Source organism: Phyllostomus hastatus, unplaced genomic scaffold, assembly GCF_019186645.2.
Source record: "Phyllostomus hastatus isolate PE091 unplaced genomic scaffold, TTU_PhHast_1.1 phas_scaffold_93, whole genome shotgun sequence".
NCBI lineage: Eukaryota > Metazoa > Chordata > Mammalia > Chiroptera > Phyllostomidae > Phyllostomus > Phyllostomus hastatus.
In genome coordinates this window covers 1,000,497-1,144,675 of record NW_025334042.1, presented here as the reverse complement: position 1 = coordinate 1,144,675, position 144,179 = coordinate 1,000,497, and the positions used below count along the sequence as shown (strand labels likewise).

The window sequence follows — 144,179 nt, the reverse complement described above, 5'->3', positions numbered from 1 at the left end:
ATTTGCCTCCATTCTCCTCCTCTTATTAATTATTATTAAAATAGTGACTTACTCAGAAGTCATACGTTAATTAATGTCCAAATTAATTGTGATTTAAAATGAATGTTTCTCTTCTATCATCAGCCTTTTGGTTCTCAAAACAAAGATACTTTTTAAGGATAAGTGTATAAATCCTTTGATTGAGGATAAAGTGAAATGGGTAAAGGGGATAGGTGATTTAGAAATGGTTAAAAAGAAAGTTGTGATGCCACAAAACAAGAAAGACACCAAATAAAAGCATATCAGATGATTTCACTTACATAAAGTTCAAAATCAGGGAAAAGAAATCTACGTGTGGAGTCAGGATAGCTCCTTATCCTGACCTTACTTACCTTTAAAGGAAATAGGAGTTAGTAATCACAAGAGGATACCAGAAGGTTATCTAGGTATATTCACTTTGTGATAATTCATCAAACTTCCCAGGAGATATGTATATTTCCATATCCATGTTATACTTCAGTTGAAGAAGTATGGTGCCTCTAATTCCAGATTACCTTAAAACAATTTAAAAAATAAACATATTGATCCTGGCCAGTGTGGCTCAGTTAGCTGGGCATTATCCCACAAACCAAATCAAAGGTTTGATTCCGAGTGAGGGCATGTGCCTGAGTGTGGGTTTGGTCCCCGGTCAGGGCACATATGAGTGGCAACCAATTGTTGTTTCTCTCTCCCCCACTCTTTTTCCCTCCCTTCACCTCTCTCCCTCTCTCTCTAAAAGCAATAAAAAGAAAATTCCTAGGGTGAGAATAAAAAATAAACAAGTAAACTTATTGCATTATTAATGCATTATGCATAATGCAACTGGAAACTAATGTTTTTAGTCAAAGACATATAAAGATAATAATGATGCACTTTTTTTTCACTTTTCCTTCTTGCCCAGTGTCCAAGCCACTGTCATTTCTCTCTGAACTAGTATAGTCTCCTATTTCTGTTTGTACTCTACTCCAAATTGTTTACACAAAGAAAATCAGATCAAATACCTTGTTTTCTTAAAATTTCTCAATTGCTTTTTACTCCAGTTGAAGTATGTGACTCTATACCATGTAGCTGCCAAGCACAAGCGTGATCTGACTCTTCCCTCTCTGTCCTGTATTTTTTGTTACCCTCTCTTTGACATCACCATTTTCAGACACTCCAACCTCTTTCTAAAATCTCCAGCGTCCAAATCACCTGTGAGTCTGCTTCTACTTTCAAGATTGTTTTGTTTTCTCCTAGTTTTGGTAATAGGCTGTTTCTCACTGTGGTACATTGCCTTTAAAGATGGCTACCCCCAACTCCTCCCCTTCTTTACAAGCACGCCTCTATGCCCATCAAGGAATGGAGCTTATTTCTCCTCCCCCTGAACAAGGGACTTAATGTTATACCAGTTCTGGGCTTGGGCTTTAAGAGACCTGGCAGCTTTGACTTTTGCTCTCTGGGAAGCTCCCCAGCATATGGAGAAATCTGTGTTCTCCTGCTCAAGAGATCACATAAGGAAAGGCCCTGGAAGAGGAGAGGCCACCTTTCTGTTTCAGCCCCAACTGAATTCCAGTGAAATGCAGCCATGTCATTGAATCCTGATGACACTACATATGACAGAGAAATTGCCGAGTAGAGCCACCTGATCCACGTAATTGTGAGAAGTAATGAACTGGTTTTGTTTTAAGCCATTAAGTTTGGAAGTCTGTTTCACAGCACTGTGTCATACCAACACACTTGGTATGACTGTTTTTATTAAATACCTAACATGTGTAAAACAAACTACAGAAAATTCTTCCTTTTCCTCTGCTGAACAGATGGACTTGGGGTTGTTCAGCCGAATCCAAACACAGTTTAGTCAAGGCTGGATTAGAATTTAGGTGAAGCTTGGTCTACCTCTGTTTACTCTTCCCTGTTCTGAGGGTGTAGATTTCTAGGGCTTTCACGGAGAGGCCGGTGTATTCACTGTGGCCCTTCCCTGGTGGCTTCTAAACTCCAATCTATTTTTACATTAGCACACTGGAATCACTAAAAAGTCTGCTTTCGTTTACAAAGTCTTTCAGTCTAGCATTCTAACCTCCTGCCCCTCACAGATTCAAAATTAAAATAGCTTAAGTACAAAATGGATACTTACCAGCTAATGTCCTTCACCTGTACCACTCACCAGAATCTTGACCTACTCAATTCTTCAATTTTCTCTCTCTCAGCCTCGCACCAACAAAAGCCCTGCTAGTTTCTCTTTTCCCCCAGAATTAGCCTCTTCTAGAGCAAAGTCCATATTTTCAGCCCTAAACCTGGACCCAGAATTTAAAAAATGGCCCCAGAAAAAAAGCAACATTCATAACCTCAGCCCACCTCTCCATGGAACTTCTGTCCTGAAATCTTCAGCCTCCAGTCTTTGCTGCTTTAAGTCTCTGATTCTCTTAAACTTTGTTTTGTTGTGTTTTATCTGGATTTTCTAGCTGTGCTTGACGACAATTTCTGTCTGTCACAAACGATTTCATTACTGAGACTTAAGCAAGAATTGACAAGTCTCTAAGAAAGAAAATCAGATCAAATACCATATTTTCTTAAGATTTCTCAATTGTTTCTTACTGCAATTGAAGAAAATCTGACTCTGTACTGCCCAAGCTGCAAAGGCTACGATAAACTTTGAGACCTGGTAGGTCCTCTCCCAACTTCTTTTCCAGAAATTATTTGGCAATTCTTGGCCCTTTGTTCTTACAAATTGATGTTACAATAAGTTTATCAATTGCGCGGAAGACCTTGAAATTTTGGTTGGCATTACATTTACTTTATAGATAAATTTAAGAAGAATTGCTGTATTTTGGGGACCATAACATGCACCTAGGTTTTAGAGGAGGAGATTAGGGGGGAAAATTTGAAGCAAAAAATGTGGTAAAATATTTAATAACAAAACTAACCTAATATTTCACCAATGTAAATGTAAACAGAATTCAACAGCAGCATTAACAACCATTATTCCTCCCAAATTTGGGGGGGGGGGTGGGGAGTATGTCTTATAGTCCAAAAAATACAGTAACATCTTTACAGCATTGGCTATATTAATGAAGATTGTTTATTTGGGTTTTTAAACATTTTTCAGTTAAGTTTTTGAAATTTCCTCAGTAAAGTCCTCGCAGATCAAATTAGATTCCTTAGTAACATGTATTTGTTGCTATTAAAATGATATTTTAAAATTATATTTCCTAATTGATTTTTGTTGATTTATAGAAAGATAAATTATTTTCATATTAGTCTGCTATGGAAGAATCTTACATAATTATTTTATTAATAGTTTGTTCATCTTGTTAGATTTTCTAATGTTCTCTATAAGAAATGTAAGTTTGGCCCTGGCTGGCATAGCTCAGTGGATTGAGTATGGGCTGCAAACCAAAGCATTGCAGGTTCAATTCCCAGTCATGACACATGCCTGGATTGCAGGCCACGGCCCCCAGCAACCGCACATTGATGTTTCTCTCTCTCTCTTTCTCCCTCCCTTCCCTCTCTAAAAATAAATAAATAAAATCTTTTAAAAAAATAAATGTAAGTTTGTTCAGTCATCTAACCTTTATATTAGTCACTTACTTTACTAACATTAATAGTGAATCTTCCAGTGTAATATTGGAGATAAGGGAATAGTGACACCATTCTCTCATTCCTGACTTTAAGGATGATGTTCCACCAGGTGATGGTAGTTTTCTCTTTTCCTTATTTTGCTTTGAGCTTTTATCTTACATGAGTATTTAATTTTATCAGATTCTTTTTTGCATCTCATGAAATGATTCCAAATTTTTTCCTTTAATGTCTTAATGTTGTAAACTACACCAAAGGATTTCTTTCTTCCTTCTTTCTTTTTGGAAATTGTTTTGGAAGTAGTACTTTGTAATTTTATTTTTTTTTATTTACTTTTTGTACTTTCAATTCCTCTTGAGTAGATACAATTTTTAGAAACAAACTGCTTCAATTCAGTAATATTTTCAAATTTTTGTAAAGAGATACATACAGGGTGGTTTTTAATTTTTTAAATCTTTTATCACATCCTGTTTTCATTTAGTTTATTGTTTCCCTTGTTCTTATTTTTTTAAACAACTTTATTGAGGTATGATTGACATGCAAAAGCTATACATATATTTAATACATACAACTTTAACAGTGCGATTTATATTTTCATATAGATACTAAAAGTTATGTCCTAGAAATCCAACTTAAAACTCATTTTTGAGTCTCATAATAAATCTAAATTGGTCATAAGATTTCTTTTATAGATGGTTAGATTCTTGTTAATATTTTACTTAATGTTTTCATTTTAATTTTAGATACATCACTTGCCTGAAATTTTCCATCCTCACTTCTCATATGATTTTGACTTTAAGCTTGAAATAACCTCATAAAAAAAGTTGAAAATTGGAAGTGTAAACTCTTTTAATATTTTGGTTACAGTTTGTAGAAGATTCTGATTATGTTTTGAATGTTTGGGAGTTTTCTGTAAAACAATCTTGTTCTGGGTTGTATGTGTTTGTACACTTTAAAGTACTGGTGTAACTTTGTTAAATGTTATATGATATTAAGCTTTGGTGGCAAAATTAGCAAATTTCTGTTTTATACAAGTTTTAATGAAAATCTCTTATATTTTTAACTGCTCTATTTGCTACAATTATGTAAGTCCTATGATTTTTGATTTGTGGTCTCTCTCTCTCATTGCTATTGCTGCTCAGTTTCTATGGATGCCAGCTTTTAGTTTTGTAGACTTCGTTTTTGAGACAGAGGATATAAAGCTTAATAGATAAAAGTATAGGCCTTGGAGTAAGATGGCTTAACTCAGGAAATGATTAAGATCATTTGAGTATGATAAATCACACACAGTGATCTGAGTAAATTAAGTAAGTTCTTATTAAATTTTAGTTATTTCAGTTAAGTTCCTCATTATTTTTTATCTTTGGCCTGATTTCTTTATTTATTAGTATTTAATCCATTTCCAAGGACAATGTTTCATTACTTTTTAGAGAGAGGTGAAGGGACGTAGAGAAACACTGATTTGAGAGAGAAGCATCAATCAGCTGCCTCTCATGTGTGCCAAACCCAGGATTTTATGTGCCCTGACCAGGAATCGAACCTGCAATCCTTTGGTTACAGAACAATGTTCCAACCAACTGGGCCACACCAGCCAGGGGTGGCCCAGTTTATTTTTTTCATAGCACTAATCATGCTCTGAAATTACCCTTTTTACTCATTTTTATATATTTAGTCAATTTTTAAATTTGTGATAGATTTTCTTCTCTATTTTTTGTAAGGAGAACTTTATTTCTCTGATAACCATTACATCTATATTCAAAGGCCAGAACCATGCTAAATACATAATAGGCACTAAAAAAATGAATAAACAAATTTAAAATATAAAATAAAATAAATGAAAGCCTAACAAATTGCAGATCACTGATAGAATGGTAAATAGGAGAGAAATATTTGACGAGGAAAAGATGTAGAGCAAAATTTGGAGCAAGGGCCACTACAGAAATGAGTGAAATATTTGATGGAAGGCTCTGGGCACCAAAAATTCAACATGAAAAACTACCTTTTGCAGGGATTTTAAATGGGTAAACCAGAGTGGCAAGGCCAAGTCACACAGTTTAGTCTGTGTTTCACTTTCATGCCTTCAACATGAGAGGCATTCTAGAAACACTTGTGGACATGACATTGTTGGTAGGGAGCATCATACAGATTTTTAAGTACAATGGGATTTGGGGAGGAAGCTTTCATTTTCTTAAGTTAAAAAGCCATTTTTCCCCCTAAGTTGATTATCTTATTCTAAAAGCCAGAAAAGCAAATAAATGCTTTTAATTTTATATTTTTTCTATTGTAGGAAATAAAGAACGTGATGAAACTCGGAGTATGTATCAAAATATTTGAGTATTGATTTAAATACTTCATTCCCTTGAAATGAAATTGATCTCTTAACTGTTGTATTTTATTGACAGAATATCCGAATTGGAATCCTCAGGGGAAAGCACCTCAAGAGAAAGCACTTCAGTGGAGAGCATGTGATCTACTGTGCCTCATTTGTGTTCTTCTGAGAATGTTTTAATTTATGTACAAAAAAACTTCTTAGAAATGACAATAAAGAAATAGTTTATGGCTAAATGTAAGTCTCATCAGTTTAATTATTAAAACTTCTACACTCTTGCCTGTTATCTAAATTTAATGGCTGGTTATAATTCAAAAGGTGTATTGCAGTATAGAAGAAGGACAGCAGTTAAAAAACCTTTCAGGTTATTCATTTGAAATTACAATTTTATATGCACCAAGAGCCCCATTCTGTAATATTTTAAATGGTCCTTTTAGTTACAATAGACCTACAGAACTAAACATTGCAGATGTTAAATATTTTTCTTATATGCCAGTAGTTTCCTTTAAGAATTCTACAGAATTATATTCTCTGATTTGAAGAAATATTTGTCAGAGTATTAAATTGACCCTGCTACAGGAATGTGCTAGAAGTGACAGTTCTGAAAAAATGGGGTGTCTATTTGCAGAGAGTTCTACTTACTCCTAAGCTGTGAGCAGAGGCTGGGTAGGTGGGGGGCCTCTGCCTTACCAGTGGAATTTCCCTTCTCTAGCAAAAAGAGAAAAATTTGGACAAAGGAGATATCTACCTTCCCTATTTCTTGTGATCATAATGACAGACCTTTGACAGGTTAACAGGATATCTTGGGAGGCCTGGTATCACTTGGAATCCTTTTATTCTGAAGAGATCTTATTCTTAATAGTCACTGTAAGTAACCCTCCTATTTCATTCACATTGGCTTTATTAGACAAAGTGCTCTGGGCTTCACTTTTTCAAATAAAGGAAGGCAGTTAACTCAGGGTTTGGGCAGTGCAATTTTCTAGAGATCCTTTTGTCCTACTAAACTATGGTTGAAATTCCCAGGAATTGCCTTAATTGCTTAGAGATTAAGTGATCAGACTTGTCAGTTTTAGCTGGGCCTGACTTATCCCATTCTTAACACTTAGGAAGGGTGGTGAAGAGATGGTTTAATACAGTTCCTGTAGCTCTGGCCAGGTGGCCCAGCTGGTTGGAGCACTGTCCCACACACCAAAAGGTTGCAGTTGATTCCCAGTCAGGGCACATATCTACATTGTGGGCTTGAACCTCGGTGTACAGGCACCTACAGGACACAATCAGTCAGTGTTTCTGTCTCACATAGATATTTTTCTTTCTCTCCTCTTCTCCCTCTAATACATATTCTTCCCTGTAATTTTTTATGCACCCCTATTAGTTAAAAAATATTGCTGAGTGACCTACAGTCTTGATTTGCCTAGGACTGAGGGGTTTCCCAGACCATAGGAAAACACAGTAAACCCAAGGCATTCCCTAAACAAACCAGGAAATTGGTAACCCTAACTTTGAACCTAAAGTATCTACGTAGCATTAATTACATGTATTCTTTATATTTCTATAAGAGAGCAAAATATGCAAAAAGTAAACCTAAAAAGATGACAGGAGATGAATTTTAAAATAAGTGTGAAATAACATTTATGCCAGGAAAATGATAATCAAATGATTGATATTGTTTGCTTGTACTTGCACCTGTACAACTACAATCTGCAATATCTTTTCAACTATTTTTGCAAGGTGTGATTATTTTGTGGTGCTTGGCTTCGTTAAACCTAGGTAATATAATCTGCATAAATCTACCCAGACTGACACCCTGCAGCAAAGGAAACAAATAAATTCCATAATCACCACTCCCTGTGGAACTCCCATTTCCCCTCAGCAAAGTGTGCTCCCCAGTCAAAAACACAAGGAACTCAGCTGAAGTTGTACACACTGGGTTTGCTCTTTGCAGCTAGTGAGAGTGCCGGTTGTCACAAGAATAATTCAGGAAGTATGTATTGAGAATGCATATGTCTGGCAAAATGCTGTGTTAAAAATGTATTTTCATTCTTGTCGATATAAATGAAAGTGAGGTATAATTTATTAACATCATTAAATTAAAAATACCTAATAGTAAGTAATGTTTCCAATATGCCAAGCACTAAGTGCTTCACATATAATAATCCTCTCAAAAATTCTGTGAGGTAAATGCTATTACTTTTTTATTTCTTGAACTACTAGTAGACTTAAACACATTTTCATAAACTGAACTCAGATTTATAAATATATTTTAGGAGATATTAAGATATTCTGGGAGAATAATACTGTCCTTTTAGAAAAGATGTCTAGGAATTGCTGCATACATATTACCTTACTGAATAAATATTGAGCTCAAGAATATTAGAGTAATGATAATTTAGGGGTCAATATTTCATATAAATATTCCCAGATTTGATTTTTTATTTATATTTGATTTTATGGTTTTGACTTTGGGATAGAGGCAAACTGTTGGGTAGCTCCTGAAACTACCTTTCACCACATTATTTTGTCTTTTTTTGTCTCTGTTCAACTCCTTCATTTATTTTTCTAATGATGCTGTACATTTTCTTAGTAATTTTAAATTTTTCTTAAGCATGCATGAATGGCACATTATATTTTAATAAAGTAAGTTCATCTCCCTGTTGGTAGGATAGGTAATAAACTAAGGCAGGGAGGAGGAGAGAGACGTGTCTCACCCACTGACTCAGCAGTCCTGAGCCCGGTCCAGTAAAACTGCCACAGGTTCCAAACATCACAAGTGGGAGTTAACACAAGAGGAGGGGAGTCCTGGAGACTCTTTGCTGGGAAGGGAGCCTCTGTAGCAATTTCACTAATACAAAGAGTCTTTACTAGCTGAGAAAGAAAGGCTTTACATTAGCTGTACATTAGCTGTACATTATTCCCAAGGTTTAGAACGTGAAGGATGAGGAACCTAAAAACTGAGTAAAGTATATAACCCCTGAACGCTCATACAGCTGAGCGCCCATTTATAGCCTCAGCTCAAGTGTATGGAACAACTTTATTTCCTCTGTATGTAGGGCATTCAGACCAGCTGGGTGCCTGCTTGCAGCTTTGTGCTCATGTGTGTTTCATAAGGAAACTTGCTGTGTCATTTCCACTATATGAGTTCGTCTTTCCTTTGAATTCCTCTCTTGCTAGTGAGACAAAAACGGAGGTGGATGGGGAGTCCCTGACTCGGGTCTCCCCCATTAACATTTTCACTTTTTCTCAGTTTTTCCATCTGTAAAATAAACACAATAATATCTGTTTCTTAGGGTTTTGTTTTTCAAATGAGTTGATATTTTCCAAGCATTTTAAAACAGCACAGGATAGTGGTGGTGATTATAGAGCACTGTGAATATAACTGCCAATGAATTTTACACTAAATGTGGTTTAAATGGTAAATTTTATTATGTATATTTTTCAATAAAATAAATAAAATAAAATAGCACCTGACCCATAGCAAGGATTTTTGAAATAAATTTAGCATTTACTACTTTGTATTATAATTGCTTGATGATTGGTCCAGAACACCTTTAACTGAAAGCCTCATGTGGATAGAAGTATCCAGCTTGTCCAGCATTTGTAGCTCTGACGCAAAGGGGGTCCTAAAGAAATACTTGTCTAGCGAGGTGTGTAGCATTGAAATGGCCTGCCTGAGAGATGGTGACTTCATTGTCAGCGTAATGTTTTAAGCAGAGGATATAATGATCACCTATCAATGATGTGTCAGAGAATATGTCTACTACACGGGACTATTAAAAGTGTCTAAAATTTCTTTGTAGTCTAAGATTGCATTATTCTGTTTATCTCATGCTTTACTAAAGCAATTTTCATAATCTAAGAACACTATCAACATAATAAGGGAATTGCATTTCAGCACTTGCTATCTTCACCCCTAAAGCAGGCTCTGGTCATAGTAAAGCACTCTTAGCCTTTTCCACTTTCCTGGAAAAACTATTACATGTTTTTTCTTTTATTTAGAATGCACTATTTCACCTATTTGTATCATTTGCTTTCTTGATGTCACATTTTCCAGAAAGGCTTTTTATTTTTCATATGGTATAATAGTTACCAATTTTCTAGTTCTCTAAACCTAAGCTACTTGGAGCAGGGGTGTCTCATCCACCAGTCTTTCTCAACCCTGTAATATATTGCCTAGTAATAAGTATTTACTAAATGACTAAATGCTTGAATGAAACCATCTTTTGAGGTATATTGGTTTCAATTGTGTACACCATAGATCATTTTTAAAGGCACATTTCTGTTTAGACATTTTGGCCAAGTGGTTAACAGTGCTTTCTTTGTGGCAAAATTCTGTCCTTGTGTCAATGATTTTGAATATCTCCTTAATTCTAGCAAACACAATGTATTACATACAAATGGTACCCACCTCCTAAACAAATATGTGCTTTTATTTTGTGCCTAGAATTTATGCTCTTCAAATAAAGTTTTTGAAAGAAAAATGTTTGGAGGTAAAAAGCACAGGCTCAAACTACTAGAACACTAGTCAGTTTTGTCTGAAAAGAGAAATGAAAACAAAAAATAAGTTCTTACCTAATGCACACTGGACAAATTGTCAGAGAAGATTACTATTGATATTCTAGGCTGTCTATAAAGTGCTGATGAGAGAAAATATGTAAATATTTCAAGCTTATGAGAATATGACAATCCCTAGTTTAACCCCTAATGTCGAGCTTTCCAATCTTCCATTTATTTTGTGATCTCCCACAAAGAATCATTAAAACACTAAACAAAAGACATTTTCAGTCCATGATGAAAATAAAGGACAAATCCTCCATTAAATTCCCAACTCAACAGGTAAGGATGAAAAAATAATTATATTCAACAAAATCACGGAAGAATGATCATCTATCCTTGCATAATTATAAGGCTCCTCAGACATGTTAATTATTCAGCAATTGACATTTACTGTAAAGAGGGCTTAAATGATGACGCATCATTTGGTATGAGAAATCAACCTGGATAATAACCAACTACATTAATTAGTTTAGTGAAGAGCCTACAGTCATTTGACTCACCCTCCCTTAAGTTCAACCGGCCAGCAGCTAGGACCACCTTTTCCTAGGATACAGGCCATTCTTACCCTCACCCTTTCCCCTCCTGTCCCGGCGGGGCGGGAAGGGGCGGGGCAAGACCCGTAGGCGAGCCCGTCACCGGGACGGTGGGCACGTGTGCACTCGCCTGTCTGCGGCCGGTGGACCATGGAGGCTCCAAGTTCGTTTGCACTGGACTGGTACGCCCGTTCGCTGCCTAAGACGCGAGCGAGCGATTTGAAGCTGTGGCTCTGTGAGCTCTGCCTGCTACTGCTGGCTTCTGGCCTGAGCGCGACTTTTTTGCCGCACGAAGAGGACGTGAGCTTCATCAATGAGTACGTGAACCTCCACAATGAGCTCCGAGGCAACGCCATGCCCCGAGGGGCGAACTTGCGCTTCATGGTGAGGCCCTGAGGCGGTTTGCCCCAACCTCTCAGACTGCAGGTGTTGCGTGCCACGCACCCCCTCGGCCTCACAAAGTGCGGGCCTCTACTCTGAGGTTTAAGGATCACGGGCAACTGCACTTTTAGTTTGGGTTTAAAAATATGTACATGTAAAGTTTATCCACCCGAGAAATAAAAACCAGTCTCTCTAACTCGTTTATTCCCAAGATTTTGCACAGGGCTGGCACTAGGGTGAGTAGAGGCACTCACCAGACGTGCAAAATTTAAGGAGGCTTCAATTCCAGAAATTGATAGTTGAATTTTATACATATATAAAATATATAGTTGAATTATATATATATATATATATATAGTTGAGTTATATATATGTACAATCAACACAAAAATGTCATTGGTGAAGACAATATGAACTTAAACAGGACCATTGGGCTTGAATTGGAAATGCAAATGAGGCACTCTCAGGATGGTACAAGTGAAAAGATCTTGTTTTATTTAAAACTTTTTTTTTCATCATGGCTGTTTTTACATTAATTTTACTTTTAAAAATATTACTTACCTTGATTATTGACTTTTTGGTATCCGCCCTAAATTTTGCTCCGGAGGGTGTGTTTTGGTCACATCACCCTTGTCCAACCCTGATTTTGCATTCCCTGAAATGCTTCTTGCTTCTTTCCCATCCTCCCCACCCCTGCTCCCATTTCTATTTAGCGTCTCATCAACTATTTTCGTGTTGCTACCGAGTCTTCATGATTGTCATTAAAAATGACTGCAAAATGTACTGAAATAACTATTATCAGGCAATCAGGAGCTTCCAATTAACATTATAAATGATATTGCAAGGACTCTCTCTGTAGACCTGAGTCTTTTCTTCCTTCTGGATTGGTTTCTTAGGTCAAAGTCCAAAAATGGCATAAATAAAGAATGTGTTATTTTTAATTTATATGACACGTAGTGATTGCTAGTCTAAAGGATTGTGCTAAAATAAGCAAATACCAACAGTATATAAATGTTTTGTTTTTACCGTATCCACAGTGGCATGAATTTTTCAATCATTTGATAACCTAATAAATTATAAAATGGTACTTCATGTTAATGTCAACTTTAAAATGCTGTTTTGATTGATCATATTTTGGTTCTATCTTGTTCATTTTCTTTGTCTTTTGTATTGTCAGTGTTTCCTCTTCTGTTTATATATTTTCTTATAGAAATATACTAGGATTTAGCACTGTTGCTGAAGATAGTTATTTCCAAGCCAATTTTTATGTTTTGAATTTAATCAGAGTATTTGGGGATATTTGAGAGTTGAGAGGGGGTATGTACAACCCCCTTTATGAGTAATTCTGTTTTTCCTAAGTTTGAAGATTAGCCTTCCTTCTGATAGTTAATAAACACATAATAGCTTATAGTATGTTTTATAAGTTATGTATCTCTAATCTCTAAATATTATATTTCAAACATAAAGAAAATTAGAGAGTAATATACAGAAGGTATATAGAGAGAAAAGTATAGAGAGCAAGTACACTTGTGCATTTGCAATATATATCTTAATAAATGATTATTTTAATATGAATATTGTATTGAAACAGTTTAAAGCCCCAGCTTAAACTTTTACCCTTCTCCTCTTTCTAAAAGTTGGTGTGTATATTTCCACTGATTTTGCTGGGATGTAAATACTAACTGTAAATAGCATAATTTGTTGTAACACTATGGTTTCTTCGAACTTTTCCTTGAGAGCTTTGAAAATCATGCATTTATTTTCATTTTTTATTGGTCATTCTTAACATTTTACTATGCATATAAGTTTACAAAATCCAGAGTTAATCAACATCTATAACCTCCTTCCAAATATAAAAAGATCTTGCAACACAAATTCTGTCCCCTGCCCATGTCCATGCTGTTGTTGTCTTCTAGTATTTTTTCTACCTTCTTATAAAACTTAAAAAATTTAGTTTTTATTATTGTTGTAAAATGCATAACATAAAGTTTACCCTTTTAACCACCTTTCAGTGTAGCGTCCTGTGGCATAAGCACATTCACATCGTTGTGCCACCATCACCACCACTCATCTGCTAAACATTTTCATCTTCCCCTGCTGCAACTCTGTCCTGTTAAACACTAACTCCCCGTTTCCTCCTTCCCCCAGTTTCCAGCTACCACTATTCTGCCTCCTATCTCTATGAATTTGACTACTTGAAGTACTGCATGTAGGAATCATGTAATGTTTCTTCTTGTGACTGGCTTATTTCACTTAGCAATAATGTTTTCAAGGTTCACCTATGTTGTAGCATGTATCAGAATTTCCATTTTTAAGGTTGCACGTCAAAACTGCAATGAGATGTCACCTCACAGGTATTAGGATGGCCATCATCAAAAAGACAAGCGATAGCAAGTCTTGATGAGGATATGGAGAAAAAGGAACTATTTCTATGGAGAAAAAGTGCACTATTGGGAGCAATGTAGACTGGTGTAGCTGCTATGGAAAATATGTCATGTATTGGTTTGATATTATTTCAAATCCACTCGTATATGACAAAAATGAAGTTATTCTAAGAGTAAAGTTGTTTTGACATAAGAATGAGGTAAGATGTGTCAGGATGTCATCACTTCATTTGTGGTTTTTGCTAAGCACTTAGGAGTTAAGCTGATGAAGCGCACTGCTGGAACTTATCGGTACAAAACATCTGAAGGAACAACTATGAATGGGACATTTAGTCTACACATAATAGAATTTCAGCCTGAGCAAGGCCACTCTTTGCTGAAATAAGTAACTCTTTGAAGACTTTTGGGACATTAACTGTGACTGCAGTAAAGGCTACTCTTTTACTAGCAGTGGCCAAAGCTGCACAGTGGCCCTGTGAAGATCAGCGTGCCCATCAACACCAGTACCATTGTACCCTAGCAGCACGCTCTACTAACAAATGACTTTTTCATTTTTGCACTGGCAGCTGGACACCAGCTCTAGGTTGCTTAGCTGTGTCTCCTGAGTATCAACTTGTAAAAAGTGCACCTCAACTAAATTTGGACTTTATTCCCATCATCTCCCCTTGCCTGGAACAATAGTGTAATTAAGCTATCATTGCTTTAAAGTATGTTATTTTTTACTGGTTTATTAAGAGACATCATATATGCTATTGGCTTATGGAATTATTGTAATTCCCACAGTGAACTTTTGTTAAATATTGGCAAAACATACTCAGTTGAGCATAGTATTTCTACCCAAAACAAAACATAAAAGTTCCTCAAAAATTAAAAAACAGAACTGTCATATGATCCAGCAACTGAACTTCTGGGTACATATCCAAAGGAAATTAAAAACAGGATATCAAAGAGATTACTGCAATCCCATGTTCATTGACCTATTATTTACAATAGCCAAGATGGAGAAACAACCTAAGTATCCATCCCTGTTCTTTATCCATGAATGGATAAAGAGGATGTGGTGTGTATATACAATGGATATTATTCAGGCAGGAAAGAAATCCTGCCATTTACAATAACTTGAATATACCTTGAGGTCATTATGTTAAGCTAAATAAGCCAAAGACAAAAGCTACATGGTATCACTCATATGTAGAATCTAAAAAAAAATTTTTTTAAAGCCTGACTCTTAGAAACAGTAGAAAAGAAAGTTTCCAGGAACTGGGAGTGGGGAAAATAGGAAGAGGTTGGTAAGAAGGTATTGACTATAGTTGAAAACACTCTGTTATATAGTTGAAAAAATCAACCTGTTTTCCATTGTAATTTTATTTCAGGGTGAGCAAAGAAATTTGTAAATATCATAACTTATTTTACACATCATCATGGAAAGCAATGAAGTAAAATACATACATACTTGGAGTTGAGAGTTAGACTTCCTGGGTTTAAATTCAAGCTGCGCAATTTATTGGCTATAAGTGACTACAAGTGAACTGCTTGTTTGATTTTAGTTACTTCCTTTGTGAAACAAAAAATAATAATAATGCATATGTCATAGGGTTATTCTGGACATTAGGTGAAATGATGCATAAAAACAGAATAGTGACTGGTGCATAGTGAGCATGTGATGTATAAATAATATGCAAAGTAAGGTGGTAAAAGGATGGTTCGTAGAACATTGTTTGCCAATGAGAAATAACCTAAAAGGTCATTAAGAGTGGAATAATAACATTTATTATATGCTATCAATACTATGGAATACTATGTAGAGATTGCAAAAGTTAAGTAGAGCTAGTTGTGCTAATATGGAACAATCTCTGTAACTGAAAACTATAAGTTTCCAGTCGATGGTGCAAGGAAAAAAATTAAAAATAGCCATTTTTTAAAACAAAAATTACCTTTGGGGAAGGAAGTAGTAGGAGAGAGTATTCTAAAGGCCTGATCTGTATATTTTCTATACTATACTTTATATTGTGTGTGATGAGGGACCCTCTAAACCAGAATTATCTTCTGGAGGGCAGGCCCCTTGTCATACTGGCTCTCCCCTTAGGTAAGTGTTCTAGGAACCCATCTATATCAGTGTACCAGCAAGCATTGTTTTGAGAGGCTGTGTTGGGCTTCACTGAATTTTTTTTTTGAAGACTTTCAACGCCTTTGCCCATTTCATGATGGATGGTTTACAAGTGCACCTGCCCACACTGCACTAACCAAAAACAGCATGACCCCCATGCCCCACCCTCCCTATTCACCCGACCTTGCCTCAAGCAACTTTTTTTTGTTTCCCCCTGAAAGAAGCCCACAAAGGGAAATGTTTTGCCTTACCTTGAAGAGGTAGGAAAAAAAAAACCAGCAGAAGCACTAAAAGGTATCAAAATCAAGTAGTTAAAAAACTGGAGCAGTGGATAAAACACCTTGGTAAGTGTATTGCATCAAATGTAAAGTACTTAGAAAGTGACCGAAGTTTAAAAATGTAAGAATAAATACACAGTTTTTTATAAATAGATTCCAGGGATTTTTTGGATCCCCCTCATATATGTATAATCTATGAAATTAACTGAGAAAACCCTAAGGAAATCTTAGTATTAGTTTTAGGTATACTGTAACATATATACTTAGCATTCTGGTTTTACTACTATTTAGTTGATTTTTCTATGTGCGTTCTTTTTGTTCTTGTCCTTAACAATGAACTTAATGAGGCTCTAAATAATGACAAAAGTACACATTAGTGGATATTTCCAGAGAATGGCCAGGGAGTAGCATCTAATGAAATTTTCTCATGTTTCTGGTAACATCATAAAACTTTATGTTCCTCTTTTACAACATTTATAAACTACCAACTATTATGTGTGTGTGCATATGTGTGTGTGTGTGTGTGTGTGCACATATATAAAATATCCCAGGTTATTACCTTACAGTAAGCACCTAGAGAACTAAATTTATACTTCAGGTTTTATTCCTCACAACACAATATTTTGCATAAAATCAGTGCTGAATAAATAGTTCTTAGATGAATATTTTATTATATTACTATGAATAAAAGGCATGAGATTAAAAATATATATTCTGAGTGGATTGAGCATGGGCTGGGAACCAAAGTGTCCCAGGTTCGATTCCCAGCCAGGGTACATTCCTGGGTTGCAGGCTATAACCCCCAGCAATCGCACATTGATGTTTCTCTCTCTCTCGCTCGCTCTCTCTCTCTCTTGCTCTCTCTCTCTCTCTCCCTCCCTTCCCTCTCTAAAAATAAATAAATAAAATCTTTAAAAATATATATATATATATTCTGAAGAGACTACATGACTATTATACAGTATTGTAGAGTTCTGAACAGACTACATGTAAGTATTACAGTCATTTGCATCATCTAACACACTGACTTTTTAATGAAAAATACACGCATAATCCTTTGTTTCAGGAAATAGTTGTGTCATTTATGATCATCTTTTAAAAGTTGCCTCACAGAAATTCCATAAATAAGACCCATATGCACAAAGTTAGGATTGTTTTCCTTAAATCTTACTATAAGAACTCAAAAAAAATAATGTAGAGCAAACAAACCAAAAATACCCATTGTTACTATTTTGTTTTCTTTGCTTTTGCATTTCAGACCTGGGATGTAGCTTTGTCACGGACTGCGAGAGCCTGGGGGAAAAAGTGTGTGTTTAAACACAACATTTATTTAGAAGAACTACAAATGGTCCATCCTATATTTAATGGTATTGGTGAAAATATGTGGGTCGGCCCTGAAAATGAATTTACTGCAAGCCTTGCTATCAGAAGTTGGTATGCAGAGAGAAAAAAGTATAACTTTGAAAATGGCAGTTGTTCTGGTAACTGTTCTAATTATCTACAGGTATCTAATTTTTATATTATTAATTCAATGAACTCCTTAATTGCTTTACTATTAAGTTTTTATTGATCATTTCAGTTTTACAAATAAATTAAAATGGTAAAATTATTACTTCTAATAGAATCAAATTCTTATCAGCCCTAGGTCTTCAAAAGGTCTATAATTTCATCTATTATGTGAATTATACAATTGAAACATTCCTTTATTTTTTTTATTGTTGTTCAAGTACAGTTGTCTCCATTTCCCCCCACCTGGCCATCCCCACCTCCCTCCCCTGATCCCACCCCATGTTGGTTTTGTCCCTGTGTCCTTTATAGCTGTTCCTGAAAACACTTCTCCCTTTACCCCTCATTATCCCCTGCAATTAAAATTCTTTTGAATATAGGAAATCTAATCTTCATAACCAAAAGATGAAAGGTGTTTTTTTAAACATAATAAACACTGGAAAAGGAAGAAACTGGAAAATAAAATTTATTTTAAAATGATTGGCTATAAACATACTGTAAGTTAAAGACTTGATATTTTTTGCACAGATCAGTACATATACTACAATATAACTGATGGTTTCAAACATTTAAATGCAAATTAATAGTATTATTTCCCTACTTCATATCTAACAATCTACCCTTATACTCAACACTCCACCCTTACATTTTATTCTCCAAAAATATTGAACCACTTGTTATTTCCCATACATACACTTGTTACTTCACCCATCACATTGTTTAATAATCATCTACATGTGATTCTACACTGAAAGCAGGGATCTTGTCATATATTTATTCTCAGTACAACAACCTGACATTATTTAGGTCTTCAATAAATATTTGTATCAGGGTGAACTTCCCACTTTCTTTAAAATATTATTATTTTTCTTTCAATAGACTCTAATATCATGTTTAATGTACAACTTTATGACAGGTTTTCCTAGGCTCCGCTGAGGAATAAATGCTAATCAGCCACAAAATTAGGCAGTATAAAGCTTTTTATTGGGGTTTGGCCTCCCAGCAAGATTCTGTGGCCCAGAGAAAGGTGGGCCAGAGAAGCCTCGCTGAGCAGGGCAGTGGGGGGATATTTTGGGTCGGCTCTCCATGGGAGCTGGGGATTGGTTCCTTGTGAACAAAGCAGCAACATATCATTGGTGGTTCCTGATTTGACGTCCGCCATCTCTTCTGGGTTATAGTTCCACCACCATCTTGACTGTAGTCCAGCCGCTATGATTGATTGTAGTTAGACTCCCTTTTGTCCTACCCTGCCCATCCTGACACTTTACATCTTTGAAATTTTTCATGTTGAACTCATATCTCTTTCATCAAATTAATCATGTTGCAAAAATATTTGATCTGTTTACTGTTATTCTAGAAAGTTATAGTGGTTTTCCATTGCCTTACTCATATCAAAACTAGTCTCCTTAATGTCACTTCATACTCTCTGCAAACTAACAGTCTGCTCCCTGACCTTCTACTGTATGTTTTGTACTCCTTAATCCTAGGATCTTAGACATTTTTGTTTCCTGCATCTGACCTAATTCTAATTTAACTGTTGCAGACATTCTATTCTCTGTTCTTTTCCTGCATCGCTCTATTTAAGAATCACATTTTCAAAACCAATAAGGCTTGGAATAAAAATAAAAATAAAACAGAAATGGTTCCCCTCTCTCCCACAGAGATGAGCACAACAAAATGTACTTTTTTGTCACTTGAGACTATTAGAAATATTAAAGTCATACAGATAATTTCTGGAATATCTCTAATTATCCTCATACCATTACTTCAGTTTAAGACCTGTTTTTCCTTTTATAAGAACAAGCCTCTTTATTCATTTTTTAAATGAAAGGTTCAGACCCTATTTTATAATGGAATTTCTTCAACAAAAGTGCTAATAGTATTCAATTACTCTCTACTCTTGTATCACTTTTCCTTCCCTTCTATAATCTTAGTATCTCTCTTTTTCTCCCCATTGTTTATAACTTTTATTCTAAGAAAACTTTTCTCTTTCCAATCTTCCTCTAGCACTCTCAGATCCACCGAGAACATGCAAACTGATTCAGCAGGTGGGCCTTTCTTCGGCTCTATTATTCTGGATCAGCGTTTCTCAAACTCTTTATCTTAAGGACACTTAATGTTAGAATCTTTTAAAGTGTTGCTCTAAATACAGTGTTATAAATGTTTCCCTAAAACCATGATAATTCTCTATTTGCTCCCATATGGAGAATAGTTCATATTTCTTCAATCGTGTAGTTAATTAAAGGTTCTATGTGAATTGAATATAGTATTGTTTATAATATGGCAGAGTAAATGTTTAGAATTAAATTTCATGTTTCCTTGAAAATTTTATTTTAGCTTGTTTGGGACAAGTCTTACAAAGTTGGTTGTGCTGTTACTCCATGTTCAAAAGTTGGACGTATTAGATATGCAGCAATTTTCATATGCAACTATGCACCAGGGTAAGTTACTTTCAATTTTAAAAAGAATATGAAAACAAATAAATTGTCAATTTTTATATTGTTTTCCTAACTTTCAGTATATTCTCACAGATGTCATTGTGTCCTACAAGAAAATTAAATATAGGATGTTAAAGATGTTATACTGAGATATTTTTAATTTTATAATGAGTCAGTAAGTTATAATTTGGGCATATTAATATTATGTATTGACTAGCCAGTTATTACTTCTTAAATGAATCTTAACTTCAGTATTATTTCACAATACTTACCTAATTAGCACTGAATTCAAATTACTTTCCAAAATAGTTTACTCCAATATTATAAAAACAGTAAAAAGAAGATAAAGTTAGATGTGTTTAAATGTATGCTGTATAAGTTATTTCAGGAGTATATCTAATTTGTAATAAGAAGGACAATTTTAACTGACCATTTTTGGAGATTGCATTATTAATGGGAACTAATATCATGCATATAAGGAACTGTAACATCTCAGAGATGGAAGAGTACTTTTAAAGTCTTCCAATCAAACTATCCATATGAAATTTGAGTTTCAGAAAGATTGTACCAATTTACTGTTCCCTGACATATGCAGAGTATCAGTTAAGCTTCCCCACTTCTCAAAAGGATGAGTGGAAAGTGGTCATTTATTTTTGCTTTTACCTCAGTTACTTCAATTATGAGTGGGACAATATCTTTTCATATGATTAATGACCATTTTCTTTTCAGGAAATAAACTCTTTATATCTTCTGCACATTATTCTCCTGGGTTGTTTCTCTTTTTGATTTGTATGAATTCTTTGTAAATTCAGGTGACTGACTCTGCCACATATCCCAGAAATACATTTTACCAGTATATTATTTTTTCTTTTTCTATGTCTATGATATTTCTTTAGCCATAAGTTAGTTTTAAGGTTTTATAGAATCAAATATATACATATTCTCTGGATTTTTATGTTCTACTTGGTAAGGTCCCACGCTGTTTTCCAACAGCTCTCCATTCTGGCTGGGCCCAAACTGCAACTTTGTCTTCTCAGCACTATGCAGTTTCTGAGATCTCTGTGCAGGTCTTCAGCCTCCAAGTAACTCCAAGATCCTTCCAGAATTTTCCTTGACAAGTGCAACTTAGGAACTGGCCATGGACCCACAGAAATTTTTTATATAGGCTTTTGGGAGCTCTGTTTTGAGGCTCCTCCTCTTTGGGATCCTTGTTCTAAATAAAAGATACCTTAACATTAATGAACACAAATATCTCCTTTTTCCAGAAAATACACATTCTTTGCTTGGATTTTGTTTCTGTAGCTGTGTTGGAAAATGCCCTCAGAGAGAAAAACCAAATAAATATAAGGTCCCTATTGAGTTATTTTTTATTTGCAAAGATCATAACCCTATATTGGTTGTTTTCTAATAACTGAAAACAGTTATTTTATATACAGGGGAGGGTGGGCAAAAGTAGGTTAAATTATAAGCCATTATTAGCTAAAAGATAAATCCTAAATATGGATATGAAATAATAACAATAATAAGAAGACAACAGTAATACAAATAAATAATACAACAGTTAATAAAGAAAGAACACTAGAAAAAATCTTTCACATGCTCACAACTGTAAACCTACTTTTGCTCACTCCCTGTATACTTTGTCCAGTCTTTATGGTTATTTTTTAATTTTTTTAATTTTATTTATTTTTTTATGTTGAGAATGTTTATTAAGGCTCAGGACAGTGAAACAAGGAAGGACCTAGAATAGAAGAAGCAATAGGAGAGCCCGGGAGGGCTTACTTCAGCTCACTGAGAAGTCAGAGGAATGAGGCCTTGGAGATGTGTTCAGTGGGTTAGCCCGGGACAAGCTGTCATTGCCCATTGCTCCCTGCTTGCCAGTTTCCTAGGGCCCCTTTGAGTTTAGGAGATGCCTGTAGGGGAAGAAGAGGGGCAAGGGTGTGCTTCCAGAAAGGAGAGTGAGCTTCTTCATGGTTATTTTAAGCAAAAGACTAATTATTTTTTTTAAAGATTTTAATTTATTTTTAGAGAGGGGAAGGGAGGGAGAAAGAGAGGGAGAGAAACATCGATGTGTGGTTGCCTCTGGCACACCCCCCACCGGGGACCTGGCCCACAACCCAGGCAAGTGCCCTGACCAGAAATCAAACAGGCAATCTTTTGATTTACAGGCTGGTACTCAATCCACTGAGCCACACCAGCCAGGGCAAGAGACTAATTCTTATACCAACTTTCATAACACCTAGAAGTAAAGTATATCAAATATTTAAAAGTTAAAAAAAAATAAAGAATTGCTAGAAGAAAATGTGAGATAATATTGGGTTGACCAAAAGGTTCATTCAGTATTTAAGTAAAAATAAAAGACATTTTTCATCTTCACTAATAACTTTATTATATAACATATTCACCATTTTGTTCCACCATGTTCTGCCATCTTTGAGGAAACTTCATAATTCCATCTTCCCAAAACATTTTATCTTTTCAAGCAAAGAACTGTTCCAGGTGCCTTTTGCAGTCTTCCAAAGAATTGAATTTTTTTCCATTAAGAGAACTTTGTAAAGACTGAGGTAAATGGAAATCCAAAGGTACAATGTCTGGTGAATGGGGTGGATGAATCAGAACTTCCCAGCCAAGCTGTAACAGTATTTGCCTGGTCATCAAAGAAACATGGGGTATTGCATTATCCTGATGGAAGATTATGTTGATTAATTCTGGACACTTTTTGTCTCGAGTGCTGCTTTCACTCGAGTGGTCTAATTTGGAGCAGTACCCATTAGAATTAATTGTTTGGTTTTCCAGAAGGACTCCCTTCCAATCCCACCATATACACATCACCTTTTTTTTTTTAATGAAAACTGGCCGTTGGTGTGGTTGATGGTGGTTCATTTTGCTTGCCCCATGATCTCTTTCATTCCACATTATTGTAAAGCATCCACTTTTCATCACCCATCACAATTTGTTTTAAAAACGAAATGTTTCCCTTATGTTTAAGTAGAGAATTGCATTCAGAAATGTGGTCAAAAAGGGGTTTTTTTTCACTTAATTTATATGGAACCCAAACACCAAAGCAATTGACATAACTAAGCTGGTGCTAATGATTTTCAATGCTTCATTTGGATATCTTGAGTATGGTGGCTATCTCCCGCATGGAATAACGTGGGATGTTTTCAGTTAATGTATCAATTTGATCGCTATCAACTTCAACTGGTCTACCTGATCATGAAGCATCCTCCAGCAAGAAATCTCCAGCATGAAATGTTGCAAGCCACTTTTGACACTTTTGATCAGTAGCAGTGCCTTCTTCAGACACTGCACAAATCTTTTTTTGCTTTTCAGCTGCATTTTTACCCCTCTTAAAATAATGAAGCATACTATTCTGAAAATGCTGTTTATTTTCTTCCATCTTCCAATATTAAAATGGCTACTCAAAAATCTGCCAATTTTGATAAGTGTTTTTTTAATGCATGCTGATATGACAGCTGTCACAATGCAATCTAACCAATTTTTTTCAAATGAAGCTAAAGACAGCTAAGCACTACTAGAGTCATTTTATGAAAAACTAAACAGACTTTTTGGTCAGCCCAATAATATTTTTGGAAGGCTTGTAAAAGCATGACACAAATCTCAAACCATGAAAAAGTACAGATTTTTTCTCTATAATAAAAACTCTATTTGGCAAAAAAAAAAAAACAGTATGTATAAAGTCAAAAGTTAAACATCAAAGTGGGAAAATACTGGTGAATGACATAACATGAATGACCTAATTTTCTTACTTATATAAAATATTCTGACAATTGAAAGAAAAAGTCCAACAACTTAAGAGAAAAATAGTAAATGTGTAGGAACAATCAATTCCCAAAAAAATGAAGTCCAAATATTCTGAAACATAAAAAAAGATACCTAAACTCATGTAAAATAGGAGATAAAACTTAAAATATACTGAATTCAAAGCAATAAATAGCAAAATGTTTGAAAATATGTTAGCAAGGGAGTTAAAAAATAGTGTCTTTCATATGCTGATATAAAAATAATTTTGTAATAAAAATGTGACCATGATGAATAGATATTTCATAATGCCTATCCAAATAAAGGTAGATATGATATCTGACCCAGTAATTCCATGACTACCAAATTATATTATAGGTACTAACTCACGTGGAAATTATATGTCTACCTGGATAATCATGGCTGTAATAAAAATAATAGCCTGAATGCATATCAAAAGGAGAAAATTACTTAAATAATCCTTTGCACATCTATTAAAAAACACTTAAAATCTTAAAAAGAATCTGGAAACTTCCAGTCATATCATTAAGTAAAATAATACCGCAGGAAGTGTAATGTGCTCCTATTTGAATCATAAAGATACACACAGAGAGAGACTGATATACTCCTGAATATACACAGATGAATCTTGTAGAATAAAATATTGGGGAGGGTAGCTGAAAGACTGGTATAGAAACATTACTTTCTCCTTGATGCCTTTGAATTTTCTATCATGAATATATATCACATATTAAATGTTTAATTAAAATTTACTAAAATTTTTATTGAACTGAACTAAAACAATGAATAGAAAGCAACAAGGAAGAGGCTGTATCATATGGGATCCTAAGCTCTAGCAGCAGCTGTAGTCTGAGAAAACATATAACTGCAAATATTTTCAATATTAAGTAGGACTGAAAATAAAGGACTACTGCATATCTTTATAGAAACAGCAACATATAATAACCTCTCCCCCTAAAAATACTTAAAAGATGAAATGTCTCAAAATAATGACATAAAAAAAAACAAAAAAAGAATGAGAAAGGGCAAATAAATCTACAAATCTTTTGAAAGATCAATAAAATATATTAAACCCTCAAGAGCCCAATTAAAGGAAGGAAGAAAAATTTCACTGTTAAGAATTTCTCTGCATTTTCTCTTCTTATAATTCTCTCCTGCCTTATTCCAGATAGAATTTGTTCTTTCAATTCTTCCCCATCTCTTACATGTTGTTTTCTTGTTTAATTTAATTCACGGATGTGACATTAGTTCACAAAACCATAGAGTTTTCAAGTGTACAACTCAATAAAACATCATCTGCACACCTTACTAAGTGGAATTGTCATTTCTTCTTCCTCATTTTCTTCATTGTCTTGGGAGCATCTCACAGTTTACCAGCTTGTGCATCTTGCCTTATGTTCTTTACTTGGCTTCCAAGTAGTCTTGTCAGAATTGTTGGATTTCCTCTTCTCTTCTTTTTTTTTAAACTTAAAGTCGGTTTATTAAATTCCATGATGAAAGCTATCAAAAGAATATTCTTCTGAATTATTTTTTCTTAGAAAAAAAAGAGGAAAATCAACATCCTCTCAGCAGAACCACAGATACTGTGGCAGTCAAGTCCCCCTGCAAACTGGGATAGTCTGTTAGTTGGTGAAGTCACTTGCTGGGTCACCAGGATCATCTGCATCATCCTCCAGCTCCAAGTCATTCATTTCCTGGAACAAAAACTCATTTACCTCCACATTGTTTCCAGCATTCTCCAAGAATTGGCTATCAGATGTGTCAAGATGATGATCTATAATATTTCAAATAGCTGTTTCCCACTTAGTTTATTTTTTCCCACTTGTTCTTCTTTCATCCCTTTCTTTTTAATTTCCAAGAGTTCTGCATCAAACTCAGCTTTCCAACTTAAGAAATTCTCAATAGTAACAGGAGTGCCGTGAAATAATTGTTTTTCAGCTTCTTCTGCTTCTTTTTCTTTTTGTTTCTTTTCCTTATCTTCTAGTTTCTATTTGATCTACTATTTCATTTAATTTTTCTTGCACAGCTGCCATTAAAGATCATCACCACACCAAGGTTTTCTTCTGCCTGTAACACTATTAATTTTAAAACACTTGAGACGTTATTATCTTCTAGATTTTCCTGGGGGAATATTTCATAGAGGGGGTTTTATCTGGGTATTTTTCACTATATGTAAAGCTGAGGGTTGTGTGGACAGTTTTATCAATTTCTCCAGCCTCTGCTTTCACAGTAATGGTGAAGCTGGGAGGATTTTCTGATAATACTGTAGAGAAGCCGGGGTAGATGGACGGACTCCAGTGCCTCCAACTATAAGCTAGCATTATGAGCTAGCTTATAGTAAGGGAAGAGAAACATGTTGGCATCTTGACCATCTCTAAAAGCACCAGATGGGAAGTGGTGCACGTCACTGCTACTTCCGTTACATTAGATGGAAAACTGGTCATATGCCACATCTAAGATACAAGAGAAGTTGGGAAATACAGCTTGCCATTTATTTGCTGAGTTAACATATTTTTATTTCAGTATTTCAAGAGATATTTAAATTTACAACTAGCTGTTTCTATCACAAATATAGAAGTATTAAGAATTTTTGTAAAAAACTTTTTTCCTGGAAGAAATCAGAGAAGCTGTTAAAGAAGTTATCTTTGAGAAGCAGATGAAAAGTGTAACATGGAGACATTCTTCCTTTCTTTTTTAAAAAATTTTATTTATTTTAGACAGAGGGGGAGCAGGGCAGGGGGCAGGGAGAAAGAGAGGGAAAGAAACATCAGTGTATGGTTGCCTCTTGCAGGTCCCCTACTGGGCACCTGACCTGGCCTGCAACCCAAGCATGTGCCCTGGCTGGGAATCAAATGAGCTACACTTTGGTTCACAGGGGCCACCCCTGTAAACTCAATCCACTGAGCCACACTAACCAGAGCCACACTAACCAGAGCATTTTTTCCTGTTTAAGGTTGCTTTTTCTGCTTCCTCCATCTACCATATACTTACAAATATTATACATGTATTACTTTATTTATTTACTTACTTACTTTTATAGCAACAAAGGATATCTGGAATGATATTGGAGATGTATTTAACACATTTTAGAAGGTATAAATAACAGGATTTGTACATCATTGTATGAAATAATGAGAGACAAGAAATAGTCAAAGAAGATTCTCAGATTTATAACTCAGTCATAAATAGTGTCACTGTTAACTGCAATGAGGAACACTAAACCTTTTGGGAGGGAAAATAATGAGTTGCATTTGGGACATAACGAATTTGAGTCGGTTGTGAAATATTCACTTTGAGATGTTTAGTCAGCAGGTGGTTACATGGATCAGAAGCTCTCGAGTGAGGCGTGGCATAGAACAAATATTTGGAGTGCCAGTGACAATTGAAATCATGGGAGTAGATGGATTGTCTGTGAGAGCGCACAGAGTGCAAAGGGAGGAGGGCCTCTAGACTATCATGCCAACAGTCAAGGGCAGTTAGAGGAAAATAAATGGCAGGGGCCACCTAAGAGTGGCCAGACAGATAGAAGAAAAAAACGAAAAGAGTATATCATAGTAGGCATGGGGAAAATGTTTTCAGAAGGAAGGTTTGTCTAACATTGCAAGTTCTAAGAGGTCATGCAAAGTAAAGATTTAAAAATATCAGATTTAAAGAGCAGTTCATTTATAAACATAGGAAGAGCCACTGGTGTGGGGTAGAGGAAAGTGATCCAGGTTGGAATGAATCAAGGACTGTTTGTTGTTGGTTTTATTTTGTTTTGTTTTTAAAATGGGAATGTTGTGAGTATATTTAGATATTGGCATGAAGTATCTAATATAGAATAAAAGCAATTCTTTATCAATAATAGAGGTATAACCTTAGAAAGAAGGAGAAGTTCTTCAGTTTTATCAGAAAAAAAGGAAAGATGGGGTGGGAATATTTGTCATATTAGTGAAAAAATTTTCTCAAGTTCCAATCTAAGGGCCATTATGTTTCTCTGTAAAGTAAGATAGATAATGTTCTGAGAATAAAGGGGAAGATGGTGACGCTGGAGTTTTGAAGATTGGAAAGATTTGAAATAGTTATGGAAAATGAGAGAGAAATCTGACTGAGGAACTGTAGAAAGATTCTTTACCTAGTTTAATGATTTTTCTCCAGCAGCACCCAGTGCCCTGAAGCAGACATGGAATATTCAGACAGTGAAATGACCTCATGTTTTCCAACCCTGGGGTTCGATTAGGTGGTGTAAAGGAAAAATAGTGCAAGAGGGTTTCAGGTTTTTAGCCAAATATGCAAATATTAGAATATGTCAAGACCTAATCCAGACAGAGAAGAGATAACAGGATGGATTGGGAGAAAATAGACTTGCAGTACCAGTGAAATTAATGGACAAGTAAGTAAGTGAGCAAGCAGGAAGGATAAGAGGCTGCAGTCAGTGAGAGTAATGTTTGATTTTTGTGAGTTCAGAGGTGAAGCAATTTAGGGGATAACAAGGTCTGGAGTATAGCTACAAATACAACAATTACAGAGTATTTAGAAGTGTTGTGATGGTGAAGACATCCAGTAAGAGAGAGATCAGGTTATTGGACCAATCACCTGTAAGCAATTATAATCACCTAGGTCCCAAATTCTAAGACAATGGGAATACTTTGGCTGAAAGGGAAATTGTGAGCCAGGCACCAAAATGAGTAAGAAAGCATGATCAGAAAGAAGATAGTGTCTCTGGGAGGATTAGAGGATGGTACAGCAAAATATCAGCCTTGAAGGAACTTTGTCAATGTTTGACTGTGGTCCCTAGCCATTTAGTTCCAAGATGTTGAAGAGGAGGAGATGTGACCAACTCAGTTTTACCCAAAGTGACACAAAGTCACATAGCTTTGCACACAAAGGGATAATTTGAGTAGAAAATGAAAGGATCCATGCTTTCCTCGACCTTGAATAAATCTAGGAAGTGATCATAAAGTTTTGGCAAATACAAATATATTAGATGTATCAAAAGGAGAACCAGATAGGCTCTCTAAAATATAATCTTCCTCGCTGCTTATTGCATTGTATTTTTCTCTAGCTTACTGGAATAGATTCTTTGAATCTGCTTGGGAAACCTGTAGGTGTCCAGATGTAAACAAGAAGCCAGCATTGTGGTATTTCTCAATGATATGCAGAAGTAGTGAAAGTGGTTATTGTTTGCATGGTGTAACTATTCTGTAACGATGACATGGAAAGATCAACATCTGTTGACCTTCTCTTGCCATTGTCCTATGGACTATGTACAAACTATGTGAGTCTGTACGTGGAAACTTTGAGAAAAATCTGCTTACAAATTATAATTGCTAGATTGTCAATCCATGAAACTGAATTGCCTTCCTCATGAACAAGGTAGTGACAGAAATGGGTATAGTGTAAGCAAGTTTCTCCTTCTGGAACAGAAGACTTCTATTATAAAATTTGAATAATGGCTTTCTAATGCACTTTGGGTTGGACATGGGTATATTATCCATTAGGCAAGCCAGGCAATGTGTCCTTATCTAGGGCCTAGACACATGTCCTGTAGGTGGCGATATGCTGAAGGTACAACCAGATATGAGTTTAAGAAAAGTTCCGGAGACCTACAGGCCTAATGTTTGTTTTTATAGCTTCCAGTGCACACAGTAAATAAGCGGTCCTGTTTAAATGACCAATATTAATGACCCACCCCTCACTCAAAAATATTTTTTCCTAACTACTTCTTCTTTCCTATCCTAGGTCTTTTATACAAGCTTCCCAAATCATATCTACTTTGGGGCCTCTTTTCCTTACTTAGCTTTGGGCAATTGACATAGTAATTTCTCACTTCTCCCCTCTGCTCTAAACAATGGTTAAAACAACTTTGTAAAATTCCATTTATATTTATTTGCTTGTTCACATATTTATGTATTTTTCATGTAGACCTCTAAGTAAGTCATGCAACTAGGTCTTTGGGACAATAAACATTTCAAGATATTGCATACTCTTCAGAAAATTAATATATCATTTCTTTAGAACTTTTTATACATTTGTGCCAACCAGAAAGTAGTTAATTACAAAACATTCTGTAACATCCATTTTTAAAGGAAAACTTTGCGGCAAACTAAGATGAAAGATGCTTTAAAACCCAATCATATTTAAGTTATACTATTTTGTTTTAAGGATATGAAAATAAGTTTAAGAAGAGACTTTTCAGTGGGAAAAAAGTGAAGTGGGAAGGGAAGATTGCATCTCCAATTTAAGTACTTCCTTGAGTCCTTATTCTTAATTAAATCACCTTTATAACCTAACAAAAAATGATAACCATATTATTTTAATAACATACAATTTGAGGCTTTTTCTAACTAAATGTTTTCTGCTTTTTTGTAGAGGAACTCGGACAAGAAGGCCTTATAAAGCAGGACTAGTTTGCACGCAGTGTGGCTCAGAGGACAGATGCACAGATTTTCTATGCAGTAAGACAAAGAAAATGACTTTAACATGAAAACAACCCATAGTGCATAGGATGATGAGAAAAGTGAAATGTTGAACACTAAATTTTGTTTCTTTGACCAGAATAGTATCATATTATTAAAGAGGGTTGAAACAGTACCATTTTTAGAGCTTTTTAAATCGCAAAGCCTTTTCTGCCCTCTCCTACCTCTCTCCCTGCCCCTGAGGTCATGCCAGAGTGTCTGAAAGAAGAAATGAAACTAGTAGCTATCCCCTGAAAAGGGTTTACAATCAAGCCCTGAAATAGCAGCTTGTTTGAAAATGCTACTCTAAAAGATAAGATATTGCAAGATATTTGTAAAGTAGCAAATGTTCAACAGTTTTCTCCCCAAATATTCAAAAGATAAAAGTAGAAAAAAATGTTTGATTTAATTATTTTTAGTTTTTCGAAACATAAGAGCATAGAATCCAAAAGTATAATTACCTGGAATATAGGATACTTGGAGGAATGTAAGGGGCATATTATGCTTTGTGTTAAAGAAACCAGTGGACAATTTTTTCATAATGCCACTTCTGGGGTGACTCCACTCTAACATTTCTGCCCTTGGTTTATTTGAATCAAAGTGCAAAGTATTGCTCTTCCTTTTCCCCTTTTCTTTCTCTTCCTGAAACATTCAGTCCTAAGGCTATAAGGTAGGTCAGAATGAGGTAAGCATCCACACAGAGGGCAGCCAGACGTGATAGGTTAGAGCCTAAGTACGATGACAGGGCATCTATACACAGTGAAGTGGGCATAGGGAGACAGCCTGAGCCGGATAAGGATGCTGTCTGCATTGGAATATGGTTTTGTATGGGAAGTTAGAGCCCTCATGGAGTGAATCAGTGACCCTGCATCACGTCAGGCTTGGTGGATCAGAGACATATCATGATGAAGGAATGTTCATGCAGAGATGGTCAGTAGGTGGATCTGAGCCCAAGAAAGACGAGGACATCATCCACCTGGGGTGGGAGGGAGAAGCTTGGCATGGAGTATCAGAATCCGAACAGGTAAGGAAGGCATCTAGCAGGATGGTCTGGCACTGGTTGTTGGAGCCCAAGCAGAATAAAAAGAGGATTCACAGAAAGGTGGCCTGGCAAGTGGTATTAAAACCTAAGCAGGTAAAAGGGCATCTGTGTTCAGGAGCAACTTTGCATGAGATGTCAGAGCCCAAACCGAGGAAGGCTTTAACATGGAGTGGATGGCCTGGTATCAGAGGGCTCAGAGCCCGAGTGGGGTAAGGAATGAATCCATACATTGGAAAAATTCAAAGCTGGGTTTCAGAGCCTGAGCTGGGAAGAAGGGGGTCCAAGCGAAGGATCAGATTATAGGTTGCCAGATTAAATACAGGATGCCCAGTTAAATTTGAATTTCAGATAAATGAAAAATACTTTTAGTATAAATATATTCCTAAAAAAATTATTTGTTGCTTTCTGGAATTCAAATTTAGCTAAGGATCTGTATTTCCATTTGCTAAATCTGGCAACTCTTCCAACCTGGTGTGGCGTGTCAAAGCCCAAGCAGGATGGGAGGGGGCATCCAGGTTGGGGGTAGAGAACAGGAAGTGGTGGAAGACTGGAAGCATACCATGAGACGGAGGAAGTAAACAGATTAAGGATAGTGGGAGCCAGCTTTCTCACTGTCTGATAATGGAGTACAAATATGTAAAGGAAGAAAATTAGCATGAATCTCATGATGGATTGGAATTAGAGGTATTAGAACTTAAGGATTTCAAAAAATGTAAGTAAACTAAGTGTACATTTTCCTTGCTTTGAGATGGTCTTAAAGCAGTAGCCCCCTCAAGCCTCAGATCAGTGAGCACAACTAGCGCACAGATCTTGGTTTCCAAATTTCAGTGTGTGCTCAAAAGAACTAGAGCTCATTGGAGGGAGGTTGGATTCCAGGGGTAGGTCAGGAGAAATGTAAGATAAACCTAGAATATCTTTTTATGCCTGAAAGCAAGAAAGTGCTCAGAGAGTTATATATGGGGACATATAACAAAAGAGACACAGATGGACACAGAAGCCATCTTAAAAGGGTTCTCACTTGTCAAATCTGGGACAATTTGAGCATGAAAATAATAATAATAGTAATTAATTATAACCATTAAATAAAACAGGAGAAACTATGATTCTTACTGATATAAATGAATAAGTTAAAGTTTGGTGAGGAACAGTGTATTTACACAGTTCCAAAGTAACTGCCCATAAAAACATTTAATTCCTAAAGGGATAAGAGCAACTTCACAATGGAGAAGCCTGCAGAAACCGTCCGAATAAAGTGACCAGAGTGAACATCATCAGTAAGAGAGCATTTCCAAACTGCATGCCACCTGAGAGAATGCAATGAGAAGAGCACAGCATCACTTCTGTGCTGTTCTGCCAAAGACCCATAACCTAATCTAATCATAAGGGAGCACCTAACACATCTAAATTGCTCATTTGTTTTAAAAATTGAGGATTTGTCTACAGAATAACTATCTTACTTTCTTCAAAAATTTTAAGATTATGAATGTCAAATAAAGGATGAAGAATGGTCCCAGACCAAAGAAACTAAAGAGACATCAAAACTAAATGTAATGTGTAATTCTGAACATGATGCTTTTGCTATCAAGGACACAATTAGCAAATTGGAAAAAATTGAACAAGATCTAAACATTAGATGTAGTAACATAACAATGTTAATTTCTGATTTTCATGGCTCTATTATGGTTATATAGAAGAATATCCTTAGGAAATACTTAGTACTCTGAGATGATGAGGTATCAGATTGGCAACTTGCATTAAAATATTTCAAAATATAAGTTAGTTGTACTGAATTAAAAACTTTTTTTTACTGATTGAAACATTTGAGACTTAGGGAGTCTTTTACATTTTTAAAAATTTCTTTAAAATTGTGAAATCTAAGGAAATCAAATCAGTGTGAAGGTTTTTTGTTATAGCCCAGAGGAGAGATTAAGCTCATACTGGAATATTTGTAAGAATTTACAGATAATGAGACAAATTTGATTAATATTCATGGAGCAAAATGAGCAATTCTTAGAGTCTAATTTGATATGATGATGAGAAAAAGAGAGTCTAATATAAATATTAGATTTGGGGTTTGGGTGACTAATGGTGCAATTTATTGAGATATGAATTCTATGAAGAGAGGAAGCTTTGGAAAATAATGAGCTCAGTTTTAATCATCATTAGCTTTAAATACCTCTTAAATATCTGTGGAGATAAGACTAGTAAGTTTAAGGTATAGATCAGGGCTATATTTTAGAATTACTAGCATATCAATGAGACTAAAAAACATAAAAAAGGAAGACCTCGCCCAGATATAACACATAGACAAAAATATTATACCAACAATGAAATCCAGGAGGGGATGGAAGCTATGGGGAAAAGGACGGGGGAAACAGTGGAATGAGAAGAACAGGGACAAGAGGGTACTCTAGTGCACACATTGAACTTGCAGCACAGAGACTGACCCGGGCCTGAGAGAGGTTTCAGAGGACTGGTAGGAGAGCAGCCAGATTTCCAGGGGTTCAAAGTGAAGAAGGAGAAATATCTACGGTAATACCACTGTGTCAAAAAGCTTGGTTAAGAAATTTCTATTTTAAAATAGCATCTTACGCATAGATTCTAACAAAACTTCTCTTAACTTTCCATTAAAGTGCCAATCAAGATTTTTATTTAGACAATCACAGGCTGACAGTGACCAGAGGGAAGAGGGGAGGGAATTTCAGGGGAAAAGGGGAAGGGTTTGCAGGAACAAGTATAAAGGACACATGGACAAAAACTAGGTGGGATGGAATGGGGTGGGAGTAAAAGGCAGAAAACTGTACTTGAACAACAATTAAAATAAAATTTATTATAAAATTATTTTGCCCTGGCTGGCGTAGCTCAGTGGATTGAGCACGGGCTGTGAACCAAAGTGTTGCAGGTCCGATTCCCAGTCAGGGTACATGCCTGGGTTGCAGGCCATGACCCCCAGCAACCGCACATTGATGTTTCTCTCTCTCTCTTTCTCCACCCCTTCCCTTCCTAAAAATAAATAAATAAAATCTTTTAAAAAAATAAATAAAATTATTTTTAAAAAGAAAGTATATTGCTAAAGAATTCTACACTAAATAAATGAATGTTATACAGAGAAAAAGAGGAAGATGTGGGTGGGGGTGGGGAGGAGGAAGGACAAAAAAAATATTTATTTAGTAGTAACTGTGTGCCAGACATTGTACCATGCAATGGTTGGGGAGCAGGGGAGAAGGGGAATGATAAGGAGAGAGACATACTCCCTGCTCCCTTTGAACTTACAGTCCAACAAGAAAGGTAGGCATTTAAAATAAAAATAATAGTATAAAGGATAAAACTATAATTTTTACATTTTTGTTTATTTATTTTCAGAGAGAGGAGAAAGGAGGGTGAAAGGGAGGGAGAGAAATATCAGTGTGCCAGAGACACATTGATTGGTTGCCTCTTGCACACCCTTAATTGGGGACCTGGCCCGCAACCCAGGCATGTACCCTGACTGGGAATCAAACCGGTGACCCTTCAGTTCACAGGCCGACACTCAATCCACTGAGCCACATCAACCAGGGCTAAAACTATCGTTTTTAAATTTCATTTATCCTTTTAAAGTTCTGTAAATTTTAATATATGTATAGACTCAAGTCATCACCACTCCAATCAGGATACAGAACAGTTCAATCACACCAAAAACAAACAAACAAAAATCTCCCTGTGTTTTCCCTTTATAGTCACACAATCCTCCAAACCCTAATTCTGGCAAGCTCCAAACAATTCCTCACCACTTTAGTTTTGTCTTTTTGGGAATGTCATATAAATGGAATCATCATACATACAGCTTATAACCTTTGAAAACTGGCCTCTCTTGCTCAGCAAGATCCTTTGAGATTGATCCAGGTTGTTGTACTATATTGATAGCTTGTTTCTTTACTGAGTAGTATTCCGTTACATAGATGCATCACAGTTTGTTGATCCATTCATCACTGAAGAACATTTGTGTTGTTTCCAGTTCAGGGCAATTGTGAACAGAGCTGCTATAAACATTTATGTACAGGTTTTTCTGTGGATATGTTTTTATTTCTCTAAGATAAATATCCAGAAGCAAGATTGCTGTATAGGTAAATGCCAAATGGGTTTCCAGAATGACTGTACCATTTTTGCATTTACACTAAGAATGTAAGGGAATTTCAGCGGATTTGTTTTTTCATGAACACTTGGTATTGTCAGTATTTTTTCTTTAGGCATTTTAATTGGTGTATAATGGTATCTCATTTTGATTTCAGTTTACATTTCCCTAATGGCTACTGATGTGGAACATCTTTTCATGAATTATTTACCCTTGTTATATCCTCTTTGGTGGGGTTTTTGTTAAAATCCTTTGCCCATTTTTTAATTGGATTGCTTATTTTATTTTTGCATTTTGAGAGTTCTTTATATATTATAGACATTGGAGGGAAGCAGAGTTTGTGACCCTGAAATATGTCACTTTGGAATTTAAATTATTTTAGGCTGGTTAACTTTAAGAAACAGCAGACAAGGGAGATGCCCTGAAAACCAACCAGAAGTTACACTTTATAAAGCACATTTACATTTATAATGGAAATCTCCATCTGTAGGGATGTTTCCCTCACTGTACCAGGACTGCTTTCACTATCAATGGAGAAGGCTTTTAGCTTAAATCTGTGTAACACTCTTACCCTTGTTTACTTTGCTCTGCCCCATAACCTTCCGTAACCAACAGTCCAGCCCAACACCAACCTCTGTCTTTAGCTGAAGGTGGTGTTTAAAGTGATGGCTTCCTCCACTTGGGAGAATTACTCAGTTTTCCTCGGTCTCTTCAATGTAGACAGGAGGTGGCCTGGGTATTAAACTTGAGTTTGTTTTTCTCCTTCTAATCTGTCTCATGTTATTAGTCTAGCCAGAAGAGCTTTGAAAATATTTTCTTACAGTCTGTAGCTTGTTTTCTCATTCTCTCAACAGTGTCTTTCATGAAGTTCTTTCTAATTATGATCAAATTCAACTTTTTATTTTTTTCCATTTTTCAATCCTCATACAGGGACATGTGCACTTACCCTAGAAAGGGGAAAAGGGAGGGAGAAAGGCGGAAAAAAACATCGCTGTGATAGAGAAACGATGGATCCACTGGCTATCTGTGGTTCATGACCCTAACTGGGGACCAAACTGCAAACCACTCATGCACTCTGACCAGGAATTGAACCCATGACTATTCAGTCCTTGGGACAGTGCTCCAACCAATTGTGCCACACCAGTCAGGGATTGTTCTTTTGTTATTATGCCTACAAATTCTTCAGCTAGCCTCAGCATTCAAAGAGTTTCTTCTACAAATCTGACAGTTTTACAGTTAGATTTATGATCTATTTTGAGTTAATTTTTGAATACGATGTGAGGTTTATACTGAAGTTCTTTGACTGATTGATTGATTGATTGATTACACACAAAAGACCAAATTTTACATCATTTGTGTAAAAAACTGATCTTTCACCATTGAATTGCTTTTGTACTTTTGTTAAAAATCAGTTTATTCAATTTGATGTATGCTTAGTTTCCTGGATCTGTATGTTTTCCAAACTTGAGAAGTTTTTAGCCATTATTTTTTCATACATTTCTTACAACAACTTTTTAACTTCCTCTCTCACTGAGACTCTGATGACATGAATGTTAGACTTTTTGTTGTTGTCTCACAGGTCCCCTGAGGCACTCCTTATTTTTATTTTTTTTAATATTTGTTCTCTTTGTCTTCCAAATTGGATCATTTACATTAAGTTCACAGACTCTTTCTTTTGTTATCTCTATTTTGATATTGGAACATTCAGTGAGTTGGTTTTGGTTTTGTGTTTTTGGTGAGACCCTGAATGGGAAAACCCAGCTAAGCCATGCCTGGACTCCTGAACACAGAAACCATGAGATAATACATGTGCGTTGTCCTAATTTGTGGCAATTTGTTACACAGCATAGAGAACTAATTCAAATGATACTGAAAAAGGTTGGTACATGACATACAGAAAAAAACTCTAAGAAAAATAGAAGAACAAACAAATGGCAAAATAAAATATTATTATTCTGACATGAAACAGTTGGAAAATGAGAGCAGCTATATCATCTTAAAAATACAACTAATAAAGCAGCTTAAAACAAGAGATCAAAGGAAAGACAAAGATCAAGGGAGATGTGGCAAGACAACAGAATATGAAACTGCTGGTACATCATAGGAAAAATGTGAAAAAAAAAATAAAACCACTACAGAAATGAAAAGCACATTGAAAGTAGCACAAGGAACAAAAAAGTGCTGGAAAACACAATAAGGGATATGGAGGTCATACTTAAAAAGACAAGTAAGGAATTTAAAACACTAAAGAGGAAATTATAAATATATGCTGATAAATCAGATTCAACATGTTAATAATTGGAGGCCCTGAAGAATAAGCAAAATAATAGAACACAACGTAAGATACAGATTTAGATATTTAAAGAAATAATTTAAATCTTTATAAATAAAAAATTTTGAATCTAAACATTGAAAATGCATATGATGGGACATAAATTGGTGCAGCCAATATGGAAAACAGTAGGAAGTTCCTCCATAAATTAAAAATGGGACTACCAGATGACATGATAGTGTACATAGAAAACCCTATAGTCTCCACCAAAAATCTACTCGACCTAATAAATGAATTTGGCAAAACTGCAGGATACAAAGTCAACATTCAGAAATTGAAGGCATTTTTGTAAACCAACAATGAAATATCAGAATCAGAACTTAGGAAAAAAAATCCCATTTACTATAACAACAGAAAAATGAAATACTTAGGAATAAACTTAACCAAGGAGGTAAAAGACCTATACTCAGAAAACTACAGGACACTGAAAAAAATTAAGGAAGACACAAATAAATGTAAGCATATACCATGTTCATGGATTGAAAGAATTAACATCATTAAAATGTCCATACTACCAAAAGCAATCTATAGGTTCATGCAATCCCTGTCAAAATACCAATGACATATTTCACAGATATAGATCAAATACCTCAAAAATTTATGTGGAGCCATAAATGACCCCAAATAGCCACAGCAATTTTGAGAAAGAACAAAGTATGGATCACAATACCTGATATCAAACTAGGCCACTGTTATTAAAACAGTCTGGTACTGGCATAAGAACAGACACAAAGAAGAGTGGAATGGAATAGAGAGACAGAAATAAACCCATGTCAATATGGTCAGTTAATATTTGACAAAGGGGGCAGAAGCATAAAATGGAGTGAAAAAAGCCTCTTCAACAAATGGTGTTGGGATATCTGGACAGCTAGATGCAAAAAAATAAATAAATAAATAAAAATGAAACTTGACTACCAGCTTACACCATACACAAAAATAAACTCATGATGGATAAATACAAGTTGGGAAAACATAGGCAGGAAAACATACGCAGGAAATTTTCATATATCCCACGCAGCAATATTTTCTCCCATACATCCCCTAGGGTAAAAGACATAAAGGAAAGAATAAAAAAATGAGACTACATCTAGCTAAAAAGCTTCTACACAGCTAAAGAAAACATCAACAAAATAGAAAGGGATCCAACAGTATGGGAAAACATATTTGCCAATTATACCTCAGACATGATGAAGTTGATCTCAAAAATATATAAAGAACTCACATGATTCCACACCAGGAACACAAAAAATCAAATTTAAAAATATGGGCAAAGGACCTGAACAGACACTTCTCCAAGGGAGACATAGAGAAAGCCCATAACACATGAAAAAGTGCTCTGCATCACTAGCCATCAGAGAGATGCAAATTGAAACCACAATGAGACACCACTACACACTGGTCAGAATGGCCATCATTGATAAATCAACAAACAAGAAGTGCTGGCCAGCTTGTGGAGAAAAGGGAACCATAGTGCACTGTTGGTGGGAATGCAGACTGGTGCAGCACTGTAGAAAACAGTATGGAATTTCCTCAAAAAACTAAAGAGGAACTGCCTTTTGACCTGGCAATTCCACTGCTGGGATTATACCCTAAAAATACTGACACACCAATTCAAAAGAACCCATACACCCCAATGTTCATAGCAGTATTACTTACAATAGCCCAGTGCTGAAAATAACCTAAGTGCTCGTCAGTAAATGAGTGGATCAAAAAAACTGGGGTACATTTACACAATGGAATACTATGCAGCTGAAAGAAGGAACTCCTACCCTTCACAACAGCATGAATGGAACCGGAAAGCGTTAAGCTAAGTGAAGTAAGCCAGGCGGTAAAAGACAAATAACATATGATCTCACTTATAAGTGGAATCTAATCAACAAAACAAACAAATGAGCAAAATAGAACCAGAGACTTGGAAATAAAGAACAAACTGACAGTAACCAGAGGGACAGGGGAGGGGAATAACAGGGAAAAGAAGGGGAAGAGGCAAACCAAGCCATGGGCACAGACAGTGGTGGGGGAACTGCCCGTGGGAGTGAGGGACAGGGCAGGGGAGAACAATGGGGGAAAAGGCAGGACAATTGTAACTGAACAAAAATTACCAAAAAAGAAATAAATGAATGTATCCCAGAAAAAAAAAGAAAAATAAATATGGAACTACCATATGCTCCAGCAATTCTACTTGTGCATATTTATCCAAAGAAAATTAATACAATAACTCAAAATGATATATACCCCCATGTTCACTGCAGCATTATTTACAATAGCCAAGATATGGAAACAAACTAAGTGTCCATTGATGCATAAATGGGTAAAGAAATTATAGTATAAAATATGAGATATTATTTAGCCATAAAAAATAAATAAATCTTGCCACTTGTGCAAACAATATGGACTTTGAGGGCTTTATGCTAAGTGGAATAAGTCAGTCTTAGCTTTACTTCTTGATCTGTTTTCAAACTTCAGAAGCTTTTAGCTATTTCTTCATATATTTTTTTTTCAACTCCCCTTCTGGGATTCTGGTGACATGAATGACAGTCCTTTATGCAGGACTGTGAATTGCCAACACCATTATTCAAGTCAACTCTGTGTTGTGGAGCTGAAACCAGGACTAAGTACCTTTCTGTGAAGAGAGGGGAAAAATTCAGACTGGTCTCAAACTTTTCTATAATAACGGTCAGTGCGAAGAGACAGTGGAGTGATGCTTATAGTTTCCTTAATACACAAGAAGTGTCAGCCAAGAATTATATACAGCCAACCCTATTATTCAAGTATAAGCAAACAGACATATATTATGGGAATATGCAGGAACTTGTGCTGTATAATTCTCATGAACATTTCTTCAATAAACTCCTAGAGGATAACTTTCACCAAAAGGAAAAGACGAATGGAAAAGCAAGAATCTGCAATGAAAAAACTATCCATAAGCATTGAATCTTTATTTATAGACAAACACTAAAAAAAATCCGAAGTTTATAATTACAAAACAAAATATAAATGTAGTAAATTTTGGCAATATACAAATGGTATAATTTTAAAAAACTTAGGAGGAGGAAAGAAAACTTTCTTCATCTTTTAGAGACAGAGGCCAAAATATATTATTTAAATATATAAGTTTAAATGTATTTAAATATTTAATCAAGTGCAAAACTAAAAGAATAATCAATAAAAATTAGTGATGAGAAATGAAGCAAGATGCAAAAAAGAACATACTAATTACATCATTGCTTATTCAAAGTGATCAATAGGTACACATACACAGAATGAAGTAGAGAAAATATATAGACTATGTAGCAAAAGATTTTTTTAAGGAGCTCTCTCTAAATTATAAATCATTACATAAAAAAATAATAAATATGACCAAGCGCCAAAGGCTAAATAACCTCAACGATCCATCAGAAGATCATCAGTTCATCTCTAAAGTGCCTGAAGAGTGATTTCTAAATTTTCCTCTGAGGGTTTTACCATTACTAGACAGAGCTCCATGTTGCCATTAGGCTCTGCTCGTGTAAGAACTCATTTATCCTCCCACTCTCTGCCCTAGTGGAATCCAGGAAAGGTTGTCTGACCTTCTCTGCCCAAGTGAGCAAAGGAAAGAAAATTTATTTCCTAAAATACATTAGGATAGCATTAGGCTAGATAGCAAAAACAATGAGTACCTGGATATAGTTAACTTTGCCACATAGGAAATGAAGAACTGTAAGTTTCTAAAAATAAGGATTAAATGAGGAAAGTGAGTAGATTGAGAAGGTTAATTTGGAATGATCAACAGGGAAAAAAAGAGAGATGAACAGAATCTTGAGAGATGTTATAGAATCCTAGAAAACTGAAATTGGAACAGTCTTTAGAAGGCAGACACGAAGTGATTTGTATAAGGTGACACAATGATTTAGAGACCGAGTTAGTACTAGAATTCACATCTCCTCACTCCTATACTTGCATGCCTTCTCTAGCAAACCAGGGGAGAAATCAAAGATAATAGCATGAGGCCTGAGAACTGGGAAATAATGATGTCATTATTGTTGGAAAGATTACCTTATTCTAGTGAAAGAAAAAAATATGTAATTCCTTATGGACTTTTTTTTCTTTCTAGGTAATGCAGATCGTGATGAAGCCAAATGTATGTATTGTTGTCCTTTATTTCTTGAATGATTTAATTACTTTATGTGAAATCCTGCTTTCAACTGCTTGTTTGTTTACAGATTATCCATTTTGGTATCCAAAATGGGAAGTGCCCCGGCCACTTGTATGTGATACACTCTGCATATTTGTTTTCATTTTGAGAACACTATGTTTTCTACTATGTTGCACAATTGTTATTATAATGCAGTCTCAGTTTCCAAATATATTATTGGAAGAAAAGATGGTATTTACCCCTGAAGTAACAGAAGTAGAAGAAGAAATGTTGGAGGGAAAGGAAGAGGAGGAGGAGGAGGAGCAGGAGGAGGAGGAGGAAGAGAAAGAGGAAGAAGAAAGGGAGGAGGAAGAAGAGAAGGAAGAGGAGGAGGAGGAGCAGGAGGAGGAGGATGAGGTTTAAGAAGATGAGGGGTAAGGTATACCACCATCAAAGGACAAAAGTATACAAAAAATGGCCAAATTTTTTTAAAAAATTAACACTGAGCTTTATCAAGAAAGAGTATGTACAAACCACTACTGCAATATCTTTTATTTCCTTCTATTTTTCCATACTTATTCAACAAGTTTAAATTTGACAAACAAACAAAAAATGTGTATTTATAGTAAGGATTACAAGGCATGCTCTTGGGCACTAAGAACAGATAAAGATGTGGTGATAGAAGTACTAAAATGTATTTGACAGTCTAATTAATCTTAAGATGTCACTATGTTATCTTGATAAAGGAGAAAATTTCCATTTCTAAATATGTTTCTATCTCTGTGTTTTAAATATTTTAAAGCGGGTTAATAAGTTTCTCGAGCATTAAGATTTATCTGTGAGGTGCATAGGACCGTTCCATTTCAGGACAGCCATTTAATGACTTTTGGTTTGTTGTTTTTATGATTACTATTTTAGTGCTGGTTAGTAATGGTGATCTTGGTAGTGGTGATATTTTCCATTTGATATCAAGGCATCAAATATCATTATTTTTGCAGTTATATGTTTGGATTGGGTTAAGTGGTACTTGTATATGCTGTTAGGAGACAAAAATTTATTATTTCCACTTTATGTTTGATATTTCTAAAGCCTTCCTATAATTCTTTACTAGACTATATAATTTGTTACCACCAAGGGCTAATAAATGTCAAAATTTAATTAGGTGTGCTTGAGCAATCTGACTGCTTTTGAATTTAGGTGATAAACTTTAAAAAATAATTATTCACTCATAGATATTCAAAATGTATAATAAAAGTGCATAAATTAATAATGTAAATTAACTACTTACCACTTGTAATACTAATAAATGTACTAAATAAAAATATTTAATATAGAAAAATACATCAAATAGTATAAACTCTATGTTTATTAACTCTGTTAGGTTAAAAGCCTGTGCTTAGCTGGGGCAAGATGAGACTTACACAAAAAAGCCCTGAATTATCCTTTCAGATTTGATAGTTTCTTAGTTTTTTATTTTCATTTGTTTTGTTTGTTTTTAAAGGCTCAGCCATAAACATATATATTTATTAAATTATTTATAAATATATATTATATATTTAATGTATATATTTATAAATATATATTATATTTTATATATTTCTATATAATTTTATATATTTACTTTATAAATATGTATTTGTCAAATATATATTTATTATATGTCTTTATTAAATATATATATATACTTCAATGAAGTCAGCCTCTTTTCAACCAAACTTCTAAGAAAAAAAGTCCTTAGGTAAAGAAAAAGGCTGATTATCTATTATTATTTTTTTTAATTCTTATTATTTTACATTTATATACTACTTCATAGCTTCTGAGATGCTTTCCCATAATTAGTTTATACTCAAAATCACTCTGTGGAGTTAGTATTGGCTTCATTTTTAAAATGAGAAAACTAACTATGGATTTGTAAAGTGGTTCAAACTAATTTCTGAACATTCTGGTGCATAAGTAGAAATTCTTCATACCATATTCAATTCCCAATATGACTAACTCATTACGTGTGTGTATATCTAACTTCTACTCTTCTCCCTCTGCTCTTCAACATAGTCTCCAGGTAATTTCATGGATTGCGATTGCCATAGGCCGGTGGCTCTTAACTGTGGGAAATTTTGCTGCTCCCCCACCTACCCTGCTCCGGGACATTTGGAAAATCTAGAAACATTTTTGATTGTCATGATCAGAAAAGTGCTGCTGGTGTCTAGTGGGCAGAGACCACGAATGATGCTGAACGTGCTACAATGCACAGGGGAGCCACCACAGCAAAGAATTATCCAGTAAAAAATGTCAAAATGGTGCTGAGGTTAAGAAACTCTACTGTAGGCTTATTTCCACCCTGGATACATGTAAATTATGGATGCATTATATGTTATTATGTTTCCTTAAACTCTCATTTTTCTAAAAATTGTTCTCCCATTTCTCCTTACCTCCCTTTCCTCGCTTTTTCATATCCATAAGTTACTGTGGGAGCTATCATTTTTTAATTGTGATCCTGTCTCCCTAGTTTGGGAATGATCCACTGACCACAGATTGTTACAGTCGTGGGTTTGGGGATACAGACAGATATTCAAGGAAGTTACTACATGGCAGTTAAGTTTTTAATATGTAAAGTTCTGAAGCTATTTATCAGACTGCATGGCAGGAAATAGTGAAATACAGAGAGAAAGCAGTAAAAGACTATTGTCTCTGATGCCTGGTTTCATTCCAACCTTTCATATAATTTTTTTCCAGATATGTCCTATTTCTACCCAATAAGTTTGCTTTTTCCTTGGGTTATTTTGAATTGGATTTCTGTAACTCATTCAGTTGACAGGACATTCTCACTATAAAGTTATTCTTACTTAAAGTTTTATTAGTTTGAAACAGCATGAATAATAATGACTCTAAAACCCAATCCATGGATGTCCATCATAGCATCATGTGATCAAGGGAATAGAATGTCTGATTATGTTTTATTCCCAATAAATAAAACTCTCCTACTCTCCCAGAGCCACACACCCTAAATGCTTAGGATTCTTATTTTTGTTTTCATTATACAAGTCACAGGTTGACTCCCTCAGCTAGCATAAGGGATTATTAACATGACTCCTGGAGATGTCAGGGAAAATTATTCGTATTCTTTTTCTATGGCACTGAGTTTAGGAATGTACTTGGACCAGGATGTTTTGACCTCCATAGTCTTGGGTGACAGATGAGCATTTAGTTCCTTTCTTAAAGTGCTGTGTATTCTATTCTGCATTGAAAACTCTGGGGCTGTTGAAATGCTTGTTCCTGGCCCTGCCAAGGTAATTTCCAGCAAATGTCTATAGTGTATGACATACAGGAATGTTCCAGCATATGACTGGTCTAGAAGACAGCTACACTTCTAGTCCTTTATTCATGTATACAGTAACTGCTGCAACCATACATCTGCTAGTGAGGTTTCACACTAGGAAGTTTATACCCTCTTGGTCCTGGAGAATGTTGCTGATCTCTCCGCCATTTATCATGACATTTTTTCTCTATGTTCTTTACATGAGTAAAACTTGTTTGATGTTTTCAAGTGTTTGTGCTTTGTCTACCCATTGATCCATTTACACTGCCAATATAGCAGTGGTGCAGAGTGGTAGCCAATGGAAATGACTCATGACCAACATGGATAAATTTCTGTGGGGAAAACTCTGGGATAATAAAGGGGACAGAGATGATATTGTGATGCAGTGTTGATTTTCTACTTGTCCTGGATTTAGCTAAGAGCTTGAGAAAGTATGAAAGAACAAGTACACTTATCAATAAATATTGGTCAAGTGTTAGGGGTCTAAATGCTATCGTGAGTCTTCTATCTAGATGGTCAAAGACTATTCCCTGAAACCAGATAAATGGGAAGATTATTGAGTCTGCTATAGGTTCCTCAGTTCCCATAGCAATGAGCTGTGTGGTAATAGACACCACACTAAGGGAGGCTGGAGAAAAAGAGGAATGAGTACAGGCTGTTCACAAGCAACAACATAGTAGTGTGGGGGGAACTAGAGTCGTAAGGGCTTGGTGCTGTAGAGGTGGTAGTGCCTGCAATTATTTAGCATAGCCATGAACCTCTTCTCCATCACTCAACATAATGTTGCTGGGAAACCAGTTTGGTCAGCAGTGGTGGGCCGGGATGGAGCGGGGCTCATGGTGACAGTGAATTTTCCCTCCTTTTCCTAGTAGAAATTCAATATTTTTGTCCTATAAGTGGAAATTGCCAAAATCACAGGCCCGCTCAAATTCAAACTACCACCTGAGTGAGGGAAATGTGATTATGGGGAATGTTAGACAAGGTTCTTAAAAATATTTAAAATGAGAAGTATTAATGATATTCCCCTTATTAAACAGATCTGATAGACCTCATCATTAGAGGAAACCATAATCACTAACCTTTTGACTCATTCCAGTTGCGACAGTACAGCATTTGTGACTAGTCTGTCCCATACTGCACTAACCAATTCAGAAAATATAATCATATAGCTATAACTTAGAGGATAAAGGAACCCTTGCAATGTGTCCTGGCAAAGGTGTGCCAGTTTGGGGGAACAGAACCACAAAGTTTGCAGAGCATGAAGTCACACAGTGGGTCATCGGGAGTGATGGTGTTTAAGCCCCTCCAGCTCTCACCCCTTGGTTCCTGGCCCCAGACCCCAATATTCCCTTTGTAGGATATTGCTGACATATCCCTACAAAGTATTGCCTCTAACTTGGTATGTTAGTTGTACCTTCAAAGGACAACCCCAAAGCTTTATCAGGCCAGGTTTCTACACTATGAAATGTGTCTAATACAACCAGTGGATTCCATAGTTGGGGGTCCCCTTCTGAAAATCCTTCTCTGTGAAATGAGACCTCTAAAGGAATGCTAGGTTGTGTGGGAGTTTATTCCTGTGAATCAGGCACTCAGGAAACCCACACATGGTGGTGTTGGCTGAGATTTCCGGGGCAGAAAAATCAAATCCATACCTAGAAAAGATGGAATAAGTGTCTATTCCAAGGAAAATGAACCACTGGCTTTTCCAGGATAGAAGGAACCCAGTGTTGTCAACTTGCCTCCAAGTGCCAGTTTGTCTCCACTAACAACATATCAGGGACGCAGCTTTCATCTTCGTTGTTGGTAGACTGTACACACAGAGGTGCTAGGTCAGCACTGATGAGTGAAAGTCCATACACGTGGACTTGTGTCCAGCATTCGTGAATTCCATTTACCTATCATGCTAATTCCGGGTGGACAAAGGACAAAGGCTGACTAATGGCAACTGATTGAATTATGTTGCCCACTTGGTTGTTCAATCCTTCTGGTGCACATTAACCTGCAAAAAATTTTCGCACACCATTTCCATATCTCTATTCAGCTGCCTCTGCCCCAGACCTTCGTATTTCTGGTTTTCCACTCCTTTTCTTTCTAAACTCCTACCCTTCAGCAGGCAGTTACTACTATCCATGTGTACAAATTTATTCTCATCTCAGGATACTTATGCTTCCTTACAGAGTGGGTGGCCAGAGTACCACTCAATACTCCACCTTGAAAATTTTTCCCTCTCTCCTGTCTTTCCCAGGCCATCCCTGAGCATGTCTGTAATATAGCCATTGTCTGTCTTCAGCTTGTACGAATACGTCAAGCCAATCAATTTACAAACTATGATTTGGCTTTTTTCCATTACCTATACAGAGAGGCGCAGGACCCGGCTCTATGTAGTCATAGGTGTGAACTGAAGAGGGGAGTGAGTATAACTGTGCTGGGTGGAATGGAGGTCTGGGTTGTCTGCTGGTTACTCCTGCCCTCTGGTCCTGTTTGGATTCCATCCCATAATGATGTCAACTCAGACCTTTTGTCCAGTAATTCCCCAGTTGTATGGATATTCCTATTTTCAAGTATATATTCACTCAATTAAATGTCCATGGGCCCCTTTTGCAAAGTACTAGGGAAATCTGTGAGGTGTATACTAGTGGCTTTCTCCTGGAAACTAAGGAGTTGGTGCTTTCCAGGTGTCCAAGTGAACTCAGCTCTAGTAACTAAGCTAGGGATCATGATTTCTTACCCGCTGCTTTCTTGGATGTCTATTAAAATCTGCTATGCCATCTCAGATCCTCCTGATGGTAATGTCAAGATAGAATTAGAAGAACAAGAGATTTATTAGTTGATGCCTGTAAAATTTGAGGCATCAAAGAATACAGCATGGGAAGGCGGAAAAAAGAGGGGCTTTACAGTGGAGAAAGCTGACAAACTACTCAGCCAGGTGATCAAGGTCACAGTGGTGAGTCACAATCAATAGCATGTATTCTGGACATGATACAATGCAATTGGCATTTTACCTCTGTGGTCTTCTTCCCAAGTAACATATAATCCTAGTCTAATCATGAGAAAGACATAAGACCAATCCCAATTAAGGGACATTTTATAAGGGATACTGATCAGTATTCCTAAAAACTGTCAAGGTCATCAAAAACAAGGAAAGCTGGAGAAACCATCACAACCAAGAGGAGTCAAGCTTAGAAGCGTGGTTACTAAGTATAGTGTGATATCCTGGGTGGGCCCCTGGAACATAAACAGGGCATTAGGTGAAAACTAAGAAAACCTGAATAAAATGTGGATTTTAGTTAATGACAGTGTATTGGTATTGGTTTAATCATGACAAATGTGCTGTAAGATGTTACTAGGGGAAAGTGTGAGGAGGGTCTAGGGTATATGGGACCTCTCTGTACTGTCTTCACACTTTTTCTGAAAATCTGTCTGCACAGTTCTAATTTTACAGCAATAACCAAGTCTTTCATGATTAACTAATGAGCTATGTTATTAGATTAATTATTGTCTGGCCATTTAGATATTCAACGTGTTGGAAAGGAAATGGTGACTACTACAATTGGCAACTCCCTTGGCTCACACTTTATCAGGACACTAATTCATGGATTTATTAATTTGCTATTTTGCATATGAGAAGGACTTAAATATTTCCTTAGCAGATTTACTTTTATACACATAACAATTAAATGTTTATTTTGTGAATTTTTAAATGATGGATCTTATAAATCTTTCTTCATTTTGATAGTTTAACATGCATTTGACCATGTTAAAATTAAAAATAATAATACTTAAAAAATAAAATTGATCAAAAATTTAAAATGCTGTGAAAATAAAAACAGAATACTTTGTGGCACATGAAATTACATAAAAATCAATGTCAGTGTCTACAAATAAAGTTTCACAGGAACACCAATATGCAAAGGGCTGGGGGAGCAGGAGTAGGTGGAGACAGCTTCCCACTACAAAGCATCTGTGAAATTCAGTAGGAGAGACTCAAACTGAAATGCAACTCCAAGAAAATATCAGCCCCCAGAAGGGGGAGCTGTGATGCAGAAATCCCCCACAGACATCCTTCAAAATATGTATTGAGCAGAGATGGCTTTTACAGCTGTCATGCTCAGTCATTGGCAGGGGTTGCCCAGGGAAAGTGTAGCCTTGGCTAAGATGCTCCAGAAGACTCCAAAGTTGCTGCAACTAGAGGCTGTCAGCAAACAGCATTCCTCACAGCAGTTTCTATCTTGAAGGGAAACGCGAGGGACGTACATCTATACAGTGAGCAAAGAGGGTCTGCCTGGCTGTAGTAACTGATGCTTCACGTGAGTCCAACCGCACAGGCAGCACATATTGCAGCTTCCAGGGAGGAGGTGAGGGTGATGAAAACAGGCCATATATTAAACCTGACAAGTCCAGGGGAGGCCTGCATGGCAGACCTACAAATGCAGACACCAAAAATAACCGCATCTGAACATAAAATTTAAACTAAAAGTGGGTTGTGGCAGGTAGTCACACCCTATGCCTGCAGCTTCCTTAACAAAGGGCAATCCTCACCTTATGTGAGCCTGTCTATTGTCTTTTAGTGTCTAAGATAACACACTTTTGAAATGTCAAGAGTAGTCTCTTCTTGGGCCCTCAGAGCACAACCACCTACTTTGGAGCACAAGACCACAGAGACCTTCATTGATAGCCTGCCGCCCAAAAGCCATCTCTGTACAGTAAATGTTCACATCCTGTATCCGCCAATGTAAAAGAAGCATGTGTCTCTCCATTTTGCTTTCTATCCAATCCCAGAGATTTCCCCATTTTGCTTTCTTTGGCCTCCTTAGACTACCACCAATAGATTTTATGTAACCCTCTTTATGTCTTCTTTGATTCCAATGTATAAAATAAACTACAAAACTACCATTTTCCAGAATGCTTCCTCAATCTGTTGAGATTCTGCTGCCTGAAAATTGTCGGTTTGGCTCAAATAAACTCATAAACATTCTCTACAGGTCTGGATGGTTCTTATGTCACAAGGGAACAGTAATTGTAAAAAGTGAGGATGGGTTTGGATTAAAGAGTCTGAGATTAAATTCTCCTCTATGAAAAAAAATAACTTTCGAGAATGAGATAAAAATGCCAGTTGACAGGCAGGCTGAAGCTGTATTGTGGTAGGCAGTTAGACAGACATGAACAGAGCAAGGATGATGGGCCAGGTATAAAAGGTTACCAGGCAGAAAGCCCTGGGTGCCTAGCAACAGGCAAAACTCGGAAAACAAGGACCTGGCCCCCAGGGTAACCTTTTCTCCCCTAGGATATCTCTGGGCATGCGGTTTGGACCCCTGGCCTTTCATATCACTGGTCAAGCGGTTCAGACTCTCCCCTGACCTTTCCTCCCCTGGCATGTTGCTAGTCATACAGGTTAGACCCCCTTAGAGTAAGAACAAACAGAGGGGCTGGAGAATAGCCCTTAAGCCTTAAGCCCCCAGAACAATGAGGTTCTGACCCACATCAAATATACCCAGGCCTCAGCTGTGTTTCAGCTTCAGGCCCAGAAAAGCAGCAAAACTGGATAAGTGACACCGTGGCCAACCTCAGGGCCAGGTGCATTGACTAATGACCCCCTGCTCTGGCACCAACCAGTCAGTGGAGACTTGAAAGGACACACCTGGAAAGCTGATGAATATACTTTTGGGGTCCTCCTCTAGTACCTCCCCTAAAATCTCTGTCCTTAAGTTCTTAAAAGCCCTTAGGACAAAGGACCCAGCACACTCTCCCTCCCCCCTCGTAGCATGCCCATGCCTCTTCCTTCTTCCTCCTCTTTCTGCCCCCAGGTGTTACTTCTACTCTTCTCTCTCCTAAGCCCTGAAGGCCCCTTCCTTCACCTCTGTAACTTGTTTCCTGAGCCACTTCCTCTACCATTCACTTCTTCTACCTCTGTGACTATCTAAAAAATATTTCTCTTACAGTTTGAGTCATGGCTCTGAGCTCTTTCTTAACCAAAACTCAAGTATAGAGGTTGCTGAACCAAGGTCCGGTCTGACTCCACCAGTATAACACCTGTTGCCATTCTAGCTGCCACCAACAGTATGGTGAGATCATGGTATATTGGCCTGAGGACTGGGAACAAAAATTTCTGGGTATGGGGCTCAATGTACAATATTACGCACATCCTAGAGCAAGGACCATATATCAATATTGAGGGAGATATTTACTCTTTTCACCAATGCATTGGTGAAAAGAGTAAAAGGTACTAGATTAGCAAACCAGTAACAAATTCTGTTATTAGGAATATCAGAGCCAACTATTGGTATGGATGGTATGAGTAGAAAACTGCTGTTGCCACTGAGAGTACGGCAGTGTTCAGCAATCAGGGATGTGGAATGGTCAATGCGGAAAGACATAGGAAGGCTCAGCAACACAGATCTCCCTTCCACCCTCTGTGTGTGGCACAACAGGAAACTGTACTTGTGAAAGAAGAGAAGTGCTACAGGGAAGCACATGGGGTTTTAGACCTAATGGTCCTTAATCCAGCTACTCACCACTTTCACTCTGAGATACAGTTAGAGGCATTATACTGGATAATGAATGAAACTATACTTACTAAAGAGGGACTCCGATAATTTTTAGATCAAAAACTCCAGTAAGAACCAGAACCTGAGTGGTCAGAAAAGCATTTAAATAAAACAAACAAAAACAACAACAACAAAAAAGAACACCAGGAAGGTCATCAAAGTAACCTGATTAAATGGAAATGATGCATTCAGAAACCTGTCTGTAAACAAGGGGAACACACCTCCCTGGGTGTGTTCTGTGTACAGCTGCTTCTGTGAGATTATTTACTCTAACACTGAAGGTTTGTGTCCCACTCTATGATTTCTATATTCAGAAAAATAAAAATAAAAATGATGGAGCTTGCTATATGGATGGCAATGCTCAGTTAATGGAGATTTGTGTCTGAAAAGCTAACAGAAAGTTTCTTTTCTGTTGTTTTACTTTATTTTTTATACTATCATTTTTAAAATTTTTTTTTAATTTTAATCATTGTTCAAGTACAGTTTTCTCCCTTTTACTCCCATTCCAGTCCACCCACCCTCCCCTCCCCACTTCCCTCCCATTACCACCCTCCCCCTAGTTTTTGTCCATGTGTCTTTTAAATTTGTTCCTGTAAACCCTTCCCATTCTCCCCTGAAATTCCCTCTTCTCTCCCCTCTGGTCACTGTCAGTCTGTCCTCTATTTCAGTGACTTTGGTTATATTTTGCTTGTTTCTTTGTTTTGTTGTTTAGGTTCCTGTTAAAGGTGAGATCATATGGTATTTGTCTTTCACTGCCTGGCTTGTTTTGCTTAGCATAATGTTTTCCAGCTCCATCCACGCTGTTGCAAAGGGTAGGAGCTCCTTCTTTCTTTCTGCTGCATAGAATTCCATTGTGTAAATGTACCATAGTTTTTTGATCCATTCATTTACTGATGGGCACCTTGGTTGCTTCCAGCACCTAGCTATTGTAAATTGTGCTGCTATGAACATTGGAATGCATAGGTTCTTTTGAATTGGTGTTTTAGTATTCTTAGGATAGAGTCCCAGCAGTGGAATTGCAGGGTCAAAAGGCAGATCCATTTTTAGTTTTCTGAGGAAGTTCCATATTGCTTTCCATAGTGGTTGTACCAGTCTGCAGTCCCACCAGCAGTGCACTAGGGTCCCCCTTTTCTCCACAACCTCTCCAACACTTGTTGTTTGTTGCTTTGTTTATGATGGCCATTCTGTCTGGTGTGAAGTGGTATCTCATTGTGGTTTTAATTTGCATCTCTCTGATAGCTAGCGATATTGAACATCGTTTCATGTGTCTTTGGATTTTCTGTATGTCCTCCTTGGAGAAGTGTCTGTTCAAGTCCTTTGCCCACTTTTTAATTGGATTCCTTGTCTTAGAGTGCAATCGTGTAAGTTCTCTATATATTTTGGAGATTAAACCCTTGTCTGAGGTGTCATTGGCAAATATGTTTTCCCATACAGTTGGTTCTCTTTTTAATTTTGATACCGTTTTCTTTAGCTGTGCAGAAGCTTTTAATTTTGATGAGGTTCCATTTGTTTATTCTTTCCTTTATGTCCCTTGCTCTAGGGGACATGTCAGTAAAAAAGTTTCTTCGTGAAATATCTGAGATTTTCCTACCTACCTTCTCCTCTAGGACTTTAATGGTGTCATGTTTTATATTTAAGTCTTTTATCCACCTTGAATTTATTTTTGTATATGATGTAAGTTGGTGCTCAAGTTTCATTTTTTTGCACGTGGCTGTCCAGTTCTCCCAACACCATTGGTTGAAGAGGCTATTTTTATTCCATTTTATGTTGCTGCCTCCTTTGTCAAATATTAATTGACCATAGAGACTTGGGCTTATTTCTGGGCTCTCTGTTCTGTTCCACTGGTCTATGTGCCTGTTTTTATGCCAGTACCAGGCTGTTTTGATTACAGTAGCCTTGTAGTATAGTTTAGTGCCCGGTATTGTGATCCCTCCTACTTTACTCTTTTTTCTCAAAATTGTAGCAGCTATTCAGGGTCGTTTATAATTCCATATAAATTTTTGAAGTGTTTGTTCTATGTCTGTGAAATATGCCATTGGTACTTTAATAGGAATTGCATTGAATGTGTAAATTGCTTTGGGTAGTATGGACATTTTGATGATATTAATTCTTCCAATCCATGAACATGGTATATGTTTCCATTTGTTTGTGTCTTCCTCGATTTCTTTCCTGAGTGTTATATAGTTTCCTGAACACAGGTCTTTTACCTCTTTGGTTAGGTTTATTCATAGGTATTTTATTTTTCTTTTTGTTATTTCAAATGGGATTTTTTTCTTGATTTCTGCTTCTGCTGTTTCATTGTTGGTGTACAGAAATGCCTTTGATTTCTAGATATTGACTTTGTATCCCGCTGTTTTGCCAAATTCATTTATTAGGCCAAGCAGTTCTTTGCCGAGTCTATAGGATTTTCTATGTACACTATCATGTCATCTGCAAACAGTGACAGTGATTCCTCCTTTCTGATTTGGATGCCTTTTATTTCTTTTTCTTGTCTGATTGCTGTGGCTAAAACTTCCAGTACTATATTGAATAGCAGTGGTGAAAGTGGACATCCTTGTCTTGTTCCTGATCTTAGTGGAAAAGATTTTAATTTTTGCCCATTGAGTATGATGTTGGCTGTAGGTCTCTCATATATGACCTTTATTATGTTGAGGAATGCTCCCTCTATTCCCACTCTGCTGAGTGTTTTTATCATGAATGGGTGCTGTACCTTATCAAATGCTTTTTCTGCATCTATTGATATGATCATGTGGTTTTTGTCTTTGCTTTTGTTTATGTGATGTATTATATTTACTGATTTGCGAATATTGCACCATCCTTGCATCCCTGGAATGAATCCCACTTGGTCATGGTGTATGATCTTTTTAATTTATTGTTGGATACAGTTTGCCAGTATTTTGCTGAGGATTTTAATGTCAATGTTCACCAGCGATATTGGCCTGAAGTTTTCTTTCTTTGTTGTGTCTTTATCTGGTTTTGGAATTAGGATGATGTTGGCCTCATAAAAAGAGTTTGGGAGTCTTCCATCTTTTTGGATTTTTTGAAATAGTCTGTGAAGGATGGGGGTTAACTCTTCCTTAAATGCTTTGTAGAATTCTCCTGTGAAACCATCTGGTCCAGGGCTTTTGTGTGTTGGGAGTTTTTCAATTACTGCTTCAATTTCTTTTGCTGTTATTGGTTTGTTCAGCTTTCTGCTTCTTTTCCATTGAGTTTTGGAAGATTATATTTTTCTAGAAATTTGTCCATTTCATCTAGGTTTTCAAATTTCTTGGCATACAGTTCTTTGTAGTAATTTCTTACAACCTTTGTATTTCTGTGGTATCTGTTGTAATCTCTCCTCTTTCATTTCTGATTGTGTTTATTTGGGTCTTCTCTCTTTTTTTCTTGATGACTCTGCTTAAAGGCTTGTCAATTTTGTTTATCTTTTCAAAGAACCAGCTCTTGGATTCATTGATCCTTAGAATTGTGCTTTTAGTCTCTATGTCATTTAATTCTGCTCTGATCTTGGTTATTTCCTTCCTTCTGCTTGCTCTGGGCTGTCTTTGTTGTTGTTCCTTGAGTTCTTGTAGACATAGGGTTAGGTTGTTTGTTTGGAATGTTTCTAACTTTTTTAGGTGGGCCTATATCGCTATGAATTTCCCTCTCAGGACTGCCTTCATTGTGTCACATAAGTTTTGGGCTGTTGTGAGTTCGTTTTCATTTGTTTCCAGAAACCTTTTGATTTCTTCCCTAATATCATTCTTGACCCATTTATTGTTTAATAGCATGCTATTTAATCTCCATGATTTTGAGTGTTTTGGGTTTTTTCCTTGGAGTTGGTTTCTAGCTTCAGTCCCTTGTGATTTGAGAAAATGCTTGGTATGATTTCAATTTTTTTGAAATTGTTGAGGCTTGTTTTGGGTCCTATCATGTAGTCTAGCTTTGAAAATGTTCCATGTACATTTGAAAAGAATGTGCATTTAGCTTCTTTGGGATGGAGGGTTCTGTATATATCAGTAAAGCCCATTTCATCTAGGGTATTGTTCAATGCCACAATATCTTTGTTGATATTTTGTTTGGAAGATCTGTCCATTTTTTATAGTGGGGTGTTAAAATCCCCCACAATAATTGTGTTGCTGTCAATATCTTTCTTGAAGTCCTCTAAGATTTTCTTTATGTATTTGGGTGGTCCTATGTTGGGTGCATATATATTTACAATATTTATGTCTTCTTGGTGGATTCTTCCCTTGAGTATTATGAAATGACCTCCTGGATCACTCTTTATGATCCTTTTTTGGAAGTCTATTTTGTCAGATATGAATATTGCTACCCCAGTTTTTTATTCCTGTCCATTTGCTTGGAAAATTTGTTTCCAGCCCTTCACTTTTAGCCTGTGCAGGTCTTTTATCCTGAGGTGGGTCTCTTGTAGGCAGCATATGTGTGGGTCATGTTTTCTTATCCAAACAGCTATTCTATGTCTTTTGATTGGAGAATTTAATCCATTTATGTTTAAGGTTATTATTGATAGGTACTTATTCATTGCCTTTTATGTACGTGTGTTCCTCTCTTTCTCTCTCTCTCTCTCTCTCTCTGTCTCTCTCTCTCTCTCTCTTTTCCTTCCTTTCCTTAAAGCAGTCCCTTTAGCATCTCTTTGCAGAGCTGGTTTAGTGGAGGTGTATTCTTTTAGACTTTTTTTGTCTGAGAAGCTTCTTATTTGGCCTTCTATCTTGATTGAGAGCCTTGCTGGGTAAAGTAGCCTTGGTTGCAGACCTCTGGTTCTCATTACTTGGAATATTTCTTGCCATTCTCTTCTGGCTTGGAGTGTTTCCATTGAGAAGTCAGCTGTTAGCCTTATTGGTGCTCCCTTGTATGTTACTTCCTGTTTCTCCCTTACTGCCTTTAATATTCTCTCTTTGTCTTGAAATTTTGCCATTTTAATTATGATGTGTCTTGAGGTGGGCCTCTTTGGGTTCCTCTTAATTGGGACTTTCTGTGTTTCCTGGATTTGTGTGACTTTTTCTCTTATCAAATTAAGGAAGTTTTCCATCATTACTTTTTCAAATAGGTTTTCTATCCCTTGTTCTTCTTCTCCTTCTGGTATCCCTATTATACGGATATTATTACATTTCATATTGTTTTGCATTTCTCTTACTCCCTCTTCATTCTTTCTGAGCCTCTTTTCCTTTTCTTGCTCTTTCTGGGTGTTTTCTTCTACTTTGTCCTCTAGCTCGCTGATCCGATCTTCTGCTTCATCAATCCTGCTTTTCATTCCTTCTAATGTGCTCTTCAGTTCAGAAATTGTATTCTTCATTTCCTCTTGGCCCTTGTTGAGAGTTTCTATTTTCTTTTTCATGTTGATGTAGTTTTCAGTGAGTTCATTGTAGCTTCCCTGTAGTTTCTGGTAGCTCATTGTGAGCTCATTGAGCTTCCTGACAATCATTGCTTTAAACTCAATATCTGATAGTTGAATTGCCTCTATTTCATTTAGCATTCTTTCTGAGGCTTCCTCCTTTCCTTTCATTTGGGGATTGTTTCTTTGTCCTCCCATTGTTTGTGAGACTCTTCTTGTTAGCCTCAGCTTCTTAAATTGATCTGTTCTGGCTCCCAGGGTTTATGGTGTGAACTTCTTTAGTAGAATTGCAGTGAGTTTCAGTGGTGCAGTTTCCTTAATCTCCCAAGCTCACTGGTCTTGGGCTGTCATTTAAGTTGGCTTTGTGTTTGCCTTTGGGTTTTGATTGTTTTTGAGTCTTTCTTTGGTGGTTCCTTCCCACCAGCTGGTTAAATGAGGGTCACTCTGTCCACCACCTCCTGTATTTTGTTGTGCTGATGAGGGCAGGTTGTGTTGAAGCTGGTTCTTCCGTGTGTATAAGGTTTAAAGAATTCTCTCTTGCTCTTGTTCAGTTGTTTGTATTGGGTACTGTCTCTACTGTTTAGTTGTATTTCCAGATAAGTCCTGGATTGAGGTTTCTGTCGTTACCACTCCCTCCTTCACCTTCTTCTGTTGTTATCTGTTAGTGGTTCCTTTGTTGTTGGGTTTCCTCTTCCAGTGGGTATCCTGGTGTTCACCGCCTCCACCTATTCTTTTTTGTCATCAGTTGGAGGGGGAAGGCAAAATGGTTTAAGACAGCAACAGAGAATTCTATGATATTTACAGTAGTAGCAAGCAGGGAAGAGATAGGAGATCCTTTGACTATGTGTAGTGTTAACCGTGATCTTCCACCCAGCTAGCTGATTTTTAGAAAGGATGGAAAGAAGATGACTCTTGTTGAGGAAGGAAGGATTGTGAGTTGGATCTATAAAGCAGGGAGGTTGTGGGAGGTCAGATTCTGAGGTAAGGTGAGAGTAAAGGATAGTAAATAGGTGTAGTGTGTGTGAGAATAGAGTTAACCACTACAGTAATAGAGTTCAGGAAACTGAAATGGGCTAAGATCTGGGGGCGGGGGGGGGGGGTGTTGTGAAGTAATTACAATTGCATGGAACAGCAGTTATTTATAATAATATTATGGCAACAATCATATGACAGAATCTATGAGATCTAGGTAACAAGAATAGGGAGTACAGAACCTCGAGTAGTGTGCTAATGGGACACAGGTGAGTTAAAGGACAGTAGATTAGCAATACAGTATGGAAAGAGATATCAGGGGAAAGCTGTCAGGTCATACAATATATCCAGCCTAGCAAAGCAGGCTATACAAAAAGAAGAGGGATACAAAAAATACTATTAAAAAAAAGATGTAGGAATACTGGAAAAATAATAATAATACAAATATGCAATAACTTGCAGGTTCTCTGTAATAGCAGAGTGAAATTTGTCTCACTGTCCCAGCTGTTGTGATGCCCCTTCTTTGGGTTCAACTTTGGTCTTTTCACAGATCCAGGATTTTGTCTCACTTGTCGGTATTTAGAAAAAAATTTTAAAAAGTAAAAAATAGAAAAGGCAGATGAAGGAAGGAAGAAGAGATAAAATTGGAGGAAAGGAAGGAGGAAGGAATAAAACAAGAAATCAGGAAAGAGAGGAAAAAGAAATCAGAAGAGAATAAAGACAATAAAAATTTTAAAAATTAAAAATTGTTTTAAAAAATAGAATCAAATTAAAAAGTCTCTTGGTTTCAAAGTGGCCAAACCAGTTTTTCTGCTCTTGCTGGCTGCGGCAGGCTGAGGGGTGATTGGTATGGCTTTTCTTCTTCGGTCAGCGGGGCTCGCACTGGCTCCCTCACTGTCTGGGAAGCTAACGTGGCTCTTCAGCCTTGTACCCTGGGTGTGGGAATCAGGTCTTTCCCCAGGGTAACTGCTGTGGACTGGGGTGCGGGGATGCTCTCCCTGCACGCACACACGTGTGCCCATGGTTGGGTGGCAGGGAGGCTGGAGTGACTGATCACTTTAGGAGAATTCCCCAAACAGTGTCTGTCTATTCACTCCTTCCTCTTGAGAAATTCCTCCTGTTCAAGCCTGCCTCTCCGCACAATGGCCTGGCTTCTCCCGCAGCCCAACTCTCCAGCCAAACCAGTGACTGTGGGGGTTGGGGCCTGCTGTGTGACCCAGCCTCTCCAATGTCCACAGCCTCCAAAGGTGCTCACAGCCCTTGTGTGTTTGCTAGCACCTGGATTCCTCCCAGAGCCGCTCAGATCTTGTTTGGCCTGGGAGGGAGCAGTTGTCCCGGCTCTCTCCCAAGGACTCTGTGGCAAACCCAGCAGCGGGCCCTGGGCCTGGGGCTGCAGCCCCCGGACCACACACCGGTCCCTGGGACCCTACCTTGTTGCAGCACTCTTCTTAGGGTCCGGTTTTTCGGTTCCACCACAATCCTTGGTCCCCTATTTTCACATATGCTGAAGTATGTTGATTGCTTGCTTCTCTACTCCATAGATTGGTCAGGATTTTCTCCCCTGAGCAGAGGGAAGCCAAATCTGCTCCTTCCTACTCTGATGCCATCTTAGCCCCCCTCCCTTTTCTGTTGTTTTAAATATAATATTTAATTTATTATTTTTTAAAATATTTATTTTTATTTTTATTTATTTTAAGGTATGTTTTATTAATTATGCTATTACAGTTTTCCCAATTTTCCCCCTTTATCCCCCCTCCACCCTGCACCCACCAACCCTCCAGCTTTCCCCCTGCTTAGTTCATGTCCATGGGTTGTACATATAAATTCTTTGAATTCTCTGTTTCCTATACCATTTTTTACCTCTCCCCATCTATTTTATGCCTGCCAATCATGCTTCTTCTTCCCTGTACCTTCCTCCCCTCTTCTTCCCCTCCTGCTCCCCATTGAAAACCCTTCATGTGATGTCCATTCTCTGATTCTGTTCCTATTCCAGTTATTTGCTTAGTTTTTGTTTTCATTGTTTTCCTTTCTTTTATTTTTTTAGCCTCATGTGTTGATAGTTGTGAGTTTGTTGTCATTTTACTGTTCATATTTTTGATCTTCCTCTTCTTAGATAAGTCCCTTTAACATTTCATATAATAATGCCTTGGTGATGATGAACTCCTTTAACTTGACCTTATCTGGGAAGCACCTTATCTGCCCTTCCGTTCTAAATGAAAGCTTTGCTGGATAGAGTAATCTTGAATGTAGGTCCTTGCCTTTCATGACTTCAAATACTTCTTTCCAGCCTCTTCTTGCCTGCAAGGTTTCTTTTGAGAAATCAGCTGATGGCCTTATGGGCACTCTTTTGTAGGTAACTCTTTCCTTTCTTCTTGCTGCTTTTAATATTCTCTCCTTATCTTTAATCTTGGGTAGCTTAATGATGATGTGCCTTGGTGTGTTCCTCTTTGGGTCCAACTTCTTTGGGACTTTCTGGGCTTCCTGGACTTCCTGGAAGTCTATTTCCTTTGCTAGATTGGGGAAGTTTTCCTTCATTATTTGTTCAAATAAATTTGGAATTTCTTGCTGTTGTTCTTCTCCTTCTGGCAGCCCTATATCCCATTCAGATATTGGAATGTTTCAAGTTGTCAAAGAGGTTGAAAAGTCTCTCTTCATTTTTTTTTTTGAGTTCTTGTTTCTTCATTCTATTCCAGTTGAATGTTTATTTCTTCCTTTTGTTCCAAATGTGATTTGAGTCCTGGTTTCCTTCCTGTCACTGTTGGTTCCCTGAATATTTTGCTTTATTTCACTTTGGGTATCTTTCATTTGTTCTTTCATTTTTTGACCAAGCTCAATCAGTTCTGTGAGCATTTTGATTACCAGGGCTTTAAATTCTCCATCAGATAGGTTGGCTATCTCATCATCATTTAGCTCTCTTTCTGAAGTTTTGCACTGTTCCTTCATTTTAGCCATATTTCTTTGTTCGGGGCCCCTGTTAAATTGTAAGTTGTAAGGGGACAGGGCCTTCAGTAGTCACCCAGGCAGGGCAACCCTCCTTGCTGTGGCACTGCCTGTGGGGGAGGAGCCAGAAGGGCAACAGTGCAGCTCACCTGCTCATCTCTAGTGCACTTTTCAACGAACTCTAGTGTGAAACTGGGAGTTTCTCCCGCCATGGCAACCACCATAGTCCACAGTCCACTCTGAGTCTGTTTCCCCTTAAGTCAGCCCTGCCCACACAGCCTGCTGCCTCACTGCAGCCAGCCCAGTCCACACAGTCCACTTCCTTGCCATGGTTTCTCTCCATCCACCGTCTTACCAATCTGGGTGTTCTGGTTGACTTTTTCTTTAATTCCATGGTTATCAGAGTTCCATGCAGTTTGATTTTCTGGCACTTCTGGTTGTTTATTGATTTCGATTGGTTGTTATCCTCCTTTTGGTTGTGCAAGGAAGCAAAGGATTTCAACCTACGCCTCCATCTTGGCTGGGACTTAGAAAGTTTCTAGTAAAAAAAAAAGGAGTATATTAGCAAAATGGACAATTAGATACAATGTGACTGGCATTAACCCCCCCCCCCGGGATAAGTAGATGAGATCGATAGATGATAGATAGATAGATAGATAGATAGATAGATAGATAACACATAGGAATGTCAATGACCAGTGGTCTAACCACTCATTTGTTTTAGGGCGTGGGACACAGAGAATCAAAATTAAACTGCCAAAATTTGGATACTGGACTTAAAGAAAAAGCCATGAGCCTTTTAATAAAAAAACATGGATTAGTCCTGTTGATACTCATCAGTCACATTCAGAGTAGGAAAGTGATTAGTTGATTGAGAATGAAGTACAGTTGCAGTCAAACCTCAGTGCTTGGCTTCAGAACTCATCAAACCTGGTATTAGTTGCATTTTGACAAGAAAAAAATGTTTCAGCACTCGGTGCTTTCTTGCCACTGGTTGTGCTTGTTTGCCGCTGGTCACAGTTGCTAGAATGTGTATGAGCCACGACACCACCTTGCAGGATAAAATGCCTCATCAATTTTCACTTGCTCACCACTTGTCAGAACGAATTAATGACGAGTACCAAGGTACCACTGTACTTGTGTAAGCTTTGGCAGCGTTAGGTTCCTGAGATGAGTGTGCTGGAGCTGTAAACTCAGTTGCAATAGACACGTCTCTAGAAATTGCTCTTGTTTCTTGGGATTGTCCAGTTTGTAATTAGCCAAAGACATCATAGTCAATAAACAGATCCCAGGTTACATGGCTCACCACCCACTGGAAAAGTAAGTTATAACTAGGTTTTCTCTGGTATTGACAATTTTTTTTGTTTTGACTTTGTGACTGAAGCTTTACAAAAGACAAAAAAAGAAACTATTCACAAATACAGACTGAAATTTAGATGTCAACAGATCAGGGCATAGCATTTAATAGCACAGACAGTACTAGATAGGAAGGAGAAGAAACGACATGAAGTGATCTTGTTGTCAGTGTAAGAGCAATCAAACTTGTAAATAATTTTCACAGAAGTATTTGAGTCAAAATTGACAACAATTGCTGGGAAGCAAGATCTCAAATGATTGGGAGAGTGATGATTTTGCAGTTTCTTTTCTTTCATGCACTTGAAATTAAGGAGGGAATGAATGGAAGTTTACATGAGAATGGAAAAAAGTAAGGCAGGATTGGGTTAAAGGTTAGTTAACAAGATGTGTTTTCTTGAGGGCGGTTGTACTTATCTCAAGGTATGTTTAATAAAAACAATGGACAGGACTTGCTTAGGGCAAAGATAAACCATTAACTAAAAAAGTTATGTGCATGGGGTGTGGCCACTCACCATGACCTGCCCAGTTAGAAAGTTACGGTCAGATCACCCTGTCAGGTTACTTTCTTCAGAACCCTTTATCATCCACACTTCCAACAATTCACAAAGCAGAGGAATAAATGAAAATTAAAATGGACGCTTTAAGCGATTACTAGACAAAATAGGGGGGTAACAGAGAGTAGTAAGGAGTAATGTTCCAGATTAAAAGAATGTGCTTCAACTCATGCTGAAGTCTAATTAAAGGTAGATCATCAGTTGAATTGTTTCTAAGAAACAGAGTTGGCAATAAAGAGGTAGCAATAAAGGATGTAACTCATGTCATAACCATCCAAGTAATTTTTAGACAATTTTTATTCTAGTCATTATTTTTAAAAAGATTCAGTTATATGTCTCCAAGATAGCAACATTAAAATTCCAGTAACCTGTGATTTGTTATACAAATGTGACTGACAGAATTTCATCAATAAGATTTATGGGCTGGATCCACCCTGCTTCTCATGAATAAGCACATCTGATGCTTGTAGAGTCTCATAGCCAGGAGGAGGGAAACTGCAAAGAATGTAGGTTGGATGTACCATACTTTTTGGACTATAAGATGCCCCTTTACCCCCCAAATTTGGGAGGAATAATGGTTTTTAATGCTGCTGTTGAGTTCTGTTTACATTTACATTGGTGAAATATTGTGTTATTTATGTTATTAAATATTTTACCCCATTTATTGCTTCAAAAATTTTTCCCTATTTTCCTCCTCTAAAACCTAGGTGCATTTTATGGTCCAAAAAATAAGAGTAAGTTGAAATGAATAGAGGGGAGAGTGTGATCATACCATATGTGCTGCTCACTCTTAGAATGCTTCTCAAGGCTGTCTTCTCTGGTAGTGAAAAGGAAAGATGCAGAAGGAGACAAAGATAAGTCATGAGAGAATTAGCCAACCTTATGTGGGCACTTTAAAGGAGAGTACAGAAAAGAGAATGAGCTCTTGCATTCTTACCATTTAGGTCTGCACCCTTTAAGGAAAGATCTTGAGAAAACATTCCAGCACTGAGCCAATCATTCTGAACCCATTGCTGTGGACGTGGACAAAATGCTATCCTGTATGGCAATAATGAATGAACATTGTGGGTGTGGTCAATGCCTAGTAGGATAGTTGTAATTTGGAAATAGAAGTGGGAATAACCGGTTATTTAATAAATGTTGAGATTTTCCACCAAGAACCCAGGGAAAAATTTACCTGACAAAACAGCCAACCAGACTATTAACAGAAATGTGAAGCAGAATGCATGCTTTGGAATCTGTCAAGGTATTGACATTTATACCCAGTTCCTAAAAAGTATCTAGGAAAGAATCTGAAAATGGCTTACTTTACATAAATGGCTGTATTTTGTGCATAAGGAAAATGACATTGCTTTTGTAGATGGTTTCTAAATCCTATGCAAAAAATATAATCTTGATATAACATGGTACAATGATAATTAGTTTAGGAGCTATCAGCCAGAATAAAAAAGAAAACTGATTTTTATGAATCAGACATGTAATAATAAAATAATAATAATAATAGCAGTGAAATGGGAGCCATGAAGACTTTCTGTTTCTGGATCCTGGCAAACAGTGAGAAGTGCAGCAGCTCTGCGAACATGGAAATCTAAACTTAGCTTTGAGACAGTGGGCCTATACACCACTAACCCCCGTAGGTACACAGAAGAACTATTGATAATACTAGGAATTATTGCATTAAATGTCCATACTTGGATGGTGCTGGGGGATTATGGGTGTACAATTTAAGGAAGACCAAACCCTGTCTCACTCTGGGACAGCAGTGACATAGCAGGCCATCGGCAGACCTTGTATACTGAGACACCCCAGCAATGGTCCTGAGGCCCATCCTGTTTCTCCACCGGTGGGACTAGGCTTACTGACCGACAATGCCTGTGTGTTGGGAACCAAGTCTCATTGTATCATGTGTTCTTGTCTCATACGAATACAATATAATCTAAATCTTCTTTGATGGCTACCAGAATCTCTACTGTGTGAATGCATCTATATAGCCTGCCTCCTTTTCTTGGATATCTGTGTTCTTTCTAACACATTACATGAATGACAGTGGCTACTGATGTCCGTGCTCAGAAGGAGGTTCCCTGCTGCTGGAGCTCAGTTCTAACTCCATGGGGACAACGGAGACAGTTCTCCCTTTCTGCCCCATTCCCACATACATCCCATAAACGGGGAATAACAAAGTCCAGGACTTTGTAAGTTTTATAAGTTTTGGGGGACTTGTTGATAGGAGAAAAGTGCAGAGACAGCTGGTTCTGAGTCCTTCCACTTGGCTCACTGGTGGGTCCCCCAGGACCATCTTCCATTGCCTTTTGGTTTTGAACTGTCTCTCCAGCTGCTCCTTCCTCAGGACCAGGGCTTTTATTTAGGGTCCACTTACCCAAGGGCCTATTGTATTTTTAGGGACCCATGAACCTGGTTTAATTAATTTTAATTTCTTTTAAAATCAGAAGAAAAATGAACATAATAATAATATATAATAATGAATCCAGACTGGATTATATTCATCTTTATATCAACACAGTTATAAAATATAATGTTAATATTTTTATGGCAAAGAACTCTATGAAGGCTAAGGGCCTAGCGAGGGCTTAGATCCAGCACCTAGGTTGGACATTTCCTTGAATCTTTGCTGTGAACTTAGGGGCACTAATTTTAAATCAGTAAAAATTGACACTTTTCAGTTCAATTTTCCAATTCAGAAAATTAGCTTCATATTTATTCAATTGATTTTTGTAGTCATTTATTCCTCAGTTGTTTTCCTCTGTGGGACACTGGTTTTAGCTTCTTATTTTCTTCCACTATTTTTCCTGTTTCTTCTTTAAGTTCTCCCCCACATTCCTTGCTCTTCCGTCTGCTCCCTTGTCATAGCACGTTCTTGTATCACCACCAGGTAATGTAAGCGCACACACATACTTTACTCCAACTTAACAGTTTTATAATTTATACACAATTATTAAGTCTTAAATAAATTCTAATGGCATCAATTAATAGCTATTTAATACCAAAGGAACTTTTCTATAAATTACTCTGCACCTATTTTATTCTGTACTTATTTACTCCGTACCTATTTTATTATTTATTGCTAAGTAATAAGCATTTATTATTTAATGCTTAATTTATTTTTATATTCTAATAAATGAAATTATAATATCAATTTTGCTAGACATTTATTAAATAATTACTGCTCATTAAAAACATTAAAATTGCAAGTTTAGTAGGATGTAGTCTACTAAATTGTTTATAAAATTTGAAAGCAAGTGAAAACAGTATATTTTATAAATATAATGATTCAAAAGCTTATTTTGTTCTAAAACCCTCAATATTTGGGTTTATTATTTCTTTACTATTTTCACTTCTGATTCCTTTATAATGCTTATTTTGTTACCCTCCCAGGATGACTTTCCCAAGAAAACCTTCCTCTAAGCAGTTATATTTTACTATTGTTCTCTCTAGTTCTGGCACTCAGGAATTAACATCTCCCAAATCTGAGTTAAATATTGCATTTGTTTCCTAGGGCTATTGCAACATAGTATAACAAACTGGTGGCTTGAAACAAGCAAAATGTATTATCTCACATTTCTGGAGGCTAAAAATCCAAAATCAAGGTGCTGCCTGGGCCACATTCCACTGAAGCCTCTAAGAGATGATGCTTCCTTGCCTCCTCAGCTCCAATAGACCAGGTGTTCCTTGGCTTGTGGCAGTGTAACTCTGCCTACCCCTTGACATGGTCTTCTTTCTTTCTCTGTGTCTGTGTCTTCACTCAGCATTCTCCTTTCTGTATCTCTTCTTCACTTCTTATAAGGGCACTAGTCATACTGGATTAGAGTCCATCCTAACTACTCATTCTAACTTAATTCCATCTGTTAAGTCCCCACTTCAAAATGTCAGTCTAAGGTACAAAGGTTTAGTATATCCACATATCTTTTGGAGCAACTCAACCCAATCTATCACAGGCACCTTGGCTGGGGATGCTGAGATTTCTCTGAATAACTTCTCCTCAGGTAACTTGTACTTTTCTGGTCCCTACACAAAGTAGAAGCTAACCATTGTATCTCTAATCTGATATAGACACCATCCTTTCTCCCCTCCTCCTTCTTTGTGCTTGGAGTATAGATGTGAAGCCATAGATGCAGCAGCTGTCTTGTGACATAGAAGTATGAATGAAAAAACCACATGCTGAGGATGATGGAGCAGGAAACTTGGCAGGGCTGGAAATATTGACACCACATTGCTGTTGCACCTTTGGACTACTTACTATTTCAGAAAATTACACCCATTATAGTTAACTCACTGTAGATGAGATTTTTTTTTTGCAACCAATGCACCTTCTCTCCCTTCAAAAACAAGCTCAAGAAAGTGAAACTCAAAATGAAACAGCTATTTTAATGGACTGGTTCTGGGTCTCTCATGCAAACTTCTGAAAGTCAACTATATTTATTAGTGATTTAGTATTAGTATACCTGTGTAGCTCAAAACAAGAAGATAGAATCATTTTTCTAAAAATAACAAATACAGGAGTGGGAAAACATAAGTTAATAATAAAAATAATATAATTAATAAATAATATCAATACAAGAATAGACCCTTTTTCACATACTCATAATTGTAAACCTACTTTTGCCCACCCCTGTAGTATATATTTTTAATTCTATTTTTCTTGTTCATTTTGTTTTAAATAAAAGTATGGCCTTCTACATTTCCACATTTATTAGTGAAGTTGTAAGCTGCAGTTTCATTGGTGACAGATGTCTGCCTCACAAAAGGACTATCAGTCCCAACTCATTAGTTCACATGTCTAACTGTTTGGCTTCATCTCTGCTGACTTTAAGCTTAGCTTTCAATTACCTTCGACAGAGCCCACTGGCAAATTTCCTGTTCGATTTCTGATCTGTCTGGCTTGTTCTCAATCCTTTGTCTCTTCCTGGTTCAGCTGTCCTAACATTGACTTTGACCTAAGATTTTAACCTTTCTCGAAACTGGAAGCCCTATTGAATCTTGGCTGTGCCTACCAGGGGTGTCCGACCCCTTGGTGTCCCTGCTGTGCACTGGAAGAAGAGGAGGTGCCTTAGGCCACACATTAAATACATTGTGATACCTAATCAGGCACACAAACAAATTTCATACTGTTTTAAGTAAATTTATGATTTTGTGTCGGGCCCCATTCATGGCCATCCTGGACTGCATGCAACTCATGGACTACAGGTCGGACACCCCTGGCACTGACCAAGAAAAAAGAGAGAAAATAAAAAATTTCAATGTTAAAAATAAAATAAAGGATACTACTAGAGATCTTAGAGAAACTAAAAGAATAATAAGTGAATATAAGGAATACATTTTTGTCAATAGGTTCAACAAGTTAGGTGGAATGAGCACATTCTTAAATGAGTCCACTTCCAAAACCGACATGAGAATAAAGAAGGAATCTGAAGATTCTCATGTCAAAAGCTGTGAAAGGTCTAAGACTGTGTCCTGCTCACAAGTTAACAGCACAGGCAGTCATAGTTTCAGAGATGCTGAGAGAGAACGAGACATCTGGGTCAGAGCAAAGGGCAGCATTCCACTCCCAAGCAGTGGTCATGAGCTTTTAAAAACATTTTCTGTTCCTTAAATTTTACTTGTATTAAAGGTATACATATGCATAATTTAAAATACAAATAATCTTATAAAAACACGACTGCTCCCAAACCAGAGCGGACAGAACATGCTGGTTGAGGGGGTGGGGCAGGAAGCTGAGAACTAAAATGTTCAAAGGAAACAGCAAAACCGTTGCTAAAACCACCACTTCCTTTAGGTTGATCCAGTCGAAGAGCATTTCCTTCTTAGAAGTGGAATATTAACTAGGTTCAAAATGTGTAACTAATTAAGTAGTGTAAATATTGATTAAGTCTCAACACTGGAAGATTATGTTGGCTACGTTATCTCTTTGCCCACTTATACCCTATGTTTCTACCTGTGAACACTTGAGTTATGCTCAGGTGCCTGACACGTTACACTCATGGATGACCAACTCGAGTTGTTCAATATGAGTAAACACCTTATAAGCATAAGCAGGAACCTGTTAATACTTACTCATTTCTGCATTTTTATTGATTTAGAAAGTACATTTATCTTGTTTGAATTTATAATAATTTCTTAAATTTAGCCATCACAATGATCATAGGATAACTGGTATCAGAAAAGAATGGTTTAAAGTAAATATAATTTAAAGAAGAAGAAAAGTTTCAAAATAAAATATAAGCAAAAATTTAATGGGTTTTTAAAAAACAGAAGTAAAAATTTGGAAATTTTCTTTTTCATATTTAACAAATGTTTAACTGAAATGTACAACTATTGACTAATTCTTAGAAACAGAAAAGAATAAAATTAGTGTTGATAGGTTCATTGAGGGGACTGGCATAATGTTTTTAAAAGTTATGTGGTAATACAAAACTACATATTTCACTTCACTTTTGACTTTCAAAGTAAAGAGGGTTATTTACATATAATCATAGTTCTTTATCAATTTTCCCAAGATTTCCTGTAATACTTTGACATTTAAATCATCCTCCTTTTAAAAGCTAATGGAGTCATTATTTTGTATATTTGTTCTTCAAATAGTAACCAGTTTAATTATAGTCAACATTGTGTCAACAGCTTTTTAATAAAAATTTCTAAAATCTTTAATCTTTTTGCAAAAATTTCAATCTCACGCTGCAACTGATTTATTCTATTGTGTTTGCCTTGTATTGTAAGACATGGATGGTATTGTGAAATTAGCAAGAGAGCTGCAAAGATGGTGTCTCTCCCCACAAGGACCGAGTGTTAGTGATAGGGGAATAGAAATATTTGGATTGCAAATAATTCCATGCAGATTCATTAACAAATGTTTTGTTTTTGTGTTATGACTGCTTTAGCTGCCATATACCCCCTTGTAATGTGGTGACTTGGATAGGAATACTTGAATAATGCAGATGCCTTATATTTTCACTGTTTTACAAGAATATGTTAGGAAAGAATCTACAAAATCATCTAATAATGACATTGCTAACAACTTCTTTCTAATCCTAATCTCATATTAATAAAAATTTACAATTATAAAGTTTGGAGAATTATAAAAAACAAAATATTCTTTTAAGTACATATTTATACATAAAGTTCCTAATTGAAAATATTCCTAAACTCTATCAGTCCACACTTCTGTTAGTCATTATACTCATACTAAACATCATTATTTATTTAAAACATCACTGTCTTATAGAAATATAATGTAAATCACATGTTATTTTAAATTTTGTCATAGCTACATTAAAAAGTAAAAAGAAGCATGTGAAATTTATTTTTATAATAAGTCATATTTAATCCAATATATCCAAAATATTACCACTTCAACATGGAATCAATATTAAAAGTATTGAGGAGATGTTATGCATCCTTTGTTTCATACCAAGTCTAAAATCCAATGTGTATTTTACACTTAGTGCATGTTCCAATTTCGACCAGTCACCTTTCCAGTGCTCAGTAGCCTGTGTGACTAGCAGCTATGACACCAGACAGTACAGGATTAAAAACTGAGCTCTTTCTTGAAAGTGCCTCAGCTCTATAACACATCTTATCCAAATAGCCTCATGTTTATGTAACATGATTTGAGATGGGGATGCTGATTCTAATGGTATATTAACTGTGTGTTTGTGTCTTTTTTAAAATTCATGTGTTGCAGCTGTGATGGTGTTAGGAGGTGGGGCCTCTGGGAATTTACTAGATTTAGATGAGGTCTTCAAGGGGGAGCCCCCATGATGGGATTAGTCTCTTTATGAGGAAGAGACCAGCAAGTCTCTCTTTACCGTACAATGACAAAGCACAGCAAGGTGGCCCTCTGCCCGTCAGGAAGAGGACCTCGCCAGGAGTCAACCAGCTCCCAGAGGAGGGGACGTCCTTGTCTCTAGAGCAGGGGTGTCAAACTCACTTTCACCGGGGGCCACATCAGCCTCGAGGTTGCCTTCAAAGGGCCGAAATAATTTAAGCACTATATAAATGTAACTACTCTTTAACTGTTAAGGAGTTGAAATTACATTTGGCCCTTTGAAGACAACCGCAAGGCTGATATGGCCCCCGGTGAAAATGAGTTTGACACCCCTGCTCTAGAAGCTAGGCAATGAAGTTCTTTTGATTAAACTACCCAGTCTGTGATATGTTGTCAGATCAGCCTGAGCTGACTAAACAGAGGAAAGACAGTAAGAGGTAATATAATGAAAACAGACTGTTCTGCCTCACAGTTTAATGGAAAAGAAAGGTGTAGTATGTAAGGGAACACAGGAGCACAGAGGAAAGGGGATCCTTAGAGGAGTCAGAAAATGCCCCTACCCTTTGCAACAGCTTGAATGGATCTGGAGAGCATTATGCTAAATGAAATAAGCCCGGTGGTGAAAGACAAATACCATAGGATCTCACCTTTAACTAGAACCTAATCAACAAAACAAACAAGCAAGCAAAATATAACCAAAAACATTGAAATTAAGAACAAACTAACAGTAACCAGAGGAGAGAGGGGAGGGGATAATGGGGGGAAGAGGGGAAGGGTTTTCAGGAACTACTATAAAGGACATGTGGACAAAACCAAGGGGGGCTGGAAACAGGGGAGGGAGGGAGGGATGGCTGGGGTGGTGGTGAGGGGTGGGGGGGAAAGGCATAAAGTTGTATTTGAACAACAATAAACTTCAAAAGTATTTCATAGAAAGCATAAAAATAAAAATTTTTAAAAAAGAAAATGCAGCACAGAAAAGGCAATATTTGAGTTGGACCTTACATGATGAATAGAAGTTTGACAGAGAAAGAAGTGATAAATTAGATTAAAAAGAACAGAAACACTAAGTTGCAGAAAAACCTGGCATTTGAACCTTGTAGGAAACCAGATCTCAGGGTAACTAGGTGGCTTGAGAATTGCAAAAGGTTTGGATAAGCCACTGCTCAAAATAAAAAGAGGATCTGGTTAAAGTGTTGCTGCGCAACAACACACTGTGATGCCCATCAGCATAATTTTCTGTTTTCTGTAGTTCTACTTAATATAAACTAGAAAAACAAAAATTTTTTTGATGTAGGTTGGGCTGAATTAGCTCACAGGGAAATCTCAAGAGTGAGAGTATTGAAATACTGGTGTGAACAAGCTTATGATTTTTTGATTATTGGTGCCTAGGCAAGATAATGAAAAGGAATGAAAATAGGCTGGAGTGCGGGGATGATGGGCTGAGAGTAAGCAGATGAGCGGCTTGTGAGTTGTCAGAACTATGGGGAGCAGACTCAGTAGCAGGGGCGGTGCCAATGCTTGAGAGGTAAGAGGAAGCAAATTGAGGCCAAGGAGTAAGAATTTGGAGACAGAGCAATTTCAGGTGGAGTTTGGAAGTAGACAAACTCCAGCTGGTAAGGCCAGGGTATGTCTATGTGGATGATTTGTTAAAATTAATGAAGTAGTTGGTTAAAGAAGTTTGTGGGTTGAGTGTTAGGTAATTCAAATGAAGACAAAGACTAGTCCTCAAGGGTTGCAGGGAAGGTCTAAGGATGATGATGGCAAGGGCAAAATTTGGTATAAATGAATATCATACACCTCAAAGAAGTATAATGAGAAAGGTCTGGAAGCACCAGTATGAAACTGAGAGGAGTTTGGTCCCGAAGTCCTCAGAGGCAGTGAAAGAGTGAATGAATACCTTCAGTCTAAGAACTTAGGCACAGATCAGATGTTATCCAGGCAAAGAGGAGCATCACAGTGTAAAACAGTGGTTCTCAAACTTTGGCCATACCCAAAGGGCTGCTTAAAAGCACAGATGCATTGCTATAGGGTGGATATTCGACTGCACAACAAGATGTGTGAGTCATCGGTACAAAGAAGAGAGATAACCCTGAGTTTAACTTGCTGCTTCCCTTCACTAACTGTGTGAACTTGATGAACTGTGTGAACAAATCACCTAATGCTGGCCCTCAATTTCCTCATCAAAAATGCATCTATGAGCCTAGGCTGGCATAGCTCAGTGGATTGAGCACGGGCTGCGAACCAAAGTGTCGCAGGTTCGATTCCCAGTCAGGGTACATGCCTGGGTTGCAGGCCATGACCCCCAGCAACCGCACATTGATGTTTCTCTCTTTCTCTCTTTCTCCCTCCCTTTCCTCTCTAAAAATAAATAAATAACATCTTCAAAGGGTTATTTATTTATTTGCATCTATGTAATAGATGCAAATCTATTGCATCTATGTAATAAATGCATTTATGTAATAAATACATACTCTCTAGGATCATAGTGAAGTAAACATTAACTTGGAACATGCTGGACCATGCGACACCATGAAATGAAAAGGATAAGGCCATTCTGTCGCATGAATGGCAGAAAAAAGCTGCCCTCTTTGAGTAAGTGGAATAGTCCAACATACAACTATTAAACTTCCCCATTCTTGGGCAGGGTGGAAGCTAAAGGGTAAAAGGTGAAAGTATGTTGCTATTGGAAACTGCGCACATGCTCTCTCTCCACATAAAAGCTGACTTTCCTGCACAGGCTTTGCAGTTTGTGCAGAGATCTTTACTCAGCTACAGAGTGGCCCTGCTAGACTAACTGTGGAAGTCCATGAATAATTCTCTCATGTCAACACAGCAGAGAGGCATGTCAATAAAGCAACTGAGAGCATAGTGAGAACTTCTCATTTACCTTACTGGGACCAGAACAGCATGACTCCACAGAGAAACAGAAACGGGAACACCAGCAGATTTTATGCTGAAATTGAGCTAACTTGTATTTGGGCCCTTATCAAATTAAGAAATGCAACAAGAGTACATGAACCTTCAATAAATATTTTTCTTTGAAACATATCTATGCTAAAGAAAGTTTTAAGAATTATTTGTAGAAGGAGCATAGCAATGTTTAAGAGTTTAGAAATGTATGTTACTCAGTTCTCATTGTAACATTGTCTTTAACTTCCTATTTTTAAAAAAGTGCCTACTCTGTTGAAGTATGACCAGAATCAACCCCAGGGTTTGAAAATTTGGTTTGGGTGCCATCTCTCTCATTATATTGTCCAACAAATCAAAGGCAAAATTTAGAAGTTCCACCGTGGCTTCTTTGGAAAACCTATCGAGGTCAGCTAAAGTTAAGAAGTGATAAAGGAAAACCTAGAATGCAAAGGAAGAAAAGAAGGACTTAAATATGGATATGGACAAAACACTCCCTTCAACCAAAGTTTAGTCAGATTTCTCTAAGCCCTGCTGTGGACAAGGCCTCGGCCTCGCTGCCTCTCCATCCACACCAGATCTTCATGGACCTCTGTCAGCGAAATCCTGCCAAGTCAGTTTAGAGAGATTCTCTCCCAGCCTTGATATCCAATCACTCTCAATATCTGACCGAACTCCTAAACCCCCACCCTTGAGATCTGATCACTCAGGCCTGCTCTGAGTAATTTTCCATCCACCCATTTTTCCCTCAATCTGACTCTACTCCTTGGTTATAAATCCCTAGCTATCTCTATTGTATTCGGAATTGAACACAATTTATACTGAGGTCTCTTTTCCCCTACTGCAATCATTTCTGAATAAAATCCATCTTTACTGCCTTAACCAGTGTCTGGCTCTGGTTCTCGGATAATATGCACAACCTGATACGTGTATACACGTGGTTCTGATGTGTAAAATAACACATGGACTCAGTGCCCACATGATGACGATAGAAGTGTTAGCACTTTCTAAGAGAGTAATTGGACACTCTATATTTCAAATGTCCAAAACACTTACACCTTATTACCCAGTAATACTCTTTCTAGGAACCAATTCTACTAAATTTGGACTATGCTTTACGTATAAAGATATCTACAGCAGCATTATTTATAATGAAGAAAAAATGGAAAAAAATCTGAATATGCCACAATAATTTGTTGTGTAAACTATGACGCATTCATCTGAGGAAGCATTTTGCAACCCTCAAAATGCTTACAAAGTGTCACAGGAAACATACTTATGGAATGCTGGTAAGTAGAGAGAAAAGGCAGCATAGTAAATAGCACAAAATTATGTCCTCATTTAATAAATGCATCCCTGCATGTGCCACATAATCTGCATCAAAACCCGTTGTAAAGCTACAGCAATACTTTTTATGGTGTCCTGATATATTTTTTCCGAACACTTAGCTTACCTAAATGTACTGCTATAATATATAAAAATGTTTGATGTTAAACGTACTTGTGGAATATGCATACTTATAACTAGGATATTTAAAGGGAAGTAATAATAATAATAGCTAATAGGTATGGTACTTACTGTGTGTCAGGGCACTTCCTAAGATTTCTCTTACAAATAATTTATTGGTTGCTCATCCATCCAATGAGGAAGTACCACATTATTGCTATCCCAATTTTACAGATAAGGAAGAAAAGGCCCAGAACAGTGGAAAGTCCCAACTCTACAGCCAGCTCCTTGGTCTTGATTCAACCCCAGACCACTTAAAGAACTTGTGCACGTAACAACCAGAAAGAGGATTTGCAATCAGTCAGACCCTATGTTAACACCTTCCTAGTGCCACACTCTTGGTCTGATTATGTAACCTCCTTTTGTCTCAGTACTGTCATCTGTAGAGAAAATAAGTACGTCTCGGGAGCATAGTGAGATAATGAATACGACCAAAACTCAGGCTGGTGCTTGTCATCCCTGACCCAGACTAGCATGGCCTCCACCGCCAGGTTCTTTTCATAAAATGGGCTGCCTGATGTGGTGGGAGCTGGTTACTCAAGGGATACTTTGCTCTTCCCCACAGCCCCAATATTTGAGGGTATGCTACTATGAAAGCAAGTCTTGGACAAGTGCTGCTAATGGTCTAAACATTCACTCGCAAACAGTTATGAAAACTGCCCTGCTCTGTGCTCCGACACTCTAACCACGCCACTATAAGAGAGGCTCCCGCGACACACATTCTGAAATCAGGGCTGGCTCAAGGCTGGAGACAGGGGCCTGCCTCTGTGACAGGGCTCTTGAGAGCTGTGCTTGGCTGCTTCTCTACACCTGATTTTTGCACTGGCAGGAGGGCATGTTCAATTTTCCTTCAAACCATCCGTCTAGAATACAACTCATTTTGCAAGAGGAAATCATTCCCAGATTGTTTCCTAACCTAATTAACTAACTCTGATCCCAGTCTCCACAACCACCCCTGAAGTCCTAAAGCCCCCTTTGGAAAGCAGATTTCTGATTGGAGTGCTTCAGAGACCATTGTTCGTAGGGTATGAACTAGAGTTAACTCGTATACACTGGCATACCTAACACTGGCTTATCTCGAGTTATTATTGTGTGAAGTATCATCACACAGACAATATTAACAGTGATGTGTTTGTTACTCGGTTGATAAATATGATAGTCTTTCTCCCTTTTTGGAATCTTTCTCTTTGTCCATTCCCTCCCATCCACCCATCCGCATCCTCAAGGAGAGGTGACTAGAGCCTTTTGGAGCCTAAATATTCATAGATTCTAATCAGAGAGGAATATATAGGGGTATAAGGAATTATACATCATTTCTCCCCAGAGAAATAAGAAAGCTCACCATGTATTTAAAAGGACATATCCAGGTCAAGTTATGATGTTAACTAGATATTTCAACCACTGTGTGCTGATGAGTCCAAAAATCAAAGTTTTAAAAAGCATTTTTGCAAGGCATTTCTAGACATAAGAGATATGTTTTTATTTAACCAGCAGAACCTCTGTAAAAACTGAAACTGTTATTTCTGGAGATTTCCCCAAAACTCAGCCGCAAAAAAATCTGTGTTGTAATAGGTGCTGTGTCACTGAGAACCACTGAAAACAGATTAAAAGCAGCAAACCATATATGGGAAAACCCATTTCTGTAATCTTGTCATTCACGTTCCACTTTCTTAAAGCTGCAGTCAGCTGTGCTTTGTAAAACAGAGACAAGGAAGCATACTCTGAGAACCTGCAGCAGCTCCGGATTCCAGCCGCCTGCACTCCATGCCAGAACGACCAACTGGCCATGCAGGTTACACTGGCTCTGACCGTCTGGGTGGTTTCTGTGGTCTCCAGTTATTCCTATTCAACAAAGAGTCTGCCAGATATCGACAATGAAGCATTTATCAAAGACTGTGTTCACATTCATAACAAGTTTCGATCAGAGGTGAAGCCAAGAGCCAGTGATATGCTATACATGGTAAGCAAACTATCCACGTCTGTGGCATAAGTCAGTCAGAAACAACGAATGCATACTGATTTGGGAGGCAAAGCCTTAGTAACCCCGAATGATTTTCTTCATTGTGATTTATGTGCTCAGTAAATTTACCGTCAATGATAGAAACGGACCTGTGTAGCTCTGTCAACAGCTCAGGAAGTACATTTCATTTCTCACTTTGCACACTTCCTTTCCTCTGGCCATAGACAGGCTTGCCCTTCTCTTTTTGTCATTTTCTTCCCTTTAATTTTTGTGAGGGTTTTTTGTTTGTATTGTATCTAAGTCTACTTTTTGTTTGCTAGCAGAGTACTGATTTTCTCAGGAAGACAGCAGAGAGTCTGCCGGAAAGAGAAGGTTTTGATTCACTTAGGTTTGGGTTTGAATCCCAGTTCTGTGTCTGTGAGCTGGTTTTTAACATTTCTGAGCTTCTTGAGATATAAGGTATTGTGACTGTTAAATCTGATAAAATGTGTGAAATGGCACACAGTATTTTGCACACACAGGTAGCCTTCACTTTTCAAAAGTTCTCTTTATGCCACTTTGCTCTTATAAAAGACCTACATTCATACCTGTTTTCGTCAAATGAAAGAAACTTGAAGAGGATTTTCGCTTTCATGGAGAAAATAGTGAAATACAAAAGTAATGCTCAGTGTTTGCTTCACAGCCGGTTTTAGAGGCAGCCACACCCTGAGCAGCGAGGGCGGCCCCTCCGAGCTCCTTCCTGGAACCACACTCAGCCTCTCAGCGTCCAGCTGCCTTAGCTTTGATCTGTGTCTGTGAACATCTGTTTTTCAGTTCAATTTATTTTCTGCATCAATTAACAAGACATGTCCTGAGTTCACTGTTTTTCTCTGTCCACCCTTTTGGCTTACCAAAGGTTTCATAGTCTGCTCTACTTTCAGATAGGAAAACCTATAATAGATCTTCAATGACATGTTGGTCTGTGTGAATCACCTAGATTTTAAAATTCATGAAACTAGACGATCATGTTTCCTCCTAGCCCTGGTTATTACTTATGTAGAGGACCCGTGTACAGTGGTTCCTTCTCTGTTCTTGTCATCACACCGCATTCCCCAAGTTCCCACTTGGCTCACTCCAGTTACATTGTTGGATAACAGACAGGTTCCACTCTTGACCTTCTTGCTGTTTAACATTTATTTTTGCAGACTTGGGACCCAGAACTAGCCCGGATTGCAAAAGCATGGGCAAAAAATTGTAAGTTTGACCATAATGAACGGCTGAAGCAACCCCACAAGCTGCACTCAAATTTCACTTCACTGGGAGAAAACATCTGGACTGGGTCTCTCCAAATATTTTCTGTTTCTTCAGCGGTCACAAGCTGGTACAATGAAATTGAATACTATGACTTCAAGACTCGGAATTGCAGGAAGGTCTGTGGCCATTACACTCAGGTAAGGATCTTCCCTACATTCTCTTGAAACCATCTTTTTGTGGGTGAGGAGGAAACCAGAGCCTAGTGTTAAGAAAATATTCAGGAAGCTAGTACATCTGTAAAAATGCAAGAGTCAGGATTACAGGCTTACTCTTAAAAATAAATAAGTGGAACACACTCTAATACCAAATAAGACAGTAGTTGAAGAGTTTAGTTAAGTGGACAGAGATAAAATGTGAGGCCCACTAAGGTTTTGAATAGTTTTGATACCAGCTCTCTTCCTGTGGGTCTTTATTCCATTTGTGAGCAATCAAAGGACATTATGAGTGAATTTTCAAGTATGAGTGCTCTATAAAACCTGAGGCAGTTGTTTTGAAACTATAAAATTGAGAGAAATAAGCCTCTCAGATAGAAATATCAATAAGAATTGATGCTTTTGTATCCTCTTATTCTTTCAAAAATGGATTGAGAACCTATCCAGTACCCAAAAAAGAGAAAAGAAACCCACAGTCACACCCCCTAGGGAGAGAGAGGCCAACATCTGAACCTGAATAGACCATGTTGTGGCTTTTCTTCACCCCAAATTGATGATACTAGTCCCAAAGCCGATCCAGAGCCTCTCACTGAGACATTTTTTACTCAAGCTTGTTTTAGCTTTTGAACCCTAACCCGGGTTGACAACTTTATGGAAAGAAATCCCTAGGAAGCATTTTCTGAAGTCTTGATAGGCTACCTTCCTATCCTGAATGCATTTTGTGGTTTTTGGTTTTTTTACTTTTATTTCCTGGCATTCCTTGTTAAGCCAATAACTAAAGTACTCAATCTATGTTTCACTGACTTAAATACACAAGAATGTGTCTAAATGAGTTATGATGGCAAAAACATTGTTAACAAGGCCATTAACTTGGAACATTAGGTGTTTTTAAAGAGCAACTGTTATTAGAAAAACTCTCAATACAGTTCAGCCTTATAAAGCCTTAGACCTCTCTGCTAATATTACAGGTAAGATGAGTTTGGCAAAGTTACAAGAGATTATTTTGATGAGAAGGACAGGACTCATTTCACTGAAATGTTCATCTCAAGATGATTGTAAGCAAGGAGGGGTTATGAAGCCCTCGGTAGCATTAGTCCGGTAGTATCTCGGAAATATAAGTAAGGTTCTCCCAAGCTTATTGCATAAATCATCAATTCTAGTCTATGTTTACCAATAAAATTAACCAGAAAATAAATTTTGTTGAGTTCCCACAAGTCCAAGAGGACAAGAAAGCTAAATCCAGATTGCCTACAGTAGTACCTGGTAATATTATATATTCTGGTGTTTAAATCCCAAGAAATGGTCAGTTTGAGGATGCCAACTCTGATTCGGGCAGTGTTTAAGCTTCTACCCTGCACCAGGCACTAAGGCACTAGTCATATGTATTAGTGCAGATTCCTAAAACACAGCAGCAGAGATATCTTCTGTGTTGACACTGTATTGGAGAGTACAATCGCAGAGAAGTAGGAGTGAGGAGAGTGGAGGGGTGAGCCAGGGACTGAAGGACAGAGCTGGGGGTGGCTCTGACCGTTAGCAGTTGACCTTCTTTTGGGAAAGACATACGGGTAAATGGACACATTATAATGCAGTTTGGAGAAACTGACAAAGTATCATATAAGCAAAGGGAATGGCACAACTTATCCAGCCAAAGGGAGATATGGAGCCATAGGAGTTGTTCACACAGCAGGAAATAAAGGAGTCGGTTCTTGAAACTAAGTGAGAGTTTGCCAAATGAAAAGGAAAGGGAAGGCAATGCCAGGCAAAATTTACAAGGTGCAGAAGATGTACAGTGTGTAAAATTAGCATGGTACTTCAGAAAGATGGCTAGTAACTTAGCGCACCAACTTGGTAGAGCTCAAAAGACTGTCAAATTGACAAAAGACTTAAACCATGCAAGTTAAGACACTCCATATCTATAATTCCAGGAAGCCACACTTGATTCTATGTCATATAGGCCTGAGATTTTAGAGATGGCCCTCCCAAAATGAACTGAGCTTACTTGTAAAATTTCCCCTTACATCCAGTGGGAAAAAGGAGAGATAATGTTTACGACATGAGAAAACTCATTTCCTAAAATCTACTTCCTCCCATCAGGTATGAGAGCCCAAGCTGAGTGATCCTTACCCGTCCTCTTTAAGAGACAATCTACCACCACTTCAACGGAGGCACCCTCACTATGGAGAACATGCCCAGTACCCCCTGGGTCTGGGAAGATGCACCACCAGCAATTACTTTTTAAATAAGCATGGTGCTTAACTCTTCATGTTTAAGACCACATTTAATTCTCATCACAGACCAGTGAGAGGGGCACTGTTCTCCATCTATAAATAAACAGCCTCAGAATGGTTAAGAAATTGTTTTCCCAATGCCCTTTAGTCAGTAAGAAGAGCTGGATTCAGATACCAGGGGTGGTAAAGATTAAATAATACAATGTATGTAAATTATCTAGTAAGGTGCAAGTATTTAGTTTGCACTGAACAAAGATTACATTTCTTCCGTGAGCTGGAAGAAGGGTCTGTTTGCATAAAACTGAGAGATTCAAGAGTTGCCATTTTAAATTCATGCTGCAAACTACCTCAAATGGGTATTAGAATCCCCCACTTGTTGCCATCTTCTATTAACAAAAAGCAAGTGATTTTCAGATTTTTGCCTGTGAGGGGTTGTTGTATAAAGACAGTAGATTCAGATCCATCATTACCTCACAAAGGTGTGGTACTTCTTAAAACGTTAACACTTTCGTTCTGTCTTCACTAAAGATTTGTATTGTGGAAGAATTTTGGCATATTAATATGGAAGAGTATTTAAATTATATATTTTGTTGCCATTAGTTCAGCTTTGTAAAGTTTGGGAATAATTTTACTTCAATATCTGTGTCTGGCTGCATTTTAGGTTTAGTAGTGTTGAAGATGCCCACTAGAAAGCGCTATTGGTCTCATGTTTGTTTTTATATCTACCCCACCCCACCCCGTCCAAATCCTCTTGGGAAAAAAATTTTTTTACACTCTCACAGAACCAAAGGAAGTGTGACATGTTTTATAGTTTTCCTAGCTGACTTCTTATAGGCTTCAAGCTAACCGTACTTTTGATAATGAGCCAGATGGACTCATATTGAGATTGAAAGGGGAAGAAGGTGGGAAGGGGTTCTTAGCTAGAAGGGAAGGAGATGTGCCAGCCCCCACTGAGTTCCTCAAATGCAGTGTTTTTTATTAGTAAGGTATAGAGTCGTTCCTGGTTCTGCTGGAACGGAAAGCACACTGAAGGCATCCTGTGGGGGACATGAACTGTCCTCACATTATTTCCTCACCAAGTAGAATTAGGTTCCAATGCTCACCTATAAAATTCAGAGCAGTACCTATTTCTTGACTTGTTATGAAGTTAAACATGATGTCGCATGTAAAGTGCTTAACATTGCCCTGGCACTGGCTAAATTCTCAATGAGCAGTTCTTATTTTTTACAATTACGTTTTTGTTTACCATATTAAATGAAATAAAGAAATATATAACAGTAATCTGCCTGATAAAAAAAGTTTCAAAAATTTTAAAACAGAAAAAAATAATAAGAGAATTAAACATAGGCATTTGATGAGTGCTTACGATGTTCCAAGCATTTTCTTATTAGCCCATTTAAAATGTCAAAATAAGCCTATGGAGTTGATGTTACCCTCATTGAACAGACCAGGAGGCTAAGACCAAGGTCACACAGTGAGTGGTTGAGCCAGAATGTGAACTCAGACTTTGTTGCTCACAAATTTAACCCAGAATCTGAATGCCCATTAAGCTTTACAGAGACCAGCTTGAATGGACATATTAACTGTGGTACATCCATGAAATAACTACTACTCAGCAATGACAAGGAGAGATGACTGATGGATTCAACAACGTGAATGAATCTCCAGAGGCTTATGCTAAATGAAAGAAACTAGATTCAAAGGCTACAATTAAACTAATCATATTCATATAACATTCTGGAAAAGGCAACATTACAAAGACAAAAAACAAGTTAGCAATTGCCAGGGGCTGGGGGTGGGGTAGTGCTGACTACAAAGAGGCATAAGGGAACTTTTGGGGGTGATGGAAATGTCCTAGTTCTTGAATATGAATAAGGCTACACAACTATATGCTTTTGACAAAATTCATTGAACTGTAAACCTAACCAGATGGATTTTACTGTATGTCAGTTACAAGCTGACTTCTAAAACAAGAGATCAACTAAAACATAAAATGAATATTAACATTTGCACACTCTTGGAAAAAAGAGAGCAGAAATATAAAATAAAGAAGAATAGCATAAAGAATTAAAGGTGGGGGAGGGCAAAGATTAAGAATACTTGAGATACAACATTGAAGAAAGTTCTCGAAGACCAAAGGACAAAAAAATACAAAATGAGCTAAATTGATAGGAAAAGTATTATAGACAACAGTGAACCCAGTTAGCATAAATAAAAATCACCGGAGCTGAAATACAGAGTTCAAGGGCAAGTCTAGTGATTCTCATTCATTCATTCATTCATTCAATCACTTAGTTGGTCTGAGATGTGTCTAGAAATCTGCATTTTTTAAAAAGATTTTATTTATTTATTTTAGAGAGGGAAGGGAGGGAGAGAGAGATAGAGACAGAGACAGAGTCAAAGAGAGACAGAGAAACATCAATGTGCATGTGCGGTTGCTGGGGGTCGTGGCCTGCAACCCAGGCATGTGCCCTGACTGGGAATTGAACCTGCAACAAGAAATCTGCATTTTAAATACAACCCAGGTGAAATCACTTTGAGATGCAGTGAGTAAAATTTTTTCTTTAATTAAATAAATACAAAAATGATTGGAAAGTGAAAGTAAAAGCACAAAGACCAAACCTGAGAATTCATGGCCATAAAGCTAGGTTCTCTCAAAGAAACAGAAGCTAAACTACTCGGTCACCTGGAGTTCCCTGTAGGGGGTCCCTGGGCATGAGACTTGAAGGGAAAACAACTCATTCGGACAGGGGAACAGGGCAGGCTGTCTTTACCAAAGAAGGACACTGCTCCTCCGTGGGAGACCATAGCTGCCTCCCCAGCCCCTTCCCCTTTGTCAAACCGAGGCTCCTGACTAATTCCATCCTCCTCCTTGTCTTCCCTCACTTTGTACTCTCTCCCCAGGGGCTGTTTTTTATGATTGACTATTTTCAAGTAAACTTGATCTCTTTCTGCAGCCACAAGGCCCCCATCTCAGTTCTGAGTCTCACTTGGGTTCACAGGGATGTTGCCCTGGGCTGGAACACTTCTGGCTCCCAGACCAGCTCCCTCCAGCTTCAGCTCTACTTCCCTAACTGGGGAAGGCCCGGTGCTATGCACTCCCTATCAGCCTCTGCTTCTCCTACAGTGTCAAAGCCCTAGGTAATGGTTTCCTGATGCCTTCTCTCTCAGTTCCAACCCATTCATTCGCCTTTGCATCCCCCATGCTCAGCACTGTTGTTGTCATAAAGTTGTGAAAAAAATTCATGAGTAAAACTAATTTAAAATGCAATTTGGTATCACTGTAAAAAGGAGTGCTTTTAATGGCTGGCTTAGCTCCAGAGACTAGCTCTTTAAATACTTTTTCTTTTAAGATGAGTTACACACTCATGTCAAGATGAGCTATATAATTTGTGCAAAATGAAAATGTGGAGTCCCTGTCAAAAATAAGGAAGAAAAAGTCACCAAAGTGCTGCTAAAATGTGACAGCATTGAAATAAAGCAAGCAATCAGTCCTTCTGATCACAGAGTCCCTCTCCCTGGAGCTGCTCTGTCCTTGGTGTCCCTCCTATGTCACTGACCACTCCTTTCAATCTCTTCTGCTAGCTGTTGTTCTTTATCCTGTGATCGCACTTTTTGTTTTCTATTATCTTGGCCTGTGTAATCTAATCTAGGCATGTCATCCAGACTCATATCTTTGAGCTGCAGGTGGTCCTGTGCAGCAGCCAAGTCGCTGTGCACACGGACATCTAATAGGCATCTCAAAAGTAACTTGAACAGGACCCCTCCATGTTCCCACCCATCTTCCTCCTCCTGTGATTTCCCCACCTCAGTAAAGGTTGTTTGGGCCTGAAACATGAACTGAGTTTTTCCCCTTCCTCTTAACCTCACACTCAAAGCAAAAGAAAAGAAAATCCTTTCAGCTTTGTGTCTAAGCTGAACCACGAACCTGATCCCTTCTCAGGAACTCCACTATCATCCAAGTCTGATCCTTTCTTTCTTGTACCACAGAGTGAGCCTCCCAAATTCCCTCCCCCACTCCTTTCCCTCTCCTGCTCTTCTCAGTCCATTTACTTCATGACAACCAAAGGGATCTTTTCCAAGACAGGAAAAAAGAGCCTATGACTCACACACATACAAAATTCCATGTGACTTGCTGCTCTGCCTCTGACCTCATTGACCCGGATCTCCCTGACTGTAGCATCCAGCAAACTCGAGAACAAATATCGGAGACTTTCAGGGTATCAAAGATGTTACTTTATTGGCCAAGTTTAACCTGCGCAGGGGCGAACTCTCAAAGTGTCCAGCGACACAGTGCCCGCAAGGAGCTGCAAACGAGAGACGCACCGAACGCTTACAACTACGTTCTTATATATGGGCAGGCAAGCAAGCGTTATACAGAAGCAGACGTGGCAGTTAGTAATTGGCTTACAAAGACCGCGCGCGGGAATTTCAAACCAAGCATTCTTTCATAAGGTGGGAAGGCAGGCTGTTTGTTCATTAACCTAGTAATCTCCTGGCTCTAGCTAGCTAGTTTTCTATTTTCTCATTAAAAACTACAAAGCACTGCTTATCTAGCCTACCCAGGGGAGAGCGTCTGCTAGACACAGGATGTTTGCTTTGACTGTACTTTGTCTCTTTTATCATTTCTTTTTAGCTACAATGTGGTTCTTGTCTATTAAGGTTAAACTTAGTTCTTAATTTCCTTGTTCCCAACACTGACCAGTTGGAGCCCAGCTGTTCTCCTCACTGCCACCCACGTCTCAGGGCCTTCGCCCTGTGTTCTCCTTCCGCATGGAGTGCTCTTCCTCCATCACATAGCTCTTCTGCAGTGCAGTGCTGCCTCCTCATCCTCACTCAGGTCTGGCTTAAATGCCACCTCCCCAGAGACTGTTTGCCTGAACACTGAAGTTCAAGCAGCCTCCTCCTCCGCATCACGGGCCCCCTATCTTGTTACCCTGTTTCTTCATGGCACTGTCAAAAATTATCTTAGTTATTCTTTATATGTTTATTTCACACAAGGACACAACGCAACTAATAATAATAATTTACAAGTCTTGTTTCCACCTGAATTGTAAGCATCTAAAACTTCCCTGGGGGTATGTGTACTACCTGACTAGAGTGAATGTGCCTCACCATGTTTATGAAGGTCTAATCATAATCAAATGTTCATTTTATCTCTGTCTTGTTAAATATCCTTTTTTCTTTCAGGTTGTTTGGGCAGATAGTTACAAAGTTGGCTGCGCAGTACAATATTGTCCTAGAGTTTCTGGCTTTGAAAGTCTTTCCAACGGAGCACATTTTATATGCAACTACGGACCAGCGTAAGTGTCCAAAACCAACCTCTTTCTAAAAAAAAAAATTAAGTTCTATTTTATAAGTATTTATCTTCATTGCAGAAAATCTAAATAAAGAGAAAAAAGAAAATTAATATTAGTCTTAACTCCCCTGCCTGCAAATGTACTTTGTTAACATTCTGGTACACTTTTCTGTGTGTTTGTATGTGTATGCACACCCTTTATAAATACTACATAAATACATGCACACACTTTTAACAGTGGCAAAACTAAATGTTTTCAGGGACACAGATCAATTGGATATGGTAATAAAACCACAAAATGGAAGGATTGGTGTTACTTTATATTTATTGGTTTATTAAAAACTTTGCAATTTTTGTACAACTGTCAAAATAACTGAATTGAATTTTTCAATTTGTGTAACTTATTTATTTTTTACAGGTTTGCTTTTAAATAGGTACAATTTGTCTCCCTTTGGAAAATGGGGAAATTACGTGACCTCTCCCCCACCTTCCTATAAACTTCTTTGTGTGCTTATACATCATACACATATTTAGAAAACTGAGATCATACGGGAAATACATGTTCTCTATTTTTTACTTAAAATTATACCATGAGCATTTTCCAGGTCATTACACCAATTATAAAAAAATGAGAGATAATTCTTGTACAATGCTTATCATGTGCTAAGCACTGCTCTGATGGCCTCACATATATTAACTTATTTAATTTTCATAGGAGCCCGTGAGATAGCTCCTGTTATTGCCCTGTTAAGCAGAGGAGGAAACTGCTGGGTTGAGTAACCTGCCCACACTCCCTCAGCAGGTCAGTGTGGTAACTGGACTCTGCAGTCCGGTTCCGGCGTCTGTGTTCTTCACAGTCACAGGGCAGCTCATCCTATTGAGGGATTTAGGTATTTCCCTGTATTTTGTTTTTAATATATGATGAACAATCTTGAACTAAGTGTTTGGTCACATCTATTTTCCTACAATTCTTAGAAATAGTATATTAAGTAAAAGACATAATCACATTTAACTTTTTAAAAAATACATAGTGCCAAATTATCTTTCATTGTTAATAATATAAATTGACATAACAGTGGAAGATAATTGTGTGTGTTTGAGATTTGTCTGGGAAATATCCAGCCAGGTACTATATGTACTATGAAAAATAGAGACATTCACTGAAGATACAGGATACAAGAAACATTGTACATAGGACGATGATGCCTCAGTCCCCTTCAAAATAGGTACCCTGGGACCTCACACAGTTCTCCCAATTGCCATCAGCTGTCCTGTCATATTTTCCTGAATCTCATCAACAATCTGAAATCTCTTCTCTTTCAAAAGTGATTTTAGTTTTGGGGAAAGCTGGAAGTCACAGGGCACTAAATCTGGGCTGAAGGGGGCTGAGTCATCTGGGTGATTTGATGTTTTACCAAAAAACTGCATGAGAGGTGATGTTTGAGCAGGCATGTTATCATGATGAAGCTGCTAATCACCAGTTGCCCAATAGCTGTGGCCTTCTGAATCATGTCAATAGTTTCCACGGAGGAATGTTCAAATATAATGCAAAGTTGGATGGAGATTCATTGCTCTACTCGCTCAGTCATTTTGAATGTGACAGCCACACTGTATACATGCTCACTCAACAGTGTCTACCACCCTCACTAACTAAGTACAGTGAAGTTGTCATTGTTCACACATGCGCATTCCGGTCTACACTCCTTGGCTGTTAGGATACATCAATGTCATGCAAACTGTTCTCGTTTTATATTAACAGTGGCCAGACTTTTGCTGGACACTCTGTCTGTCTATTATCTATGCACATACAGGGTCCGGCAGAAGCAAGGCCTGCTTGAGTGCAGTTGGTAGGGTAGTAATATGGGTGGAATAATTTATAGTTTTATTTTGAACATTTCACCTAAAATGTCATGTAGTATGCTTGAGTGTGATATTGTTATGTTACAGAATTACATGCTTATGATTTTGTAATAAGATTTTTGTGATAAAGGGGGGGCATTATTTGTGCTGGACCCCATGCAGGTGTGCGTGTATGTCTTAATGGTTAAGATACAGGCTCTTGAGACTTTAGTTCACTTACTGTGTGAGTATGTGAGCTTGGACAAATTACATAACCTCTCTGAATTTGTTTTTGTTCTAAAAAATCAGTATCAATTAACTATAAAAATTGCATGAGAAACAAGTATATGCAATGCCTGGCAACAGTGATTAAGAAATATTCATAATTATTGTTCTTATGAGGTACAAATGTAAATTCTCTTGGTTTAGAATCACTTCACTTGCCTTCACAGTTATAAACAATATTAAATTGTAAAGGCTTATAACCAGTTATAATGCTTCCATCAAGATAAACATTCATTTAATCATATAAATCCATTTGTACATTCAATCACTCAACAAATATATTTGTTTACTGAGCTTCAAAGACCAAGCCAAACATACTCCCTGACTCTGTGCAATTTATATTTATGAGGCAGATAGGCAATAAAAATACAAATAACTGTGTTATGATAGGAATAATGAAGGAAATATAACTAATACTGTAATTGATGCTGTCAATAGTTGGGGCCCCTGCTTACGCTAAGATGATCAGGGAAGAGCTTTGAGACATATGTAGGCTGAGGCAGGAAGAACATGCAGGGACCAGTCATGTAATAACTTCAGGAACAGATGGTCTGGTGGGGAAACAATTGTGGGGAGGATTAAAGAACAGAGACCAGGGTGCTTAGGCCGCTGAATGAGATGCAACTGGAAAGACGCAATGCAGCTCTTGCAGGTCCTGGTAGGCCACAGCAAATTTAACTTTATGCACATCACAAGAGAAGTCATGCAAACTATTTTAAGTGAGGGAGAGACGATACCTGCTTCAAATGTGGAGATTTTTCTGCATGGGGGATACACTGGAGCGCATGGGGGGACTGAGGAAGTTAGGAAGTTCTCTCCCTTCTACCTTCTGAGATGGCTTTATTCTTCTATAAACAAAACATCATAGACCCCCATTCCACATCATTCTAAGAAGTCTAATATCTTCCCCAGTACTTGAGATCTCCTCACAGTGGGGTGTGGTGCACTTAATTCTCCAGTCAGCTCTACTCCAGCAGCTCCAAAGTCACACCCTCAATCACCCAGGACAGTTTTGACCCTTTTTCTCCTGGCAGCTTCCAGTCTGCCTGATCTGTATCATCCCAAACATAGACCCAAGTATCTCCTGGGCCCTACAGAGCAAGGCTATGCTGTGTACCAGACCTTCACTCAGTGGACTAGTGGAAGAGAGGATTATAGCACAAAAGAGAAAATGACACTGTCAAATAGTACAGTACCTAGTATACTGTGGCTGCCACTGCCTTGGGGACCCTTACTCATACTCATCTTTTTCTTTAAAGATACATATTCCTTTCCAGAATCCCAGGGCCCCAACTCTTTATCTCTCAGGCCACCAGGGGAAACACTAAAACATCCTGCTTCTTTATTAGGCAGAATACCTTAGGCCCCTCTGTCAATCATTCCCACCTAGAAAAATCCAGGCCTTCCCAGGAGCATGTTTCTCATGAGATGAATCCTGCCATTTCCCTAGAATTTAAAACTGCCTCATTTTTAGTTTGTTTTTGAAGTAGCAATTTTTCCCTCTTTATAGTCTGGAATGCATTATTAGACAAAGAATGAAGTATCATAAACAGTTTTATTAAAAATATTCTAGAACTTAACCACTCAATGAGTATTGTGCTTTTTAATAATGAAAGATTTTCTCATGATGAATTACCATTTTGGACACCTTCATAATTGTTATCAGAATCTCTACTACATTCCTTTGACTATTTTCCATGGTGCAAAGTTAGCATAAGGGTAAATTCAATTTCCAAAACAACCTAAATTAATTTGGAGCCAAACAAGATTAGAACATATTTTTTGGGTTGGAAATGAAATGTTTATATATAATTTCTAAAAAGGGGGTTAACTTTGGAGGTAAACATACAGTATTAGGGGAGGGAAGTCTATATACTTGGATTAGAAAAAAGTAACATCTTTATTTTCACTAACCTCTACTGAAAATAACATTTCATCATGAATGAAGGTAACACTCCAATCTTATCAGCAACACCTGTGACTTCATATTGGCAATATATCTTTATAAATATCACAGATATTTTCATATATTCTAGTTACTATAGATTATCTTGAAAGTTATAATCACTATGAAATTAATGTGATTATTAGACTTCCTGCTTGATCTTATCTAATATTTAATAGAGAAGCACATATTACTATATCAGAAATATTTTTACCATTTTGACTTTCAGTTTAATTGGTTTCCTTTATTATCATATGAACTTTATTTTATGCATTAAAACAAACTCTTTTCAGAAAGCATCCATAGGTCCCACCTATGGATGCCAAGGCATAAAAAGTTAAGAACACTTTTCCAAAAGCAGAGTTCCTAAAATGATTAGTGTAGATGCACAGCTCTTCCCTACTACTCTGATGGCATTCATGGGGATACAAAACGTTTGGATATTATTTCACATTCTAGTCTGTAGCACTGGTGAACTACTCACATTCGGTGCCTCAGCCCCCAGCTATATAATGGGGATAAATAATTGTATCTTCCTCATAGAGATAGAGGATTAATTCATTAACACTTAAAACAGAGTGCTAGTACATAAGGAATACTCAGTAATTATTATTCATGTTGTATCTTTTATGTAAAAACAATTTGCACTTTAGAAATCCCCTCATATCTCCAATTGTCCTTTGTTAGGCATTTTTCCAGCCAAAAGGCTCCCACCCAATAAAAACCACGGGGGCTTGTTGACCGAGAGTAAATGTGGGTCACATACCTTTTCTAAGGTGGACAGTGGTTTGGATGGCAGCAATCTCATGGGCCAGGTGCTGAGGGGAGGGAAGCCCTGCCCTGGAGCCAGACAAATCTAGTTTCCTTCTGACTCTGACATGTAGGGTGATACATACTGTGATTTTTGGCAGATTACTTAATCTTTAGAACTTTGGTTTACTTATCTATAAAACAGAAATTAAAATATCTTCCTCTCAGAGTTGCCTTAAGAATTAAATGAGATGATGTAGATTAAGACATAGCTTCACAGACATAGGGATATGGAATAAACTCAAAATATTAACAGGCTTCCATTTCTGTTTCCCTCTCTCCACTTTTTAGCAACCCTCTGAATCTGTGGATGGCCATACTACGGACCCAGTGAAGGATCCATAGTAAATTGCAATTGCAAAAAACAAACCAACAAAATAATCACCTCTCCTAATGAATTTTTCGTTTACTTTATAGAGGAAATTACCCCACTTGGCCTTATAAAACAGGATCCACTTGCAGCGCCTGCCCCCAGAATGACAAGTGTGTGGACAATATGTGCAGTAAGTAAAAGAAACAATCTAGGAATAATTCAATGTGTTTGAAAGTGCTACTTTCTACAGCTAAGAATGCAAACATTTGTTTTATCCTAATAGCCATTTTCAGGGAAGGTTGTACCAGGTCACAATCAAACCAGTGGCTTATTGTCCTAGGAATGAATATATGTTTAAGATAAATTTAAGGAAGCAAGTACTATCCTTCATATGTAGCTGTAGTTAGTACAACAAAAAATTACTATGGTGTTGGAAACCACAGACCCAAGATTTGCTAATTGCAGCAAGATCAAAAATTTGTATAATAAAGATACCCAAAAGAATGGGATTCTGAATTTTGTGATACTACTTGTCCAAGGCACTCAAGGCTTGCATTTTCACCTATAGAAGTAAATAAAGCTGTAATGTGGCACTTTTTAAATAAGCAAAACAGCATTTAATGAAAAACAATGTAGAAAGACAATGAAAGTAACTTCAAAGATGTTTCACTAAATGTCCTAGCAAAATTCTGCTTTATAATTTTGAAATAATAATTCATAATTGGCCAAAAGTTGATTTATGGTTCCTCTTCCAGAAACACTCTTTTTCATCCCAGTATGTTTTTAAGTTTTCCCCATGGTGTGAAGAAAGGAAACCTCAGTTAAGCTATCAGAGTTGTGCAAATCCTGTAGTACTTTTGTGTCCACATCTGTAACCAGCAAAACCTCCAGAGATGGGGTGGGGTTCTTAGAGTAGAGGCAGGAGAGAGTGGACTGAGTTTAACTGTTTGGCAAAAGTGTCCCACTGTTTACAATTGTAAGGTCTCTTCAAGGTCTAAAAGGATCCCTTTCTGCTAATGGAAACGCTTACCTCTCATCTCTAAGAACAGTAACAGTTTATCGACCAGCTCTCTGAGCCAGTCATTTCTCCCCAGTTCAACCACTCTTCACTTCACTCACATCAGTTTTGTTAAGAGAATTGGTAAAGTGTAGTTCACGTGCAACAAATCTTTTTTCAGAGCACCAACTTATTAACTGAATTTTTCCTTCCATGTTGATGCAGCATTAGAAAGCATATTATTGTTATTATTTTTTGAGTTAGGCAATATAACTTAGGAGTTAAGGCCATAGATTTTGGAAACAACATGCTGTGGCTTCCAGTCAAGGTAGCAGTGTAGGGAAATGCTGCACTTGCCTCCTCCCACAACCACATCAAAATTACAACTAAACTACAAGAACAACCATCATTGAGAACTGCCTGAAATCTAGCTGAACAGAAGGTTTCTATATGTAACTTTCTTCTGTATAACTAAGGGAGTACAGAAGGCGGCACCATCAAAACTGGTAAGAGGGATGGAGACACAGAACTGGCTGGTGCCACATCCATGTATGGTTAAAATCGGGAGGGATATCTCAGCTGCAGAGGACCAGGGGTCCCAGCCCAACACTCTAACTTCTGGCCGTGAAAACCAGTGGAGTCTGTGGCTGAGTGAGATGGTGGGCTTCTGGAGTCCCAGGTGCTCCTCTGAAAGGGCCTGTATAGACTTACTTGGTCTCATTCACTCTGACATCCAGCCCTGAGCCAGCAGCTCAAACGGTGCCTGGGTCACACAGTCAGGAACTGATTGTGTGGCTTCAGAGCAGGGCTGGGGGCGGGGCAGCTTCCTCCCAGACAGAAGGGCTAACAGAAGCTATCACTCTTTTGCCAAGCCCTCCCCCTGCAGGCACAGGCAGGCACTATATCTGAGTTTCTGTCAACCTGGCTAACACTCTTCTCCCTGCCCTGATGTTTTCCTGAGACCCCAACCCACCAACTTTTGGGCCCACCCAAGCCACTTTCAGTGGTTTTCCTATACAAATTGCCTCTCTCGGCTCATGCTTTGGACTTTCCTGAAATCTCTCAAAAGTTCACAAACCCAAACATCTGGGTTCAGCATGCCCATACCTCTTGCTAAATGTTCTCAGGCCCAGCACTAGCAGCAGCTAGATGTGCTTCACAGCTTACCCTCTCCCAGGCACCTTCAAGGCCAGCACAAGTGGCAAACAACTGCACATCAATCTATACCTCATACCAGGTGACCGTTGGCAGGGCACAGGCAGTGGCTGATCTTGGCCTGCACCTCCCAAGAGGCTCCAGAACCAACACATCTGGTGGCCAGCTTCCGACCGCACCAGAGCACCAGCCAACTATTCAGTATCTTCACTGATGCGGACCCCGGCTTGTGGGGTCCACGACATTGTGGATGAGATATGAAACAAATTCACATGGGCTACCAAGTCCTGTGGAGGAAAAGGGACAGCATGGCCACTCTCTCAAGGGGAGAGCGCCTTGACCCTTGCCTTGACAAGCTCTTATTGGGTTCAATTTGCACAGGAATACAGGATGTATAGTAAAGCTCATCAATCATTATCAAGCAATAATGATCAAACAGATAACATTCAAAGAACTCTTAGGGCCTATTTTGAGTCAGGGTCAAATAGCTAAAGGGCCATAAAACTTTGGGGAAACAAATTCATTAGATGCTTGGACCCTTATCATTTAAATTGAGTGTATTAGCAAAGCAGGTTTCACAGGATTTTATGCATTCTTTCTGAGGCCTGATCACCCTAGGGAACCAGCCCTTTCCAGCACAGGGTGGCACCCACCACTGGCTTTGTTTCAGGCTTAAGGCATTGTTTCAGGCTTAAGTCAGGCAGGGAAAGTAAGGCAGCCAAGAGATTAGGAGACTTCTTGCAGACAGAATGAGGACTCAGGCTATGTCAAAGCTGAGGGGCAAGGGTCCATCACCCCTGTTTTCTATAGCCCCCCAAGTCCTTCCCTAGGGACTCCCTGTGATCATGCCTGTCTTAGGTCATCCCTCCCTTGAGGAATCTCACCCATCATTGGCTAAACAATCAAGCATTGGGGACCACGTAGGGTAAAATAAAAGGAGCAGAGGTGGTATCCCTGCCAGGGAGATAAGCTTTGTCTCCTTAGTGGCTTATGGTCCCAAGGTCGCTCACTCAGCCTTAGCCATGGAGGGGGGTTACAGCTTCTGAGACCAGCCAGGGCAGTTCCCAACACTTCACAAATGACACGCTTAAAGGGCACACTCTCCAGGCACCAGAGCCCTGCTAAAGCGAATCCTGCTCTGTGGGATCACAAGAGCTCTTACACTGCAGCATGGCCAGTCCTCATAAAAAATCAGCATGAGGGTCAGTCCCTCCCACTGATGTGCCAACAGCAATCAAAGCTCAACTGCAACAGGAGGGCACACACAACCCACACAAGGGACATACCTGGAGAACTGGGCTCAGGTGACCAGGAAGACTGTACCACTGGGCCCCACAGGGCCCCTCCTACAGAGGGCCATTCTACCATGACTGGGAGAAGCAGCAGCTCTACCTAATACATAGAAACACACACAGGAAGACAGCCAAGATGCAGAGACAAAGAAACATGTCCTAAAAAAAAGTTGTCTGGACCTATTTCCTTGATAATAAAATATAAATGATATACCTCTTCACAGGCTGGGTGAAACAATTCAAACAAAACAAACAAAATACACATACACACAAAACATGGACCTGGCATGCACTCAATGTAGTATTTTCTATTATCCCCAAATTTATCCTCCCTATAACCCCAATGTTAAATTTACTCTTGGTGGTTTGATAGTTTTTTTTTTGTTCAAACTTTTAGGCAATTTTCTTATGCTCATGAACAATTCTCTTTAAAATCAGTGATTCAAACTGAGACAATTATTTTAAATTATTTAAAGGGTAATTTAATTGTTGCCCTTGGTTAGTTGTCTGTCCTTCTCACTCAACTCTTAAGTTCCAAACAGGTAGGTTTTTAGGCCTGCTTACTTCACTGTCATGGCCAAGGTGCCTATTCTGGCTACCAAATAAGCACTAATAGAGTGCATGTTTCCTAGCAAAACAAACAAAAAAACTTTAAAAAAAAGTCAGTATGATTACTAACAAAAACAAGAAGATTGCTGGAGTTTTGTTTTAGCTTTTGATGTAGGACATTCAGCTTGAGGTGGACTCTAATCTTGTGGAATAAAATTCAGAAAACTAAGACTCTAGTCCAACAATAAAAAGGCCCTGGGCTCTGAAGAAAGATGAAGAGGAAACACATGCTAACTTGCATGGGGCTAAGAATTAAAAAAATTTTATTCACAGAGTCCACCTCTGACAAATCAGGGCAAACACTGGGGGAAAACCTCTGTGGTCTCCTAGGTGCTGCTGGTAGGTTCAACAGATCCCCACGGAGGCCAATCAGGGCGGTTTTGTGAAACGTGCCAGGTATATTGGATGGTACACGAGAAGGTTTTAGCTAGTGCATGATGTATTTGTCCCAATAGTCAAGTTGAATATTTAACACACTATATATGTAAGGAAAAAAATGCAAGTAGCACATCAGATTGATTTCATGGATATAATTGCCCAGAAAAGTTAAAGGAGCAGCAGCTTCACAGTTACGAACTACAGAAAAAGCCCAAAGACAAGTATGATGATGAGGGATGCTCGCAGCGCCCAGAGGGTCAGCTCCTTCGTGGTTCCACCACAGGAATCCAACAGCAGCTGGAGCGGAACTGGTGTGAAAACGTGTCTAATAAAGTCTCTAGAAGGCTGAGGCAGATGCGGAGTTCTCTTCCCAGTGTTCAGAAGGTCACATTCCAAATAAAGCTCAGTGGAAGGAGCAGAGTGATTATGCCTTTATGACTGCCAAATGCCCTATTGATAATTTAATGACATACTGGAGTGGATGAGATGCCACTCTCTCCATTACTCACTGATCCTTCTAAGGGAGGAACTTATTTTTAGAAAAAAATATTTTAATACATTGTTCACACTGAATATTACTAATATTTAAATGTTTATCTTATTTTTAAATTCCAATGTTTTTTTATTTTAATTATATTCATTATCTTCTAGAAATGGCATATAAAATGACTTACCATTTATAGTAGTGTATACAAAATATTTAAAGTTTATATAAAAAGTTGCTTTAAAATATCAAGTTAGTGCAGTTAATATAATAAAATCTTTAAAAATTAACCTTTGAAAATCATTGCAATAAAGTCAAAGTAACAGTTAATGGTTATAATTAGAAACTTGGCTTTTTAAAATAAAAGACTCATCAGTACCTACTAATTTTTTTTTCTTTGACTTTATAGTTAACCCACAGCGAGACAAAGTCTCACGTATGTATATAAATCTCATTTCATTAAGGTCTTTGTGAATTACATTACTGCATTATGAGAAACAACGTTTAAGATGTTGTATGTTTGCTCCACAGGTTACTACTCTACTGTGTATCCAGACTGGCCGATATATTCACGTAACAGATCCTTATCTCTCTTTCTCATTGTCAGTCCACCAATACTAATACTGAGTGCTATTATTACCATTTTGGTCAAGCACAAATATCCTCATTTAGTTCTTTTGGGCTAATACAACTACGAAAAGTTTGCAAATTCATTACATATGACTTTTTTAAAAATGACATTTAGGTGTATCTCTAATTTCAATTCATTCCAGGGGGGGAAAGAAAAACATTGCTGCAGTAAAGCCATAATCAAAAGCAGCAGCTGCTCAACATCCTAACTCTGCAGGATAAACTCATGTTTGCTTTCCACTCTTCTATGAATAAGCACTGTTTTCAGGCTGCCACAGCTGTGACTTTCAATAAGTAACGTAAAATGAGTGAACTAGATTCAGGTGATTCTAAATAAGTCCACTGGCCTTCAGTAGTAAAACATTTCTACATAACTTGTTGCATGCTGACTCAACTCTAAATATCTGGTTTTACCCACTTGCAATTTGATGTCTTTCTGGGTTATCACTTCCCCAAACTTAGAATTCAATGGTAATTAAGGGATTTGACTTACTAGGCCTTGCTTGTTTTGCCTAGAACAAAAGATGAAATGAGATGCCTTACAAAAAGGCATAAGCCTAAATACTTGTTATCAATAGACAGAGCACTAAGAAATCTGTATTTATTTTCCTCAAAGCAAAATGCTGGGGCATATCTGTATTTAAAGACTAACCAAATGGCATCATTTGATTTGATGGATAATTACAACAGCCACATTTCAAAATCTTTATATACACAACCTAAAGAAATAACTCCTAAAATCATGCTAAACCAGGCCTGCCTGGAACACAGCACATGCAATGTATACATAGATCCACCACTCTGTAGTACAAAATTTTTCAAAAAACACATGGAGAAAATAATTTGTTTATAAATAGCTGTATATGTAAACATTCATAAATAACAAAACTCAGAAAAAATTAGAGTATTACTTCTTATACATAAGGCACCTAATGCCCTAGTATCTCAAAGTCCTTTACAAAAGGTTAACTTGGCAAGTTCTAGTTGTTTTTGTGTATATTACTTTTCGTGTTTCCATTTTAAGCTTAACTTCTTCAGCTGTAAGACCTCCCAGTTTTTTTGTGTGTGTGAAACTCTCTGGTTGTGTCTCTATTTGTGCATGTATGGTTGTGTCTGTATTTGTGCATGTGTATCTACCTCCAGAAATTTAATAGAATTTATATAAAGAGCCCTGTTTAACTGGTTTAAAGAAATTGTTTACATAAATTTCCCAAATGCTTTTCAGGTTCACATAGTCTGAGAAATTATTTAATATTAAAGTTAATTTAACTTTGTTGGTTTAATTAAAAGACATCTTTAAAGATAGCAACATTTAATATTTTTTATTTCATCTGGATTTACAAAAATACGTTTATCTCTGTTAGTGTTAAAAATTCTAAATAATGTGGAAGGAACTGATGTGTGTTTTCAATAAAAGATGGAACAAGGTATGGAGATATGTTTACACTGGCAAAAATCAAAATGATTTTGTCTTGGTTATTTCAGAATGCAGAGAGAGAATATTGCCTCTTAGAATTATGCTGGCTAAAATTAAATTATTATAATGGCTTTTTTCAAATTAAGCTTTAATATCAATGCTGTGCTTATGTAAAGCTAAAACTTTTTTAAGTATGTTTTATTGACTATTAGTTTTCCCAATTTGTCCTTTATCCCCCCTCCTCCCTGCACCTCCCAACCCTCCAGCATTCCTCCCCCTTAGTTCATGCCCATGGGTTGTACATGTAAGTTCTTTGAGTCCTGTTTACCATACCATTTTTCATCTCTCCCCATTTATTTTATGCCTACTAATTATGCTCGTTCTTCCCTGTACCTTCTCCCCCCATTCCTTCCTTCCCCCTCCCCACTGAATTCTCTCCATGTGATGTTCATTTCTCTGATTCTGTTCCTGTTCTGGTTATTTGCTTAATTTTAGTTTTTATTGTTTTTCTTCTCTTTTACATTCATTTGTTGATAGTTGTGAGTTTGTTGTCATTTTACTGTTCATATTTTTGATCTTCCTTTTCTTAGGTAAGTCCCTTTAACATTTCATATAATAATGCCTTGGAAGTGATGAACTCCTTTAACTTGACCTTATCTGGGAAGCACTTTATCTCCCCTTCCATTCTAAATGATGGCTTTGCTGGATAGAGGAATCTTGGATATAGGTCCTTGCCTTTCATGACTTCAAATACTTCTTTCCAGGACCTTCTTGCCTGCAAGGTCTCTTTTGAGAAATCAGCTAATGATAGTCTTATGAGAACTCCTTTGTAGGTAACTGTCTCCTTTTCTCTTGCTTTTTTAAGGATTCTCTCTTTATATTTAATCTTGGGTAACTTGATGATGATGTGCCTTGGTGTGTTCCTCTTCAGATCCATCTTCTTTGGGACTCTCTGGGCTTCCTGGTAGTCTGTTTCCTTCGCCAGTCTGAGGAAGTTTTCCTTCATTATTTGTTCAAATATGTTTTCATTTTCACATGTCTGGGACAACCTGAAACATTCCAATGTCCTAATTACAGGGGTGCCAGAAGGAGGAGAACATATGCCTGTGGGGGAGGGCCAGACAGGGAACAGTAGAGCTCGCTTGCTCATCTCTAGTGCACTTTTCAATGGACTCTCTTGTGAGACTGGGAGTTTCTCCTACCGCTGCAACCGCTGAACCCAAAGCCACCTCTGAGTCCCCTTCAGTCAGCCCCACCTGCGCAGCCCACAACCTCACCGCAGCCAGCCCCGCCCCCAAGGTCCACAGTGTAGCTGCAGCTTTTCTGAGTTGGCCTGCGAGGTCTACTGCCTTACTGGTCTGTTTGCTCTGGTTGACTTTTTTCTTTAATTCCTTGGTTGTCAGAGTTGCACGCAGTTTGATTTTCTGGTGCTTCTGCTTGTTTATTGATTTTAGATTGGTTGTCATCCTCCTTTTGGTTGTGTGAGAAAATGAAGGGTTTCTACCAGGTCTCTACCTTGGCCAGAACTCCTCTGCAAAGCTCTGTAAGAGCTCCCAGTTTCCTCTTCTTTGCTTTCTGAATCTTTCCCTTGATAGCAGCCACATCAATTTTAGTTTCAGTAGAAGCTAGGCAAATTAAAGATACATTTAATTCTTTAGATTTTACCAAATAAAACAAGCAATATGTATTTAAGACAATAATTTCAGAATACTACTATAATGGGGGGTTATATTATAAAATACAAAACACTTGTCATCTGCCTAAAGGTAAGTTAGAAATTTCTTTAAGAGAAGACAAGTCATAAAAATACATTAGTGAAAGTATACATGAAAATGGCATTATAGTTTAGTCATTTGAACAAATTACTGGGTGCAACTATCTTAAAACTACATTTTTCCCTTACATCATACTGGAAATGAGATTATTTTTATTTGTATTCATTTCCCTATTTTAGAACTTTAGAATGCTCATCAATACACCAATTTTCCATCTTGCACATTAAAATAATTTAAAATTACATTTCATGAGGACTATTACATGTAGTCCCTTCAGCTTCATTATTTTTAATTAACTAATCTTAAAGTTATAAGTCAAAATATACTACATTTAATATCACATAAAATCTTAAAGTTTTCCAAATATTTGTTCACTAACTATAATAATCCGCAAGTGTTTATAGGTCCTTGTAACAGAACTCAACCATCTAATCAATGCCAAAAGCTTGAACAAAATAAAGAAAGCAGCAAAAACAACACAACTTTTTCCTATCATTTAAAGAATAGTATTCAGAGCATAAAAGAATCACAAGATAAAATATCATACAAACTACTCAGCAACCTGAGAAGCAGGGAGTTAATGCCTCCACTATAGTGGAATAGCTGCATTTTTAATACTGATAAACTGAAATTAAACTACCTTCAAAGTACATGACTGACAAACTATACAAACTAGAAATATAATGCAATGACATTTTAAGCTTTTACTTACCCAATGATCTTCCTAATAAAATATATTCCAGGGTAAGGCAAAAGTAGGTTTATAGTTGTGAGTACACAAAAGTTTATTCTTGTATTATTTGTTACTGTATTATTTTCCATATGAACAGCTGTAAACCTACTTTTGACCCACCCTGTATTTTTACTGAGGTTAACACTGATGTAATGTAAGACACTATGTCAAATAGTAATGCCATATCTGGTTGTGACCAACAGGTCATAGGCAACGCTGCCAGTGACACCCTCCCCTCACAGAACAACTGGCCACTTTGCAGAGTTGCTTTAGAAATAAAAAGCACAATGTTACTCATGGGAATGAACATGTAAAGAGGAGAGGATGAGTGAAAATGAGAGTAGGAGCAGAGAAGAGAAGGCACGAGAGTGTTTCCTCTGAGGATCTGTTTAACAGCCCCTGAATAGAACCCTCCCATTATTTAGTTGGTGTCCCAAGATGACAGAAATCCATGTTAACAATACAGGATCAAATTTTAAGCCACTGATCACAGTAAGAGCAGAGAAGCACAAATTCTGATAAGCTGTTTCTGAGAGGCACAGTAGCAGAGCTCAGGGATCTCAGGGCTTTGATTTTTACAGAGGAGTCACTGCGCTGGTTTCTATCTTTCAAAATGAAAGGTCCTTCCCACGCACATCCAGAGGTCAGGAGAGGATGAGCAGTCTGGGATGCTCTTAACCTAGGCACTGGCTGCTGCCAACCTGTAAGTTACCTCAGTTGTCCCTTGTCAGTAGGATTAGTGATTAATGAAATGCTATGTGAATTAATTGAAGGTAAGGTTATTTCTTAACACTCAAAAAATCAAAAAGATTTAGATAAATTCACCGAGGGTCTACTTTCCATGTAACAGATTTTACCATCATACCAAGAACTGGAAAACAAGCCTTACCTTCCTTAGGCTTCACAATAGGTTTTTCTTTAGGTGGAATAAAAGCTTTGTTTCTCTCCTCTTGCCTCTTAGTGAGAGCTTCTGCTTGTTTAGCCTACATTATTAATAAAGGATACATGAGTAAAACACAACTTACAGTTAAATAAGAATTCAAGTTTTTGTGAACTTAAGATTTTAATGTTGTAAGCTAGACAGTCTTACCTTGATTGCTTCCATTTTCTGCCGCTTCTTTTGACTTGCCTTCAGAAAGTATTCACCAGTAGCCAGTTCTTTGTCGATCTGTTGAAATCAGTATTTATAATTACATCAGAAATAGTGCAGATGACAGTCATTTCCTAAGAAAGGAATGTGCATGAGGTAAAAACAGTGGGGTCAAAACCCTACAATTAATTCACTAAGGGAGTGAGAAAGAAAGAAGGGGACTTTCTCTAAGCTGAAGGGAAAACCTACACAAAAACACGGGGGCAGGAAAGTAGGCGATGTATTTGCTGAGTAACACACAGGCTTTTTGTGGGATGGAAGGTCGATGACTCGGAAAAGTGTAACAGGAAACTGGAAAAATAGTTTTGAGGAAGACTGAATGTTGGGCGAAGGAAGTGGGACATGAGTAAGAAATGAGTGAAGTTTCTGAGAAGAGTAAAGAGATCAAAGCAGCATTTCGTAAGGTACAGAAGAATGAAGAGATGAAAGCCTTACATAAAATTAGTAACATGCAAAATGAAAAACAAGAATTATCAGGATTTGGTGACTAATGAACACTAACTAGAGAAAGCTACAGTTCATTCATTCACTATCCAGTCGATTGATAATTAATCTATCTTGTACATACACAGCATTATTACACCTAAGACAATGTTCTAAACTCTTTACAGGTGTAAGCTCTTTATAATTACTAATTCACTTAATCCTCATTAGTAATTCTTTGAGATATTATCATTATCCCCATTTTATGTATGGGGAAACTGAGGCATGCACGGATTAAATTACTAGCAAATAGGGAACGGAATACATCAATTGAGATATCACTGTTTAAGGAGTGTACAGTTGTTGGGGAGAAAGACAAGATGATCACTGACCCCAGGACAGGACGACAGGCCATAAGAAGTAGAGCAGGCGCTGTGGAAGTGCGGTTTATTAACTGGACTGGATCCCTCTCCTTCCCCCAACCACCACTTTCTTCCTGTCTTCACGTCCTTCCCTTTCCAGAGGAGACCTCAGGACCCAGCACCTCCGCTGTTTTTTCATCATCATTCTTTTCCCTTTGACCTTTCATTAAACCTTCCCCAAAAATCTTCAAACACAGGGCTGTGGAGAAGACAGCACCCAGAAATGGATGGTTCACATGCTCAACACAAAGAACTAGCAGAAAGGAAAGTTTCCAAGAGAGAGAATAATGCAGCGAGACACCTCGGGAGACAGGTGAAGACAGAACTAAAAGAGCAGGTAAATAAAGGATACAGATGGGAAACATGTAAGTGAGAGAAGAGGAAACTGGAAGAATTCTTGCCTGATGGTCTCAAATATTTCAGTCAAACAAAATTCAACGTCATCTGCTAGGAGTGGGAGATGCCAAAAATACTGAGGACCTATCAGAGGTTGGAAACATATATTTGTAGTGGGTAGAAACCAAAGGCATGACTTTCCCCACCCACGTTTGGCAGCCACATTATGGAAAAGATGTCGTTATAGGGCTGATCCAAGTTTAAGAGGGACAGAAGGAAAGGGGAGCATGAAGGAAAATGATGATGGGCAAGATGGAAAAGGAAATTCTGGAATGGAAATTAACCCAGAAGACAATGGATGAAATGAGAGGCATTCATAACTTGGATAAAGGGTTATTAGGGTTAAAGGGTATTAGAATTTAAGATTTCAAAACTGGAAGAGTCATATAGCTCATGGTCACAGGAATGAAACTAAAGCAAAACAGAGAGCATTTTGGGCTAAATCATTAATTTTGGGGGGGCTACAGGGACATAAGTGACACCAACCACCTTGATATAGTTTACACTTACAATGTGAAGCCCCACCCCCAAGCACGTCGCCCAAAATAAGTCTATTTACACTTACGTTCAGTTTTCTTCTGTCTCTGCATACCCAGACACACAGCAATTCCACCTAAAATACTCTCAAGGAAGTTTTTGACAAAATTGACTTTAACAGTTCCTCCTCATGTAATGAAATTCAACATTTAATACTGACCTGACTTTCTGGCTGTGGTGATGGGAATGGTGTATACACCTTCTTAACCGTTTTTTACTTTGGTTCCTTGCATTTGTTTCCATTTTTGTGCTTGAACTGTGGCAAAAATCTTTCCCAATTTTGTGATCTGAATTTGGAATCTTGTACCAATTCTCTTTTAATCATTAAGGTCTTCAGTCATGCTATATAAGAACAATGTAAAAGTTTTAATTTCAAAAGTCATACATTTGTCAAACCAAGACATTATAAATATTGCCCTTATAAACAGTTCTAAGCCTGTTTGAGCAGGGGTGTCCAACCCATGGCCTTCAGGTTGCATCTGGCCCAGGATGGCTATGAATGTGGCCCACCACAGAATCGTAAATTTACTTAAAACATTATGAGATTTTTGTTAGTTTTCATTAGTGTCTGTGTATTTAATGTGTGGCCCAAGACAACTCTTCTTTTTTCAGTGCCCAGAGACACCAAAAGATTGGTCACTCCAGGAAGCTATTCCATAACAACAACAAAAAAACCCTGTAATCTCAGACCTGCATAATTAACCAGGCATCAGAAAACCATTAGAAAGTTAGATTAAGAAATTCAGAATTGTTAACATAAATTGAGATGAAAAAGAATAATTCAGCTTTTCAACCATTATTTCTTTAAGCCTTGAAATTCAACTAACAAGGAGAGCTCTTCATAAAGCTCCCTGCAAGCAGGAAGCTTTCAGTAGCACCTGAAATATCACAGGGGGGAAAAACGCAAACTTTCTCATGATCAGATAAAACCAACAGTCTCACATTTTCTCTACTCCATTTGAATTTTATAGAGATTAGAACATCAGAGGATGCAAATCAGGCATCAGGCACAAGACTAGCTCTCTTTATATTTAATATCCCAATGTACCTCAAAATTGTTATTTCCCACAAATCTAATAGAGACTTTTTAACTTCATCAAATTTAAGTGGACTGCTCAACAAATATCCATCATATAACAGCTCAGTATACTGTAGTTACATTTCCAAGGACAGTCATGAACTTGTGCACACAGGGATACAACAGATCTCTCTCAAAAGGTTAACACTAAATAATTTGAGTGTTAAATTCTAAAAAAAAAAAAAAGGAAGTTTTAATGCAATCTGAAATATTCCAGGCTTTATTTAATAGAGAAAAAGCAGAATTCTTAAAGATCACATCTTTAAATCTAATACATAGGGTCACAATCTAAGAAAACAGAATCGGTATCATCTACAATAAATTCTGTGGAGCCCTCTTTGTACTAAAACTGCGTAATACATCACAGTGCCCCTGTCAGTCCTGGGCTCCACAGAGACCCAGCTTCCAAGGAAGTAACTACAGGACTTGGGTGGAGTTGAGTGGGCTGAACTCTACCTCTAATTTATCCAAAACAGCTAAGTTTTGTCCATTAGACTTTCATAAAAAGTTTAATTTCAAGAAAGGTTTTTGTAGCTAAAAGAAGTGTGACAACCACTGTTACAGCAATATATAGTTAACTCTCACTATAATATTATAAATTGCATGAATCTTCTTCATAGTATCTAGGACCACTTTCAAACCTTAAATTTGCAAAGGAAAGTGAATTGGTCACTTATAAAGATTTTAATGAACAAAGTAGAAGGTAGGAGGGGTTTACTAGACTGCAAAATATCCAGCCAATTACTGCAAACTAAAATGACAGTTCCTTCAACTGCTTTTAGTGGCTCTTAGATCTTTTATATAATAGTCAAACTCCCTGGAATACAATGACATTATTCAGTTGTCCTGCTAAAATGTGACACACAGAACTAGTACAACACTCTGGAACTGTGACTTAGGAGAGAAGAGGGCTGGATTTAGTCAGAAAATGTAGGCTCAAATAATGAGACTGCCGCTTTTTATGGAAAGTCATTTAATTTTCCTGTTCCACCTTTCTCATTTAATGCAGAAATGAAAATACCTCAAGCACCTGTTGTAAGAATTGAATAATATATTTAGACTTTATAGAAGTATAAAGTTTCAGTTATTGCCCCATATGAAAAGAGCATGTAATTTACAAAATGAGGTCCAACAGAGTTCCATTAAAGGCAACAGAGTTCCAAAGGGAAGAAGCCAGATCCAGAGAGCAGCATCAAAAGGAATTAACTGAAACAGTATCTGCTCCACACATTTTCGTATAACAAATTTAAAAAAATGTTCATGAAAACATTAAATAAGCATTATAATAAATTCAAGCACAAGAAAACATATCTTTAAGGGAAAGAAATTTTGAGAGTTTGGTCTCTACTATCCATATTCATTCCTGCAAATAACAAGATCTGTTCAATTCCCTAGCATTTGAGCACATCAGACTACCTCATGTTTTTCTATGTGTTACAGACTAAGAGGTGCCTAAATACCCATTTAAAATTTGCAGGGAGAGGAGTGATCGTGTGCAGCCCTTCTGACGGAGAATCGGATGTGTCTATAATTGTCAAAGGTCAGCCATAATACAATAGGGTCCGGGAGCAATGACTCCCTCAAATTCCAGGAAGCACAGAGTACTTATAAATGGGTGATCAAACAAGGCACACCCAAAAAAAATACAATAATCATAAAACAATATATTATAACAATTATTTAATTTGCTCTCTGCTGAAAATTAACTACAGGTAATAAGTAGTTCTAACCTCTTTTAAGCCTCTAAAGGACCCAATAGCTGAAACCGTGTTTCCCTGAACTGTAATGTAACAGTTTGTTAAGGGTTCCAGCTCCTACATAAAAAGAACAGTAAGTTGAAATTCAGTTGAAATATACTGAAAAACAAATGACAGAGGAAGATACTCAAGTTTTCTACTGATAAAAAGTACCTCCAATGTAGATCCTTTGGATAAGTCATTGTCTTTTTTTTACAAATCTTTCTTTCTAAAGAACCTATTTTAACAGTCACATGCAACATCATCCTGAAGAATTCACAATGCCTTTTGAAAAAGTACAGAAAATACTCCAAAAATACCAATACATTTCCTTTCAAAAACCACAGTGAAATCTAAACAGAATAATGAAAACTATGAAGGGAAGCAGGGAGGATTAAAGGAGGCAGGGATGGATGGATATAGTGTTGTATAAGCAAAATCTCTGTAATTGCAAACTTACCTGTTCAAATGAAACACTCCTTGCTAACAGTTTTATCAGGTCTCTGGCCCTAAAGATGATACACGGATCAAAGGTCTTCTTTGTTGTGCAGACCATCATACTGCCCTCGATCAGGTCCAGGGCTGTGTTAATGTGCTACAGAAAGGAAAGTGCAAACAAGCAGCTGTCTAAAAATGCATTCAATTTTAGATAATTATAGAGGCTTTCCTAATCTATTAACTACTGTGAGTTAAGCTCTCTCTAAAATTATATCAACAACCCCGCTGAAGAACCTGGGTAGTTAATATAAAGAATGCTTGATTACTTTCATCCTTCACGAACATAGAAAGTTGGGCAATTAAAACCATTTATACTTACTTGGTTTTAGAATACTTTGTAATTATTGAAATAAAGATCATTTCTAGTTTAAGAAATATATATCTATCCAAATAAAGCCTTACTTAAGACCTAAATTAAAACCATAAAGCTGTATGGCCTCCCTATCCCGGACCTAGCTCTAATCCATCAACTGCTCCTTAGGGTGACAATGAACTTCCCTTTCCAACTTTTCTCAAGCCAGTTTGAATTAGCTAAATACAAACAAAGTAAAAACAAATTATCATAGGTTTCTAAAGAAGCAATAATTGGTAAATTATGCATCAATCCTCAGAAGGAAAAAAAAAGATTTCAATAAAGCAAATAAAAATGCTATTTTCTGACATGTGAGCATATTCTGAAGAATACTTCAATGAGCTATTCAACATAAGGCTGGGGTCTCTGTTGAGTTTAAAAAAAAAGAGAAGAGAATTAGAAGAGAAGAGAGTGAGATCATGCACACCCTGCCCTGGTGTGACTCAGTTGGTTGGAGTGTCTTCCCATAACCAAATGGTTGCAGGTTTGATTCCCAGTCAGGGCACATACCTAGGTAGCAATTTCAATCCCTGGTCTGGGTACATATAACCCCTAGTCCAGGCACATATTGGAGGTAACCAATTGATGTTTCTCTCTCACACTGATGTTTCTCTCTCTTCTTTCCTCTCTCTAGAAGCATTGAAAAAATGTTTTCAGGTGAGGATTTAAAGAGAGAGAGAGAGAGAGAGAGAGAGAGAGAGAGAGAGAGAGAGAGAGAGAGAGAGAGAAAATATCCAACCTCAGGTATAGATAGCCGTAAAACACTGCTTACAATTTGCCAGCCACCCTCATACCCAAAAGGCACAAACGACTCCAGAGTAGTATCAGTTTGAGAAATACATGTATATTTTTAAGATCTTATGTATTCATTTTTAGAGAGAGGGGAAGGGAAGGAGAAAAAGGAGAGAAACATCAGTGTGTGGCTGCCTCTTTCACACCCCCGACTAGGGACTTGGCCTGCAACCCAGGAATGTACCCTGACTAGGAATCCAACTGGCAACCCTTTGGTTCGCAGGCTGATGCTCAATCCACTGAGCTACACCAGCTAGGGCAAGAAATATATTTTCTATCACAGCCTAGTCCCCATATACATATACATACATATAAAAATGAACCAAAGCTTCATAAGACGATCCATACCTTTTACATGATAAATTCATTTTAAAAAGATTCATTATATCTTCTAAATTGCCTTCTGAATTCACTAAAGGATTTCAACACACAGTTTGAAAACAAAAGCAAATATTCTGCCCTGACTTGTGTGGCTCAGTTGACTGGCAGTCATCCCATAAAGCAAAAGGTCTCCAGTTCAAGTCTGGTCAGGGCACATGCCTGGCTTTTGGGTTTGGTCACCGGTCACAGTGCCCACAAGAGGCAACCACACATCCATGTTTCTCTCCCTCTCTTTCTACTTCCCTTCCCCTCTCTCTAAAAATAAATATCATGTAAAAAAACAAAAACAAATACACTGCTCTCGGGGCATGGCAGCAGCAACAAACAGAGAAGTTGGCATATCCACAGCTTTCATTTAAAATGAAAACTAAGCAACTCAAACTGTATAGGGGCACGGACACTACCATTGCACAGAGCAGGCATTATGAAACTTGGGGTTCACAGATGAGTGTCAGACAGTCCATGAAATCCCTACAATTTTAAGGGTATGTGAATTTTCAAAGTACTCTATTACTCACAAAATTATAAACAAATGGATTAGAAGAATAAAGTTTATCTAGGCTGTTTAAAATACCAAAGGAACCAAAATAACTAATTATGCCAGCCGGTGCATTAAAAATATCCACCAGCACACTTAAAAGGTATACGTAGGAGCAAAATCTCAAAGAAATATATAAAATATGCATACGTGTTCATTCAGTGCTTTCTGCACAAATGGCCAGCACTCTTTCAAATAAGCCTGTCTGTATTTTGGGAACAAAGTTGTGAAACTGCTCTCCTCCAAGAGTCCTCTGGGATTGTTCTCTTTGGAAAAAGCTGGTTTCTTCCCACCATCAGAGACAGCAAAGAGTTCTGATTCATCTACGGGAAAAAATGTACACATCAGATGTTAACCTACTTTTGGACACTTATATGCATGTATTTACAAGCTTCCAATACTCTCCTTGCATTTCTTCTTCCTATGCTTCTGAGATTAGTCAACAGACAATAGGCCTCTACCATTATTATCAACACACTGTATTAAAATTACTTGTACACATTTCAGTTGTTTCATAAAACAAAGTTCAATAAGGGCATGGACCCTCCTTGGATCCACACTAATTAGAGCATGCCTCATTGTGAGTACTCAAGTAAAGTAACTTCCACTGCACTACACTATGTTGAGTTAAAGATGCAAATACCATTTTGTTTACAAGACTATTTTAAATATAAGTGGCATTTCAAATTTTACTGAAGCCTGAGAGTGAGTGTATATACATACTTATACTTACATGTGTGTGCATGTGCACACAAAGATGTTTATAGCAGTATTGTTTATAATAGCAAATGATGGAAACAATGCAAATGTCCACCAACGGTAGAGTGTAATATAAATTATCACATATTCATACAAGGAAACATCATATAGTAGTGAAAATAAATTACAGCTTCAAGTATTGCCCTGATTAAATAGCAAAAACAAAGTTAAATCTAAGAAGCAAGACACAGAACCATTCCTACAGTCCTCTCTTGTTTATATAAAGTTCAAAAACAAGCAAAATTAAACCGCCTTGTGCGTAGGTAGTAGAGATTATAAAGAAAAAGAACAGCATGACCAACACGATTTTGAACGGTTACTTCACGTCTCAGAATGAAAAAGTATGATCAGAGAGGTGCTTGTAAGAGACTTTGGGGGTTTGGTAATATTCCTTATTGTGCTCAATGGTCTGAGCGCTCCCTTCTCACGTATTTTTTTATTTCTTTAAGCTGTACATATATTTTGCTATGTACGTTCACAATAAAAAAACAACAAAACACCTTCAATAACTTTCTAATGCCTATAAGGACGAGAGTTTGTTTTAACATTTACAATAAGAATGGTTGCTGAGGCCTGCGGCTCTTTCTCTAGCCTCTCTTCCCGTGATTCACATTGAAGAAAATGGATAAAACAGCATAAAACAAAACAAGACAGCAATGTAAAGCAGGGCAGTCTGAATAGCAGGAATCATGTCGTCTAATATTTTAGCTATGTGACAAACAGGAATAATGTCAAATGTTCTAAAATTTTTTCACGAATGCAGAAACTAGCATTCAGGACGTGCCAGACTAACTCCTTCTTATCACTACGTCTGTCTCCTTCACTATCAGCGTTCCTTCAAATACATAGAGAGACCATAGAGTAGAAACTCCTACTGCATCTCTCATTAGCTCAGGATATCTAAGGACTTCCAGCCACTGCCGCGAGTCTTACGCCACCAGTGCCTACTGCAATACCTTAATCCTACAACATTTTCAAAAGACGAATTCCGCAACACGTTCACTTTGGGGGCCTTTACCAAAAGCGATTAGCTAGGAACACGTGACCAACACCACATCCGCCAGACGGTTTCACAGTCCGGGCCAATAACACTAAAAACTAGCTATTATAGCTACTGAACTTTAAACATCGTAAACTCAGACTTCGGTTCTCACACTAGGTTACCCCGTTTCTCTGGCTTCGGCTTCTGCTTACAAAATTCACTTTTCCCAGCCGCTGTAGCCGGCCGACTCATTTTGGAGAACGCCATCTTCAAACCAATTCCGGTGTTGCCGGAAATGGAACGGTTCTTAAATCCTTCCGTCTAAAGCTTCCGTGCTAAAAAAGACTTCTGCAGAGGCAGAAGAGACCTGCGCAGCGTCAGTACGTTCCTATCTAGACTCCGAGGATTTGCCCAAACTACAGCACTTTCATTACGTCGCCAAAGGAGAGTCAGAGACTTCTTTTCCAAGATGCACTGCAACCAGGAAGTTTGACTGCATGCTGGGAATTGTAATTTAGCATAGTGGGCAGGTAGGAGACAGGTTTTGTCCAGGCAGTCTGACCTAGTAGCTCTGCTGCAAGAAGGTGTGTGTTTTCAGCCTCATAGCTGTTGCACTTGAGCGGTACCAGCAACCCTTCTCTGGCCAGGGCCCACCCTGAAGATTTTGAACTTTCCAAGCCTCCATAATCAGGTAAATACACTATTTGTTGTTTCTCTGAAGAACACTGAATAATGTAGCAATTTATAGTAGAGCAAATTCATATGGCTGATAAACATGCTCAGCCGCATTACTGTCAGAAAAGCATGTAGCTATAAGAATATCACGTTTCACCTATCATATTGACAAAAAATAATAAAAGTATTTTTTATGATAATCTGCTGGAGGAAAGAGTTCTCTCATACGGGCTGGTGTGAATGTAAATTGTTACTCCCTTCTTGCAAAGCAATAAATCAGTATAAAGTATATACATATTTTTCCACAATATTTTCGTTCCTGGGAAACTGTCAACTAGAAATAAAACACTCTTGTATTAGGGCACATGTACGAATGTGTCGGTTACTGTCTTGTATAGAAGCAGTTCAGTGGCACCTTGGAGCCACACTAAGTAGTTTAGTATTTACTGACTGTATAGGCTTGGGCAATTTTCTTACCCACCCTGGTTCAGGTTGGGTAAGATATACATTAAGATATACAAGATATACATTAAGCTTTCAAGGCTGGCTATCTTAGGAGTGAATGTGATTAGAAAAGAAAGAGAAAACAATGAAAAAGACAACACTGTAGGTGTTCACGATAAAATATCAGGCTTATGACCCTGTTTATGTAAAACTGTGTGTGCCTGCTTAGGGAGATCTCTAAAATGATAGTCAACACAGTGTTGACTGATACCTCTCAGTAGAGAGACATTTCAAAGGATGGCAATTTAAATAACAGTACAGTCAAATCAATCACAATTTATATCATTTTATTTTAACATTTTTCAAAATCTGAATATGAATAATGTACCAGATCTGCAAGGTTATTCCCAGAAATTGCACAGTTAACACTAAAAGGGGAAATAAAAATGGCCCTCTCTAAAGAGTTTCTTGGCATAAATTTGACCCGAAAGTCCTCTCTGGGTCACAGCAACAACAGGCAGACCCATTTTGACGGTGACATTCCCTCTCCTTGGCCTCTCAAGCAGTCTAGGCCCACATGCAGCCATCCTCCCTCAAATGTGTTTCACCAGCCCTTACCCTGCTCATTCAGTTTCCCATGCAAAAGAAGTTGGCCTCACAAGTCTCCTTTGGACTTAGAGGCTTTAATTCCCACAAAATTAACCCAGAGGGTATGGGCAGAGAAGCCAGGATGTGGCTTAACACTGATGGGGGATGGGGGTGGGACACGCATTTAATGTTTATTAAAAAGAGCAGAAACACTAGGCAAATAAGCATGGATTATTTTTCATTTAATATTTCTATAATCATTTACTGGGATAAAAATTATTTTTTCCAGTAATCTATTTTTAATAAGTAATCAAAAGAAGCTTTTTCAAACATATAGGATTGAACATTTTTTAATTTCTTACCCAAGCTGCTTCCAGTCAACCTCAGAGAAAGTTTTAAAATCTTAAGTCAACATATATCTATCAACATCAATAACAGTAATTATTGCTATGGTTGTAAAAATAAGGCCCTTATAACTCCAAGTGATTGCAAAATAAAATACAGATCTAGTGATAGCAGTCAAGAAGGAACAACACAATAAAACATCCTCATTGTAAACTAATTATGTTATTAACACATTTTTAGGAAAATAATGTCAATAAAAGTGAAGTGTTCTGCATGAAAGCCTAGGAAATCTGGGAATCTGGGCTACCAAGTTTGAGAAACACATTCAGCCTATCTTGGGCTATTTCCTGCTGTGCAGCAGGATGTTCCATGTGTCATTACCATGGTGGGTCGCTGGGAAGACATAGCCATGTCTTCCTGCAAGGACACCCAGAGCAAACTCTCTGGATGGGGGATAGGGTGCACGGCTTTGGCTGCTGACCAGCTGTTTGACCTTGGGTAGGCAGTACTTAACCAGCCTCTCTGGTCTGGAATTGTAAGATGAGGGAGTTGAGTTTGATTACTATTCCTCAAACTTTAGCCAACTTCAGAATCACATGAGAGGTGGCTCTGCTCTCACTTTATAGTCAGTAGGTCTGGAGTAGGGCTCCAGGATTTGCAGTCCCAACAAAAAAGAACTATCCAACACGGAAATGTCGACACTTATTTCTGCGATTCTACTTCAAAGGGTCAGTAAGTGCTTCTCTTCTAAGCAGGCATGCCATAAAGGCGAAGTTATTTTCCATTCTTGTTAGCTACTTAGGGCAGAACTTGCCTGGGATCAATAGCCAAAGTTTCCAGATGGTGTTCGTTATTGTGCTGGGTTCCACCATAGACAACCCTGCTCAGTGCCCCTCAACTCTGCCTCTGTCATTCTGGAGTTCTGTTGTCCCATGACCCAAACAAACAATGCAACTGGTACGTGCAGTCAGTGCTTGCGGTCTGGAGACACTCATTACTGATTGAATATTAGTCTCTCCAGGCCCCAGGCCTATGAGACATTAATATAATATTTCATTGGGAGTCAAATCTAGCCTCTTCTGCTCTTTCCAAGGCAATCTTTCCTCTTTCTCTTCCTGATTGTTCTTATTGATAAGCAACAACTTCAGTTTAATTTTTAGTATGATATTCTTCTCCGTAAAGAGAAGCTGGAACACATGTATGGTGTTAGGTTCCCCATAGCAACAGAAGGCCTTTTAGTTCATGCATGAATGTTCCATATTTAACCAGTGGCATGTGAAATGTAGTGATACTGCTGAGAATTATTATTTTATGCAAATAGAAGAAGGAAACTACAGTCTTTTATTTGTTTACATGATATTGGGGGAATAGCTGAGCTTTTCTGGGAAGCAGACTTCTAGTAATTTTTAAATCTACATGCTTGGCCCATCCTTCAGGTAGTAGTAACTGCAGGTGGCCTGTGATGAAATGAACTTTTTAAATGAAGTAGTTTAAACACATAATGGGTTTATATTTAAACGAGTTATTTCATGACATCACCAGTTCAAAATGGAGACATTGCTTATTCTCTGTTTCCAATTCTCTGGTTAAAACGTCTGGCACCCGACACACAGAGATGTGGAAACTCAGGCCCAACACTGCACTTGTGCCTGGGTCACTCAGAAGTGATTTTCACCTCTTTTGGTTTATCAGTCGCTTTACTAATGTGTTGAACCCCACAGGCCCTTTCCCCAGAAAAGCACAGATATTTGGGTACACATAACATTTTACCCACAATTTGATGAGCTGTTCACACATCTGTCAGGCTCTTTCATAAAATCCTAGGGGGTCAGGCCAAGGAGTCTCTTAAAGCAGCACAGGGGAGTGTCCCATCTGCCTGGATCTGATCTTTTGAGCACTTGAATCCTCTGTTCTTACAGTTCCCCCCGAAAGCAGAGGGGTTGGAGGGGCTCCTTTACCTTGACAAATAAGCACCTGCTTTTCACAATGAGAATTTTGGTATGACTTAGTACTTGCATATAGGTATACCTCTCAAGGTGCCTTTGACTTCAAGTTATTGATACTCAAAGTAACAAAAAAGAATAATGAAATTTGTTGTTCTACATAGCTGGGAGTTGGATCTAGGACCTCAACAATGTCATAGAGACATTCAAACTCTTTGTCAATTTCTCTCTCTCCACCCACTCCTCCTGCCACCCCCATCCATGGTTTGGCTCTGCTTTTCTGTGTTGTCTTCTGAAGCCAAGATGTCTACCAGCAGCTCCAGAATTAAATCCTCAGTGGAAGGAGTTTCTTCCTGAGAGTTTCACCAAAAGTCCCAGGAAGACTCCCAGAGACCTGTCCTGGAGGTGGGTCACCCCCATCCACACCACGTGGGCCGGGAGTGGGGAGGAATGGTTCCTGAGGGAAAAGTGAGAGCTGCTGCCAGAAGAGGGGACCAGACACAGGCCGGAGGGGCCACAGCCCAGAGTGTGCAGTCCAGTAAGTGCAGCAAGTTAGCCAAGGGATTAGTGCATTTTCATGTTTCAAATAAAAAACATTCTTCATTCCCATGCCACCATTTTATTAAAATTAAGCCACAGACTTACAGAATTACTTAGACCCAGTCACAGGGTAATGGAGGAATTATTTGCTAACATTTTATTTGGGGAGATAGAAGTAGTATTCTTCATATTTGCTGTGAGGTTTTGAAACATCCAGTCTAAAATGTTGGCTTCTGTTTCCCCAGGCACGTGTGGAGATACTGAGAATGCGATTGGCTGTCACTGCAGTGGCCTGGTGTGTCTCCCTTTGGTGATGATTATTCCCTCAGGAAGTGTGTTTCCTTATAGGAAATGGCTATATTTTTTTCTCCTAATTTTGAGAAAAAAGAAAAAAGAAAAAAGCAAGGAACCTGCAACCATTATCCAAGACCCCTCCACCTAAAATTACTAAATGTTAACATTTTCTTATTTTTACTCTAGCTTTATGCAAATATGTATATAATATCATCATGTATATGCAAAATGAAGTCACTTTGTCTATAATCCTATTTTGCTATTTTCTTTTCTAGAGGAAATAACTGTATGATTTGATTTTTAAGTGAACCCTTTCAGACTTGCAGAAAGGCAGATAGACTAATACAACGAATGCTTTGTAGTCATAATTAAACTTGAGACATAAAATGTTGCCAGGTAAAGCCCCCGTGTGCGCCCCCAACTTCACTCCCCCCACCCGTCAGAGGCGATCGCTGTGCAGGCTGGGTGTTTATCACTCCCATGAACACTTTGTTTGTGTGGCAACCACACACACATGCACAATCTTTAAACAAGATAAGTAGGCTTTAAATGTTTTCTGTATGATATATTTACACATTATACATTAACAAGCTTGCATGTAATTACATATTTTATATTAGTTGTATATGTATAAAGTATATGAAAGAACCACATTATGTGATACATAGTCAAACAAACTTATATAAGTGTATAGCATATACTGTACTTGTACAGTTTGCTTTCTTTGTGGAATAGTTGTTTTGAAATATATTCACATTGAGTCTTCATAATTCTACTTTATTCATCCATGATACACAACTTTTGAAATGTTTGAAAAGATACTGCAGTTTCTCTCTCTGTCTCTCCCTCTTCCCCTCTCCCTCTTGCCCCTTCTCCCTCCTCTCTGTCCCTTCCCCCCTCCTCTCTCTTGCATCTAGGTAAGCATCTTTCTCTTTCAGATGTCACCCTGGAGGAAGCCAGCTGCCTGGTCTTGAGCAACCCTACGGAGAAGTCCACATGGGAAGGAACTGAAGCCTCTTCCCATCAGCCTGTGAGAGAGCATGGAAGTGTGTCCTCCACCCAGGCTTTCCGATGACCGCTTTTCTGGCGGAACTAACATCGAGTAGGACTCCTCAGTTCCAGCCTCCTGAGAGACCCTGAGCCAGAAGCATCCAGCTAAGCTGCCCATAAATTCCCATCCTCAGAAACTATAGAAATGTTTGTTGTTGCAAACTGATCATTTTTATACAGCAAGTGTAAAAAACAATATCAAAGCAAGCCTAAGCATTCATCAAAACATTTATCAGATTTTAATATGGGCACTGGAAATGAAACTTCTCAGAAATAATTTTTTCACTTAATTCTCACCACCAGAGGGCAAAATAGTCACAAATGATAGCTTGAGTAAAGAATTGAAAGACTTTCTATTTCCATGGGACTGCAGAAGTCAGAGATTCAGAAAGTCCTTGGAGATCATGTGCTCCAGCTCTGTTAGGTTACAGAGGAGGATTCTAATGCCCAGAGACTTTAACTGCCTGGTGTGAGGTCACACAGACTGAAGACTAAATGTACGTGCTCTGCTGCATTTAATAACATGCACATCCAGTAATCGAATCTCTTGTTTTTTTAAAAATTACTAGGTATGGAATAAAGAGAAAAGCCTTTTTAAATTTGTATTTTAATTAGCATATTAGTGTTCCCATTTTTTATCTTATACTCACTTTTTATCTTATTCATTGTGTCCCTTTTATGAGTTACTTACCATACATTATATGCCATGTGTCTCTTCATTTAATCTGCAAAACAAACTTTTGAGACATACCCATCAATGCCTGAGGGCCAGTATCTTGCCCAAGGACATATAGCTAGACAGAGTCAAAATAGATATGAATCTGATATAGGTTAAATGTCATTACAATGATATTGGGGAGGACAATTCCATCTTTGATTTTACCAGAAGTTTGGTGCCCCTAGAAATCTTTCAGTATATTAAGACACTTAAGTGATTGCCATATAACATTGGAAGAGCAACAGAAAAATAATTTTGGTAACTCATTTCACTGAGAGACTTTCCCTCTCTTTCCCTCTCTCTGTCTCTGACTGTCTGTCTGTCACACACACACACACACACACAAACTTTGCCTCTCCCCTTCATTTGAGCTGACCAGCTGTGTGATCTTGGTTAACCTGCCTAGACCTTCATTTTGTTTCACCTTTTTTCATTTCTAAAATGAGAATACACCACACCTACCTCCTTTGAACTCTCAACAGGGATGCTGTGATGGTCAATGAGGAAGTCTTTATGAATCTACTGGATATTGCAGAAGACAGGTGTTTTATAAAGTTGAAGAATCATTATGACAGTAATTAGTAATAATCTAGGAGAGATGGGCAGGTGTCTGGCAGTAGTGACTTGGCTGGAACTGGTGCCACAGTAAAGAAATGAAGTAAAGCCAACATGTCAGCAGCATGGAGTTAGGAGCTAGGAGGGTGCCATCTATGCTGCCTCATGCACTGCTTTGTTCATCATCCCTGCCTGCCACAGACTGGTATGTAGTCATAGCAATTCCAAGGTGGTCAGGAAGGCAACATTGAAAGAACCACATTATGTGATATGTAGTCTCCAAAGATGGTCACCACCATGCTTTTCCTCATTGTACATGCATGCCACTCCTCATGCTAAGAGACAACCTGTTTCTCCTCCACCTTGTGTCTGGTCTGGCCTGTGACTTCCTCTATCTTGGAAGAGAAATGCATAAGTTCAGCTATCCTAACACTACCTCACTGTGAGGGAGTTTGAATTGGCCATGTGGAGAGAGACAGAGACATACCTAGCCAGCTTTCAGACGTTCCAGTCATCACTGCTGACATTCTGGACATGAGTCAGTGGAGAAGCAATCATGTATTTCAGCTCCAGTAGATACCACATGGAGAGAAAGATCTGTCCAACCAGATTGCAGAAACAGAAGAATTGATACATATTTGGTGGTGTTAACCCATTATGTTCTCAAGATGTTTGTTGCACAGCAATAGACATTCAAAACACCCATCAACATTTAAAATATGGTCATTTAAAAGATCTCTTGATGTCCTTTCTTTGCTGAATGAAATAGAAGATTCCTTCAGAAAAATAAAATAAGAAGCCCTGGCTGGCGTAGCTCAGTGGATTGAGCGCGGGCTGGGAACCAAAGTGTCCCAGGTTCGATACCCAGCTAGGGTACATTCCTGGGTTGCAGGCCATAACCCCCAGCAACCGCATATTGATGTTTCTCTCTCTCTCTCTCTCTCCCTCCCTCCCTCCCTAAAAATAAATAAATAAAATCTTTAAAAAAATAAAAAAAAAGAAATATGACTATTGTAATGTTTTTAAAAAATAAATAAATAAATAAAATAAGAAAATAGTGTGGTAAACAGAGAGGGTAACTCCTTTTTTAGAGGATGCAATTTTTTAGCTTCATAAAAGTCCTGCTGAAATAGAGCATTTATTCCTTCACTCACTCACTTATTCATGCTTAATAAACATGTATTGAGTTCATTTATTGTCTATTGTACATTGGGCACAGTTCTAGGCATAGAGTATATCACACAAAGCAAGACAGATAAGGTTCCTACGTGATGCAGACACTGGTCCACGGTGTCCACATCATTATGGAATGAAATGAGACATTCACTTGATTACCGAATCTGGTGGAGGAAAAGGGACAGCATGTCTTTTCTCTAAAGAGGAGCAAAAGCCTCAGCCCTTGCTCAAATGAGCTTTTATTGTCATACTGGGCACATTACAAGAAGGTCCTCATTAACTATGCCCAGGCTTGCTTTAGGTGGTTAACTTTTACAAAAAACAAAGGAGCCAATGCTGCTAATCACATCACAGAAGAGGGATATTTGCAAATGAAAAAGCAAAAGTAGTTGAACTGGTTACACTTATCCTTGGAAGGTTTAGCATGGTTGTTAGGAAGTTGCTTTGCAGTAAGTGTCCTCAATTCAGGGTGAGGGAGTTTTAGCAAAAAAACAAGACTCATAGCGGCCTAGGTACATTGCAGGCCTGATTCCCCACAGGAGAACCTATCCGTGGGTGTGAGTCCTGTGCATCTTCGAGTGGGAGCTGGGCCCATGCCATGCAGAACAGTCTACTACACCTAATCTCATGGTGCTTGCATCCTGATTGGAGAAGACAAATAGCAACTACAACAAAAGGATTATATCAGCTAACAAAGCAATCGAGAGGGAGGAATGTGATAGCATTAAGCATTAGCGTAATCTTTCTAAGGGTCCCTTCCTGATGCATCAGCAGTAAACTAATGGGAGAAAAAAAACCCTGAAAATGTTTCCCCTGAGCTTGTCATACAGTTTAATTATATGCAACTAATTATCAGTGTCTTGGTGTGCATATACACCCTCACAATTCACAATGCAGGCAGGAACCTCCCCACTGGGGCTTTGTGTCTGTAGCTTTGCTAACACTGCAAGGGTTCTGATAAGGAAGGATTTTTCCTTCTATCTTGTGGACTTTGGGAGATGGGTCAAGGGTGTGTTAGCAGTGGCAGAATAGGTGCTGTGCTGGCACGAGCCCTGTTCCCTAACGCTGTAGTAGGATGCAGGCAGGGGGGCTCTGAAAGAAGGATTTGTAATGGGGTCCAGAACTCAAGGTGTCCGGGAAATACTAGAAAGATATATAGGATGTCCTCACCCTCCACCACAGGTGTGAGTTGGGGGAAGGGACACATGGAGTAGGGGCATTGAGAGCTGTTTTACATAGCAACAGCTTTGCAGCCAACCTCTGGGTTGGTCATTTGGCACATCTACAACATTTAACTGGTTTCACAGATATGTTAAATAGCTGTGACCATGCTCTGATCCAGGGGGATGGAAGGAACTTCCCCCCAAGATGTAACTGGGAGGTAACTCGCCCTAGTTACAGCGCCTGTGTGAGAACTTGGAGATGACTGGCTCCACGATATGGGACCACCCCTGCGCAGACTCATGATGGGAGCCCAGTAAAGCTGGAAGGATATTTAAATCCAGACTCAGCAGCCATTGAGGAGGGAGCCACGCGGCTGCAGCCATGTAAGGAATGGAACATGCGGCTGTGGCAGTGAGGAGAACCACGTGGCTTTGGCTAGAGTAGGGGGACACCCCCCCACCACCGCAGTCATGAGAAGAATCACCATGCAGCTTTAGCAGAGAACCACCACGCGGCTTTAGGTGGAGATCCCGGCAACACAGCTGATGGTGCTGGGAACCGAGGAAGGCCTACCAGCCGAGCGCGAATTAATGGGAAGAACCGCCAGCTGCCTGAGCCATGGACTTCTATTTCTTTCCCTGAGATATGGTACCCCAGCTAAGCAAAGGGGGGAAGGAAGGACTGCGTGTGTTTGTGGGTGTTTTAAGGGACTTCGGGATTTTGATGAAGACATTAAGTCATTACTCTTAAGTCTGTATAACTTGAATAAATAACTCCTTTCCTTTTCACCAATCTCTAACATGGAGAGCTATAATTCTCTGGTGAACAGAAAGGTGAACCTAGTACAGAGGGACCCCAGGAGAAACAGGGGTCAATTCGGTAGCTTGTGGGATCCTCTTCCCTGGTGGTCAATCAGGGAAAATCATGAGAGACCACATGTGCAGTAGCTTTAAAGTAATACAATTACTTGTACATGCGCAGTAAAAGCCCACCAAAACTAGCCAGGAAGGATCCGCCCTATAAGAATAGAGTCCCTCCAGCCCACGAGGTTATTCTCTGCTTGGAGTTGACCAGCTCCCATGTTCTCTTCTATGAACTCTAGGTGTTCGGTTCAATTCTTTGTCCCGATCACTAAGAACCTGGTTACCTCTGCCCCCCTGTGATGCCATCAGAGACATGGCCATTTCTGTGCTTAAAGAAAATGTTTGAATTAGGAAAGAAATAAGGAACTAGATATTTTATAGTCCTAAATTTCTGGAGGCTTCAGGTACTGATTTTATCATGAATAAATGGCACTTTTTTTCATAAAAAAATTCCAAGTGGAAAAACGACTCTTCTTTCATACACAGTGTGTCACTCTGTAGTATCATGAGTCTGCTGTCAAGATACTTCTCTACCCTTTTAAACTTATTTCATTTACTTCTTTATTTTCTCGCACAATGTCCTTCTGATAGTACATGCTTAATAAATATTTGCTGAATGAGCAGAATTGGTTAAAGAGACCAGCGTCTGCATTTGAATTTCAGCTCTGTAGTTTATTAGCAGTGTGACGTCAGTCAAGTTTCACGTGCCAGGTCATGGTGACTGAAACAAAAGATAAGTTGACCCATCCCACCACTAACCAGTTCAGGTATCAGGGAGGGGTGTTAGTATTAAGAGGTGCACCTCATGCTGGAACAGGAAAAGGGAAGCAAGGGGCTTGTGACCCTCCTGCTCTCCTCGCTCCGGCTGAACCCACTGGACTCAGGATGCCCCTGGTGGTCAGCACTAGCACTGCACCCGGGGCAGGGAATTCAGGGAGCCCGACACATTTGTCTTTGAAAGTCTCCAGGCCCCAGCTCTCCCGTCTCCAGTGGGACTAAGCAGCGGGACCTGTAGAATCAAGAGGGCTGTAAGAGGTATCTCAAAAGCTTGCCCTGTCTTTCTCCTGTGTGCATTACTTTGGTATGTCTAGTTCACTCCCGGGATCCTCTCTACAGGAATGATACAGTGATATAGCCTTTTTTCTAAAGGAGGTGGTGAGACTTAGGCCAAGTAATCTTTACCCAAACTCAAAGATGAGGGGCCCAGTGCTTTGCCATTGGCTACTATAGGCCCAGCCCTCAACTTCCAAGGCTCCAAGCCTCTCCATGCTCCAATAAAAATCGAGAGCATAGAAGGGTACTCCACGGCCTTGGGAGCATAGGGGGTCATGGACAGAGAACCGACAGTAACATCCCTGAGCCCGTGGGAATCTTTACTTTTCCATGCATGTCCTCACATTCGGGGGGATGAAATGGAGAATTTCTCTGCTTTAACCACCTCCATCCTGGGAGTGATAACGGGGGTGCAGACAGGGATCATCCTGTTTGTTTCCACCCAGATCTATAGATTCCAGACCATAGGCTGTCTCATCTTCTGCTTGCCCTGGGTGCCCTGGGTGCAATCCCCACCAAGCAAAACCCTGGGGTGTTAGAGGTCCTGAACCCCATCATCCTTGCCTCTCCCCACTCCCCGTGCTGTGGACCCTGCTCGTGCCCTGGGAGGACGGATACTGGTGTCCTTAAGTAAAACAGTCTTCATCTTCCTCTTTGGATTTGTCACCTGCCCAGGCTTCACTCCTCCTCTGACCCCATGCCTTATGAGCCCTCCTCTTATGTGAGTGGTTGTGTGTGGCTGTGTGTACCAGTATGAATCTTCAGTGGAAGATAACCCACAGGGGTGGAGTGCGCTGGGGACCTCATTCCCAAGGCTATTCATGTTGGCAGTGTTCAGCCCTGTCCTGGGTGGCCTATGCCCTTCATTCATCTAAAGATTCTGCTTCTTTGGGGCTTGACCTCTCCCTGCATTTCCCAAAGCCTCGACTCATTAATTGTAAGTGATGGGTTATACAAGGAACTGCTGAAATTTGCATCAAGCTTGGAGGCCATCCAGGGTCCTAACTCCCTGGGATTGGTGTCATGCAGGTGCCAGGAGCATCTTCTGTTCTTCCTCAAAATGTTCAGGCGTTCCAAGGTTCTGCGGGTCTTTAATCCTTGCAGCCCATGAAGGATTCTTTGCCTCACTTGTAAGTCAAGAATGGAAATGCAGTTCCCCAAAGAGAAACTGTGGCTTATTGACTACATGTAGTCATCCATGACTACATGGATGTGAAGTGAGTCAAAGCTCCGGGGCTTCAAATCCCTGGCCAGCGTCACCCTTGCCTCCCCCATGGTGCATATAAAATTGTGTCACAGGGCTGGAAAGTGACTTGTCAGGTTCATGTAGTGATTCAAGGCAAAGCTAGCACTTCCCTTAACATTGGGTTTTCTGACACAACGCAGAAAACCCAGGATGAAACAGGCACAGGCAAGAGGGTGAATCCTGCCGCTGTCATGGGAGAGAACTACAGACGTGGCAGTCTCTGCCGGGCACTGACTGCCCTCCCTGACCAGGGGCCATCATCCGTCTTTCTGCCCAGCACTCATTAGCAGGTGTCCCACCACAAGGCTATGTCTTGGTGCCTGATGGCTGCCAGAGGAGCACTCTGAACTGGCCCTTCATTTCAGATTATGTTACATGACCATGTGACTCCCGTAATTTCCCAGCAACCACTACATGATTGCAAATATCGTTTCTGGGTGGGTGTTTGTCACGGCCACCGGCAGTGACCACGGAACGGCATGACCGCGGAATGCTGCTGATGGCTCCTTGAAACACGAGAAAAACATACGCAGAGACAACCAGGTCCTGTGGGGAAATAGGGACGGAACTGCCACTCTCTCTAGTGGAGAGTGCCATGGCCAACCTTCCTAGGGGAGAGCACCCCTAAGGGAGAGCGCCCCATTCTCCCTCCCGAGCAGGCTTTTTATTGGGTTCGTTTGCATAAGAATTCAGGTAAAGCTCATTACTCATTGCCAGGAAGTAAGGATCAAACAATAGGTAACAAGGAAGTCTGAGGGCCTATTTTGAGTCAGGGTCAAAGAGCTGTAAAAAACTTTAAGGAACAAACTTACTTCTTCCTTGGACCCTTATCATTCAACTGAGAGCATTCTAAACAAAGCAGGTTTCACAGGAGTTTACATATTCTTTCTTAGGCCTGATCACCCAGGGAACCCGCCCTTTCTAGCACAGAGCTGCACCACCCTGTCATTGTTTCAGGCTTAGGTGGAGCAAGGGAAGTAAGGCTGTCAAGAGATAAGGAGATTTTCTCACAGACAAGGAGGACTCAGGCTATGTCAAAGCCCAGGGTTGAGGGTCCATCACCCTTTTTTGCTGTAGCCCCCAAAGTCCTTCCTTGGGGGCCTCCCACGTGATCGTGCCTGTCTTAGATCATTCACCCCTTGGGGAATCTTACCCATCATTGGCTAACTGACCAAGCACTGGGAGCCAAGTAGTGTGAAGTAGAAGGGGCAGAAGCGGCACTCCTGCCAGGGAGATAAGCTTTTGTCTCCTTGCTGGCTTATGGTCCAAGGTCATTCCCTCAGCCTTAGCCTTGGCGGGGGTTACAGATTCTAGTACCAGGCAGGGCAGTTCCCAACAGGTGCTGAGTTTGGGGAGCCTGCACTCTTTCATGTGATTGCTCAGGAAACCAGAGTTCTTCCACCCTGTGGCCCCCTCCATCCTTAAGGCACCCATGCCTTCTGTATCTACTAGCAGAGTGAGGAAAACATGGAGAAATGTATGAGGGAGGATTCCATGAGCTAGGTCTGCAGTGGCACAGGTGAATTTCTTTCCTCTTGTTTGGCAACAAACCACAGTGTCCCGTGGTCACAAGGGTAACTAGGAGAGGCAGTCCATTCTTGGGCCTCAAGGAAGAAAAATCATTTTAATGGAGAGCTAAAATCTTCTGCCACAGTGAATAAGTTAACTCATTCAGATTCACAGTGTTTTTTTAACAAAATCAGTAATGAGTATTTACTGTATGCCAAGCACTGTACAAAGGGCTAAAGTGCAATTAGACTGAGCAGCAGTTGGCCTTGGAAAAGCTCCCCATTGAATGAAGACGATGGTGGGAAGTGCCTGGCATCCTGGGAGAAAATGATCAAGTGGAAGGGCTCTGGAAGTTTAGTGAGTAATTCTAGATTTGGAAGCGGCCTGGAATGACTGTAGGTTAAGTCCATGTTCAAAGAAAAAGGGGATTTGGTGGCTGAAGGAACATGTCAACAGGAACCACAGTGCAGGACACTCACTCATGCACAAGACTTTAGAATGAACACTATGCAGCAATGAAAAATATACTTGGAGAAATCAATAGGAATGAGATAGCTGCTTGTATAAAGTGAAAACCTGACTGCAGATAAAGGTAATCTCATTTTTTGAAAACTCTTTATGGATTTAATGGCATTATAAAGATTATGTTGAGCTATAACTTCCAATTTTAAAAAATAACTTTCCTGTTGATATGATGAGGAGGATTTCATAAATATGATTTGGTTGCTATTCTAATACAGTTTCTAATGCACACACACAATATGGTGAAGTGTACAAGTTATTTCCCACACTTCCTTTTTTATTTGCTGTCATGGGACCCTGGGTGTGACTGAAGTGCCCAATGGACACCCCGAAATACTGGGAGCTGGCCTCTGTTTTTAATAGTGAGAAATGCCAAGACAATGACGTGCACTGGAATGCAGCCCATAACCATCGAATCTTACAGAATGTAATTCAATCTAAAGGCAAGCCTGAATTTCTCTGAGGAACCCTGGTATTGTTTCCCATAGTGGCTATAACAGTTTACATTCCCACCAGCAGGGAGTGAATGTTCCTTGTTTTTCCCACAACCTCTCCAGCACTTGTTATTACTTCTCTTGTTGAGGATCTCCGTTCTAACAGGTATGAGGTGGCAGCTCACTGTAGTTTTGATTTGCATTTTGGTGGCATTTTTTGTAGTTTTGATTTGCATTTTTTAGTGAAGTTGAGCATATTTTCATATATCTGTTGGCCATTTGTGTGCCTTCTTGGAAGAAGAGTCTCTTTAGGTCTTCTGCCCATTTTTAAATTTGATTGTTGTTTGTTTGTTATTGAGTTGTACTAATTCTTTATATATTTTAGAGTTAATCAATTCTTGGGGCTGTTGTTTACAAATCTTTTCTCCCATTTGGTAGGTTGCTGTTTTGTTTTGTTGGTGGGGTTTTTTGGGGTTTTTTTTGTTTGTTTTTTTTTTTTTGCTGTGCAGAAGGCTTTAGTTTGATACAGTCCCATTCATTTATTTTTTATTGACCTTTCTTGCTTTTGGGGTCATATTCATAAAATTTGACCCTAAGACCAAGGTCCATAAGTTTAGTAACTATGTTTTCCTCTATGTAACTTATTGCTTCAGGTCTTATATTTCAGTCTTTGATCCATTTTGAATTAATTTTTGTACAAGGGGACAGCCTGTAGTTGGGCTTCATTCTTTTGCTTGTGGGGTTTCAATTTCCCAGCAGCATTTATTGAAGAGGCTTTCTTTTTTCCATTGTACTTCTATTGCCCCTTTTTTGAGAATTGTTTATCCATATACACATGGGTTTATTCCTGGGCCCTCAGTTCTGTTTCCAGTGGTCTGTGTATCTGCTGTTCTACCGATATCATGCTGTTGTGATTATTGCTGCTTCGTTCTGTAATTTGATGCCAGGGAGTATGTGACCTCAGACTTTGTTCTTTTTCCTCAGGATTGCTTTGGTTGCTCGTTATGTTTTGTGGCTCCACACAAATATGATGATTTTTTTTGTTCTATTTATTTAAAAAATACCATTGGGATTTTGATGAGGATTGGATAAATTTGTATATTTCCTTAGGTAATATGACCATTTTAACTATGTTTTTTCTTCCAGGCCACGAACGCAGATTATCTTTCAACTTCTTTGTCTTTTGCATTCTCTTTTAATAATGCTTTGTAGTCTTAAGTGTATAGGTCCTTCACATCTTTATTCTTAGGTATTTTATTCTTTTTGTTGCAATTGCAAAAGGAATTGTTTTTTCCATTTATTTTATTGTATTTTTTTAGTATATAGGAATTCAATGGATTTTTCAAAAAATTAAGAATAGAATTAGTATATGACCCAGTGATCTCCCTTCTAGGTATCTACTCAGAATTTGAAAACATTTGATCGCAAAGACATATGCACCCCTATGTTCACTGCAGCATTATTCACAGTGGCCAAGACATGGAAACAACCAATGTCTCCCTCACTAGATGATTGGATAAAGAAGATGTGGTGCATATATACAATAAAATACTACATTTACTCATTAGAAAAGATGAAATACCACCATTTGTGATAACATGGATGGACCTTGAGAATATCATGCTAAACAAAATAAGTCAGACAGAAAAAGTCAAGAATCATACGATTTTCCTCATATGCGGGATATAAAACTGAAAGCAACAAGTGAACAAACAAGAAATACAACTAAAGAAAAACTCATAGATGAGAACAATAGTGTGGTGGATACCAGAGGGAAGAGGGCTGGGGAGGTCCAACGCATACAGGGGTCAAATACCCTGACAGAGGGAGATTTGACTTTGGGCAGTGGGAACACAGCGGAATATACAGATGATGTAACATAGAATTGTACACTTGGGCATATATAATTTTATTAACCAATGCCACCCCAATAAATTTAATAAAAAATAAATAAATAAAGGCAAGCCTGAAAAGATGTTTCAGTTTGGGGTTAGCTTCTTTTGCTGGCAGAACGGGGACCCCTGAGCACTCATGCCATTTCTCACAGGGCCACCAGGGGGCAGTATGTGTCTACTGGGACAAGGACACTGATCTGACTCCAAGGTTTCAATACTAGCTGGCCGTCTTCACGTTTCTTCTGACCTCAGGAGGTTTTAAAAAAATATTTACTTGCTTTTCTTCATGGATTTCATTTAGAAGCTGATGGAAATCCACTATCAGTACCAAATATAGGTTGAGCCACTAAGAGGAAAATATCCCTTGTAACAAAACAGACATGTAAAATGATCTGTCCAAACTCTGTGTCCACTTCTGTCCTTTCCATCCCTGCAGTCATGTGTAAGCCTCTGGGAAAAATGAAGCTGGCCCTCTGTGTAATGTATTAGAGGTAGCTGTCCATGATGTGGTCCCTTTTTTGTGATATGAATCTTTGAGTAGCAAGTGGCCCAGTCATAGCACTGTGGAAATGTCACTGCGTCTCTGAGGGACACCGCGAACGTGTTGGGCAGGGGGTCTCAGCGGAAGTCTGTCCAGGTGGGGATCGCCGTCAGCACAGCCGGGACTGGGGCCATACCGTCTGCCACCCTCGAAGTGCAGAGTCTGCTTTGCCCTGGGAATGTGAGTCGAGTTATTTCCATCCTGAAAGAGCAGCAGGATCAGAATAGTATAAAATGGTTGCAGTTGTAGTGAAAGAGAGATGAGGTTATGGTTTTAATGACCCAAGGTCCTCCTACAGCAGGTCTCCACTCTGTGTGCCACCGCTCTCTCGTCTGAGAGCAGAGTCCACCCCTTGGTTCTGGAAAGTCTCAGGCCCCTAGATCGGCACCTGAGAGCAAAGATGAGGCACAGACTGCACAGTGAGTCAGTTTGGGATGCAGGACCACAGGCTGGAGACTGTATTTGAAATCGAGCCACTCCGGAGCTGTTCAGATGTGAGATCATGAAGACCAGGATTCTGTGTGGTCTGCCAGGCCCTGTACAAATGTTGTCCTTCCCAACGCATCTCAAGCCAGGATGGACCTGGTCCCAGGGATCTCCCAGAATCACTGATCCCCTTTGCCTTCTCTTGCTTACTCGGCCCCGCCCCCCCCCCCCCCCCACGCACCTGTCCTGGTAGGTGGTTATTCTCTTTAGGCCCCAAGGTACTCCACTGATCCCCTTGAAGAGCTCACTGTGTGTCACCTCTGGCCTGCCTACTGTCATGGCACCCGTGGTTCTGGCACTATCGTGATTGCTGAGTCACCCACAACTGCAGGAAAGAGGCAGGCCCTGCTCTCTGCCAGTAGAGATACACAGACAGACTGACACAAGCATTGGCCGAGGCCTCCATTCAGGAGGGCAAAGATGGGACAGCTTCCAGGTCGCTCAAGCGCGCGAATACAGAGGACGCACATCAGCAGTCTCCACTTCCACTCCTCAAGCACTCTGTTCTGTTGTACAGAACCTCTGTCCTGTCCGCGATCCGAACAGGACAGAGGTTACTCACAACACAACCATTCTCTCTCAGAGTGCTCCCTCTCGTCTAGTCTAGTCCCTCTTGCGGGCACACAGAGGGGATTCTGTAGGAACGCCCAGGAAGAGCTCACACAGATAGCGTGGCCTGCATCAGCCTGACCTAGGGCATTACCTCAGGGGGACCTCCTAGAAAAGGAGCAGAGATTTCAAGGGCGAGGGTACAGTCAACGTGCGCAGCATCTGAGAAGGCTGTTCTGGTGGGATTTTCGACACTCAGAGCCCTGGAAACTCAGAGAACACCAAGACACTGTCTATCACTCTCTAGGAAATGGCTTTTAAATTTTATTGTAATTGTAATAAATTTTAAATTAATTTGGCAGGAGTTGACATCATAATGATATTTAATTTTTTTAGTTTATAAACATGCTATAATTTTCCCATTTAATTAGGTCTTCTTTATTGTCTTTCCATAACATTTCATACATTTCTATATATTTCTAGAGGTATTCCTAGGTATGTAACAATTGTGCTCTTACTTTAAATGGTATCTTTTAAAATCACATTTGCTGCATTGTACATAATTATGAATGTAATTAATCTTTATATTTTAATATTATATGTAAGAAGCATTCAGGACACTTATTAATTATATTTGTAGATTTGTGGAATTTATAATCAATAATGTAGTCTTAATATAATAATAGTTTTATTTCTTTCTTTCCAATCCTTAACTTTTTATTTATTTTTCTTACCATGCTGATTTGGATATACAATACAATGTTGAGTAGAAATATCACACATTATTTTAAAATATCCTCCAATTAATCAAATATGACACATATACATAACTATTTGCTACTTTGAAGTAAATATTTATTTAAATCTAATTATATGTTTACTCATGTGTTTGTTCACTCCTCCCACTCCCATTCTATGAATTCAAATCCTTTCTCTATGAAATAAATATATCCTTGAGTAATTCTTTAAGTATGGGTATGTGAGTGCTAACTCCCTTAACCTTCTTTAGATAATGTCTATTTAGTCTCTCTTAAAGAAATTCCCATAGGTATAGAATTTTAGATTTACATTTGTTCATCATTTTATGGATATTATTCCATTGTCTTTTTGCCTTTAATATTGGTGATAGCAACATGGCTATTAGTCTAATAATTTTTCCTCTGTAGGTAATCTGTGCTCTTTTCCCCTTGTTTTTAAATTTTCTTTGTCTTTGGAATTTTTTAGTTTCACTATAATGTAACTATACATGGATTCTGTTTTTTTTTCTTTTTTTTTTACTTAGGACCTGTGTGTTTTTAGTCTATAAACTCATATCTTTATTAACATTGAACATCTTTGTCTATTTTTAACTTAACTATTATATCTTTCCCACAGTTTCTTTTCTGTTTTTTTAGAATTCCTTTTAGAGTTTTGTTGTTCTCATTCTGTACCTCATTTCTCTTAACCACTCTGATATGTGGTATCTCTGTATGTCTCTATTCTTTATTCTAAGCCATTTGCTCAAAATTGTCTTCTAACTCACTATATCTCTTCTTAGTTGGATCACTTCTATAAGTTTTATTTTGTTATTTTTCACATTTGTCTTGTATTTTTTAAGTATCCCACTCTTTGTTCTTGATTTTCAGTCCTTTTTTTCAATCTCTTGAATACCAGAAACACTTCTTTTGCTGTCTTTTTTAGGGTTTTCTATTATCTCACACTCCTATAGAATGTTAATTCTTCTAATGAATGTGTGTACTGACTTTATTTCATAGCAAATGTTACTCCCACAGCTCATTACTTTTCCTAGTGTGAGCTCATTTTTAGTTGAGGATTCTTTTCTGCTCTGGCAGTCCTGAGCATTCTGTGTTCTTGAGCTACTGGTACAAAGCAATTTACATTTATTTCTACTGATTACCTCTAGGTGTTCATTGGTCCAGAATCACATCATTGTTATTTTTTGACCTGAGGAATCCTATGCAAAGCTAGTGATACACATTTGAATTCCATATCTGTGTATGAAATGAGCTTTTTGTTTTTCCAAAAAGGCTTTTCTTCTCGCTCAGCTTTAGGCCAAGACAGGCTTTCTTGTCATTCATCTAGCAGCCTTTCCGTGTTCTCTGTATAGGTAAAGGCATCTCAGTTCCAATATCTCAGTTCACAACCAAGCATCTAACTTGTCATCCTAATATGGGCATGGACAATTCCAACTGCCAACTAAGATTTTCTGAAGGATCAGATTATAAAGCTGATGGATAATGATTTACCTTGGCTGTAAATTTTCTCTTCCTTTCTGATGACTTAAGATTTCTCTTTCCACTAAAAAGATCAGCTATTTATTTGTGTGTGTGTGTGTGTGTGTGTGCGCACAAACTTGTCTGCAAGATGTGTTGTATTTTGTCTAGCATTTCCATGTATTTTTTAAAGATTTTATTTATTTCTTTTTAGAGAGGGAAGGAAGGGAGAAAGAGAAAGAGAAACATCAATGTGAAGTTGCTGGGGGCCATGTCCTGCAACCCAGGCATGTGCCCTGACTGGGAATCGAACTTGCACCACTTTGGTTCACAGCCTATGCTCAATCCACTGAACTATGTCAGCCAGGGCTGCATTTCCATGTATTTTTAAAAAGAGAAATTTATACCAGGTTGGTCTGCATTTTTGACAGAAGTGGGAGGTTAGATTTTTCTTGAATACAGAGAAATTTAGACTAAATTGCATATTCCTATTTGTAAAACTTTTTGTATTTCTCCTATACTGCTGAAAAAAAACTTATACAAGCAATCAGATTCTCAACAATGTGTTTATTATTTATCTCTAAATAGATTTACCTCTAAATTCTGTTCTCAGCTAAGAAAGCTCAAACTTTTTTAATTAAAAATGTTTTAAATGGTTATTTATATTGTAACAATAGACTTATTATTTATTTATTTATTTATTTAGAGAGGGAAGGGAGGGAGAAAGAAAGAGAGAGAGAATCATCAATGTGCGGTTGCTGGGGGTCATGGCCTGCAACCCAGGCATGTGCCCTGGCTGGGAATCAAACCTGCAATGCTTTGGTTCTCAGCCTGCACTCAATCCACTGAGCTACGCCAGCCAGGGCACAATAGATTTATTTTTAAAGATCTTATTTATATACATTTTAGAGAGAGGAAAAAGGAAGAAGAGAGGAAGAGAAACATTGATGTGAGAGAGAAACATCAATTGGTTGCCTCTTGTACACGCCCAAACCAGGACCAAACTTGTAACATAGGTATGTGCCCTGACTTGGAATTGAACTGTTGACCTTTCACTTTGCAGAATGACGCTTAAACAACCAAGTCACATTGGTCATGGCTGAATAGATTTATTAATCATGCATTATAATAACTATTCATCTTATGCAGACATTTTAAACATAAGTCTTAAGTCACTGAATAATTAAGTAAATTAATAAGGAGTGCTTCCAACATATAATTATTTTCCAGGAGAATAAATGAATGACATTTGAAAGTAAGAGATAGACAAGATCTTCCCCTGCTTTCACTAATAAACTGTCTACCTCATTAAAATAAAAGTAATGAGTTTTTTAAAATCCTAATTTTTACAATGTTTTTTAATGTAAAAACTCCTAAGAAAAGTGATCTAATTTTATTTAAAATCTTTTTTTCTTTCTTTCCTTTTTTCAAATGTTTTTCAAGTACAGTTGTCTCCATTTTCCCCTCCACCTCTCCCCCTAACCCCAGCCATCCTCACCTTCCACCCTCTATCCTACTCACCTTTGGTTTTGTTCATGGGTCCTTATACATGTTTCTCGACAACCCTGCCTCCTAGTCCCCCCAATATCCCCTCCCAATTCTCCTCTGGTTACTGTCAGTTTGTTCTTTATTTCTAAGTCTCTGGTTCTATTTTGCTTGCTTGTTTGTTTATTGATGAGATGCCACTTATAAGTGAAATCATGTGGCATTTGTCTTGAACTTCCTGGCTTTTTTCATTTAGCATTTCACTTCCAGTTCCATCCATGCTGTCACAAAGGGTAGGAGCTCCTTCTTTTTTCCTGCTGCATAGAATTCCATTGTGTAAATGTACCACAGTTTTTTGATCCACTCATTTACTGATGGGCACTTAGGTTGCTTTTAGCCTTGGCTATTGTAAATTGTACTGCTATGAACATTGGGGTACATAAGTTCTTTTAAATTGGTGTTTCAGGATTCTTAGGGTATAGTCCCAGCAATGGAATTGCTGGGTCAAAAGGCAGCTCCATTTTTAGTTTTCTAGGAAAATTCTATACTGTTTTCCACAGTGGCTGCACCAGTCTGCATTCCCACCAGTAGTGCACTAGGGTTCCCTTTTCTTCCAACCTCACTACCACTTGTTGTTTGTTGATTTATTTATGATGGCCATTCTCACCTGTGTGAAGTGATATCTCATTGTGGTTTTAATTTGCATCTCCCTGATGGCTAGTGATGCTGGGCAACCTTTCATATGACTCTGGGCCCTCTCTATGTCCTCCTTGGAGAAGTGTCTGTTCAGGTCCTTTGCCCATTTTTTAATTGGGTTGTTTGTGCTCCTGGAGTGGAGTAATGTGAGTTCTTTATGTATTTTGGAGATCAAACCCTTGTCCAAGGTATCATTTGCAAATACATTTTCCTGTAAGGTTGGTTCCCAGCCCTGGATGGCGTAGCTCAGTGAATTGAATACAGGCTGCAAACCAAAGTGTCACAGGTTCGATTCCCAGTCAGGGTACCTGCCTGGGTTGCAGGCCATGACCCCCAGGAACCGCACATTGATGTTTCTCTCTCTCTCTCTATCTCTCTCCCTTCCCTCTCTAAAAATAAATAAATAAAATCTTTTTAAAAAGTCAACTAGTTGCATCAAAAGATTGGTTGGTTTCTATAAAACAATACAAATTCTTAAAAAAAAAAGGTTGGTTCCCTTTTCATTTTGCTGATATTTTCTTTAGCCATGCAGCAGATTTTTATTTTGACAAAGTCTCATCAGTTAATTCTTTCCTTTATGTCCCATGTTCTAGGGAACACATCAGTGATATTGCTGCTTAGAATATCTGAGATTTTCTTGCCTACGTTCTCCACTAGGACTTTTATAATGCCGTGACTTATATTCAAGTCTTTTATCCATCTTGATTTTATTTTTGTGTATGGTGTAAGTTGGTGGTTGAGTTTCATTTTTTCGCATGTACCTGTCCAGATCTCCCAAAACCGTTTGTTGAAGAGGCTATTTTTACTTCATTTTATGCTTCTGCTCCCTTGTCAAATATTAATTGACCACAGAGACTTGGGTTTATTTCTGGGCTTTCTATTCTGTTCCACTGGCCTATATGTCTGTTTTTATGCCAGTACTAGGCTGTTTTGATTACAGTGGCCTTGTAATACAGCTTGATATCAGGTATTGTGACCCCTCCTATACTGTTCTTCTTTCTCAAAATTGCTACCAGTATTTAGGGTCGTTTATGGTTCCACATAAATTTTGGAAATGTTTGTTCTATATCTGTGAAATATGTCATTGGTACTTTAACAGGGATTGCATTGAATCTATAAATCGCTTTGGGTAGTATGGACATTTTGGTGATATTAATTCTTCCATGCCATGAACAAGGTACATGCTTCCATTTGTTTGTGTCTTCCTTAATTTCTTTCTTTAGTGTTGTGTGGTTTTCTGAGTACAGGTCTTTTACCTAATTGGTTAAGTTTATTCCTAGGTACTTTATTTTTCTTGTTGCTATAGCAAATGAGATTTCTTCCCCTAATTTCTATTTCTGATATTTCATTGTTGGTGTACAAAAATGCCTTTGATTTCTGAATATTGACTTTATATCCTGCTGTTTTGACAAATTCATTTATTAAGTCAAGTAGTTTTTTGGTGGACTCTATAGGATTTTCAATGTACACTATCATGTCATCTGCAAACAATGGCAGTTTTGCTTCCTCCTTTGTAATTCAGATGCCTTTTATTTATTATGCTTGTATGATTGCTGTGGCTAGGACTTCCAATACTATGTTGAATAGGAGTGAAAGTGGACATCCTTCTTTTGTTCCCGATCTTAGTGGGAAAGCTTTTAGTTTTTGCCTATTGAGTATGATTCTGGCTGTAGGTTTCTGTATCTGGCCTTTATTATTGTGAGATATGCTCCCTATATTCCCACTTACTGAATGTTTTTATCATAAATGGGTGCTGTACCTTATCAAATGCTTTTACTGCATCTGTTGATATGATCATGGGAAATTTGTGTTTCCTCTTATTTATGTGATATATTCTGTTTATTGCTTTCTAAATGCTGTACCATCCTTGCATCTCTGGGATGAATCCCACTTGATCACAGTGTATGATTTTTTAATGTATTGGTGGATGTGGTTTGCCAATATTTTTTTGAGGATTTTAGTGTCTATGTTCATCGGTGATATTGGCCTATAGTTTTCTTTCCTTGTTCATCAGATAAAGATATTATATCTTTATCTGATTTTGGGATTAGGATGATGCTGGCTTCATAAAAATAGTTTGGGAGTCTTCCCTCTTCTCAGATATTTTGGAATAGTCTGTGAAGGAAAAGGGTTAGCTCTTCCTTAAATGTTTTGTAAAATTCTCCCGTGAAACCATCTGGTCCAGAGCTTTTGAGTACTGGGAGTTTTTTTATTGCTACTTCGATTTCATCAGCTGTTATTGGTCTGTTCAGGTTTTCTGCTTCTTCTTCATTCAGTTTTGGAACATTACATTTTTCTAGAAGTTTGTCCATTTCACTCAGGTTTTCAAATTTCTGGGCATATAATTCCTTATAGTAATTTCTTACAATCCTTTGTATTTCTGTGGTATCTGTTGTAATCTCTCCTCTTTCATTTCTGATTGTGTTTATTTGGGTCTTCTCTCTTTTTTTCTTGATGAGTCTGCTTAAAGGCTTGTCAATTTTGTTTATCTTTTCAAAGAACCAGCTCCTGGGTTTATTGATCCTTAGAATTGTTCTTGTAGTCCCTTTGTCATTTAATTCTGCTCTGATCTTGGTTATTTCCATCCTTCTACTCGCTCTAGGCTGTCCTTGTTGTTGTTTCTCCAGTTCTTGTAGGTGTAGGGTCAGGTTGTTTATTTGAAATGTTCCTATCCTTTTTAGGTAGGCTTGTATTGCTATGAACTTCCCTCTCAGGACTGCCTTTTTTGTGTCCTATAACTTTTGGGCTGTTGTGAGTTCATTTCATTTGTTTCCAGAAATTTTTTGATTTCTTCTTTGATCTTGTTATTAACCCCTTCATTATTTAAAAGCATGTTATTCAATCTCAATGAATTTGATTGTTTTGAGTTTTTTCCTTAAGGTTGGTTTCTAGTTTCAGGCCCTTGTGGTATGAGAAAGGGCTTGGTATGATTTCAATTTTCTTGAATTTCTTGAGGCTTATTTTGTGTCCTATCATGTGGTCTAGCTTTGAAAATGTTCCATATGCATTTGAAAAGAATGTGTATTTTGCTTCTTTGGGATGAAGGGCTCTATATATACCAGTTAAGTCCATTTGACCTAGGGCATTATTCAATGCTGCAAAATCCCTGTTGATATTTCGTTTGGAAGATCTGTCCATTTTTGACAGTGGGGCGTTAAAACTCCCTAGTATAAGTGTGTTGCTATCTATATCTTTCTTGAAGTCTTCCAAGATTTTCCTTATAGATTTGGGTGCTCCTATGTTGGGTGCATATGTGTTTATAATGCTTACATCTTCTGATGGATTCTTCCCTTGAGTATTATAAAGTGTCCTTCTGTGTCTCTTTTTATGGCCTTTGTTTTGAAGTCTATTTTGTCTGATATAAGTATTTGCTACAGTGGCTTTTTTTTTCCTGTCCATTTTCTTGGAATATTTTTTCCCAACCCTTCACTTTTAGTCTGTATATTTCTTTTGTTCTGAGGTGGGTCTCTTATAGGCAGCATATGTGTGGGTCATGTTTTCTTATTCATTCAGCTATGCTATGTCTTTTGATCTGAGTATTTAATTCATTGACATTTAAGGCTATTATCAATAGGTACTTATTCTTTGCTATTTTACTCCTTTTGTAACTGTATTCCTGTCTCTCTCACTCTTTCTCTTCCTTTTCTTAAAGCAGTAGTCCCTTTAGCATATTGTGCAGTGCTGGTGGAGGTGTATTCTTTCAGCCTTCTTTTGTCTGGGAAACTCCTTATTTCACCTTTCATTGTAATTGAGAGCCTTGCTGGGTAGAGTAGTCTTGGTTACAGGCCTTTGCTTTTCATTGCTTGGAATATTGCTTGCCATTCCCTCCTGGTTTGTAGTGTTTTCATTGAAAAGTCAGCTGTAAGCCTTATTGGGGCTCCCTTGTATATTACTTCTTGTTTCTTCTTTGCTGCCTTTAAGATTTTCTCTTTGTCTTTGAATTTTGTCATTTTAATTATGATATGTCTTGCAGTAAGCCTTTTCGGGTTCCTCTTGACTGGGACTCTCTGTGTTTCCTGGATTTGTGTGACTTTTTCTGTCGTCAAATTAGAGAAGTTTTCCATCATTACTTTTTCAAACAGATTTTCTATCCCTTGCTCTTCTTCTTCTCCTTCTGGTATGCCTATTTTATGGATATGATTCCATTTCATGTTGTCCTGCAGTTCCCTTAACCCTCTTCATTCTTTCTGAGTCTCTTTTCCTTTTTTTGCTCTCTCTGGGAGTTTTTTTCTACCTTGTCCTCCAGCTTGCTGATTCAATCCTCTGCTTCATCTTGCCTGATTTTGATTCCTTCTACTGTGTTCTTTAAATCAGAAATTGTATTCTTCAGTTCCTCTTGAATGTTGTTGTTTGTTTCTATGTTCTTTTTCATGTTGATATAGTTTGCAGTGAGTTCATCATAGTTTCCTTGTAGTTTTTGATAATTCTCAGTGAGCTCATTGAACTTCCTTATAACCATTGTTTTGAACTCAATGTCTGATAGTTGACTTGCCTCTACTCCATTAGCATTCTTTTTGAGGCTCCCTCCTTTCCTTTCATTTGGGATTTGTTTCTTTGTTTTCCCATTGTTTGTGAGACTCTTCTTGTTAGCCTCAGCTTCTTAAGTTGATCTGTTCTGACTCCCTGAATTTGTGGTATGAACTTCTATGGTAGGAAACTGTGAGATTCCGTGATGCAGTCTCCTTGATCACCTGAACTCGATGCTCTTGTGATGCCCTGTATGCCATTTATGTTGGCTCTCTGGATGTAATTGAGTTTTGATTGCTGTTGGGTAGTTCTTTGGTGATTCCTTCCCTCCACTTGACGACTGAGGGCCACTGTGCCCACCACATTTTCTATGCTGTTGTGCAGGTGCAAACAGGTTGTGCTGAAGCTCATCCGAGGTTATAAGACTTCTCTCTCACTATTGTTCAGTTGTTTGTTCTGGGTGATTTCTCCACAGTTTCGTTGTAATTCCAAGTTTGTCGTGGGAAGAGGTTACTGTGGCTTCCATTCACTCCTGCACCATCTTACCTCCCCCTAAAATCCTTTCTTCTTATATTATAAAAAATTTGTGTCATGTTCCAGTCACTGACAGAACACAAGAATTAATGGCATTTTCCTTGATCAAAGAATGACCCAATCATAGATACAAACATGTAAATAAATGATTATAGTTTATTTTGATAGATGTTACACTAGAGTTACATGATCAAGGGTCAAGAGATCATAGAGGAGGTGGATAATTCTGTGGAAGACTTCACCAGGAAGTCATGTATAAGCTACATTTCTGAAGGCTGATTAGTGAGGGACTAGAACAATCCAGCACCATTTAACCTGGAGGATGAAGGTGGGAGTGGCAAAAAAGGCTGTGAGCATGTCATTGAGGGCCTTGAATTCCATGCTAAAAACTTCTAACTTTTTCCTAGAAAAGGTGGAAAGCCATTATAAAATTTTAGGCAGGGGAATAATGTAATCAGATTTCATTTTAGGTAGATGATGCATTTGAGGGTCCAGATCTAGGAATAAGGAGACCAGTTAGAAAGTTGTGTTAACAATCTAGTCAAGAATGTTCCCAGTCCAGATAAAGAGCTATAGCAATTAAGATGAAGGTGAACAGAAGTGAGAAACATTTAAGAAGTAGAATCAGAAGAGCTTAGAGACTGGTAATATGTAGTCAAGAATGTGAGGGGAAAAGGGAAGTTTCGAGTGACTCCCTGAATGGTACCGTTAGTTGAGCATAGAAAACAGAAAGCAAAACAGATATGGGGAAACTATTGAGCATTCAGGGCTTAAGAGACTCTAGATACACCTCAGTTCAGAAGAGAAGCTGGGGCTAGAGAATGAGACTTTGGCAGCATGAATACAGAGATCATGGTTAATACCACAAAAAAGCTGAGTGTATCTGAGAACATGCAGAGTAGAGGTGACCTGGGGCTCTAGGTTCTAGAAAGCATCTGTGTTTGAGAGCAAATAAATGATGAGATGAAAGAGAACTTGAAACAATGAAAGAGTTGGATGATAATCCTATTAGCCAAAAAGAAAGAATTTCAGTAAGAAAATATGTATGTGCATTATATTTCTAATGCAGGTCCCATTGAGGTACTTCTAAGATAGATCTGTTCACAGTCTTCATTTTTTATAAGAACTCCTGATGGATAGCAGGGACTCTATCTGGAAATATAAGTTTTAAAAATAAATAAAACTTTGAAATTCTTGGATGCATCACTAGAAAAGAATGAGAGTTTCATCACATAGCCCATTTTCTTAGCCAGCAGGACACCATTGTTATCATTAATAGTTATTCTTAATGTAAGGATTAAAAAGCTATTCTTAAATAGAAAAACATCCCTTTACCCTTAAAGTAACTAACTAAAACTCCCCACTATTACACAAACTGAAAACCAGGAGGCAAATTTTAATTAAAAATATTTATAGCAAGTGGAACACCAGCTGCTAGTTTCTCTTGCCACTCATGAATGTGTTTTGCAGCTGGCCATAATTCTCTCCTTTCAATCAGCTTAACCAATAATAACAGCTGTTCATTACACAAGGTAGGTTTTATTAGCGCTCATGTGATATATAGTAAGTGGTAAAAAAGATTTTAATACAAATGGTATTTAAGAGAAGGACAATTTGATTTAATGATTCATTGTCTAAAGAATTTTTATTTCACCCTGGCTAGGTAGCTCACTTGGTTGGAGCATTGTCCTGCTATGCCAAGGTTGTGGGTTCAATCCCCAATATGTGCACATACAGGAATCAACGAATGAATACACAACTAAGTGTAACAACACATCTCTCTCTGTCTCTCTCCCCTCTTCTTTCTCTCTAAAAATCAATAAAAAAATAAAAAAAATTTAAATAAGTATTTTTGTTTCTTTAAATTAGGAAAAATTCCTTTGACCTCAAAGTGTCTCCATCTTCTGTGAAGCTCAAACATTTCTACAAAATTCTTAACCTATTTATTTAAAACTATAAGAACATTTTAGACCACACTAAACAAAATTAGGAAAAACAACAGGAAGTAGGATCAGGATAAGCTAAGAGTGTGTACAAGAATGAATTTGATGCGATACTTTACGGTGCTTTGTAAGATGAGCAATCTTGCTCATGAATGCAAAACACCACAGAGCCCGGGCCCAATAAGCTTTTTGTTTGTTTGTTTGCGGATTTGTTTTGTATTGTTTACTAAGTTGCCAATATTTTCTGTTCTAGTTAGTGAAAACCAGAAAAGTAGGACAAAAATTAATGAAATGAACTGAAGTTGCTCAGTTCATAATGCGTGCCATCAATAATGGCACGCATTATGATGAGGAGCGCAGCGGATTTCTGACCTAATGAGAGGAAACCGGTGACTCACTTGAAGGGCCCGGTGGAGCCCGCTGCCCAGAGCTGGTCTGGTGACGGCAACGCTGCCCTGTCACAGACACTCACGCGGAGTAAAACAGATCGGGCTAGCATGACTTAATGAGAGAAGGAAAATGTTTTCTTCAAGAAAGAGTATATAAAAAGGGTTAAAAATATTTAAAATAATAACAGATTCTAGCAAAGTTCATGGTCCTGCTGTCATGGGAGACCCCAAGAAAAAGCTAAGTTGACACTGTTTTCATAAGCAGATAGAAGGTACCCATTAGTGGGACGCGCTCATGATTTCCAGTGGTTTAGGATTTCTTTGGTGTACTCCGTTCTAAAAATATTTCCAGATTTCACTTTTTAGAAACTATTATTTATGAAATTCAACTAGATACCAGAGGTCAACTTAATCCCTTGTTGTATTCTCCAAATGTCTTATAAGTTTTTTCTTGAGGCATTTATTGAATTATAAAAAAAATGACAACAGAGCTTAATAAAACATTATTTCCTGACTTACATGTTCCTTTTAATCAAACAGAAAACAACGAAGGACATTTTAAGACAGTTCTTCCCCTTCATATTTAAGCATGATGCTTCTGAAATATGAACAACCCTTTTTAAAACAAAATGGAATAGATTCGATATTACATGGAGGATTAAAGGAGTAAGCCGGAAGCAAGGGACTGGAAACCAAACATACAACCTGAGTCTGAGTCACAGATTTCTTTTGCTGCTCTTGCCCCTGCACAAATGACCCAGCTCATGAGGTGGTCACTGCAAAAGCCTGATTAAATTTGTAGCCCAGGGTCTGTCTTTATTTGCAGGGAGAGGAAAGAGATTTGCTCCAGATTTTCTATCTGCAAGTCAGATGAAGGGGCTCTAGATGAGGTTCTTCTTGTTCTCATTTTCTTCTAAAACTGTTGAGCGCCTCTGTTTGAGTGGCTGTACTAAATTTACAAGGCAGGCGTAGAAATAGTCAGCAAGCCAAATTTACTTCCAAATGGGCCAGAAATTTCTATTTAAAATAGATGCAAATGAGGAGGAAATAAGAATGAAGCCAAGGCAGTTTATAAAAGAGAAGAGCATATGATATTTTTTTAAAGATGAAAGTGGAGAAACAAAATTAAGGGGAATGAGACAGAGGGAGAACTTGTAACAGTGGGATGTTTTTGTTATGTCATTTATATGCTTAGAATAACTGACTTGTTTGAAGTACTTTATGTTTAGTGCAAAGGAAAAAATATAAATATGAGGCTTTGTGATGGCAATGTGACAAGCAGAAATGATAACAACAGAATTCTTTATTCTGTTAGTTTTCATCCCCGTTGAGACCACTTACTGACTACTGTGTAATCCTCATGTTTATAAAAGGACATGCTCATGATTTTCTGATCAGACGAGGACAAAGTAATTAAAGTCTGCAAAGTACCTGTGGTTATCCTTGCTCTGATTCCATAAATACCAGGGGGATTATCAGCTAAAGATGTCCTCTGAATCTGCCATGAAAGTCTTACATGTTTGGAGCCAGCTGAATTTTGATTACACCAAATTCTCTGTTTCCAACACTCTCTGCCTCAAACTGTTTTCAATCTTGGAAAAAGTTTTATAAATGTGATATATATCTCAATAGATAAAGTTATAAGAAAACCATAGTACATGGAGCAGAAGGATGTAGTTGAATCATAAGGCTATATATATACATATATAAATATATATCCTGTTACCACATTACTGTTCATCGCATTAAAGATCTTTCTTTTTTCCTGTCTGTGTGTGTTTATTTTCTTTTAAACCAACTCGAAATTGCATGAATTTTTGTCTATTTCAGTTGTATTGTATTTATCTTTTAACTGCATCATTTTAGAAAATGTAAGCCATATTTTTAAAAGGGTACTCATAGCACTTCTGTAAGGATTATCTCATTGGTTTAGTCGAGAGAAAGAGGAGGGTAAAAAGAAAAAAATAGGTCAGTTAGAAAGAGGAAAGAAAATTGCAAATCGTTCCTGTTTTTCTTTCTTCTAACTTTTCCTTATGGCTTTTCTCTGGATTGGGGTGTTGGTATGGGCTGAAAGAGGAAAGAATTCCAAGCAGCCTAAATTCAACAGAACCTGTGGGGCCTGCAACTCAAAAGGAAGAGAATAAATGTAATCACATATAAATTGATGAACATTAATGAGCTGTCCCAGTTCTACCCTAGTACTCTGTAATTTATTATGAGGAACTAAGTAGAAAAACATAAGAAATTAAAGTTTTCTCTATTTACTAGAGTTACATTTATTTACTCATTCAAATTGAGGCTTGCTTCATTTTCAAAAAGTTTGAATAAATTGAAAATATATCCAGTTATTTATAAAGAGAGTCAATTGAATATATATTAAATTACATATTGGTTTATCTATCTTGGTCTTAGATCTGTATAAGTAAAAAGTAGCTTTTACTCACTGGTAGGAAAATATCATGCTTCAGGTAATTGCATGAAGTATTTAGTAACTTTATGTTATTTTAACCTAGTAAACAGCCAGAGATTCACCGTGTTGTGTTAAATGAAAACAAGGTATTTTTCTGTAATATTGGACTCCCAGACTGCAGTATTCCTACCCAGTCTCTGAAAAGGTAAAGGAGGAAAATAGTTGAGGAGAAAGAACCAAACTGGACACCAGACAGATATGGATTCCAATATTTACTACGTGTACATTATTTGCCTCACACAGAGCTGGGCACTGGGTGACAAGGAGTTACCGAAAATCAAAACTGTGAATGGAGTTTGCCTTCTAGATGAGGAAATAAATATACTCACATCAAGTGGCTGGAAAAACAATGTACCAATGAGAAGTGTTAATAGTGACTTGGGAATTCAAAGGCTGAAGAAATCAATACCGAGCCCTGATAGTGTAAGATTAAAAATCTTGAAAAAAGAAATAATAATAATTGTCATTGGAAAGATTATCACTATTTTCCTACATGGGAAAGTGGAGAGGATGACATTGGGGGTCAGGTCTGGGAGTCCAGGGACTGACTTTGGGCACCATTGCTTTTTTAATTAGACAAAATTAAGGAAGTGAATTATTCCAAATAAATTTGTTCTTTTGGCTTTGCTTGTATATACTGAAGCTGTTTA

The 144,179-nt window shown here is 38.1% G+C and overlaps 3 protein-coding genes, 1 long non-coding RNA gene and 1 pseudogene across 4 annotated transcripts; 3 read left to right on the top strand and 2 right to left on the bottom strand.

Moving 5' to 3' along the window:
• The first annotated feature begins 11,130 nt into the window (after positions 1-11,130).
• On the top strand, positions 11,131-30,366 carry GLIPR1L2 (GLIPR1 like 2). Its single transcript, XM_045829879.1, has 4 exons — positions 11,131-11,370; positions 17,395-17,640; positions 19,980-20,083; positions 30,215-30,366. Exons 1-4 carry the CDS (start codon positions 11,137-11,139, stop codon positions 30,327-30,329), a joined length of 699 nt encoding a protein of 232 aa, XP_045685835.1. The 5' UTR covers positions 11,131-11,136; the 3' UTR covers positions 30,330-30,366.
• Positions 25,486-26,184, bottom strand: LOC123812392 (annotated as a pseudogene).
• Positions 30,367-76,789: 46,423 nt separating the features above from the next.
• GLIPR1 (GLI pathogenesis related 1) lies at positions 76,790-98,200 on the top strand. Its single transcript, XM_045829923.1, has 6 exons — positions 76,790-77,064; positions 78,249-78,494; positions 85,928-86,040; positions 91,333-91,418; positions 96,553-96,579; positions 96,675-98,200. The coding sequence occupies exons 1-6, from the start codon at positions 76,891-76,893 to the stop codon at positions 96,827-96,829; spliced, it is 801 nt and encodes a 266-aa protein (XP_045685879.1). The 5' UTR covers positions 76,790-76,890; the 3' UTR covers positions 96,830-98,200.
• Positions 98,201-99,029: 829 nt separating this feature from the next.
• On the bottom strand, positions 99,030-111,019 carry KRR1 (KRR1 small subunit processome component homolog). Its single transcript, XM_045829922.1, is given in 14 exon segments — positions 99,030-99,239; positions 99,706-99,815; positions 101,588-101,681; positions 101,789-101,866; positions 103,787-103,957; positions 105,290-105,341; positions 106,430-106,518; positions 106,615-106,633; positions 106,635-106,670; positions 106,672-106,689; positions 106,691-106,725; positions 106,901-107,035; positions 109,152-109,324; positions 110,925-111,019. Coding segments are annotated over 14 exon segments (1,113 nt in total). The 5' UTR covers positions 111,010-111,019; the 3' UTR covers positions 99,030-99,221.
• A 69-nt stretch (positions 111,020-111,088) lies between these two features.
• On the top strand, positions 111,089-117,220 carry LOC123812652. Its single transcript, XR_006784619.1, has 4 exons — positions 111,089-111,433; positions 115,036-115,142; positions 115,523-115,572; positions 116,510-117,220. It is a non-coding gene; the product is annotated as an uncharacterized LOC123812652 (long non-coding RNA).
• The last annotated feature ends 26,959 nt before the right edge of the window (positions 117,221-144,179 follow it).

What these genes read in the sequence shown, in the direction of transcription:
- GLIPR1 (XM_045829923.1), top strand. Translation starts at nt 76,891, where the DNA reads ATGCAGGTTACACTGGCTCTGACCGTCTGGGTGGTTTCTGTGGTCTCC. An exon ending in GTGTGTGGACAATATGTGCA is followed by an intron (nt 91,419 to 96,552) that starts GTAAGTAAAAGA and finishes TTGACTTTATAG; the next exon opens with TTAACCCACAGCGAGACAAA. An exon ending in ACAGCGAGACAAAGTCTCAC is followed by an intron (nt 96,580 to 96,674) that starts GTATGTATATAA and finishes TTTGCTCCACAG; the next exon opens with GTTACTACTCTACTGTGTAT.
- GLIPR1L2 (XM_045829879.1), top strand. Translation starts at nt 11,137, where the DNA reads ATGGAGGCTCCAAGTTCGTTTGCACTGGACTGGTACGCCCGTTCGCTG. An exon ending in GGGCGAACTTGCGCTTCATG is followed by an intron (nt 11,371 to 17,394) that starts GTGAGGCCCTGA and finishes TTTGCATTTCAG; the next exon opens with ACCTGGGATGTAGCTTTGTC. An exon ending in ACTGTTCTAATTATCTACAG is followed by an intron (nt 17,641 to 19,979) that starts GTATCTAATTTT and finishes ATTTTATTTTAG; the next exon opens with CTTGTTTGGGACAAGTCTTA.